Here is a 125,685-nt window from a genome sequence, read left to right as displayed (position 1 = left end):
CAGTTGCCTAGGGTAAGTCCTTCTGAGTTCATTCTCTGGGAGCATGAATGTGCTTATTAAAGTCGATCTACCTGAACTTTTAGCCTGATAGTGATGCTCTGGAAGAGCCCAGAAGAATTGTCCCCTTGTGATCATTAAAGGCAGTCTTGCTTTTGTACAATGTCTTGAATGGACCTACTAAACACCAGCAGACAAAAAAAAAATCCTTGATGACATCCTTGACATCAACAGCTAAAATGTGTCCCTTGCTGTCCAGGCATTTTAATTCCCTGACCTGCTAACACCTCCGGACTTGTACCCTTTCCAAGATAATTTTCATGACATTTGTGCTTTATTGGACTGTTCATGGTGCATAGAGGTGTGAAGGAAAGTGAGAAATAGAGCAACAAAGGTCTGGAGCTGAAGAATCTATAGCCATGCGTGTGCTCTAATTCTTGTGATGACAAACTGCAGGTAAAAATAAAAGTTGACATGGATCTGATGGGATGTCTGAACTGCTTAGTATTGTGAGACATCAAAAAGATGAATGATTGTATGTGACAGATGTCAGGGCAGGACATGTGGTATTCCAAAAAACTGATTATGAGTTGCAACGAAGATGAGTGGGGACATAGAGGATGAAAACTGATCTATGTGTGTATTCTGTGGCTTGGATGTGGGAAAGTTGGAGCCCCGACTCCAACATCCCTCACACTTTCCATGCTTGAGTCTCGGTGACAGGTTGTAAAAGGACTAAATGCTGAGAGAGACATTCAATCAGGACAGAGAGAAAAGAAGAAGAAGATAAAAACACATTTGCTTTAAGGGAAATTCTGATGAAATGGCATGGCACCAGGATTAAATGAGATACACAAACAGGTTAGGGTTAATCTCATTTCCTTTTTTTTTTTTTTTTTTAAGGAAACAGCTCATGTTATATAGATTATAATAGCAACCATCAGAGATATCAAAACCCCTGAAACATTCTATGGTATCCCAATTCCAAAACATAAACAGAATGTGATCATTTGCTAATCATGTTTTACATATACAGAAAACAGTACAAAGACAATATATTTAATGTTTGAACTCATCAGCTTCATATATGCTTTTTCCAAATTTGATGGCAGCAACATGTTTCAAAAAAGTTGGAACAGGGGCAGCAAAAGACTAAGAAAGGTATGAAATGCTCCAAAAACACTGGTTTGGAACATTCCAGATTCTACCAATAACAGGTGATTGTATCATGATTGGGTATTTGGGTATTTTTACTTTGTAAAACTCATGATTCTATAAAGGATATTATTACGGGCTAAGGAACACTTTGTAAACAGTTGCAAATGATTGCATTCTTTTTTATATATCTGTGTTTTACAGTTTGTCCCAACATTGGCAAGCCAAATTTGGTTGTATTCTGGCATAAAACAGTAGATAAATAACAACCCTCTTAAAAAACAACAAAATAAAAAACAGATATCCATGAAAGGAGGATTCACCCTGAAGAAGGCTGTATGATCTGATATGCGTGGGTTGCTACTTACTTTGTTTTTAACATGTCAGTTTTTTCAAAAGTTTGAATATAGGCTTTTTAATATTGCCTTGGGTGACTTGAATCATGCTTCTTTTGTAAATACATTCACACCGTGGATCTCTGCCATACAGCTTGAGTCTAACCTGTTGGTTGCTAAGCAGCTCCACTGGAGAAGGTGGAGGTTATGGGGTCTGCTCAAGGGGCTGCTTGGTGGTGGTCATGAGGGAAGGGATAGTTTTTTTCACTTTCCATGTAAAGATTTTTTCTGCAGGTCTGGGGATCGAACAGATGACCTTCCACTCTCAAGCCCACTTCTCAAACTGTACTGTTTAACCCTTTAAATGATAGTGTTCCATATTTCACAACTAAAAGGGAAAGAAAAGAAAATCACAAAATGTCAAGAAAGGAAAGATTTTACACCTATTTTCCCACCACAGAAAGTATACAAATGTACACTTCTGAATTCACTTTTCTCCCCTTTTACTAAACTAAGACAAGTGTAATTGCCTCATTAACACGCTTATTCTAAACTTGACATAAATAAAAATAAACTCACCAACAGTCTTTGTTTATCTTTTGACAATCATCTGGGTTGGTCCAAATAAATGTGGGAATATTCCAGCCCTACAGACCATTTTCACCTGCTGCGGATGTCTGACACTCTCTTTTTTCTTCTCCCCCCTGCACACCTCTCCCCTCTCTGCCTGCTGTGTGTTCTCGTCCCAGGAGTCATAGCCCTGATCAGAGCCTCTGTTAATCACCACCATACTGTATCCCCTGTCTTCAATTGGTCTCTGTCAGCCGCAGAGGCAGTGTTCAGTCCCAGACTGGTGTCCAGACGTGGTCACTGTGAGGCCGTTTGACTGTGCCAAGATCCCCACAGTGACTTCCCCTATCATCCAAGGTTGTGCTGCTGGCAGGCTCCCGTCTGCTAATGGAGCCACTTAGCTCCACGGCTAACCGAGCTAGTCGCTTGGAGCAGTTAGTTTATAAAGCCATGACAGCTATAGGTAAGAGTAGCAAGTCCATTTTACAAGTAAGTGGTTTAGCTGTCCCCCATATTTATGAAGCTACCAAACAACACTGGCCCTCCTCCAAATTACACCTTTAAATACTTCATGTAAGTGTATTTGTGCCAGTGGAAAAATGACAACATGATCATTTTAAAATATGAGTGAAGCTTAGCAAATTGTACAAATGTTATATTTCTTTCTCATCCAGCAGGTTGAGTTATTTGGTGAAATCAACAATAATAAAGGCAGGATTTTGTGTTAAGAATCTATACACACATTTTTTTAACAGACACTTAACAAAAAAAAAGTCACTTCAGTGCTATATTGCTGCGTAAAATATTCTCTCCAGCTGTGGTCAGTGCTGACACTCGTCTTGCAGGACTAATGCTTCCGCTACTACTTCAATTAGGCCTCCTGTATTTGTGGAGACAACACATTTACTCTGCCATATATAGCAGGGAAACAGTCTCTTTACTGTATATATGTGGCACAGCAGGCAGCTTTGTTTGACCAGTGAAAGCCATGTTGGAGGGATGTGACCTGCATACATATATTTTGAAAACATGTCTTCACCACAGAGGGAGGAGCGGTAATCAGCATGCCTGTGCACGACTTGGAATCAAGCTCCCTCCACTGTAGCCTTAAGTCATCAGATAGAGAAAAAAAAGCCGTAATTCTAGAAAGATCACCGAGCCCTGACAAGAAACCAAGGAGGCAATCAACACATTTATAAACACTGTTCCCACTGTATCACATTGTGCATAAAAGTTTTGTTGGACTGTAAGACACTGCAGTGGAGAGACTAATGGGATTATCATGAATATCATGCGGTGATGTGGCAGCTACACTGATGACTAGCCCAAGGGTGTGGAAAAACAATTATTGTGCAAAACCACCGAGGGGAAAAGAGGGAGCATTTTAAAACAGCAATGCATTCCCCCACCACCACCACCATCTTCATAAACCTGCGTGCAGAGAGATGCTGAGGAGCATGTGTTTTAATAGCTGTCACGGGATGTCACTCATTGTGACAGGTCCAACATTATTCCTGAAGCCACGAAAATGTCGTGCACACCAGCGGCTACTGTAAAGTTGATGAGCTGTTAAAGTGACTTATTATGATTTCAGATGCCTTATCTATTATGTCAAGGGAACAGGGTTTCAATTTAACGGCAAATATAACTTTACAACAGCTCCAACCCATAAAGGGGGTTTTTCACACTTCCTTTGTTATATGGCAGCTATTATTAAGCAAGGCTCTTAAAATGAGAAATAAGTGCTTCTCTTCTTCTTTATAATCCTCTGATGTTGTGATATGTCTGGCAATAAAGTGTCTGTGTCTCTTCTTACCCTTGTGTGTGTCCAAGTGGCAGTTTCGATTACACGTGTTGAATCCGACATGTAAGAAGATGTGAGGCCCAATTGTTTAGAGATTTAATTATCTGATAACATTGTATGAAGTATGGCTTTTCCAATTATTGTAAATGCATGTATGGTTCCCTGTCTTGTCAGTCCTTGCTCTGGTCAAGCTTTCTCAGCATTTCTAAGCCTCTCTTGAATCATGACGTGATCGGTATCTTTATCTCATGCTGTGTCTGTTGTCTACCTCCTCATGTTTATCCCCTTAGTCACAAATCATACTGTCACTTTTTTATTGCTTCATTCTCTTGATTCCACATTTTCTGCTCCCCTCAGGTGATTCTTTGAAATAAGGCAAAGCTTTGGATGTCTGATCTCTGTCAAACAGACTAAGGCTGAGGTAAACTCTGTGACCTATACTGAACACTAACATATAAGGATTCTGAAAGCGACAGCCCTGCTGTTTTGTATTTGCATTTATTTAAGCTTTTCAAAGGGATTGTTAAAGGTTAAACCAGGGGCGCTTATTACCTCTTAGCCAAGATCAACAACTGAAAATTCATGAAGCCTCTCCCAAAAAAATGCAATTCACCAATCATAGCTTTAATATCACTATATAATATTTAGCTTCTTTAAAACTGTTGCTAAAGGCATGGGGCAACATCAAATGTAACTGTAATGTTTTATGTATCCACTCTACATATTATTTTCCAGAAATTATGTATCAAAAGCTGATAAGAGTCAGAGGATGAGTTTTCATAAGTCATATATTTTCAAATGTTATAACTATAAACATTAGCAACATTTTGTTAGTTTTGGCTAAAATTAATGTTATGTTGTTATAGTGCATTGCATATGGTCTGGTTAGATTTAGACACAAAACCCACTTGGTTGGAGTTGGGAAAAGATCATGTTTGTTGCCATAAACATGGTTAGAAATTGCTGCAAGGTCTCCTTAAAAACATCCAGCAGTTTCATACCTCCAAATGTTGAAATTATGTCTCAAAGGGCAGTCACTGTCTCAGCAACCTTCACACCTGTAACTCCATTGTAAACACATCAGTGGTTTGCAGGAATGTTAACTGCCAACATTTTCTTCTGGTGCCTTGGCTGCCACACACCACCAATGGCACCTGTTAGCCAAGATCAACAATTGAAAATTGTAACCCCTCGCTGAAAATAGCAAACATCCACTAGTTTGGCACCAGCAACACACAGTTGGCACTGCAGATCTGGCTTTCGACATCTAGACATATCAAAGGAATATCCAATAACTAGAGTGATACTCTCTATCCAAAGAGTTCAGGAGGTTTTCTTTTACGAAGTTTGTAGGAAAGGCCCAGCAGGCCAATTCATCACAATGGCAACCCCAGCGTGGTCAGGCTCTGGAAAGTGCCATACAATGCAACAAACTCTGTCCCTTGTAAGCTGCTGTAAAATACATTTACTCCAGTAAAACTAGCTGTTGTGTGTGCAAATAACCAAAAATGGACAGTTTTGTGGTTGATGTTTAAGGAATATTTAATGTTGTTGCATTTAAATAAGTATCTCATTGCCTGCTAGTTGGTGGTTACCCATGCTAAAATCAGCTATGGCTAGAGAGCCCAGTTAAGTTTGATAATTAAGCTACATGCAAATTCTGAGGCGATAATGCATAGTTTGCATACTTTAGATTAGTGCTAACTGCTGAGAGTCAGTTGCTTTACTCTTTATGTTTATTTCTTTATTACCAACTTGGACCCATATTCTCATTTGACCATGTAAGTAATAAGTGTTAACATCCTGCTTCTATATGACCATGGACAAATCTGCAAGAATTGTGCCTGTGTACCCGATGACTCAACCATCCACTTAGGGACTGTAAATTCAAGGAATTAAAACATTAGCATAACTGGCTAACAACCTTACTAGCAACCCATCACCAGATGGTGTTTGTGTGAGCGTGAGATAAGAGATAAGACCTCAGGATAATATCCAGTGGTGTTTGTGATCACAAAATGACATCTCATGTTGTGTTTGTGGTAACCAAAACAGGTATTTTTAATGCCAAAACATGATATTTTCCTAAACCTAACCAAGTGGTCTTGGGGCCTAAACCTAATCAGACCATACGCTCAGTGCTGTCACAACACTGAATAGAAAATGAGGCTGTAGGCTGTAGAGATGTTCAGTGCTGACATTCATTCTGTTGATCGTGTTGTTTTCTTCTCTGTCATATTATTAGAAAGTTTATGGTGTGGTAACAAGGTTATGAACTTTTAAATTAAGCAGTTGCATATCCATGCTAGATTGAATGAAGTGACATGATTCATAAAGCATCTCTCTCATTTTGAAATAAAAGTCTCAACAGAATATTTTTCCTTGTTGCACTGGTTCCTGAAACTGTCTTTTCCCTCTGACATCTCATAACAGCGTTTAAATAACCCATTACTGGCTCCATTTTGAAAATGCTTATTGGCATAGTGGAAGGATTTATGCACAAAACATGGAAGGTTATGGGCTTCACACTATTTCACACTGGATATGTTTGGTGACAGCGAGCTGTAATGGATTGAAAGGTGTGAATCCATATGGATTTACTATAGGGAAGTAATAAAACATGTTGGCTGGCTCTTTCAGTGGGAGTGTGTGACCCAGTCCTAGACCCTGGATGATGAACAGGCTTTCTTGGCTGATGGGGAAACGCAGATAGATTTGACATAATCACAAATGTGTGGTTTCAATCCCCACCTTCTATCAAACACATTAAAATAGGGTTGCAAAGGTTTTACTGCTCTACTTTTTTTTAATTTTACTATTATTTAAAAAGTTTTTCCTGTTTCCTTTTTCTTCTTTTATGAAGTTAATTTTAAGATTTCAGAACTAATGATTAACAAATCGTACGTGTTAATTGGTCCGTCTTTACTTCCATATTATTTTATTGACTGTATAAAAAGCCCAATCTCTCTTCCTCTCTCATATATTGCTTTTCCAATTACCTGTATCTCTGTTTAATCTCTCTTTAATCCTTTGTGCATGATTTCTTATCAAACTCTCCTCCCTTTTGGATCTTTTTCTTGGCTCAGTCTTCTTCCTAGTTGAAATGTGTTTTTCAAAAGACCATGGAGGTTTTCTGTCTCTCACCCACACAGTGCTCACTCTGCAATCTGTTGCTATCAGTTGTATGCAAATAAAGTAAACATGTAAAGCTGCTAATTCCAGTGAGCCTCAAGCATATGTGACCACAGTACATAGTCATAAAAAGAAATGAATGAAAGAAGTTGAAAAATTATCTGGGTTCAGTTTAAAAGCCATTTACCATTAGTTGTTGAAGAAAAGATGCAAAGAAAAAAGAAGACATGACCTGCAGTTCTCCAAATAATAGCTATAAAAATCTAAATGCTACAGTCTGTTAAGATGTTAGGTTAAGTCAGCCAAGGACAATATGCTACTCCATCATCTTTATTAATGGATATTGTTGTTTTTATTTTCTGACTTTCTGACTGATATACATATAAATACACACACACTCACACACACACATACACACACTATTACATTTGAACATGGAAAATGGTTTTGAAACCATGCAGACAAACTTCATCCCTTTACTGTATCTTTCAGATACCCCCCCCCCTTATCTACATCACAGAACAACAAACAAAGTCTTGCTTCTGTGGTTCTGACAGCACCGCCAAGCCCAAAGTCACACAAGTTAACAAGTGGCATATTTCCACATGCTAATTCAGTCGCTCTGGGAAGTGGGCATGCAACAGTGACCTCTCTCTGAGTCAAAGTATGCCACCGGCATATTAATGGAAATGTAAACATAGTCAAGGGCTAAATTACAATGCTACAACCGCACCTTCTACATTTTAATAAAAATGATATACTGTTAGTGCTTGATATTTGTTTTCAGTGGAGCATGTGCTAAATCTCAAAGGTCAGTGGTCAATCCAAGCTATAATTGTGAGAAAAGCTTGAGGGTGCATCTCACACATCTGTCAAAAAACATCAACCGTCACTGTACCAAAAAGTCATCAGTTCTCTGAAAAGTAACACTATAATTATTAAAATCAGGAAACAGAAGTGCAGTAGTTTCCATTCTCAAGGGAGACATGAAGAAAAGAACAGAAGACACTGATTAACTATAAAATACAATCATCCTGTTCACCAGCTGTTCATACAGTGTGTTAGATTAAATAAAAAGGCTAAAGATCTGTGAAAATATTATGAGGTAGACAAAGTGTATGGAGAGGTGTTACTATACAGATGTCATAAATCACAGCATAGGGGAAAACACCACAGACACCACAGAACAAGTAACAGATTTGATAGAAAAAAAAAAATAAAAAAAAATTGATGATCGACTATCCAGAATCCCTCGCCCCACCTTTAATAGGAAAAGTTAACATTAACATGCTAGATCACGGGTACTCTAATACAAATCTTAAAGGGCCACAAAGATTTTTTTCAATGACTCAAATGTCCACATGTTGAGGTCGGTCAGGCCACATGCAATAATACTGTAATATTCAAAACAAAATGTCCTTTTCATTCAAAACAGAACAAAAATACAAACTAAAATAAATTTTCCTTCAAACATTGTGTCCATCACTTCAGTCATGCATTATTTTGTTATTTCTGCATCTGAGAATGGCTTCTTGTGCACACCACTCTGTTGCTGTTTGTTGTTGTGTCATAGATGTGACAAGAATCCTGCTTGCAGCTTGATATGACGATTTCAGTGCAATTATTTTTGTTGTTCTTGCCTCTGAATTTTGAGGAAATGTCTCTACAAAATGTCTATGCTTCGTCTCATAATGCCTTTTCAAATTGGAAATCTTCATCACAGCTATAGTCTCCTGGTATATTAAGCACATGGTTCCTGTGCTGGTCGGAGGGAGAATGAATGCAAATTTTTCAGTCCATTCTTCTTTGAATTTGATTTTCACTGTCCCCCTTTTTTTAGCAGTGGACTTGGAACACACCATTTTCGTGCAATCTTGGTTCCTACAGCCGGCAAAATGTCAATATGCGAACTCATCCAAAAACAAAAGTGAAAGTTAAAAATTGCACTCGCAGCGGTGAGTGGCCCAGCTGTGTATCATTGGCATGGTGAAGGAATAACAGTTTGGGGCCACAAATAGAAGGCTGGCGGGCCAGATGCAGCCCGGGCCGCCTATTGAGGACCACTGTGCATGTTATATGCAAGACACCAGCTATATGTAGACTATAATGTTAAAGACGTAAAATGATTTGCAGTGATTTGCTTCATTTCTGAAAGAAAAAAAACATGGATGTGACATTCATGTCTGTGTGTCGAGTGGGCCTACAGAACTGACGGCAGGACAAAGAGAGCCGAGCTTCACATAAAAAACTGAAAATGAGAGCAAACAGCTTGTCTCTGTCCAATGTGGAGACACACAATATATAACTCTGCTATGCTAAGAACATGCTGGCTCCAGCTCCATATTTAACACAGACATGAGAGTGATATCAGTCGTCTCATCTCACTCTCAGACAGAAAGCACAATATGCATTTCCTAAAACTGATTATTTCTCTTCGTATGATTTGAACTACTATTGGTTGATAGTTAAATAGTCTAAACACACTCAACATGAATGCAAAAGACATAGCGTGTAAGCAGGAGAACTGGTCAACAGACGTAGAACAGGTAGTGACAGATAGCCTCCTGTCTCCACTCAGGCAGAATTGTGCCGTCCGTCCTACTTCAAAGCCACAATTCACTCAGCATTCTGTTCTCCCTCCTCTGACCAATAATTATCCCAATCAGGAGATAAAATGTAGTGGAGGGGCCGGGGCTAGATGTGGACCGATCCCTATAAATCTTACATAATCCCCTTTGTTTGCCTAAAGGGCAAAAAGTACTGAATCTGGAGTCAAAAGTGCACATGGGCCGTTTTAATGACAGAGACGAGCCTGAAAGTTTGGAGCTAGCCAGTGGCGTCTCATTAATATATACACACAGGCTGAAGCCAGTGTTAAAGGATGACTACCTGCTCCCATATTCCAGCTCAGTCAGTGCTGATGTACTGCAGCTGAAACAAGTGGTGATGAGGAAGGCGTTTAAGAGAGGCGAGTGGCGATTGATGTTATAATGATAGCGGGTTTCTCCCAAAGCTTCTGCTTCGCTGCTGAGGAGCTGAGGGCTCGACTGAAACCTGCTGAGGATTCTACACATTTCCTGACTCTTCTGACTCGCCTGATACTTCAGACAATGAGGACACCAAACCCTAGGCGTCGAACGGGAAAAGATTGCAGGAGTGCAAGTGCTTCAGTCTGGGCACGAGCACAAAACGGATGACAGACCTCGTGGCTATTTTTTCATCATGTGTCGGTGACTTGGGTAACAGAAAGGAACAGAAACTATTTTACATTCAAATTTACAAGACTAAGAGTTAGCTTCATGTTTGATGGTTGATGGCTTCACATAATGATGTCTCACCTCTTGCTGAACTGGACAAACGTGTTGTAAATCACAATGAATCTTTACCACCTGTTACTGAGATTTAATATTTACATCCCATCGCCTAACGCTGTGAGCAGTTAGTATACCTTACCTGAGAGCTGTACAATCTCAGTTTGGCATGTTCATACCTGGAGTAGGTTGTCCCACTTCTTCTTGGGACAGTGGGGGCAGTTTTAAGGCTACATAGCCCTCTGAACAAAGTTTTTTCAGGGGCAGACTTCAAATCATTTATAGACCATTTTTTCAATAAACAAATTTGCTGATGCTGATAATTAGCTCGCTTGCTAACATAACATCGTAGTTGCTGATTTGTACATGACAGTCCCTTATTTTGATGGTTTTAAATCTTGCCTCTCATCAATCTTGAGCCTCATCAAGTCACAAACTAAGTGAAAGAGTAAGGGTACATTTAAAGAAACAAAACATTATATTTTGATAACATTAATATTGTTATTAATATCATAATATATATTATTTTTTCCTTAATGTAACATCCACAAAAGCAAATTCTTTAATAAAATGACTAATTTTGCAGATTTTCACTGAAGGCAGTGATGTATTGCATAGTCATTACTTCACCATCGCTCGACAGAATGGAGTGAAAACATTCAATATTTGTTCAGCGTACTCAGGTACATCTGTTCTGTCATAGCCCATCTGTGAAAGGTGAAACAGAGACACAATACAACATTAAAGAGGAAACTTGAACCTGAAGAAATGTGAATTTGCAACATAAATACATATGAAGTTTCATCATATCGAATTATTCCAGCAGCTGGGTTGTAACTGTAATGGAGAGGCAAAATCTGTCCTCTCATTGCCAGATCCATCCATCCGAACATCCATCAACCAGTCAACCTGCACCCTTACTTTCCACCAGGATTTGCACAGGGAACACTACTGTCAACACTGAACTGTGGCATTGGAGATTTATCCAATGTAAACAGAATTCCTGGATTATGGGCACAATAATAAATGGTTAACACTTGTTTTCAAGTGACCAAAATGACTCACTTGGGTCAGGTTTTGAAACCCTTCGCTGGGCAAAAAAGAAATCCATGTAAGGTTAAAAGTTTCAAAAGCTAGAAAGCAGATCTTTGAACTGAGCAGTTGGTTATTTTGTTACATACACTGCAACCAAAAGTGACAAAGGAACCTCCACACATGTTTAAATATAACGGATGGTCCTGAACCTTCAGCAAATGATAACAGAATCGAAATATTGAATACTATAAACTTATTTCCACCTTTGTTTTTGTTTATGCGAAGACTCAAATTAACAGTTCTTATTTACTGAACTTTGTTAATCTTAGACTTCAGTTGATTTAGGCACCAGCCAGTCTCCACACAGCCAGATGTTAGCCAAAGAAACATCTACTATGGTATTCTCGGCACCATGTGTTGGTCATGTCCAAATGATGCAAAGAGCAAACAGTTGAGAATGAGTTCAAGGTTATATTCTGACTTTTGTTTGCCTCTCAGCAATGTGTTTAAATGTCATGTTGTGAATGACTTTACTGCATGTTTTTGGTGTTTCCAGGGACATTAATACATTTGCATTCCATTAAGTATGCTAATTTAGTGTGCCTCACTAGAATGAAGTCATTTCAAAATTATCTTTGCCTGTTGGATGTTGTTACAAAACAGAGAAAAGCACTAAATTTAACTTTTTCTCCAGTGGCAAAATGTAGCAAAAATCAGACACTGGCTCGCGGAGCTGGACCCAGAATTTAATTTCCCCATACCTGCAACAGCTACAGCTGCATGCTAAATCGGTCAGCCCATTGTGTGGCCGGCTGATTAAAGAGCAATTGTGGAAAGAAAAGCGGATGTGTATTTCTCAGGGGTCTTGAGTGCCAGACAGTCAGCGGGGCAGAAGGCAGTGTCTGGGCGGGGGACAGCCGCTGGACAGACTGCTCGTGGGGAGACACAGGCCAAACATCGACACTGGATGCTGTCAGCGTTGCAGCACAGGCAGCTGAAGAAACACTGAAATAAAACACCTTTCTGCTGAGCATCCTTCAGATTCAAGGGGGGGGGGGGGGCACCTTCTTCTCTTTCAACTCAATGAAACTCAAACTGACTCGTTCACCCTGCACCCTGAATGCTGAACTCTCACCAAGGAGGTTCATTTATGGGAGACAGTTAGGTAACTGGACACTGTGGCTACATTTGGTTCCGGGTGATATACAGTATACCTAACAGTCTGATGCGTTCAGGACCTCAGCAGGCCAATACGTGCCCCGAGAGCCTTGTTAATCCTATTTCCCCTCAGAAGGAGAGATTTATAGCCGGATGAGCAGCTGTACAATATTATCACTAAACTGTGTTTTTAGTTGTGCCTTGACATTTTCAGAGTGATGGAACCTCACTATACTGATCAATAATTGAGACATTATGAGTAACTATAGGAATAATTAGCAAAAACTATTGTAATTATTCAGGAGGAGTTTTAATTTCATAGTGGTATTTTTCCAAAGTGAATGTGTCTCATTCTACGACACACAAAAAATGCCATGACATCAGGCATAGATTTGTAAGCCTGATTAGAAAATGTTTCAACTTCAACCCTAGGCTTCAGAAACAGATATACTTTATTGATCCCAAGGGAAACGTGGTCCCGTTGAAGTTGCTGCTTTGAGAACAGAAATGTCACAGGATAGTGAAAGTATACAACAAATCAAAAACTGAGAATACATAATAAGAAATAAAAGTAAGTAAAAACTGTGCATTTAACTCTGAAATGACAAATGTACATACAATATATGTGGTAGAAATAGAAAAAGTACTTTTAGTAGAAATGTGTAAAGATATGTGCCTAATACTTCACTGTGACTACAGTGCTGATAATGGTTGAGATAGGTAATGATTGGCAGTAATTTGTATATAAAATGCTAGCTACAGTGTACCGGAGTAATCACACTGTTGAATTCCATGACACAACTGCAGAACATTGCACATCATGCTGCACAGAAAAAAAATAAATAAATAAATAAAAAAATTGAAATATTGTCATGAATAGGTGAATTGCTAAATACTCTTGTGAAATAGAGTTTAAGATAAAAATGTCTTCATTTAAATCAAATGAACTAAATACAATTTTCTTTAAAATATTGACATATCAAGATAATTACTAACATCATTTTATTTTATCATCACTGCTGTTTTTGTTTCGCAGCTTTTCGTGATCCATACCAGCATCAGCAAACTGTCACGCTATCATGTAATTTCATGCAACAAGTTATTAATATGCATGACAACCTGATGCCATCGGGTGCATACGCTGTTTTTATAAATAATGACAGAAGCTGATGTATTGTCACTGACACATTTTCACTCAGACGTAAAGCTGTCTTCCTCCAGTCCTCACGTTTCATTCCAATTTTGTTTTCAAAAAGCTCGACTGTGAGATGCTGGGCAAACTAAAGGGAAGTCATTTTAATCACTTCGAAATAAACAAACAGCACAGCGACGGTGGAGGAGCCGGCCACGTCCCAGCATATAGATGATGCTGAGTAAAAGTGACCACATGTTTCCCATAAGTGCAGATGTCTGGCTATCTTCATTTGTCAACAATGATTTTAACAGTCCACAACTGCACTAACAAGGGCAGTGGCATGGGAAATGAGCCTTCATCAGAGCAGCACACTGCAGCATTGTGATGTCTCACTAACTGAAAGTGAGTTTTGTGTAAAACCATGATATTAGTTTAAAGTGAATGAAGACCCATGATCTTATACTAATTTGAAACTGGACTATAAAAGCAGTGCCTTATGTGAGGAAAGAGCACTTTAATTCATTTTCTCTTGTGTGGAAATATCAAACATACAGTTATCTTTAATGTAGATACATAAATTACCACATGTTTTATGAACAGGGAGACTGTTGAGTCATTTGAAGTTCTGCTAGTCCTGTGTGTGTCTCATGTCCCAGTCTGGCTGCTCTTTTTCCTGTAATTACAGCAAAAAATTATTTATTTCTGTACTGCAGCAGAAATTTAGTTAGTTGTAATGTTTTGTTCACTCTGAAGTTGCAATATCACACATCCTGTGACCCATTAACTAAGGAGCAACACACCAATCTGCTGCTTTACCTACATAACTAAAAACTGGAGCAACATCCCAGACAGAAATGTGCTTAATAAATACAACAGCATACTTCTCTTTTTGAATCTCCTAATTGGATCACAAAGAAATGTGGATTTCTCGTGCACTTTCTTGTCTCCTGATGAACCAATTTTCATAATTGTGACCCAAGGCACATGTGAGTTTAAACACAGGGGAAATTTTGTGTGGAATGATTACTCTTTCTCTGGCGCTTTGCATTTTAAAACTTCACTGCAGTCGCAGACAGACTCCAGCAGGAATGTGATTATATCAACAAAACGGTGTCAGGTGCAAATGGCTTTGAGCTGCCCCACAACAATACCAGTTGAGTTTTCAACACTTGAGATTTCCTCTGGGATGGCCATTCCATATTACCAATCTATAAAAAGAAGCAAATTGCCTGCTTGCACAACCAAACCGCCATTTGACAGGGCCTCTGGGCTGCTTCTCATGGTCGCTATTAAAGCTCCGGGTGGTGTTTCTCTCTAGGGCCTGACAGGCAGACGGCCCCCACCCTGCCTGCTGGATGCCAGGATCAGCCTGCACACAGCCCCACCGGCTGTGGACGACTTGCTCGCTACTTACTGACACAGCCTGAGAGGTGCATGGGAACAAGATACAAGTGTGTACATAAGTATTTCCAACTTCTTTACACATCTCAGCAGTCTGTGGGACTGTCTTAGATGTGTAATTCAAGCCTGCAGGGACAAAACACAGTGAGAGGAGTTAAGTGCTGCCTGCTGATGAGAACACTGGATGAATGTTCAACAGAATTCCCTGGAAAGGAAAACAAAAGCTTAATGTTTGGTTTGGGTGTGTGTGTATATATATATATATATATATATATATATATATATATATATATATATATATATATATATATATATATATATATATATATATATATATATATATATATATATATATTTCTTTCAATTTAAGGCTGGCCATCTATCTTGAGCAAAATCGTCAGTACTTACCAAAATAACCCCAAAATTCACATAAAAAAGCCACCATCTCAAATAAATTTAAGGACCATAGAGTACAAAGTCATGCATGAAAGTGACATGCCAAAATACACACATTGCATAAGAAGAAGATGAGTACAAACGAGGACTTATCTATAACTAACTGCATTTGATTTGGACCTGTTTAATGCTTGACTAACCGCTTGAGCTACACAGCTGACACTATAATTTAGCCTTCGTTTCCTCAAGCCTTGATGAGAAACGAAGACATGAGAAGCATTTCCTCTGGAAAAGGGGATGGACCTTAGTGTTAAGATTTTTTTGGTCTAACTACTAACCAAATACATGATGGTCTAAATGATGTTCCAAGGTAACAATTCAATTTTCACTGACAATTATGAAATCTTTTGCATCATCATTCATTTTTCATTTCACTGTTAACTGTTTTGTTGGTGTTGGTATTGTGTTGTAAATATATTGAATTCATCTTTAAAAAAACACAGTATGAAATCGGCATGCAAGGACATAATGTAATCTCCTCCTCAGGTCAAAACCAGATTTTCATAGAAAATATCATGACATGATCTCATAGTCCTCAAAGGCAGCTACAGTCATGTTCAAGATATTACTTAATATAATAAGTGACAAAGAATGTAATGTATGCAACACGTTTTATTCAGTATCACTGACTTTGGAAGCAGTTAGAATATACACTCTTGGTTACTTGTTTTATTTTTACCTGAGTGTCAATATATTTAATTTTGACTCCTTTACAAAATAAGATCATTCAAACAAGACATTTTTCATCTACAAGAAGTATATTCATGGTAGTGACGTGAGGGTTTTTCAACGCATTTAGAAGAATATATTTGATATATAATGTAATTTTAAAAAAGTTGTTTGAATAATTATTGAAGAATTCAGTAATTAAGTAATCAAAAACTGAAGATTTTTTTTTATTTGGTGTCTTGGACTTTGTGTTTGGGGAATTTAAACTCATGTCTGAAATCCTGATGGCCCGTTTGCCTTTGTTATGTTGCAAGGCATACAATAATACTGCAGGTGTTTCAATGTGTTTGTCTTGTTTCAGCAGCAGCTGCTGGTTGTGATCATTCAAGCTGCCGAGATTTAATCACATCTGATGTGAACTAATCTCAATTTATGCTGGCACACCTGGCTGAGCAACCCTTAGCATTGTTTAATAAGTGTTCTTTTTTTCTCCTTGTGTCCTGTGTTCATTGTTTTCAGTGTTCATGTGTACTTTACATATCTCAGGAGTCTGTCAAATTATCTTTTTTAATCATATATATTTTTTGTTCACATTTTATCCACTTTTTTATGACAAATGTTTTCTTCTCTCTTTTTCAGCAACTTGATCAGAACACATATTTTGCTGTTAGTATATAAAATAAAGTTGGGTTGAATTTAATTTTCTTTTGTTAAACCGACTCCAAAGCACAGTGGATTCTGATTGAATTCTCATCCTGCTGCATGGATGCTGGAAGCTGGAGGAGGATTTCAGTTTGAGAACTGCAGCTGTCATTAAACAGTCTCAATATTAACTGACCAGATTATTGGGTGCTGTTGGTTAACATGCAAACACTCTTGCAGCTGGCAACTCTGTGGGGCATGGACCTTGTTGCTCTGCATCTCAGTCCTTACAGAAATTGTGCAACAAGTAAAACAAATTCAATCCCTGCTAATTCTGTGCAACCTTAACATTCTGGATTTTGGATTCCTGTAAGTTTTACCAGTCGTAGCAGTCCCCCATGCAAAACGTTGAGCCATACATCACCAAACTCGCTGCCTTGTTTCTGAAGATGCAGATATGCACCACAAACCACATTCTGTTGGCTTTTTGCACAAACTGTTTTGTATTTGCACAACACTGCACTGGAACATAAACAAAAGTGACAAAGAGTGACAAACACTTTTCTACCTCAACACACACCCAAAGACAACACCCACCCTAGCCATAGTCTGTTTACCCTGCCACCATCTGACAAAAGATACAGAAGTATCCATGTGGAGGTGAGCGTGGTCGAGCTGCAGCTGCAGGAGAGAGAGAGGTCCAGACTGCTCAGGAGAGCAACTCCAGGTGAGTGATTGACAGAGCTGGCACCCAGTTACTAATCACTGTCTCCCTTTAAATGAGTAGTGTGCTGAACCTCAGATAGGAGATGCAGGGGAGATGCACAGGAGAGCAGATGGAGGAGGTGCAGGACAAGACACCCGAGCCACGTTCGGTCCCCTTAAGTGCATTATTGTGTTTGAAGTGACATGCTTAAATCTAGAACGGTGTGCGTGGTGCTTGCTGAGAGGACTCAAGGTATCACGGAAAAGGCTACATTGGCGTTGGGCACGGATCGGCCTGGGTTTAATAGGTTAGCAAGGCAATGTGTGGGGGTTCATTCATGACCAGTAGGGACATGTGATATGTGTGCAGTGCTCAGTAGTGAAACAAGGTTATCCAGTGCTGCAGACGGGGAGGCGGAACCCGAGGGGCTTTTGCCAGAGGCTCGACGCCGGATTATTGTTTTGTGTTAGTTCTAGTGGACTACGCACGCGATATCCCGAAGCAGTACCCCTGCACACTATCTCTGCAAGGAGTGTGGCACAGGCGCTGTTTCAGGTCATCTCCCGAGTTGGGATCCCTAACGGACCAGGGCACCTCGTTTATGTCTAGTACACTACAGGAACTTTATGGGTTATTGGGTATCTAGTCAGTTTGGGACAAGCGGGTATCACCTGCAGACTGACTTGTCTTGTCAAGCATCTGAATAAAACTTTGAAGTCCATGATCCATGAGGCCTCCACAGGACTTTCTCCCTTTGAACTACTGTTTGGCAGGACCAGGGTGCAGATGTTGTGAGGTTGCAGCAGTGTTAAGCTGATGTGTTCTCCCCCTGCCAGGACACATCAACCTTATACAGCACTATATTGAGATGCGCCCTGGCGTGGCGGTGCATTCACGGCCCTATCTGTTCTGCTCCTGGATCGCTTTACAACACTGGATTTAACCAAGGGCTACTGGCAGATTCCCTTGTCTTCAGGGTCTAAGGACAAGACGGCCTTATTGACCCCATATGGTTTGTACCAATTTGTTACACTTCCGTTTAAGTTGTTCAGGGCCCTGGCCACCTTCCAGCACCTCATGGACTGAGTACTGCACCAGCATGCTGCCTATGCAGCCGCCTACTTGGATGATGTGATCATACACAGTGGCAGCTGGGCAGAGTATGTGCAGCAGGTGGCCGCGGTGCTCGAGTCACTGCGGTGGGCGGGGCTCATGGCCAACCCAAAGAAGTGTGTGGTTGGACGGAGGGGAATTGTGGTATCTGGAGTACCACTTGGGTGGCGGGCAGGTGCGTTTGCTGCCTGCCCAAGACCCAAGACCCAAGGTGAGGCAGTTCTTGGGGCTAGCTGGCTACTATCGGCGGTTCATTCCCTGTTTTGCGGACCTGACCAGCCCCATGACTGACCTCACCCGAAAGGATGCCTCAAATCTGGTTTAATGGAAAAAGCTGTGCCAGCTGGCAAATGAGACCTTTGTGAGGAGCCTCTCCACACACCTAACTTCTCTCTCCCTTTTTCCTTTTCTTTCTCCTTCAGACCGAAGCTTCGAACAGGGGGCTGGGGGCTGCACTGCGGTACTACCTGATGGGGCAGCTGTTCGTCCTCTGTTTGGACCATGCTCCCCTCCAGTGGCCTCACCACATGAAAGTTGCCAATGGCTGCATAATGCAGTGGTATTTGGTTTTGCAGCCATTTAAATTTAGGGTGGTCCATAGACCGCGGGCACAGATGGTTGTGGTCGACTTTCTCTCTTGCTCTAATGGGGAGGGGGGAGGAAGGTTCGGCAGGATGGCTCCCTTTGAGTGCATCATTGTGTTTGAAGTGGTTTGAGCGATAAAGGACAAGCTTAAATCTAGAACTGTGTGCACGGTGCTTGCTAAGATGACTCACGGTAGCACGGAAAAGGCTACAATCCACCGTTGTGCCACCAGACTACAGTTCTATGGCTGTGGAACTCCTAAACAAATCCAAAATGTAAGTTGTGTCCATTGTCAGTGATACTGGGTCCTGTTGCATGTCGGTACACAGTTTGCAGTAACATGTAACACTTCTTGCAATAGCTGCACCTTCTTCCAGCCTCATCATTGTTGCCTGTTCTGACAGAGCTCCTATTGAAGCTAATTTAGCTGGAATAGGCTCCATTGGCAGAGAGCCAAGCTAGGTTTCACAGCTCTATGCACCTGCAAGTGACCGTTGAACATGTCACACACCTACACTTTTCCCTGTTGGCCAATTTGGCAACAACAAAGCAAGAAAATACCTGCTTCATTACTGTCAGTGCTGAACTGGAGCCAAAATGCTTTGTGTCACTTTCATATGAGGTAAAAGAAAGGCTTTAATTAGAGGATGCCATGGCAAGCATGTTTAGGTTAGGTACAATGAGATGAGACAGACAGCCTCCAGTTAAATGAGATAGCTCTCATTAGTCAAGCAGTTAGAGCTGATGTTAAGATAGTCAGGGTGAGAACAACACATTGACAAACAGAACAGACAAAAAATGTATGTAGCTCTTCACCTTACCTTCAACTTAAAACACATTTTTACAAGGGGGAAGTAGAGCCTGTGAAGATGTCTGATTGTCTTGTTTGATTACCTGTCACTTTTCGTGGTAGCAATAATGTACTGTTCCCTAAATTTAAGCAATTAACTCCCAACTAATGTGCAATGAAGGGCTGTTGCCAGGATTTTAAAAATACTGAGGCAATAAATCCAAATTATATCAATGCTGAAAATAGATACAAGTCCAATTTGTAAAAATTCCCAACTTGTCATATACTTACGCTTTGGAATTGTAGGTCTGGCTGGCTACCATCCCAAAGTGTCAGTATTTGACAAGTTGGGAATGAGACTTAGATATCAACTTTCACTACAAATTAGACCTTTAAAGAATACCCCCAAAATAACACTAGCCTTAACTTGAATACCTTTACTTCCAACTCCAATGTGCAAATAGAACAGAGCCAGCTATAATAAAACATTTGCAATTAATTAACTCAATTAAGTTGTCCATAACAAAATCAAATGTACCTCTTGGACATTTCAGTACACAGCCTTTTGGGCCCCCAAGTCCATGATCCATGAAGCCCAAACAATCTAGGCCCATAAAAAAGAGAGATCTCAGAAAGAAGGCAAACAAAAAAAATTGAATCCAAATTCCAGGTCCAGGTCCCTACCACCCCTTAGAAAGGCATGCATCGGCATCCAGGTGAGACCAAAACACCCACAAGCAGAGAAATTCTTGACTGCACGCGAGGGTGCAAAGCAGTTACTCTTCAGTTCGATAGTCTCTTTTCACTTAATCTTGGAAATGAAATGATGACTTACAATAACTACATAACGCATTTCTGAGGTTAACTGTCTTCAGTGTTTTTCTTACAACTCTAACCCTTCTGGATATCAAAATAACACACATTCACACTTTACAGTGCATAACCCTAACATTGCAAATACACACATAACCTCATGAGCTTAACCTGAGCTACATCAGCGGCTATGAATGTAGCACTTAGCTTCTAGGCCGCAATTAAGCCGACAACGTGGGCGGTTAAACAGCTCATCGATATCAACTGCAGCATACTTAATACCTCGTTTACAGACAATATTCTGATTGGTTTTGCTCTATGACTCTCATCATAAAAGTAACACAATACAGAACAGTTTTACAATCACATTTTGATGCCAGTCAGCTAACTTGTGAAGGTAACTCACCAGGATATCGATTTTAATTGGATACTATGTCCGTCTGAGTTTCTCTCACAGACTACTCTCAACAGCAATTCGGCAACTTGGTAGTTTCCCTCTCAGCAACACTACCAGCTCCTCTCACTTTCACCTCAACTTGCTGAACTTAATCATGAAGCTGTTTTGCGTCCTCAAGGTCTAACTACAACACATTCACCTGCCTCAGCTGCAGTAGCCATGGGGGGGTTGTGTTTTTATTTTTTTTTTTTGCAAAGAAACTCCCCTGTGCACAAAGGCTTAATGACATAACCTCCAAGTGATGCACTCTGTAAACTACAGAGAATAACCTGGGCTTCACAAGCTTGCTGTATACCCCAACAAAGGAGCATAACATTTGTTTCTAATCATGTGCAAAACAACATATGAATGCATCCAGTTATAGCACACTCATAACAATAAAGTCAAAGTTGGTTAAAAGTGAATTAGCAATTTGTGTAGGGTATATTATAGGGGTACTCAAACACAAATCTTAAAAGGCCACAATTTTTATTTTCAATGACTCAAAGGTCCATGTGTTGAGCTCGGTCAGGCCACATGCAATAATACTGTAATATTTAAAATAAAATGTCCTTTTCATTCAAAACACAAATACAAACTAAAAAAAATGTTTTTTCCATTTTGACATGAATTAAAATACCTGGTTGAATATTTCCTCTTTTTGTTTGCCTTCAAACATTGTGTCCATCACTTCAGTCATGCACTATTTTATTATTTCTGCAACTGAGAATGGGTTCCTGTGCTTACCCAAAATCCACACCACTCCAAGTGAGCACTCTGTTGCTTTTTGTTGTTGTGTCATAGATGTGACAAGAATCCTGCTTGCAGCTTGATATGATGATTTCAGCGCATTTATTTTTGTTGTTCTTACCTCTGAATTTTGCAGAAATTTCTCTTCAAAATTCCTATGCTTCGACTCATAATGCCGTTTGGATTGAAATTGGAAATCTTCATCACAGCTATAGTCTCCTGGCATATTAAGCACATGGGTCTTGTGCTGGTTGGAGGGAGAATGATTGAATTGTTCAGTCCATTCTTCTTCGAAATGCTGATTTCCACTGACCACTTTTCTATTAGCAGTGAACTTGGAACACACCACTTTCGTGCAATCTTCGCTTCTACAGCCGGCAAAATGTCAATATGCGAACTGATTCCAAAACGAAAGTGAAAGTTAAAAATTGTGCTGTAGCAGTGAGTGACCCAGCTGTCTGTGTATGGCTGGCATGGAGACAAGTCCTGGTATACACATGCTGACCCAACCAAAACACATGTTGAAGTAATAACAGTTCGGGGGCCACAAATAGAAGGCCCGGGGGCCGCCTACTGAGGACCCCTGGTATATTATATATTATTATATTTGACTGTTATTACAAATATTAGTGTAAGGCTTTATTTTCCACATACTTTTGTCAACCATTTAGTAGTCACACACATGAAATCAAAAACTGACATATGAATACTGATGACCAAAAGATAATTAGCTGAACTGCTGGCCACTAACATTGCACATCACAGTGACACACAACAAACCATGTCACATGACTGCTCAAATTAGACAATGAGTTTTTCGGGGGGGGGGGGGGGCTTGCTTCCCCTAAAAAACAAAGAGACACTAATGAATATTCAAATGTTGTTGACACAAAACCTAAAATCACTGGGGAACGTGTGTGTACACAGTTTAACCAAACCCTGCAAAACCCTCTCTGACAGACTGTCACAGTAGAGGTGTCATACAGACAGTTTATGATAAAGGTAACATTAATCCAGATTAATTCAACAATCATTAGTTATACACTTCGATTCAGGACTCGCCTGTGTATCAAGGGCAAAAAGGATTAGCTGCAATTTGCATAATAAACAGGCCAAACAAACCAACAAAAACAGGAAAAGCAGAGGTAAACAAACCTTGAAGTCAGTCCTTGTCTGCTTCTGTCCATTTTTATGTACACAGTTTATTAATCAATATTTGTTGGCCATAATTACAGCTGTTTTGCTTGTTGGGAGGTAATGGAGATTAATTAGTGACCTGCAACAAATGCTTTATGTAGAAAGGGATAATGAGCTCCGCTTTATGCTTTAATTTTTAAGTGATATGCCAAGTCATCCAAGAGAGTGGAAAATTTAACTGAAGACTTTTAAACAGTGTTTTTGTGTTTACCTTTGTTATTTCAGACCCCCGGTGGTTCCATCTATACACCCAGAGTCTCTGAAGCAGCAGAGCCGTGATGAGCTGGGTCCTGTCGTGTCAGTGGCCCATCTCAGTGGGACTGCCCCTGACTTAAAGTCACCTTCCACACATTAAAAACACCATTTAATGTATTGCCATCAAATAGTGGCTCAAACAGCAAAGACACTGTCAGTTAGATTCGAGGAAGTAAACGGAAAGGCCTTTACTCTGCGTCTGGGACTCTTTTAATTGGTTATTGATCATATCTGTATCTGTGTATCATACTGTACTTAAACCTCCTCTATTTTTGTCTACTCAGTACACATGGTATCTATTGTATGATTTTCCATTTGGAAAGTTAACTGCAAACTATGCTGTGTTTTGCAAAAATCCTGTCAAGCATCAGTGCTCTGTAGCACTTTCAGGACTGAACTTTGAGGACCCTAGTTTGATACATTTTGTTATAGTATTGAGGGTTGATTCCACGCAAATCACACGTTGATTCATTATTCTTAGATTTTAAAGGTAACATTAAGGAACAATACAAAAGAAAACAATGTGAACAAAAGTTAGAAGTCAGCTGAATCAACTTGTCTACGGTCATCTTACCTTCTGTCTCCAGCGATGTCCAATTCAGTAGGTGGCACTGTGGTGAAAAACTAGGTCCTGACAGTGCAGCCTCCTCCACTGCAGCTGTACCCTCATGCAGCTATAGTCACTTTTCAGATTTAGATTTTAAATATAAAAATGTGGAAGTTTATCAAATGAAAGTATGGCACTTTATTTGAGAGTACGCTAATAAAACATAATTATAAGACGTCGTTTGTATCAAATTTGACAGCAACTAGAAATAATGTGTTCTTGACTATACAGTAACAAGCCAGTTCAGCTTCGTCTGTCTTATAATACGTATATTTATAGGTTTATTTACTGTCAGAGTTCTTGTCTAATTTGATACAATTTACAGGTTATTACCTGTCTGAAGGAGACTTTGAAATAAAGTTCCACCAAATTCTTCTACTTTTTGGCTTGTGACCAGGGCTGTAGCTATCATTGAGGACACTGAGGTCATGTATTTTAATAGGTAAATATAAGGGGAAAAAAAGGCAAATTTATAAATAATATTTTAGTTAATAATTATGTCACTCTTAACAAAGCAATGCAATGCTTGAAAGTTGCGGTATAATAATAATACTTAAATGTAAATGGTTAATACTTATAGTAGTAGTTTATTTCATCTATCTATCTATCTATCTATCTATCTATCTATCTATCTATCTATCTATCTATCTATCTATCTATCTATCTATCTATCTAAAAAACTTAGATTCCAGGTCTTGTGTCATTGTGGAGGCCCTCATCGACAGCTGCCCAATAGCACCCCACCTCCTCCTCCCTCCGGCCACCAACATGGCTGGCCCTCTCCACACAGCTGATCTGCCAGCATGACAGTAAGTCTTAATCTGTATTTAATATAATGCAGAACTCACACTCATGTCCGAGGAAGCAGTGAGCACCAACACTGAGTTTGTCACATGTCCGTGAACAGATGAGAGTACAGAATGCCTCTGCCGGCTCCTGAGAGGTGACACGTGTGTGCGGATGAATACACTGGCGTTAGAACAGACACACATGACAGTGGGTGTCTGATCAAACCCTCAGTGAACAGATCAGCGTCTCAGTAAGTATCAGACTGTGACTTAACAGCACCCTGAAACAAACTTTCGAGACTGTGAAGCTCACTGCTTGTCAGAGTTTCTATTTCAACCACTAAAAATCCTCCAGGCGTGTGTGTGTGTGTGTGTGTGTGTGTGTGTGTGTGTGCGTGCGTGCGTGTCCAGAGCATCCCTCGGCCTCTTCCTGAAGAAAAACCAAAAATATCTGATCCGAGTTGTGACAACATTTCCTCCGTCGTGCATTCCCCCGAACCGCTCCCACCTCCGTGCGCCTATTGGTTCCCCGTGTGCGCTACGTTTCCTTCCCCGCGTTCCGATTGGACGATAGCTCCGCCTCTCCACCTGACTGACATGCCCGGAGCCACAGTCCCCTCCCAGCGGCAGCAGACGCTATTTGAGTGGGGAGCAGCGGATTGTTGTACATACAGCCGGTTTAGTGTCGTCAATGGGAAGCACGCGGGACGGTGGCGAAGCGAGTTACGGTCTAGATTGAAATCCGCGGCTGCACCATGCTCTTCAGGTCCATCCCGTGTTTGTGGATTACGTTTTGCCTTCGTTTATGCTGCTATGTAGACAGCGGGGAAGCACAGAATGCGAAGGAAGGTAAGTTCTTAAAGTTTGGACTCTTCATCCCGCCGCATTTGGAAGACATCCTCCAGAATGAACGGAGAGGAGTCCAAACGAGCCGACAGATCGTAGCTCTTCTATTCTTGCATTTTAGGTGCTATTCATTTTCCATTTTAATGAAGTCTAAAGGTGGATGTTTCCTGTGGCCAGATGAGGCCGGTGTGCGGGGATGACAGCGCTGCTCCCGGGCTGCCTGTGATCGACCTCTCGGCGTTTTTACGCACGGCAGTTGAACGCTGTAGAGCGCGGATTAGACGCAGGAGCTCTTCTTTTTATTTCTCCCCAGCTGCAGTACGCTGTCGGCATAAGTAGCCTGCCTCGTTAAAGATTAACAATCTATCACGACAAACTGGGTGATATCAGCGGATCGATCGTCCCGGCAGACTCGCCTGGCCGTGCGAGAGTGAGCCAGACAGTCAGCCGTGTGTGTGGACGCAGTTTCAGAGGGTTGTTTCCTCCAAAGTGGCCTCGGCTCCAACAGTCCGGTCTGCGCTCGTTTCTTCACAGGAAGGTACGGTAGACTGACGCGGAGCTGTTATCTGCCTCAGACGCTCAAGTTCATCTGAATCAAGGCTACAAGACACCAAAATAAAAAGGCTGATTAAACAATAAATAAATAAATACAAAATAGAAAAGAATAAAAAAAGAAAAACTCACATGGATGAAAATTGGCACTTTTAGTTGATTGAATTCTGTTTTAATTAATATTATTGTTGTATGCGTTAAACAGAGAATCCCGGCAGGGCAGGTAGGGATGTTCTCAGCAGCGAAACTACAGTGGAATAAGCGAGCGCGGGCAGGATGGAACAGCAGATAGGAATCGCAAACCCTCCGTGTTTATACGCGGGGGTTCGCCGATATTATCACGCAGAATCCTGTAAAATATAACATGGCATATATATAAATATGTATATATATATATTCATCACGGCGGTGCGCCCTGCCTGCCCCCCTTCTCTAGCTGTCTTCTGATATTAAATATTATTAGAACAACTTATTTTTTTTTTGTTTATGAAAGCCGCCGTGGTGCCGCGCTGCTCTCGCGGACGCTTCCAGATTATAAAACAGGCAGGTTCGACACATGAGAAAAGCTGCAAACACACTGCCTGTCACGTGGAATGCTTTCATCGCAGTTTCGGGGTCGTTTTGAGCAGGAAAAAAAAATGTTCCCGAGCTGGAGCGCATGTTCCCGTGTGTGCGCCGGGATGGAAGCAGCAGCAGCAGCAGCCGCCGCCGGGACCTGAACGCAACAACTCCGCAATTGAGTTGTAATAAAGTGATGCGTGAAGTAAACCCACATGTAACAGATGAGCGCTGTCGCGCACAGTGATCCCCGGCCCACTCCGGTGTGTGTTTTCCGTCTTTGTGCACGCCGTCACTGTCTACATTTGTCTCCCAGAAAGTTCCCCGCAGTCAGGAGGACCTGTCTGCTGCAGTCTGTATATATTCACTGTTCCTTTGCTTTAGCTGCTGCTGCTGCTCGAAATTAGGTCACGGTTATATTCGCTATAGATATCGATGTGTGGCCTATCAGTAAAACCCAGCCCGGTGAGATTTAACCACCTGCTTCTCCTGTCACTAGTGATTCTGCTGGACTCCAAGGCACAGCAGACAGAACTGGAGTGGATCTCCTATCCTCCCAATGGGGTAAGTCTGCAGAATCTCTGCATCGCTGGCACACACACACTCACCCCATGTCTCTCTATTTTTTTTTTTTTTTTTTACCAGCTTTCTCTGATGTCCCACATATGTAAGAGGAATGATATTTCCCAAACAAGACGTAAAGGATCCGTAGCCTAAAATTCTCAGCTAACAGAAGTCCAGAACAAAAGTAAAATAATGCAAGAGGTTGTTTCTGTGACTAAACTCTCCCGGCTTTTGACATTCAGAGCACAAAGGCCTTAGGCAAACCACCAAAAACTTGCTGGTCTGATTAAAAGCAGACTGTGGGTAGTTTTTAAATAAATAATGTGAGCAAAATGCAACCACAATCCCTTCATTCACTGCAGTTTATTGTGTCTGATCAGCTATGTTTCATGTACCGCTTCCATCCAGTGTGATTATTAGATGTCTCCCTCCACGCCTTTTGAATTGCACACCTCATGGATGTATTCATTTACAAATGTGTTCCTTCTTTCAGTGGGAAGAGATCAGCGGCTTGGATGAGAACTACACACCCATTCGCACGTACCAGGTTTGTCAAGTCATGGAGCCGAATCAGAATAACTGGCTTCGGACTAACTGGATAGAAAAGGGCAATGCCCAGAGAATTTTTGTTGAATTGAAGTTCACCTTGAGGGATTGTAACAGCCTACCTGGTGTGGTGGGAACTTGCAAGGAGACGTTCAACTTGTATTACCAGGAAACAGATTCGGAGGTGGGCAGGAGCCTACGGGAGAACCAGTACGTGAAAATTGACACGATTGCAGCAGATGAAAGCTTCACCCAGGGCGACCTGGGCGAGAGGAAGATGAAGCTGAATACAGAAGTGCGAATCATTGGCCCCCTGTCCAGACGTGGCTTCTACCTGGCCTTCCAGGATGTAGGAGCGTGTATCGCCCTGGTCTCTGTCAAAGTTTATTACAAGAAGTGTTGGTCTATCATCGAGAACCTGGCCACGTTCCCAGACACCGTTACGGGATCTGAGTTCTCCTCGCTGGTGGAGGTCGAGGGCATGTGCGTGAGCGATGCCGAGGAGGAGGCCGAAAACTCCCCAAAAATGCACTGCAGCGCTGAAGGGGAATGGCTGGTGCCCATTGGGAAATGTATATGCAAGGCTGGATTTCATCAGAAAGGAGACGCATGTGAACGTGAGTGCCAGTTCCTTTACTGTCATGTTCTTTATTGTCATTTCATTTCATCAGCGTTATTGTTAAATTTGCTCTTAGAAACCAGTCAGGGTCATCCTAATCCTGGATCTCACACAATAAAAGGTGTGCCAAGAAAAAAACAAAACAAAACAAAAAAAAACATCTAAAAAACTGTCGAGTATTTGCGATTTGAATATGCAGAGCAGGTAAATGACTGAAATTAAGAAATGAAAATTTGTGTTGGCAAATGGGATTAAAGCAGCTGATCTGGCGGCAGCAGAGACGGATAAAGTACTGAGGCCAAACATCCCCAGTGTAATAATTGGAATTCATGTTAACTGATTACAAGCCCCTTAATTTATAGCCATGATTCTATTGACACTGGGATTAAATAATAACTTGAGTTTAGCTCCTCAGTTCCAGCTCCTACGGGCAAGGAGCCAGGACAATCCCCATCAGAATATACAGGTCTAGAGGAAGTCCAGCCAGTCTGTCAGTATCTTTCTGCCGCGGCCAAAGGACCCTGACGGAGAGGGAAACAAATAGTTGTCGCTCTGTGGCATTTAGGCCTCAGGATATTTATGAAGGAGCCTAACAGGAAGGCAAGTAACAGCCTCGCCGCGGCTCGTTTGTGCATTGTTGTGCTGCTGGATCGTGCCGCCACAATTAACAATAACATGCTTTCTGTCACTTCAACTGCTCAGAGGATTATTTTCAGTGGCCACCTGACTTGAAAGATAAAAATCACTATGGATTAGAAGGGGTCACTTAGGTCACAGAACTTAAGTGGCCTGCCTTGTCGGCCAAGGCTGCCTTTTTTTTTTTTTTTTTGGCAAAGCGGGCAACCTCAATCTAAGCAGCTTACGAGGAGCAGCAGCCAGTAATAATTGAATGGAATGCATCTAAGAACAAATTAGTGTCCCTGGCAGACAAGCTTTTATGCCACGCTGTCATCCATTAGGGACCCCACCGAGGGAGGTGTGTTAATGAAATATATTAGGCCATGTAATTTAGAGCAACGCAGCCCGCCTCAAGTTGTGCTATGTCTCTAATGTTGGTAGGCTATCGCTGATTCAACCCCGTGGACCTCCTCCTTATTGTTCTTGTTATTTTAATATGCATAGATGCGAGATCCAGTTGTGCCCTTTGGTTGCTGAGAAGCCCACATTTATTTCCTCAGAGAGAGAGAGAGAGAGAGAGAGAGAGAGCTACGCAGCATAACAACCAAAAGCTCCAACACAACAAAGTAATTTGAGCTACCTTTTTCTTGTTATTACGCTCTCAGAACAGATTGCTGTTGCATCTCTCTATTAATTAATCTGTTCACATGTCAACTAGAACAACTGCCAAAATCGAGGCTCCGTAATGTGCACGTGGATCACATTCCAGTCTTGACACTGCACCTTTATGAGCTTTATCTCCACTGAGGCGTGAGAAGCCTTTGTATTAAGAGGTAGTTAATCTAAATAAAATGAGCATCATGGTGCACCATCAGCACTTCTTCCAGCAGCTCCACTGACATTAAATTGTCCATTCAGTAGTTTCCCCCCACGAAATCTGAAAGCTATTCAAAGTATTTCTATCAGCCGAACGGTAGAGCAGTAAGTCCAAGTGGCTATGACTGGCATTTGGACCTTGGACTGGCTTGTCTCACTGGTGTAAAAGTACTGCTCATTGTTATAATGGTGATTCCTGGCAATGCAGCACCTTAAGTATTAAGGGTTCAAACAAACTCACTTGTGTAAAGTGGGATCTGAACTCACTCTGAAGGACAAAGTGTCTGTACCAGTTCTTCATGGACGGGCTGAAAGATGGGCTGGAAAGCGTGCCGTCATAGAGCAGAGGATGATGCAAAGAACTGTTAAAACATAGAGATAGTAGCACATACTCATTTGTGCACACAATACGCAACCCGATCACCAGAATAGATGTTGACAGTGTATGTTTTTGCAAACCAAGGATATGTTGAATCTTTACTTTTCTTTAGGTTTAACTATTGATTTTATCTTGTGACAACTGTACTTATGGTCTGTTTAGGTTTAGGCACAAAAAAACACTTGTTTGTGTTAGGACAAGATCACATTTTGATTACCACAAGATGTTCCAAATATATATATATATATTTTTTTGTTGTAAGAAAAACGACTGGGAATTGTCCCGAGTTCCCCTTAAAAATATCTGGCACTGTCACACACCTGTGACTCCACCGCAACCAACCAAAACAGCACATTTTCACAGTTCAGATATTTTCTGTAGATTTAAGCTCCCTACATGCTCAAATGGAATGAAAAAGCTTTTAAAGAAATGTCTGACAGCTGGAAAAGTTCTCTTGATGCATCTATGCTCTCTGTGTCCATGGATGCGGGCAAACACAAATGCAAAAGTACAATCTGTGGTTGATATAACAGCCCTAAAATCTGCTAAATAGCGAGTTTAGCTTCATTTGTAGGCAAATGTTTACTGTTGTTCATTTGCATATAGTACCAACGTTGAAGTGATACAAAGTGGTCGACTGACATGTCTTTTATATGGGCTGACACCAATACCAATTATTAGAAATCAAGGAGACAGATAACACATATCTGATATTCATTTGCAGTAAAAATGAAAAAACAACCAGTGACAGAATGAAAACCAAGTACAATTTGCTCAACTACTGTTCTTAAGTACAATTTTCAGGTACTTTACTTAAGGATTTCCTCTCTCTGCTACTTTATACTTCCTCTTCCTCTCTTCCTCGTTTATTTGATACATTCAATTGCTATTCAGTTACTCTGCAGAGTCATGTTATTTTGTCGTGTATAGGCTATTAATTGTAACGTGATCAGAGTGTTGTGGGCGGGACATGGTATGAGAGGATGTTGCATACATTTTAAATTAATTTATTTTATTAGCATCTGACAGACAAATCACTGAGATGACAATCAGAAAATTACTTCATATTAGCCCTGATCATTGGCCAGGCCAATAGTCTGTCTATCACTTATGCAAGACTGGTTGAAAGTCGACAAGGTTTCCCTTTCAAGCATCGGACTCATCCTAACCCTAATCCTCCGCCTACCAAATTGTGACGTGAGAAAGGTGTGTGGGCAGAGTTTCAGGCACTGAAGGCGTTGAATGATTTGACAGGCACTTCTTTTGAGGCATGCTGTTGCCATAAGACAGTCTCTGTCCTATTTTAGTATCTGTGCTGTGCTATGATTATAACATGGCCGCAGAGTGAAATATTCAGCTGGAGAGTGGGTGCAGGTGGAGTAAGCGAGTTGAGCTGTCAGTCATGTCATTTGAGGAGCCCCCTCTGTGGATGCAAAGGCCTCCGCTGAACGTGTTGTGATCCACTCATTCATCACCGTCAGCAAAGAGGGACCCCTTGTCTGTCGGCCTACACCCCCCCTTCCTTCTGTCGCTCTTTAACTCTTTGTGTGGCAATCTGCAGCAGTAAATGTCACTCTTCTTCTCCACCCGCTGCGTTCAGTGGTCTCAGTGTAATGGGTGTTGAAAAAGGCCAGTTGAAGTGTCCCCGCAGCCTGCGCAGCCTTCATTTTGCGAAGAAGTGCGTGTTGTGAAAATAGCGTCCATTCATCCGCTGGTCTTGTTCAGCGCTGGCCGCTGGTTGCAGTGGAGCCACAGAGTCGTTAAGACAGAGAGAGGGCCCTTGTGGGAGTACATTGGCGTCTTTGTTTCACTCAATCCAGGGAATGTATGTTGTCTGATTTTGACGCATCCCATCATTGTGGCACTAAGTAACCAGTGCCTGAGAAATGATTAACTGTTGACCCTCTACCAAATGAGGGAGATGCCTCTATGTGGTGAAAAACAGATAAAACAGGCTGTATCTCACTGCTGTTGGTGCATGCTAACAAGAGAATTAATGAGAGGATACAGCAACTTGTAGACGCTGGCATCATCCATCTTGACTGTCAGAGTGTTGGACAGAAGTTAGTTGGAGACTGATTGATGATGGAGCCCCTGAGGGAAAGGGCTGAGCGGTTGGGGTCTGACCACGACAGCTAACGTGTATGGAGGCCACCAGGCAGCTCCAGCCCTGCAGATAAAGCTGCACTTAGCATTTCAAATGAAGCCAGGAAGCTAGGAGTCAGGAGGTCCTCATACATCTGGATGCTCCCTTGATTGATAAGGTGTGAATTTAATACACCAAATGGCTGTCTTTTACAACCGCACCAGAAGTTAATTATGCAAATGACAGGTGTGCACTGAATCCACATGAGACCCAAATGGACCTAAATCACTCAAGATTGAAATAAATTGGTGATGGATGGGAGCTCGTCCTGTCACTGCCAGTGTCTGCTTCCTGTGAATAGCAGCATTCTTGCACAGCCCAAGGCTTTTCCTACTTGTTGTCTGAGCCTGGCAGGTAGCAGTCAGACAGACAGATGTGCTATTCTCTGCTCAGAATGTTATTACCAATACAAGTAACAGTGTCCTAGTATTGATCACTACAGGGACGAAACGTTAGATCTGGAGAAACTAAAATGTTCAATCAGTCATACATCAAATCATTTGCCATACATTTCTGGTTACAGCTTCACAAATATTAGGCTTTGCTACTTTCTCTGTGTTAAACTATTATAAATGCAGTGTGTTTGGTTTTGGATTGATGGTTAGACAAAAGAAAACAATCTGAAGTCATCGTCTTAGGTTCTGGTGATGGTACTTGTAGTATTGTCTGCTAAAACTATTTTAAAATGATTAATGATGATTAAATGTAGTTAATGTAATTTTAAAAATGTAATTTAACATATACATTTTTTCTTTCATTTTTCAGTAAATTGCTTGATCTATGTAATGTCAACAAATTTTTGTAAAATGCCTACCACTACTACTAATAACCCATGGCTATATCTACACACACGTGTGTATATATATATATATATATATATATATATATATATATATATATATATATATATATATATATATATATATATATATATATATATATATATATATATATATACAAATTAACTGCCTCTCAAAATGGTTGAAGATACATTTTCCGTTGGGCTTTTCATTGATTATTTAAACAACTGTTTGCAGCTCTTTCAGTTCTCTACTGAGAACAGATGTAGACTTGAAGATTTCAGTGCAGTTCTTGTGCTTTATCTAGTTCCTACTCATTAGTAGAGACCAAACCACAGTTACATTTATAAATAATAGGCAGAATGTTTGAAACTGTGCTTTGGCAAGGTGCAATAGAGAGTGTTTACTTTTCTTCCAGATCCAAGACACTTCTAAATGAGAAGTTAAAACAAGACAAAGTTGTTTCCTGGGATACACTTGCTTAAGCAAGGCCCGGCCTGCAGCTCTTTCTGTTTGATCGGACTGCCCTGTCAGCACATCAGATGAAATACAAATGCCTCTTTTTACAATGGTCCACCGAGGTCCACTGCCCTAATGCTGAAACAGTCAAGAAAACAGGAATATTTGCTCTCACTGGTTTTGAATTTGCAGATATGACAATGAAGTAAAGATGGATCTAAAACACACAATCTCAGCATAGAGAGGTGATCTTAGAGAAGAACCCAAGGCTGCAGTGTCTGGTCACTGGTGATGGGTTTGTCTCTCACCCCTACTGATAAACTACAGCTACTGACTCATGCATACATGAATATCAAGTGGGCTGATGGAGAAGCTTCGTTCAGTGCTGTAGGCGTACAAACCAGAAAACTGTATTAAAAGATTCTTTCCAAGTGCATGAAACCCCATGGTTCTTTTGGCTCTTGACCCTGTTTTTCTCAGTATCCAACATATGTGTTTTCTCTAGACATGGGGCGGGGGGGGAGGGGGGCTACTAGACACGTTGTAATGTATTGATATTGGATTATTTTTTTTTAATCTTTTTTTTTGTATTTTATTTTTTTACAAACATTAAGTATTGATATCCAACTTTGAGACCTTGTCATGTTCGCTTATGGCCCTGCCCCGTAGCGAGTTTGTGCATGCTGCTGCCCTTTGTTTGCTAGCCAATGGGGATTGACTTTGGTGCAGCCCTTTGATAGACTTGACACAGCAGATTTTATGAAATGCATGCCCCCTTCCTTTAAAAAAATCTGAAGAAACAGGATCTCTAGGATGTATTTCTTTGTCTTTTCCATTTCTCTGTGCGTGTCTCACTCACTCAGGGTGGACATTAGAGTAGACTACAGGCTGTAGGGTGCCAGAAACAGGTTGTGAAAACTCAAAGGTAAAAAAAAGTTTGTCACTGGGAGAAATATGGGAGAATTGTGACCTCGGGAGGAAATCAATAGAGGGCAAAGCAAACCCGGAGTCTCCCAGAAATATCGTGAGGTTGGTTTAGATAAATGTACGTACAGCAATTAACTGGATTACTTACTTTTGCCTGTGAATGGTGATGTAAGGGGAGTATGTCCTACATGACATCTAAGCAGATTTGTTGTTGTTCTTTACCCTTGATGCAAAGGATGTAGTTTGGTGCGTGTGCATTCTACTTTGATTGATTGATGAAGGAAAAATTTGAAATTAAATTTGTTTCAACCAGAATCTGAACACTCTTTCAAGTTGGAAAGAAAGAAACAGGCGAATAATGACTTCTCAGTATCCAGGTTTTGGAATTTGACCTGCCAGTCCACATTTGAGACCCTACATTGCTTCACATGAATAGACAGAATCCAAGTAAATAACCCTCATTCAAAAAAAAAGGCATATGGTCAGCCATACTGGTAGGTGACTTTGTTAGTCCCTCTAAAGGGAGACCCCCACCACTTTGTGTCAGATAGCGTTATTTCCAAGTTGACACCAGGGTCTACATTTGGCCATGCATGAGGTCAGTGAATATTAACTTCATTCACACATGGCTGCAGACAAGCATAGAGCCACAATGGAGGCCTGCCTGTTGTGTTCAGTAACATGAGCGCCCTGGCTGACAGGACACTGTCAAGAAGGAAGATGGATGATCGCAGCAGTTGACCCCTGATCGCCACAAGAGTCACCTCTCCGGCCCCCTCTCCCTGCATGACAAAAGAGCCCTCCCCGCAGTGCAGCGGCCCTCATCTCCACTTGCACTAACAGGTTCAGACATCTCCATCGATCCCTGCTTCCATACCTCTTGCAGTTCTAGGCTTTTGCCTGTTTTAGCAATCCAAACTGTGGCGCAGATGTCTTTTTTGTAATTGCTTGCTTGCTGACTGCTTGAGTGGGATGCGATCAGACAGGCGAACTCTATGTCAGAAGACAATGTCTTTGGTGTTCTGTCTTGTGTCCCTGTGGCAGGAGGGTGAAAGTGATATGTGACTCTGCTCGGGGTCTCGCCACCTTCAGAGGCAGCAGGGAGGTCCCTGTTGTCAGCGGAGCTGCTCCTCCGGGATGCTTTAGACCACTGGATCTCTACTTCAATCTTCCTTTAAAAGGAGAATCAATAACTTATTACATAACTTCACACTTTTTCCCACTTACATCCAGAGCAGAGGAAGCAGAAGTTAAAATGTGCTATGGATGGGTCTGTAGCAGGAAATCCTGCTGTTTTTTTTCCAGAGAGTTGTGTTAAAATTACGACAGCTTGGCAAAACAGGAGGTGTCCAATGTTTACATAACCAGAGTAGGAGAACAAACACCATAAGAGCTAATCTAATGACTAATCATCTGCAGTTATTTCATAGACACCATTCATCATTTGCTCTATGAAATTTCAAAAGTCAGGAATATTCATCATTAGATCTCATTGTATAATACATTGACCTGTCTTTGTACCAATTTGGCATACCTGAATAGCTTGAAATGAGTGGAAAATGAAAAAAAAAAAAAAAGTTTTTTGTATTTCTTTATTTCATAGTATAGTATAGTTACCTAAAAATGGAATAGAGTTATCATCCAGTCACTTCCATGCTGATGGAAAGTCGTGTGAAGGTTCGTACTCATCAAAACATTTCTGGAACTTCAGAGCAAAACAGTGTTGCAGTATTTTCCTAAGCAACTAAAGTAAATGGAGTTATTTGATTAAAAAAATGATAATAATAATAAAATAAAACCATATGTTTTGTGTACAATGAAACTTCACACCATTTTCCATTGGAATGGGTGTGAGTAGATAATGACAGAATTTTCATTTTTGGTGAACTGAGTAATCATGATCTGCACAAGCCCTCGTGGGCATCTGAGGCCAAGCCAACGTCTTTGTGTCAGTGGAGGCCACAGTAGTGATGAGCAGCTAGTTTGACATTGTTTCATTCCTTTCTGTCACAGCTCTGGGACCAGAGCCGGGGCTGTGCGTGGTGGATTTGGGTGGGCGGGGCCTGGGTCAGGAGGGTTGGTAGGCCCTGGCACAATTCAGCGATAATGCTCAGTTGCTGACTGTGGACATTTTCAGCACTGATTTCGCTTGGGCTGCAGGGGGCTATGGATCGGTGAGACCTTTGGACCCTGTGCTTTCATCCCCACGATGCAGAGTCCTCCCCTCATCTGTGATGTCTTTTAGCATGGCTCCCTTTTTAGAGCTGACCACCTCATCCATTAAAGGTAGCCGCCTGGCTAGCCTTAAGGGCCCTTTCTCCTGCTTCTGTCCGAGTTAAATGAACTAAACAAAAGACGATTAGATAGGGACATTTTCCATGTCACTGAGAATCCATTTCAAAAAGTTCACTCCACCCGATAGCTTAAGAGGGAGTGTGTGTAGATATGCTGCTGCTCAGGCTGATTGAGAGGCTGTAAATGTACTGATGTGGGTTAAATCTTCAAATACCCTTATTTTCCACCTCCAAAGCCATGTAGTAAATCAGCAGGAGGGTTCAAAGAGAAAACAGGTGTTCATTAGTTTGCTGTTTAGTTCCTAATTGTCCCACTTTCCTGTCAAACTGCGTGGCCTGGCGATAGCACCGTAGCAGGAGCATTAGCTTCAATTTTAGTATAACTTAATCAGTGTCTGGCTTTGATCTTTGCTGTGAACAAGTGAGCAGGCACTTCCTTTGGGGTTTCTCTGCTCAGAGGGCAAAGCTGCATGCCCTCCAACACAGTGTAAGGGAATGCTAATCTTCTCTTTGTTTCTCATGGAAAGCTACTTATCTCCCGCTAAGCACAGGTACCTCGGATGAATGGCTCGGTTGTCTGTATGTGTGCAGTAGCAGTAGCAGCCATTCCAAGCATGCATGGGGTGGAGGGAGGATCTGGCACCATATGACATCAGATTTGTTTTTAACCCTTTTAACTTGTGCTTCAACAGCACCTATTAATCCTTATTGTAGCTATGTCCGAGACTCCCTCGTTCTTCTGACACACACGGGAGGTGTTCCCCGTCAGCTCGTTCAAAACTCTCTGTCTGTCCTGTGAGGAGATTTTCAGAATGGCCTCAGTTCTTTTCCTTTTCTTTGTGTGATCTTCCACTGATTCCTGGAGCTGGATAGGCGCCTTGTCTCTCATAGGTCGGAGATTAACATGTCTGCTAGAAAAAAACCCAAGCTGCTGAGCATCGCTCTCTTTATTGAAAAAGAAAGAATGACTTTGAGCAGTCCAGTGGCCTCAGAGGAAAAAGAAAAAAATGACAAACACCTGCTGCTTCTTTTGTTTGTATCGGTGGTAAGGCTAAAAATCTGAACATATTTTAGGAGGGAAAAAAGTCAGCTGCAATGGCTACACGGTACGGTCCTTTCGTCTATGTAGAGAACCCACCTGTCGTACGAAAGTGGTAGACGCAAGCTGATCAGAGCACAGTAGGGTGGGTCTTGCAAGAGATGCAGTGATTTACTCTTTCCTTTGTGACGATGCTGTGTGCCTATGCTCTGGTTAGGTTAGGGCACAAACCCAGCTTGGTTTTGGATTAAAGAAGCTGCCTTGGCCCAAGGTCTTCCTTAAGATATTCAGGGAGGTTCGCTCTCTGAAATGTTGAATTTTATCCTGGCGACAGAGGTGAAAAACGTATATGTGTACATATTAACTAATACAATACTTGTTTTAATGCCATTCAGATGATGCCAAGCTAGAAAGAAAATGTTAGTCAGCACTGCAGTGAGCTTGATAAATAACTCATATCTTCCTTCAAGGTGCACTTGATTTCTCTAAAACCTTTGCAGCTACAACAGTCCACACATCACCTGCAAGATGAGATCAATTGAGCTGTCCTAAGCTTTTCAAGTCGAAGAAGTATACTCAGCTCAGATTTTCCCCAGGTCTGCCTGCCTGTGTGAAATTACTCACAAGACGTACTGCTTCTTACATTGCAGAGGAAAACACCACAGGCTGTAGTCCATTACAGAGATGCAGCCATAGTTCAGTATGCAGAAAATGCCAGTAAACACAGCCTGATGAATGTCCACACTAAGGCCTGCTATTTATTGAGGCAGAGAACATAAGTCACATCTAATCAGAGCAACACACATAGGCCCCAGGCTACATTAATGCATGAGAAATAAGCTCTGTGTGAGCTATTGACATCCTTCTCTACAGTCGGAACGCACGGTCATGGTCCTAATCGTATGCCCTGAAAGTAAAACTGAAAAACATAAAGCAGGAGTTGGGTTTTTAAATAGCATTTCATGGTTGTCTGAACATCCAGCTAGACACAGGGTATTTTGAAATAGCTGACAGAGAATGTTTATGGCAGTATTAACTACGGATTGCAGTGCAATAGAAGCGATGAGATGAGTAAGAGGGAGAGGGGTCCTTTGTTTTTCACAGGTAGACTGGGGCATCAAGAATATTTCTGCTGCACCAGCCTTGACTTGTAAGGAAAAGAGATGAGTGGTGGCTAATGCAATGTAGATGGAAGTGGTGTTGTATTTCAGATAAACACGCAGGCAATGCAGGCACTCCAAATATAAGAATATGTGTCATACAATGAAAGACATGTAAAAAAGGTTTTTCTTTTTTTTTTTTTAAGTCAATAAGATAAAAAGTTAAAAAAAAAAAAACATGTATGGAACACAAGGTCAGGCATGCACAAATTGGGCTTTTTAATATTTCCTTCCACATTTGACACATTTTCTCATATTTCTGGGGTGCCTGGATTTCTCTCCTCCTGCTGAAATGTGTCTGTAGCACATTGTCAAGTACCAAAAACTGGCATCAGATTTCTGGTCAAATACAAAGTATGTCTTTATAATTCAACAAAAAATTTAAAAAGAAAATAAGAAAAACAATCTTTGATAAAGTAATCGCAAATCAGGATCACCAATTAGCGTTTGTATGCAGCTTTCGATCACGTCCCATGGGACCTCATCCGCAGGGAATTGTCAAGATAAAATAATATGTTTGTGTCACAAACTAAGGTGAATTTTGAAAAAAAGTTTTGCATTTTGCGATCATTTTAATCCCTCTGTAACTCTATAATGTACTGTTCTGTTGAGAAATTAGAGTAAGAGATCATAGGATACCCAGGCCTGCTTGCATAGAGGCTGGCTAAGCTTTCGATGTCTGAATCACTCAGGCAAAGGAAAAGACACATGGAGGAAACATACAAAACAACAGGCAACAGGCTCCCCATCATACCAGGCCTGTGTTTAGAGAGGATATTTATAAAGACATTTCCCTATCAGAGCAGCAGTGGCCATGGCAAGCGTTTCACAGAAACAAATGGTGTTTTTTTTTAAAATAAGAAAATAAACTGTTTCCTTTATCGTGCTTGACCCATTCCACCTGGCATTCATCAGTGGCAGGGCCTGCATGTTGGTCCTGTCGGCTGCTCTCCTCCCTCTGCCTCTTTTATCACTCTAATGGGGTGCTATCTCCAGGCTGCTCTCTCCGGGTCTCCGTGGCCCCGCTCGGCTCCTTTCAGCGCGCATTCTTTCCACATCCATCCCGACACACAGGCGGATTTAACACATAATCAGGCCGGACGGGAGGGCAGCAGGAGAGGGGGGTAGGCCCGGCCCTGACAGGACTCATCATGCTAGGACTGGGGGGACAGAAAGGCCCACACTAGTCATTCTCGCTCTGGCCTCTGCAAAAAAAACGGGAAGGGAATCTTCCACATTCGCATACTGGAGCTCACTCTGAGCCCCGTCTGCTGCAATATTTGACAAATGGGGAGAAACTCAATATCCCAGCTGACATCTAGACTCCTCCATGCTTAGTAGTAATAAGGATTGTAACCTTGATTGGATTTGTGGGTTGTAAAAACAAGTAAGTGGGGTCAACTTTCAGTTTCTCCAAGACAGGGTGTCATTAAAGTGTTTTTGGTCCTGGCACCGGTTTACCAGTGTACCAACTCAACTCAGATTTATTTATAAAGCACTTTTCAACAGCCACAGCTGAGACGGTGCCAAAAAAATACAGCTTGATAATTTACCAACTGAAACCTAACATCCATGTTATACTTTCCACATCTGTGGTTGGTCCAGGGGTGTAAATATACCAACTGCATGTTGGGAAAGACAGCTGTCTATGCAGATACCCAATGTAGTATAAACTGGATCAGAACTATCAGAATCTGATCTGATGTGACAGACGGAGCGATGTTGCTCTGGTCTCGGTCAGGTTCCACACACTGTCTTCCGGTCATGATAACAACACTGACCTTGATTGGATTTGTGGGTTAAAAGCAAGCAAGAAGTTCTCCAGGTTCTGTGAACACTAGGGACTTGCATTATTTGAAATGTTTCAATACCGGTTCTGCTATGGTACTACTTTGACTCAACGAGTGTAGACAGTTGGTAGACAGTTCATCCTTGCATTGTCTCTATGTTACTCTTACTTTTTAAAATCCCAGTTGCTACATAAAAGAACAACTTCCAAGCTAGCAATGTACATGCTGGTTACTCTTACTCTTAGCTGGTTGCTAATTCTCCGAGTGTGAACTAGGTATCAGCTGCTTCCTTTTAATTTTCAGGCCATTTTAATGCCAGGGCTCACCTCCCCATGTGAAAAACAAGTTCCCCTGACACTATTTTTTTGACAGGGCATCATTGCTGCACCCTGGGTTTAGCTTTCTCTACCACTGGCAGAATGCTGTGGAGATGGGCAGGCTATGTGAGACTACTATTATACCTCAGTTTCAGTGTCAGAACTGAAATAAAAATGTATTTTAACGCTTTGTATCCAAAATCGTTGAAATGCACCTTTTCCTTATCTGCAAAGCCTGGAGGATCCACTATATTGTAATCCCCACTTCCACAAGGGTCTCACAGATTCTGACCAAGCATTCTTGGTCATATTTGATACTTGACAGATTTTCTATGCAATGGACATATTTTGGTATGCACTTAACTAACCCTCCCCAGAAAATAGGAGACTGCAGAGAAAACCAACAAGGCACATTTAGACTTGGATCTGTTTGCAAGGGCACAAGATTAACTGAGGGAAAAAAACAACAAAAAAACACCAAGTGCCATGGCGTCACCCCCAGACAAGGGAAATGATTATTTTCTATTTTGGCCAGTAAGGGATATGTCAGGCTGTCGCATAAGAAGTCGTTGGCGCTCTCTCACCTCCCTCGCTGTCCCTCACCCGGAGTGTCATGACACTGCCAAAGCGTGAGCGAAATTGGATGTAATTCAAGAATGTTAAGAAGCTCAGCTCGGAGGGAAGAGAAATAAACCAAGATCTTACAAAAATAGAGGAATTGGTTTTCCCCCTTTTTTGTGTATGCATGTCTGCATAAGATAAGGAGACTTTGTTTTATTCTTTGGGCCAGTGTTTGCTGAGATGGAGACTTTACAGTCACAGGAGCATTTGATTATCTCTATCCTACTTCTCTGAGGACCTCTCCTTTCTCAGGCTCCCTTTTTCTTGGTGTAAAATTGCTGACTGCAGCTCGTCCCCGCACACATCACTGAATGAAAGTGCTTGACCACTGGAAGGGAAATTACAGATGCTGGCTCTGTAGCCTGCCGAGGAGCTGGCTGGAATGTAAGACTTTTTTTTCTCTCTGCTTAACCTCAGCCCGCTTTTCTGAGGACTGACTAATTTCTTAGTGTCGTAAATAAGCTGGCTGTTGTGTCTAATGCTGAGCTTTTTAACAGGCTTGTGTCTACAAGCACAAGGCATTGATTGGCCTTTATCTGTTTAGAAGCAGACCAGACTTACATAAATTGCTTTTTTTCAAAGAGTCACTATTAGGCACTTTATCCTTACTAATGTAATTACATGTTGGGTGCTACATCTTCTTGTGCAGGTACTTAAGCGTCTGGGTTTTAGTGTAATGTTTAAACATGTTTATGCGTCAGTGTTGGACAGTAAGCTGTTAGTCACGCTGTCAGTTAAGAAGGTTACTGGGTGAACTGAGTTGGTGTAATTGCTTCGTAGATATTTCCACTCAGAAGCAAAGTGTTGCTGCAGGGTCAGTTGACAGCGTACCTCTCACTTGTTATCACCCCATCCTAGTGTCTCAGAAGAAGAGTTTCTCTTCAGCATCTGGTGCCAGGAACGAAAACCGGCCAGCAGCGAGTCAGTGTGTGCTGTAATACTGCTGCTGCCGCTGGGACAGGAATGCTGGGTCGGGATGGCTGTGTTTGTACTTGTCACTCACTGCACTGCCAGTGGTGGGGAGTGCTGCAGAAACACTTACTTGCCTGTGTCATGGCAGGCATTCGATTTTTGAGGCCTCATTTGCCGCCTTGTTGCTTCTGTAAACATTTCCGGGTGCCAAAGCCAGTCGGACACACTGATAAACACATGGACTTTGCTGACAGCAGCATAGAAAAAAGTGTGTTTTGCTTGCATGGAAGGGCATGTTCGGTTTATAGAAACAATAGTTATAGTTCATTTGTATCAGTTTTGAGAACACTGGTCATACCAGTCAGTTTCTGAGATTGGGAAACATGGCAATTTGGCAACAGTTAGTTGAATTGGGGCAAGAAAATTGATCAGACAATCAGTTTCCCCCCCGGGGATTCATAAAGTATTCTGTTTCTGTTTTTTTTAGGAACCCTTGTAAATCACAGAGCTGAGACAGAGCAGCAGCAGGACATCCGATCACCAGAAAACATGTTCTCCTTAAAATATGATTCTGTTTCACCAAAATCACTGATGTTTGTTCGATGTAGTGACATGAATTCTGCACACTAGACCACTCCCCACTCAACAAAGTTCACTAGGAGACAGGCGGTGGTCTAGTTTCCAGCCTTCACTATGTTACGCATTAATAATCTGAATTGTTTTTACACAACTTTAAGAGAAATGTAGGTAGATCAGTAGTGTGTGGTACTGGCTGGTACCCTGAGTTTGGTTATTCAAATTGTAATTAAGGGAGAAAATGCAAAGACAATGCAAATGCTTTCAAAGCTTTGAAAAAAAAAAATGTTGAAATACATTTGAGTTTTCTAGTATAACTGTGTTTACTTTCCAGAGCACCCCCAGTAGATCCTCTGGTCTGCTGGAGTGGTGGTGGCGATGGGAGATAGACTTGGTCCCTGCAGGGCTTTCCCACTCTGCACACTGGCCACCCAGCAGATGAGCTCTCAGAAAACCCAAAGGCAAACAGACACGCTGGCTTATCAGAATGTTTAAACAGCTCGGCGTAGTGGGAGAAATCACGGTCTCAGACGGGATCTCGCCAGTCTTTAACCTGTTGGAGAAAGCCCTTCAGTGTCATTATCAGCATCCACAGGGAGTGTTTACACTGCGTATCAGATTCTGCACCTAGACATGGCTTCCTTTGCTGTTTGTTAAATGTTCATCTCAGCTGTACATAGAGGAAAAAAAGAACCTAAATATGATGAGTAAGCACTTGTATACTCTGTATGTTCCGCCTGGTCAGCATTCAGACCCACCGCTTGCAGCCTCCTGATGGCTCTGTTTTCAATTACCGGCTAGAAAAGGTAAAGAAAGATTAGAGATAAAATCATGCACTTTTTCCTCTTGGAAAAAAAAAAAAAAAAAAAAGGTCTGGTTCCAGGAGGCTGTGGCAGTGCAATAAATGCAGAATGACAGGGCTTTCATGAAGCTGGAATGGGGATACCCCCAGCCTCCTCTTCATGACACCCTGGAAGTGGTTGAACAACAAAACTCGCATGCCTCAATCCTTCTTATTCCAGACCTGTCACAGGGGCTGGTGTCCAATATATCCGCCTGGAAAAAGGAAATAAAAAAAAGTAGCAGAGGCGAGATCTGTAACGGGGGGTGCCCAGTAAGAAAATCATTGCTCATTTCCCCCGGTGACTCATGAATAATGCATTTTTGGTGTAATTTGATAGTTTGTATGCAGAGCTATTCACCAAACTATAGATTTCTTGCAGGTTGTTTAAGAAATCAGGTGGCCCGAGATTGCAGTTTTTCACCAGGCTTCGCTCTGTTTTGCACACACAGCCAGTCACAACAGATTAGTTGACTTTAAGGCTAAAACGACCAGACCTGGAATATATAGTTTACTGCTTAGTGGTATTTAAACATTAACCTGACAAATGAATATGATTGAGGGTGGGGTTGGCAAGAATCATTGTATTTCGTTTGCTGTTTATGCTCTGCATTTGTCATTACTTGCTTTCATAGCACTTTTTGGGAAAAGAGGATCAGTCGTGATGTGAGGAAAATCTGTGAATTATTTTGGATTTAAGATTAATTCTTAAATTACTGTCTCACCACAGAGGCAGTGATGTGTCACTCCTGATTAGTTGTATCAGACTGAGGGTGATTTACTGACGTGGTCAAATGTGCAGTGTTGAAATGATCCATGTGCGTGTGTTGGATGTGTACTCATATCTCTCTGCTCTACTGAAGAATGTTTGCTCTCAGAGATAGGACTTGTTATAAACAAGTCAGACCTCTTTACTGACCTGAGGATTCATCAGAATAAAAATAGCCTTGTTATTTTCCTCTCAAAGTGAGAGGTTGCAGTTTATCCCTGGGCTAATGCTTCAACATGAGGCTTGTGATGCCATTTCATGGCTCAGCCTGCTTGATGAGGCCCTGGGGGGGGGGGGGGGGGCGGGGGGGGCATGTTCATCTGTAAGATGTGAACACAACGGGTTGTTCTGTCATGCCCTCTTCATGATGGGAATTCGGGTGTGAAGCAAAGAAGCGTTAGACTTTGTTTGCACAGGACTAATATCACCTCGAGACATTCAGTGATTTGTAATGACTGCTGAGATCATCAGTGAACATAACCCTGTGTGAACCAGGCTTAGCTCAGGTTTACTAAATACAAAATGCTGTGAGAATTTCATGGATCTATTGAATTTCTGGTGATGGGTGGGTACAATTTGATTTGTTTTTTTGTATACCACCATGGCCGTATTAATCTGTTACAGAGCCCGGGGTTAAAGATGAGCTGTGCCCCCACCGGTGTGAAAAACACAAAAATTATCAATTTTCAAATAGTAATTTAGAGAATGTAAACTTGTTTTTTTTCTTTTAACATGTAAGATAAACTTTGTGATGCATCAGCGTTTAATGTCAAGAAACGCTCAGGCAAAAATCTTGTTCAAACTAAATGCCTCCAAAAATACAAATAAACAAACAGAATAACTAATTGGATGATTAATCAATAACCCTGTGGTAAGACTTTTCATGGTTAAGGATGAGTTCAGGAGACTCACAGCCTGAGGAAAGAAGCTGCTCTGTGATCTGGTATCTGCAGACAGAAGCAGGGTTTGTATCACTCTATTATAACCGGCAGGAATAAAATGTAACCTTGTAGTTTTTTAAACAATAGTTCATATTTACCTCAGTGTAACAACAATGAAATGCTTTTTCAACCAGTACTATGTAGTTCTTCTAATATTTGGATGGCCATTATGGAGTTAAAAATAATATTTAAACCTTTGCAATTGCTCAATAAATGGTTTATAAAGCATTGTATTACAACAGCAATGTAACTATAAATTCAGCCTTCATTAATAATGGTTACTGGCAAAAGATACAGAAGTATCCGCCGCAGACTACAGAACAGCTTCTCTCCTCAGGCTGCGACACTCCTGATCTCATCCTCAGCACTGCATCATGAATAGTTTAAGCAGCTAGTTTGTATAGTTTTTGTTTTGTGCGTGTATGTAGCAAAGGGAACAGGGACTTTATTTTGAAATCTGGCCTAGATAGATTCAGGTTCCACTACACAAATTCAGCTGTTTTGCAGGGACTTACCTCTAAACTGAACTTTTTGTTAAAAAAAAAAGCTTTTGGCACTGACTCATTTTAATAATTTATTCTGTACTGCCCTTTGTCAGTTTTTCACAAAAATGTATATGGCAAAGTGTAAGATTAAGCACCACACTCATAAATCATATCAAATCCATACATGTCTGTGCAGGGGTATACATTGAATTTTTTGGCTCTCTTTTCCTCGACCTCATACTCTTTTTTTTCTTCCTTCTGCAGCATGCGGCCGTGGTTTCTACAAGTCTTCCTCCCAGGACCTTCAGTGCTCTCGTTGTCCTGCACACAGCTTCAACGACCGCGAGGGCTCCTGGCGCTGTGACTGTGAGGATGGCTACTACCGGGCCCTCTCTGACCCTCCATCTGTGGCCTGCACAAGTAAGTCTGCCATGCCGTGGCTAGGTGACCACGGTGCAGATCACTCGGTGGGATCTGAATTTAAACAGCTACACATGCAATGAAAAAAAACAAAACAAAAAACACACTCCTGAACGCACGCCAGACCTGTTCAGTGTGTATGCAGTGGCCTTATGAAAGCCCCAGATGTGTTCCAAAGCAGTTCCTCTGCCTCCCAGTATGTCATTATAATTATGTTTGCAGGCTTGCATGTCTGTTTTCTGTCTTAGCTGGTTGCTAATGATGAGAGGAGCAATTTGCCATTTCCCGTCTGAAAGATTGCAATTACAGTCAGCAGCGGCAGCCCAGGCAGCACCCTGCATCTTCATTTGTCCTAGCCAGTGTAGCAGTTATGTGACAGCCATTGATGGCTTATTTACACAGGCCGGGGGATTCAGACTGAAGGGTGGAGCTGATTTGCTTCTAAATCCGTTCTAAAACACGGTCATTCCAGGTGCTGCTGGGTGTTTTTTTTCCCCTCCCACTGCGTACAGCTACTGTTCAGGGGTAGTGGCACACCACAGCGGGGCAATGTTAGTGCTTCTTTATCTCTGGAGGTGAACAGCAACCGTAAACATAATCTCTGCACCTAATCTGTGTGTCTTCGTTCTACCGATAATGTAGGTTATACAAGACTGGAAAGGCCCACAGGCTTGTGGTTGCTACTTACATACCTCTGTCATTCTTTTGCTGATATATAAATTAAGAAAGGGAGTGGATACATTAACATTTCATTTTGTGGTTTGTACCGTTTTCTGTTGATTAAAAACAACAAAAACCGACATGGTTATGGGGGAAATTCAGCACGCCTCGTTCACATCCTGCTGCTTTTTCCCTGAACACCTAAAGTAGGCCAAGTCAGAATCCCTAATGTATGTACGTGTGTGTGTGCGCGCGTGTGTGTGTGTGCGTGTGTGTGTGTGCGTGCGTGTGCATGCATGTGTGTGTGTGACCGAGAGAGACTGCTGGTGAGATATTATGCAAGCATTGGAATGTTACAGTGCTGCATTGGCTTGTCGCTGCATTAAATCAAAGAATCAAAGAGAAGATTGTACGGACCGGAGTTAATGTTGTAGATATCACATTAAGAAATGGTTCTATGTCATTTATGGATGTGTGTGAAGCAGCTCGTCAAGCAACATCTCTGTCTCTGTCTGCCCCAAAGTCTTGTTGCACCTTATACTATACTATCAGGAGAAAATGTCTTGCCAGCTGTTTTTATTAAGATAGAGGGTTGCAAGAAGACATTTGAATATCATAACTTGTGTAAGAAAGTTGTTCCTCTCCTATTATTAATGAGCGACAATTTCCCACAAACATTATCTATCATTGAGACATCAGCTTTCTATTTGCATTTTGGCTGGGTGCTATTGTTTCACTGCTTGGAAAGTCAGAAAGAAATGTTTTCAGCGTTTGCATCTGCTCCCCCAGTGTAGCAGCAAGTAAACTGACTCTCTGGACAGTTTTTTGTTGCCCCCAGTGCTAAAATAGTGGGCTGGATTAATGCTCTCGCCTGTGGATGTCTTTGTGAAGGGTCAGATTTTCCAAAGGATGTTTCTTTATGCATATTCTCAAGTACCTGTCCCAGTGCCTCTCTCTGCTGTTGTAGCTAACGTATGTTCACACTGAACCAAGCAGCGCAGAGGTAAAGCTGCTCCAGTGTGTCATTTCGTACAGCGCGCCTAAGTGGTGGAACCAAGAGAGGAGTGATGGTACACATCATGACATTGACACCCGTGTGGTTTTTCGTTCACGCGTTTCTTCCATCTCACCTCTACTGCAGCTCTGATACAGCCTCCAGAGGCGGATCAGAGGCAGGATGACACTGTGCCCCCTCTCTGCCTCTGTAACTTTCACACAGATGGCGAGGCGGATGTTTGCCGCATGATTCCCGCCTTGAAAGTGCAGTGTGAATGGGGCTATAAACTAACAACCATCTTCCAGTTCCACAGAGTCCCTTTAAACAAGTGTTTGTTTTAAAGCCATGTCTACTGATTATTTTACAACCTTGTCTGAACCTGAGTGTTGGTGACACCTTGAGAAATGATGTTTGATCAGTCAGTCGTTGTGCCCCTTCATTCTTCCCCTTTCCAACTGAATCAATGACCCAAAATAGTGGCCAGACATTGCTAATCCTCACATCAATACGTATTAAGTCAGCCTGTTACACAACAGCTTTATGGCATTTTTCTTGATTTCTTGGCAGAAACATATCTTCAGCTGATCTAAAACAGAGAGATTCTATTTTTCATCCCAGAGGGGAAGTGGCCTCGCCACTTGATGTTGTGTGATGTGATTCCACTCTGGTTTATTCCCACAAGTGCCTGACACAGATAAGGACAGAAGTCAAGCTAAGTAAATTTGAGGCCAACCAGTGGCCACAAACCACCAATCTGTGTATATATCACAGACGCATCCATACAGATCCTGTTCTAAAAGACAGGTCCATTACTCACTCCTCCAACCATCCTAATCGGATGTTAACGCTTCACTCTAACATCTCCCACTGATCAAGGGCAAGACTCACATGCAGCGGCAGAACAGGAGAAAGTTCCCACTTCTTTGCAGTGTCCTCTGGCTGTTCCCTTCTGGGTAATCACCTTGGCCAAGTAGCGCCGTAATTACTGAAGTTGCCTAATGCACACTTTCCATTATTCATTTTCATTAACTCCGGGTCTACACTTGATGACCCCATACCATTATATGTAAATATGTATTTTTAACTTGTATGAATAGCTTCACCCTTTTCCTCATTCACCCGACGCAATTTTTGCACAGCTTTTGTACGTGCATTTCCTCATTCATCACTGGATTAAGTCAGTGTGACCAATCGTCACTGTGATTTCAGGCCTTATCCAGACCAGGAGTGAATAGTAATTGAAAATGAATTTGCAGTGCCAGCTTGATTGACAGATTTTTTTTAATAGGGGTTTGTAAAGCCACCATAACGTAGGCCTTAGAAAAACAGTGAGATGGATCTCTGGCACACAGAGATTAAGAATGTGTCTATGAGGATTTGAGAGGAAATGAGATGAAGATGTAATGTGGAGACATGAAAGCCAAATCCACCCTGAATAAAGATGAGGGAAGAAGTTGCAAAAACATAGCTGCAATACAATGTACCCTATGTGGTAAGTGTTGAGAGCGTGAGGGAGGAAAATTATTTTGTTTGTTGAATGTTTATCCTTGCCATTCACGTGCAAAATTGTGAGAAAATGCGATTATGCTGATGGCCATGGGAGGCATTTTCTCCAGGGGCAGGGCACAGACTGGAGTTGCTGACAGGTCGGGGAGTGGGCATCAATCACGCAACAGGTGTGAGCAGTGCTGGTGCAAGCTCGGGGCAGGAAAGGGCAGTCGTGAGCGGTCGTCTTCTCCTCCCAGTCCCCGCCGCCCCCCTTAAAAATGTGCCACCTCAACAAGTTGACGTCCATCAGAGGGCCCATCCTGCCTCGAGTTGCTAGGTGACTGTGAAAGGGCTGCAGACTGTAGGCACAGACTGAAGCACAGAGCCAGGAAATCCCAGCTTTGTTATATTTTGATTGAAAGCAGCATCATTTAAGATTATGCGTGATTAATTCATTTTATCAATTTTGTTTGTTAAGATCCTGTTTCCTGTAAAATAAAGAACATCAAGTGCATGTAGATTAAATGCGAGGAGCATGATGTAGGTTATAGTGATAAGGATGGTTTACATAAAAATGCAGAACATGTGCTCATATACAGGACTAAAACTGCTAAAATAAACAAAATATGAATTCATTCATTAATGCTATTTAATGCACTAAAAACTAAAACTTACGTTTAAAAAAAAAAGCATAGGCATTATTTCATTTATGTGCCATCCTATTTGATCTTACATTTGATATATTTATTCATTAACATGTGAACTCATTTGTTTTTTCAACGTAAATAAATAGGGTAGCTAATTAACACAAAGGCAAAAAAAGAGGTAAATTAAATGATGATATTGATGTATGCCACATTTATGACTTTGCATATAAATTTACTTTTTGAGTCATTTATTTATTGCTTTAGTTAGTTTAGGTAGTCATCATAAAGTACTTGTTGTTAAAGTAGGAGCCTTTTGGGACTTAAAGGGGCACTATGTAGTGTAGCGATTTAGAGATTCAAACTCAGAATTTACAATATTGATGAGATGATAATATAAATACACTTTTTTTTCCCCCTAAATGAATTAACAAGCTGTTTATAACAAAATAAAACTGTTTGAAATTGTGTTGTCCTTTAAGGTTGGTTTGTGTCTTCAGTTTGTTTACACATTAAGAAAAAAAAAAAAAAAAAGTCAATGAGTCAAAATATGTTCCTCAAAGCTACATAGTGCACCTTAAACTTAGGGGCAGTCACTTGTTTTGCCAACTGTTGATTCATCCGTCCCTGATGATCATTTGTTTAAGTGAGTGAAATGCTGACATATTAATGGAGTTCTGAAATAAAATGACCACTTTGTAATAATCCAAAACAATCCTTTAAGCACACAAAATGACCAGATCGTAATGCTGTGCTGTCATTTTTGTGTATGCAAAAATTGGAAATAATACTGTTCCCAGCACGAAGCCTCTGTCCGTGTCCTGGTCATGCACATGTAAATTCTATGTAAATTGCTGCATTCTGTTTTCTTCACATTGTAATTAGAAGAAGCCATGCAAATCTGTATTGCAGCACAACAATAAACCCAAAACAACAGATGTGTGGACCTCTAATAGTTTGTATAAAGACATCGTACTCATGATTTATCCGCTCACAATGGATAAGGCCATTGTTCTAAGACTTATTGTGTCAAGACATGCCGAGTTATGACAGATATTGAGTTCAGTGCAGCACCACGGCAGCATTGGGAAGCCCTCTAGCTGAAAAACCTCCTCTTGGAGCACTTCTCTTCTGCATGGCTTCCCTCATACAGGTCTGCTCCAGCCACATCATTAGAGGCTAGGTCACGGGGTCACAACACACATTTGTAGAGTGAGGATTACCTCATGGGTGATTTGAATACCACTCACCCCTGCTGCCCCTCTCCCCACAGCTCCCCAATTAGAGCACAGCCAGCTAATAGGCTATGGAGGGTTAAGGCAGCCCAGAGCACCTCTCAGGGCCGATAAGCACCGGATTCTTCTCTCCTAAGCTTGGATTTGCTCAGGTCTCACAACTCTGCACAAAGTGGAGATGGGCTTTGAAACATGATCTAGAAGTGATCAGTTACTATGTATTCTATATGGTAGAATATTCGGTGTAGTGGGTACTTATATGCAGCTGAAGGCTGTTCTCACTCACTGTTGCACATGGGAGTTCTTTAATTATTCCAACACATTGACAGGTTCTTCTTTAAAATCTGTTTCATGTTAGCATTGCAAATGATGTAGCAGGAAACATAAGCTGTGCATACACTTATTCCATATTTATGCACAACAACAAGGATACTCTCTCTGTCTGTCTCTCACATGCACTCATGCTTGCCCATGCTTGGTCACAGTGGCAGTGTTGGAGGGAAGCTAGCAAGTGATTGAGACATTTCAGGCTGTGGGGGCTCTGGCAGGCTAATCCGTGAAATGAAACTTGACTGGGAGGAGGGGTGAGAGGAGAGAACACGAAAAGATAAGACAGAGTGGGGGTGTGAGGGACAGGAAAAAAAAGGAGTAAAGAGAAGAGGGAGAACGACAAGCCCTTGAGCTGTAAGGATGAGCAGACAGACAGCAGAGGCTCAGGATGTGGCGTTAATCTGTGCTGTAGGTGAAGTGGGGGCAGAAGAGTTTCATATTCCAGAGTCCAGACAGAGCATATTCAGTAAAACAAAGTGACGCCAGAGCAGAAGAAGAAGAAAGAGAAGACAGGTTCAGTATGCCTTAAACAAACTGGGTCATATGATGCGTCACCACATCTCACGGTAGAAATGTGTATACCTTTTATAAGTGGCCACGCTTAACCTTCCCCTCTGCCTCCATATCTTTCCGCTAACTCTCAAATAATGATTTGTCTTTTGCACGTCTTTGAAGTCTTCATGTGACAAATCACAGTCTTTCCGCAAAAGCATGCATGGAAGTGTACACGCGCAACAAGACCAAAAGGAAAGGATGCTTGCGAGAAGCACAAAATCTAATTTTGCAGATATACACATTGGCTTGACTATAAGAAGAAGGTTTGTGAACCAAGGTCCAGTTCTGTTTCAGCAGCCCAGTCAGTAGAGTAAAATGTTGGCAGTTAACATGTCTGCAGACATGCAAATTTGTACGTGACAAACACATCACATTCACTCTCTTACAATATGTGTCATATCAGATCCACGTTACTTGTGCTGTATATGAGCTTACTTTCCTGTCCAAATGTGGAGGGAATGGTGGTAGAGTTACAGCTAGGCAAGAAGCCACTGACCACAGTTTGAGACTATGTTTCAACATTTGTAAGTGTGAAGCTGCTAGATATTTTTAGTGAGAACATTGTGACATGCTTCAGCCTTTGTGGCAACCAAAGCAGGTATTTTTGGCCCAAACGTGATTTTTTTCTTACCATAACCAAGTGGTCTTTGTGCCTAAACCTAACCAGAGCACAAGGACAGCATTGTCACAATATTCAATTCTAAATTAAACCTAAGGTAACGTAAAGTTTCACCATATCCGTGGTTTGCAGACTGTCACTGTCAGAAGAGCCAGTACACACTTTGTCTGAAGCAGACTGAGGTCTTTTTCTGGGGGAGTAAAAAAAAAAAAAAAGCTTGCAGGGTAATGAAAAAACACAAAGGTCACACAGATCTAGGGCCAGTCTAATTGTTGAGAAATCCTTGCTTTGATCTGTGGCACCTGAGAGTCAATGAGAGTGGCACGAGCAAAATGAGATGTTATCATCACTAACCGTCGCCAAGGAAATGCTAGAATAAAAGATCTCAGAGGTTCAGGTGAGAGCTGGGGGTTGTGTGTACACATGCGCGTGGGTGTTGTTGTGCATATGTGCCGAGGCACACCTTCCCTTTGTCTGCGGTGAAGATTGAGCGTGTGGGTCGAGTGTCAGTGCCAAGGCTGGAGTCGAGTGGCACTATCAGCAGTCACTCGCCTCCACTTCACCTGCCACAGGTGGCTCTTTCATCTTGCCAGTCCACAGTCTGTCTCTTATCTTCCCCGATAATCATGAATATGGATGTCTCCATTGAGCCCTCGGTTCTAATGGGTGGAACAGGGAAAAACAACTAAGTGCTGTATTAATGAGCCTGAATATTGTGATTGCAGTTTTGGCTCTATGCATATGCATGACCTATTTTGTTTTGTGACAAATTTAATGAGTTTAGAGGTCTCTCCCCAAGATTCCCTCAAAGAATATTTCCTGGGAAAAAAAAGAACCGTTTAATTTAGCAGAAAGGAAAAAAATGTTTTTGAAACATCCATAAACAAAGAATCGAGTCATATAATCTTTACTGCATTAGGGGGAGTTTATTTATGTCAACATCTGGGCCATAAAAGCCAACAGCCTGGAATTTGAAAGATGAAAGCAGTAATTTGTTATTCATTGTTTTACGAGATGAGCTAATCTCTTTGCCATTACATGAACGTTTACTGGCAAACGGTCTGTGGTCCTGTGCACTGTTGATGACATGGAGCGAGTTGTTGTTGTATGTCAAGGGAAATTGTATATGGCAGTTACAGGACGGTGATAATCCAGGTTTAAATCTTGTTCATAAATTTTGTGGGTGAGTCATTTTTTTTTTTTTTTTTTGGAGGGCATTAACTTTAAGTGTCCTGCTGTCTAAATGATATACCTTTCCAGGGAAACCCAGTAAAGCTGCTGTCTCCAGCTGGTTGTTGTATATCTTCTGAGAACAGGAAACCTTAGAGTGTGGCTGTCTGTGGGTTCTGATTCTCTGCTAAGCTAACTATGTAACCAGGTTTGAATCATTTCCAAAAGCAGCTGCAGATTTTATGCTGTTAACAATTGCCCTGTAAACACAGCCCTTAGTCCATCTGGATGAATCACCAGCCATGTTTGCATGCATGAGTATACTGTTAAAAGACATCAGGTTGGTTTAAAATTAAAATATCAAGAACCAGGCTGCCTTAATGCTGCACTGATGCACATATATCTATTAGGGATTACATGACCATGTTTGATTTCAGAAGGGTTTCTCCCAGCAAGAAACCAAAAGTTTCATTTTTTTGGCGTCTACCCCCCCCCCCCCCCCCCCCCCCCCTTTTTTTTTTACAGCAAGCTACTTCCCTGTTTCGGTTCACTCCCTCCCTCTCATCAGTCTCATTTTCAGCAACATCATGCAGCTTTTTAACTGCATCAGATAAATGAAAATAGTAACTAGCTGCTACAAAACGCAAATCATATTCAAATCTGGTGTCTGTGCTGTGTCATCTTAATCTTAATCTGTCCACAGGCAATAATTTACAAGCAAATTTGTAATGGCCATCATTTACTAATTATTTTTAGGTATTTTAAGATTTTTTTTTTCCTCAAGTGGCCATAAAGCTTACAAAACTTAAGAAACTGCTACTGCTACTGTCAAGTTACATTGAAATAGCCAATAAGACTTAATTTCTAGTTATTTTTAGGTAAAGCAGATTCAAATCTGATCATTAGTTTGCCACCCTACCATGTCATCCCACCTCTTAATGCTAATGGCTAAATTAAGTCAGGATAAGTTTGCATGTATAATCATTAAATCTGCAGTTGAAGTGCTTTGATACATACAAAAAAAAAAAAAAAAACAAGGAACAAAGACTTTCTAAAGAATTTTACGTCAAGTGTAGTGCACACTGGGAGGCTAATAAGCTTGCTTTTTCTTGATAAATTCACTCAAACTTCAATTCAACATAGTTAACTCATCGTTTATAATGGTAAGTTCTATTTGAATCTTTTTGAATGTGATAACTAGACAATTTAAGTGTATCTACATGTAAACTGAAAAGCCCCCAACACTGTATGATTTTGTAATCAAATGTATTTGATAGTATTAAGGAAGGTGATGGAGCACTGGGAGGTAATGGATGGGTTAGAGGAGTGCACTGTCTGGTAATTCATAAAAACAGCGACATAAAAACAGTGCTGCATGAAATCATTCTCCCTTTGAAACTCTGGGCTACACTCCTTGATTTCATAGCCTTCTAAGACTGACCTTGGTGCCTGCCAGAGCTCACTTCCTTTCAGGTACCTGTACTTTTTTTCTGGGATCTGAGTTTTATTATAATTGAGTGTGAGTGCTTGGCTCTGGGGCTGGAGCTGGCATGTCCTATAGTGTTTTTTTTTTCTCTGAGAGAACAGTGAAAGCACAGATCCAGTCAATGCACACCCTTGGCTGTCACTTTCCTTGGCACCCAGTTATTTAATTCTGGCTTCCTACTTGTCCACCTTTGACAGGACCTCCCTCAGCGCCGCAGAACCTGGTCTACAACATCAACCAGACCACTGTCAGCCTGGAATGGAACCCGCCAGCCGACACGGGTGGCCGCAACGATGTCACCTACAGGGTTATATGCAGGCGTTGCAGCTGGGAACCTGAAGAGTGTGTTCCGTGTGGGCCCAATGTGGGATACTCCCCCGCACAGTCAGGATTAGTGGACACTTATGTGACGATCCTGGACCTGCTCGCCCATGCCAACTACACTTTCGAGGTGGAGGCTGTCAATGGGGTGTCAGACCTGAGCCGCACACAGAGGCTGTTTGCCGCAGTTAGCATCGCTACTGGTCAAGCAGGTAAGGACTCCTACACTCAACACTTATAAGAGATGAATCATTTTGATTTACACTTGGAAAGTTACTCTGCAGTGGTCTTGTGTGAGGTAGAAGTGCTTTTTGAATTACAATTAGTGTAACATTGTGGGAAATGAATGCAAAAAGATTGGAGGCAGGAGGACACGACTTTCCTTACTGTTGTTTATGTTCAGGAAAACACCTGGCAGCACCTCTAACATTCACCTGGAAACACTTTGTATTTTGTTTGTTTAGTCCTTTGAATACCACTTACAGAAACATGCTAACGCAAACAGGCACTGCTCTAGCCAGATGCTAAACTGTTAGCAGTATTTAGCAGAGTAAAATATTTGGGTGTTTTTTTCCATTTCTTTTTGATAATTGAACATACAAGTTACAATGAATTTATTAGCAATCCTAAGAAGTGTTATCATGTTCAAAGGTAGTCTAACCACGTGACTAGTTTTGTACTTATGTAACACTTAATGCCCACAGGTCATAGGGTTGAATCTTTGACAGAGAGTGAATTTGTTCTATTTCTATTTCCATAAATGAACCAGTTTATTAAAAGCTGAAATTGGAAACAGTGTCGCTCACACCAGTCTACGCACAGCCCCAGTCTATCCCCCTTTGCTCCAGTTGAGAGAGCATTAGACATTAGGAACATGGCGATTGGCAGTTTAATTTTGAAACCCTCTCATATGCAAACTACGGTAATGATTTTCCATTAGCATTAATGACCATAGTCGGATATGATCCATAATATATCCAGTATGCATATTACCTAGATTAATTTAATGTGTATATCAGCACCATAGTGGCAAACATTATTAGCTTAGCAATGATGCAGACTCCCAGTGGTACCTAAAGAGCTAGTACTGTATTTGCAGCTTAGTCTCAAGGGAATCAACCATAATTAAAATGCTGTATTTTGCAGTGACAAACTCTGAAGCCTTTTTTAGTCATTATTTCTATGGATCCACCCAACAAGATTTCTCTTTCATGCTTGAGCATCCATGAAATACAGTTGCCCAAAAGAGTTCTCTGACTATGGTGACTCAAAGAAGGCTGCTGGATATAACTGGATGTGTAACCTTTCTACACCTGCCGTCTGCCTTGTGATGGCCAGTCCCACTACTTTTACATCATCTTCATAGTGGTTTAGTCAGTCACATAGCAACATACCTCTCTATTGGGTTTAAGAGAGAGAGAGAGAGAGAGAGAGAGGCATTGACTTGAATGGATGTGTGCTGGATGTAGTGTTGGGGATGATGTATTTCGCAATGGTGGGTTTGTGACAGAGACACACGCTGGAATGTGCCGAGGGGTTGTCAGGCCAAGGACACGAGGATGGTGGGAGGAGGACGACCTGCAGGAAAAACCCGGGAAAAACAATTAACACATGCTCTTTTAGAGTCGCTCATAATTATACGTGGCATGTTGACAACAGACAATTACTCAGTTAACCCGGTGGAATATTTTGCCATAAGCTATTGTGAAAGAGAGTGGCGTGCTTGGCCAAGATGGTGTCATGTTTATTATTTCGAGAAAGTGCTGCCATTTAACGTGTGATAACACTATAATGTTGAACTGGCCCAGATGGACCAGGTCACAGATTATGTTTCGGATGAATTCCATTTAGTGTGGAAACCTAATAATTTGTATCAATCATCAATATCACTACATTTGCTACATTTTATTTCAATAATGATGATAAAGATGCCTCAATTTCACGGTTGCAGAGTATCAGGCTGGACTAGTCTTTGAAAGACTACATATCATGATGTAATGCTGAAATAGCTCTTTGAAATCCAGACGTATCAAATTCCTTTAACAGCTCTTTAAGGCAGGTTGTGTAATGGCAGGGTTGCTCTGGGACAGAATACTGACTTTATTTGAAGGCTGAATCACTGAAGCAATGAAATTACTACATCACATGTGCAGAGGAATAGTCACACATTTAATACATTTTGGCCAAAGTCGGTTTCTGTCTCTGAAGCAGGATACATCCTACAAAACATAGTTTGTAATTGCCTTTACCTATTTGACTTTTTTGTAGTCAGTTTGGTTTCACTTTTTTTTTCTTTTTTCTTTTTTTTTTTACAAAAACTACTTTGTAACAATTTACAAAAAATCTTAAAGCAACTTGAAGTCCATTCATAGGCTTTTAAGTTGTATCTAACAGACTTCATGGTGAAACTACAGTCAAAACTCACCAGTAGAGATGAGCCAGTACTTGACACAAATGAGTATCAGATAATGTTCTTTTCACAAGGAAGAGTATCCTCTTAGTAGAATATGTCAATATGTGTACTCGTGATGAAGGAAAATCCTAGCTTTATCAATTCAAGTTTCTGAAAACTTTTTTTGGTTTATGCACAACCCAATTACTGGTTAAGCCCCTCCCACTTCAAGCACAAATACAGATACAGATAATAGTGTACTCTTTTCGGCTGACGTGCCACTCAATAGTCAGAATAAGGTTTATATTGACGGTCAGTGATGGGTCTCTCTTGTTTCCCATTTGCTGCGGGACTCATCGTCCTGCTCACCAGACCTCACTGCGTCCAGCGCTCTCTGGGCAGTTAAGGAATGCTTGAGCGCCTTGTAATTGGAACATCGGAGCTTCCTAAAACAATCGGTCCTGCCTGAGCAAGCATGCAGGACCACTCATTAGACAATGACTGCATTATTTAAGCTTTTATGGCTCATCATTCAGAATTGATTAACCTTTGTGTGGTGAAGTGCTGCAGCACTGTAGAACCTTAAAAAAGGGAAGCCCTCTCCTCCATCCCTTCTCATTTTGACCTCCTGCATGATAATCAGGATGAACATAGGCTCCGAGCTGGGGACTCAGGGAATGAACACGCAGTATGTGAATGCAGATGGTGATCCATCTGATGAGGAATTCACACCTCCCCTAATTACACCAAAGGAAATGTCTGAAGCGAGGCTGGAACTACACAAGGTGCTGAGTGCTTATTGTTCCCAGAAACCTAATTACCTCTCAGCTCTGTCTTAAATGAGTTTAAGTAGAGACTGCGAGTTCCTAAGCTTGATTTCTTTAGCTCCATCCTTGCAGCCGTTGAATAGAAATTTCGTCATGTTGAGGATTTTCGCCATCTTTGCCATAGCTGTATGCTGGAAGTTAAGAGTGTGTTTCAATCAGCACTCCATTGTAAGTCAACAGCATCACAGAACCGCCATTGGGGGCCCTAGGAGGCCCTCTGTGCCTTAGCTTTCCTGAAGCGCACTTGTAAACAAGGCCTTTTGTTCTTCCAGCACACATGTGAGTGGGCACTGCTCATAGAATAACCATTAATATGTATTCAAGCGGATGTTCACATCCCTGGGCCAGAAAAATCACTGTGGAGAAGGGCAGAAATAGGATTTGAAATTAGTTATGGGAAACACTACAGGACCCCTGTGTGTGTGTGTGTGTGTGTGTGTGTGTGTGTGTGTGTGTGTGTGTGTGTGTGTGTGTGTGTGTGTGTGTGTGTCTTTGTGTGCACATTCAGCTTGACACCATCGAAATGGCGTTTTGGTGCGATCAGTAAGAGGTATAAACAATAAGATGAGTAGAAAGGTAGAGCTAGTGGAAAGTGATTTGAATGTTGACTGTGAGCACAATGCTGTTACTCTCAGACAGCAACTTTTGTTATTGTTGAGCTGTGCTCAAGTATTCACGGGCTCCATGGGTGAGTCAGAGCAGAAAACAGGGGGGTGTGACTTAGGCAGATGCATTATTTAGACTGTGGTAAGTTTGACTAAAAAAGCCTCAGAATGCCCCTGCCGTCATTCGAAAACTTCTGAATAGATGAAGACATTGTTTCAAATCGTACATCTGTGTTTGTGTGAAGCCATTTTAACACATGGGTGGAACCAGTGTGGCAATATGTAAACCATTTCTTTTAATTTAGATTATAATGAAGAAAGGAAATGCTTGGGATTATTTATAGTTATTTCTTTCACACTGGAGTTTATATTATTACAACCATATTTATGTTAATTGTTGGGATTCATCCTCTGGTGGCTGTAGTTATTATTACACTAGCAAAGGAGGAGGCTGGGCAAAGTGGTATAAAAGAAATGAATCAGCACAGGAAGGAGTTCGGTGGATGAATGGCTCCAGAAACACACCACTTTCACCCAAAGAACTGTCTTTTGTATCCACTGTGAAACCTTAATTCATTTTGCATGATGCAACACAATGCAACGTGACATAATTTTGAGTTACATAATATAGTTGTTTTAACTGAAACCATGATGTTTTCATGAACCTTATTAAGTAGCTTTGTGATAAACTGAACTGTGTTGGTTGGACGAGTGGTACGCTGGTCACTGGTACACTGCAACACTTGTGCAGTTTTAGGAGTGGTGATACACGTTGTCATTTGCAATCAGCCTGTTAGGCCATTTATTTATGAGGATGTGTCGAACGATACACTGATGACCAGTCATGATGATGCTACACTGCATTTCTGCCAGTAGTTCTCCCTAAATTCTACACAATGGTCTCTCTTAAGGTTGCCATCATGTCCTGTCTGTAAAACAGTTACTTGTGTGCTTATTTAGACATGAAACTAACATGGAAAAACACCATCTTGTATACACAATGAGTTGAGTGTTTACATAGTTTACACTCAGTTCGACTAGATTGTCTCTGAATGCCAAGAATCCTATGCATGTCATTACAAAACGTGCAGGACTAAACGCACATGATAAGATAGGTCATTACATTGCATTTGAAGGCTTTGTGTAAGATGCCATTCTCACATACTAAACATCTGAGGAATTTCATAATCAGCCAACTTATCTTTGGTATTTATTTTTAGCCATTCTTCGCTTCATTTGTTGTGCAACACTGCGTGAATGTAAGATGATGTTTCAGTCCCCCTCAAGTACAAACCTACTTAAACATTCAAAGATAACAACAGGCTATTCCCTTCAGTATAGTATCTCAATGCAAAAGGAAAAAGACGAGGTGCATAAGAATGTAAGCTAAGCATCTCACTTTGATCTGAAAAGCCTCGGTGCCCTTGCATTGTGTGAGAATCAAATATTCCCATTTTGTTTGGTTGCTTCATTGTCCTCCAGTGTCTGGAGTTCAGAAGGGAAGGTAGCTCTGAGTTTGATCATATTTTACCTCTACGAAAAAGATCACATGATCATGCAAATATTAAATGTTCAGGGGTGCAAATTGATACCCCAGCTCCTCAGTGGTAATCAATATGGCCACTTTATTGACACTTTATAACCCTAAATGGAAATTGTTCAGTGCATTTGTGAAAGTAACACTTGGGGAACAATAAGGGCATTGATTTATCCCTTTTTGTGTTCTCATCTGCCATGGTGGCCTTAAACAGAAGGATTGATTGATTCTGAGCAGTCCCCACTGACCAGTGCCAGCCAGTGTAATTTTCTAGTTAAGCGGATCCTCCTTTGTAGCATTTGTCCCTGGTTTTACGTTACCTGGGAGCCCATTCTTTTCACCGCCCCCCCGCTCCACATGCTCGCAGTAATTTGATGAGAGCTGGGCAAAGCAGTAAGATTCAACAGCTGCAATAAAACTGTGGTGGTCTCAGAGCAGCAGCTCGGAGCACTTAACCTGTAGCTTTTCTGTAAATGCCTCCTGATTTGTCTGTCACCCAATCCGTCAGCAATGAATAATTTTCATGGAAGGTGCACTTTAATTACTTTCCCATTTAAATGGCATTATCGTGGCCTATCTAGGTAATTAATCTCACCAAGTATCCTGTTTCAGCCTTTTATTGCTGGCAGACGAGCTCCCTAAATCCCCCCGAATCTGCCCTGCTTGAATGAGCCCTCCCTCATAGAAGCTGGCGTTGCCTCTCTCCCCTTCACTTGGTCCCTATCGCAGCCGTTGGACAGTCTTTTCTTTTGGTGCAGGAAGCCTGTCAGAGGAACGGGCTGTTTCACCGCCTTGGAAAGGACACAGGCATACTGCATGCACGGCTGTAGTTGGGAATAGGCCTTCTCTAGTAGGCTACAGGTTTAGGGGGCTGCAAATGGCCGATATACTGTGTCGATATTCAGCATCTGTAATACCTTCTTATCGAGGGATTCTGTGAAAACACTGAAATCAACAATTAATGTATCCTAGCACATTCTGCAGTCATAAATACTCAGAAGAACACCAAATGTGTATCATTCTTTCACAGCATTAGAAAATTCACCCACACGTTACAATAAGACACATGTAAAGTAATTCCATGCCTTTCAGTTATACTTGACCATATTTATGTTGTAGTCCTTGAAATATTGTTCACTGTGTTGAGGTGATCAGTGAGGAAAGGCTCTATCAGCATTTGGAAGGTTCATGACATAGATTATTTAGACCTTGCAACATCCTACAGTTGTTCTCCAAATACTTTCTTAGTTATGAATTTGGGCCTCAGAGTTAAATTTTCATCATTGTTTCGTTATTTTCTGCATATTTTTCATCTGATTGGGTTATTTGGTTGTAAATGCTGGAGACATTACTCATTCAGGCTCTTAGTAAGAAACTCTATTCAAACTTGGAAATATTTAACAATATGTCTACATTCAATACATTATTCATTTTTCATATCCCATTACATCTTTCAAAAATATTCAACTTTGTAAGTCAATTAGAAGTGACTTGAAACCCACTCATTTTCAAACTCTTCCCACTCCTTCATACATTCACATAGAAACACCATTCAAACTCACATTGGTTTCAGACTTTCTCACATCAATTCATCAATTTTCATAACATTCATCCTCTCTACTCTGTAGACATTTTGACGATAAACACATAAAATGTGCTCATAGTTTCCACCTTATCACCATTTGAATGACAGCAGTTTGTCTTTTTGGGGGAGAAGCATGATGATGTGAGCTGAGCTAAAGTCTTTATAAAATGCTCTCTGCTGTTGTATGGAATGACCCTATGATGAAATATCTGTCCTAATTCCCAAGCTTGACACACAAACGCACACACACACACACACACACACACACACACACACACACACACACACACACACACACACACACACACACACACACACACACACACACACACATAACTTACCTAACTCCTTTAAAATGGCATATACTGAAAACAAGTTTGTACTTGTTGAACAGTTAAAATAAAGACAAAAATGACTTTGTGATTTAATAATTCAAGCTTTAAAGGGATATAAAGCATATATAATGGGCATAGAGTGTTAATGTGGATTGCAGGGATGTAGCTGTCTGCCTAAGCTCTGTACTGGAGCCTGCATCAGGTAACTGTATATTCCAGAGAATCTGAAAAAGGGGAGTCAGCATCCAATTGTGGACCAAATGAAAAGCAAGACATCAGCAAAAAACAGTTTCAAGATGGAAGACGTGCAGTTGAAACGGTCACATGCAAAGAAATATCTGTAGCTCTTTGTTCCTTTGTTCCAGCGGCTAGACGAAGGTGGTTGTACTGGTATTCTTCTGATACTGAAATACTCATGTATATGTCGTGTTTAAAGGAGACAGAGAGTTCAAACTGAAATTAAAATCACATCCAAAACATTGATGAATCTATGTTATAAAGTTCTGTAGTCCAACTCTGATTTCACTGTACCTCAACAGATTTATTTACAGTAGCAATAGTACTTAAACACATTTTACTGGTATTATTATAACAGCAACCCCAGCATCTCTTCACTGATTTTCAGTTTTTTCTGTGACTCTTTGTATTTTCTGTGTATGATTTTCGTTTGTTTCGCAGAAGCTCTGTCTCTCACCCTTCTTGTGTGTGTTTGGATGCGGTGTTATTAATTTGGAACATTTGCAGAGAGCGATTATTTTTTCATTCTGAAAACTGTCTGAAAAGTTGCAACATTCTGATGTTTGGGGCTCAGCGGGGAATATGTGGAAGTTGAAAAGGGAACGCTGATTCACATTCAACTTTATCCTATAGGCTGTGTTCCCCTGCAGCAGACTCACACACGTCTTTAATTATTCAGACCTCAGCGAGGCGGCAGAAAGAGATTGAGGCAAAATATATATATATATATTTTTTTTTTTTCTGGCAGTCAGTCTGGGTTTTACCTTCCACATAGAAACTTAGCTTCTTGCTCTTCTTTACCTTCCTGCAATCACTTCTGTTTCCTTCATGGACGTCAGCTGCTCTCATTTATCAGCCGAGACATTCGACAACTCATTTTCTGCAGAAGGTGGCCACCGAACAAGTTTCCCTGAGCATTGTTGCACTTATCAACATTTGGGGGATATTACGTGTGTGTGTGTGTGTCTGTGTGTATTTCGTGATATCATAAACCGTTGTGTAAGAAAATAAGGATGTCTCTGCAGGAAATTTAGACACTGAAGTGTTTGACTAGACTCTGCTGCATGTTTACATGTTGGCGACAGGCTGGCTAAATGGTTAGACTGACAGTCCGATGAGGCGAAGGTTGCAAGTTCACCTCACAGAGTTTACTGCTGATTTGACTTAAAGTAAAACATCCATTCTGTCACTAGCAGTCACTCTGGATTAAGTGATAAACCAGAGTTTTATGTGCAACATTATCAGTGTCGGCAAAACTCAGATTATAATCTATCAGCAAATCTGTCTTTACACAGTGGTGAAACGTGTGTGAATGCTACTCAGAACCATGGAAACACATTTCTGCTCAATTTTCTAACTCTGTATCTATGATCTAACTATGACTTTTAACCCCATAATATTGAGTTGTTTCGCATAATATAGACTTTCTATCATTTTTATTTCAGTTCCATAATTTCGAGGGATGATTATTCCATCAAGCATAGTTTTCATCTTTTTTTTCCTTTAACTGGCGGCAAGACACAGAACACAGAAGACAGAGCTGTGAAAGATTCAATTAGTTGTCATACCCTTGTAACACTGTGTGTGGTATTACATTTTAGTGGTAGGACAGTTCCCCTTCAAATTACTATTATCTATTAGACAATATTAATGGCATTTAAATGTCAGAATTGAGCCTTAAACTATGAAAGGTTTTGCAGTTTCCTGTCACAAAGTGGGGCAACTTTTGGTCAGAATTACCAGGAAGAGACAAGAAAAAAAATTTCATAGCTGAGATGACCACAAACCAAATTCCATTCACCTGTATTGTATCAGGGTGAAAATAGAAACGGATCTGAGATGTCTTTAACATTTAACAAACCTAAAAAAACAAGGGAATGGCAATGCATGTTATTTATTTCTAAGGCTTCATGGTGAAACTACCAAGTTATCTCTGCGTCTAAATACAATAATCCCAATGGCACAGAGCATGTACCTCCTGTTCACACTGAACTTGGCAAAAGTGTGTTCAGATGCTGGTCAGCATACACATGGAACGAGCTCCAACAATATATCATGTTGCGTCCCCTATTTTCATTGGAGCATTATAAAAGGCTATACTTTGATCTTTGTAGTCACATCTGTAATGTTTTTGGCAGTCACAGTTCTAACGCTTTTTCCTTCCGTGAGTTGTCAGCATGTATTTCTAAGCTTTAACAGCATATATTTTCCTCTTTGTATGTAGGTTTCACTTTCTTGAAAAATACATATAAGAAGACGTTCTTATACCTTGACACCGAGTAGAACATGGATTAAACTCACACCGGAATATCCCTTTAAGACCTGCAAAAACCCTATAAAAATATTTGAACAAACTGCTCTTTCATGTAATTTGTATGAACCAACCAGTGTTTTTTTTGAATGGGCTTACTTTTGCAAAGAAGCATCAATTGACCTTGATAAAAGAGCACCTGATGGATACATGGTCCATGTATATGTAATAGTCCATGAACAGATTACGGTATGAGCCCTCCGTGCCTCCGTGCCACCACCACAGGCTAACACATCATGAGGAGAGAGTAGTCGCTCAGTGAAATTACAGACCTGAGGGGTAGTTGATGAGAAATGTCACTGTCGACAAAAATGGAACTCTAATATATTCCATCTCAGGTTTGTTGGACACTTATTAATGTCTCTCAGTGAGTGCCACTAATTAAGGTAGTCAGTCTGCTGCGGCAGATGAAGCGTGGGACAAATAACAGCGTGACCTGAGAACAAAAGAGACGCAATGAGAATATACATATTTAACAGTGCTGTGAAGCACCCAGCACAGTCACAGACACACACACACACACACACACACACACACACACACTGTTCTCAAGCTGAGCAACACTGTCCTCATTGTGGCAGAGCAACACACCCGATCATTCGTATCTGTCTTTAAATGCAGATGATTTTTTAAACTGTTTGTGACAAAGTTTCATTTCTTGAAAATATCATTTCTACAAACAAAATAATAGCAATATAGGAGGTTGGAATCCAGAAGCTCTTTTGCTGCCAGGCATAATAAATCAGAAAAATGCATCAGGTGCAAAACCAAACAAAAATAACAACAGGAGTGGGCTATGATAATAATCGCTTATCGAAGCAACGTAAGGAACAATGTATTATTTTCTTTCAACAGTTACAAAAGAAAACTTAAATTCAGAGGCAGTATACTCTGAGTTGTTTCTGCTCCAGCCTTAAAGGAACATTTATCTTCATTATCTTCATTATCTTCTCACCCCATGCCAACAGAAAACCCATTCATTGTCACTACGTGCAATACATGTAATTAAATAATCAACAGGTTGTTTTTTTGCATGATAATATTGGTTGCAGTGCTACAGCCAGTGAAAAGTCATCAGGCAACAGCCTCATTTTCCTCCCTGAAAAGTTTTAACTGAAAAGTGAACTTCAGCTTCCATATTTAAAGTTGCCCTGTGTGTTTTCAAGCGTTGACCGGTCAGTGAAGGCAGCTGGCTTTGGCTCTGGAATGCAGCAGCTCTCTGTTTACTGCCCACGGGTGACTGTAAGGCCTCAGTAAACACCAAAATACTTTCTTTCCTTCGCTCTCTTTATCTACTCACTCACTTCCACTCCCTCTCCACCCTCATATACATTCAATCAAAAACACACACACACGCACACACACACACACACACACACACACACACACACACACACACACACACACACACACACACACACACACACACACACACACACACACACACATACCATACACACCCTGTCAGCATGCACCTGTGACTCCCAGAGCCTCTCTTTATAGGGAACACATGCTCGGGAATGTCACGGCCCTGGCTGCAAATGGCTCGGGCACTTTGCAGTAGAGCCATTCGAGTGTTTCATTTCCTGCCGAAGGAGTTAAAAGGACTTCCAAGGGTAATAAAAGCCAAGTGGAGTTGCATGCTGTAGGTGCCCAATAGCAGTGAATTCCCCCTACTGGACAAAATACACACACACACACACACACACACACACACACACACACACACACACACACACACACACCTGTAGACGGTGGTATGTTGTCTGGTGGTGCAGAATGATGACCACAGTTAGTGTGTTAGCATGTTAGCCAGAGAACATTTCATCTGTCTCACACTGGTAAACAGCCACATCTGCCTGAGTCCACATTTACTAGTACAATTTTAGAATAAAGTGAAAGACGGAATAAAAGTCCTTCATCCTGTTCATCATTCTTTGTTGTGGTATAGAACAGTATTACATTGACACAAATTCTGCTGATACCTCCCCGGTGGCATTCTCAGGAGTTGGCAGAGGCCATTGATAACACAACCTTGCTTCTGAGACACATTTTGGAACGACTGTACAAAAAAGTATTGGCAAATATAATCAATCCTAATACCTAAATGGATAATATCACTTAAAATGAATATTCTGTCTATATCTGCTAATCTCCACGCTGATGGAAAGTCGGGTGAAGCTTCTTAGTCCCCAAAACATTTCTGGAGCTTCACAGCAAAACAGTGTTGCAGCATTCTCCTAAATAACTGTAGTATATGAAGACATGTTTTGATAAAAAACACTATTAAAATACCACTATAATACTATTTCTCTGTACAGCTTGTCTGGTCTCAAAGGTCTAGAAGGCCCAAGATCCCAATTTAACTTGAAAAGATGTTGATTATACCCTTTATATGGGATTCTGCTTTCAGCTTAGCAGCTACAATAAAGATCTCAGAATGGGTGTAAATAATGTCTTTTCTGGGCTTCCGGAGACATTTTGGGGGTGTTGTTATGTCCCCATCAACTTCAGTTATTTAGAAGAATGCTGCAGCACTGTTTTGCTGTGAAGCTCCAGAAACATTTGGCAGACTAACACTTAACTCGACTTCCCATCGGTGTGGGGATGAGTAGAGAATGACTTAATTTGTATTATTGGGTGAACTTAGGTGAAAACCTATTGGCTTTTTCAGTGATGTGAGGCCATAAGTGTGGACAATGGGGCAGAAGGAGTTTACATGCTTGTGTGTGTGAGCGGAGTGCGAGTTATATTCATTCACATGTGATTCATGATCACTCAAATGCTGCTCTTAAAAGCTACTCCTGTACGTACAAGGGAGTCGCTTGCTTAATTTGTCTCATTCTTCACATTTCTTGAAGAACTTTTCATTCTACTGAAAATAACTCTTGAAGGTCAGAGTGATAAAACAAAAAGATGGAACATGATGTCAAGTACATTTAAGAGCTGTTTGCAGTGTTGAATATTTATATTGATTTCTAGCACTTTTCAGAGCATGACCTGGAATATGTTTGCGAGAATCCATTCTCCTTCTTGATGTCTATGAAATGGTTAATGGTTGTTGAATTGGCAGAGGTTTGCATTGCATAACATGGTTGTGCACAGTGGTTGCAGGTTGTGTTGTGGATTTTTTGGGGGTCTGCGAGCATTGCTCACTGGTGCTTTGTGAGATGAAAGAATCAGGCTAGATTGACAGCTCGGCTTTTTTCTGCCTTTCATTGTCTCATCAGCACACTGTCTCCTGCAGTGAGGAAAACTAATTATGTCTTCAACCCCCTGCTCTAACCCCCCCTCCCCTTTTATTCAGATCATCACACTTGGAAATCATAATGAGTTTGTGGCAGACCAGTTTGGCTTTGGAAAAAGGAAAGGGGAAGAAAAAAAATCCAGAGTCCATTTGCCTCCACTCAAACAGGCCGCTGGCAATTATGGGCAACCTTTTGACCCTCCAAAGCTGTCGCCTTGAATTCTTTCAGGGCCCGACCATGACTTGGTTTAGTCCTGCACACCTGCTAGCTTCCTCAGCTGTACTTCTAATGCTTTAAACCAGTGCAAAACCTTTTTGTTATCAAAGCAGAGGGAGTGTGTGACAACCATCTGGTAGGCTGCTTTTAATTATTTGATATAAAACAACAGTAAAAAGATTATGGCAGCCGAGGATCCAAAAGGACATTGGTACTGGGTGTGGAGCAGATGGGCTTCACATCTGGACTAGAGGAAGTTAGTGAGGGCGTAAGGGATGCTGTGACAAGGTAACACAGCCAAGAGCTTTTACAAAGTCTCTCAGTCCCTTTGTATCAGATGATCTCCTTCACCCATCCGTCCTCTCTGCTCATTCTGCTGCATCCTTGGACAGCTGTGACAAAGAGTTAGCGGGTCTGACTGAAGCGCAGTCTTGCTGTGAAAAAAATGATTGCCCATTTAACCTTGTGAGTTCAGAGATTGTTGGCAAAAAGAACAACACATTCAAGCTGGAAATAGATCAGTTACCTTCAGAGAAACAGCTTGCAGGCAAGTGGGTGTGGAGCATGTTTTTAGGAAACAGATTCTAACAGTTAGAGGAAGAAAAAAGTGCAGTTTGCAAAGTTATTCTGGTATGTTTTGAGTTGTTTTATCTTGTTTTACCTCAGTGAAAGACTTCCTATATTTCCCATAATGCTACATTACCACCTCACACAATCCTATCCTATTGCATTCTGTGTGTGATTGATTACATTGAAATTATTTTTAAATATTTTTTTTTCTTTTGCATTGTATAGACCAACTGGAAGTCAATAATCAGCAAAATAACACTAAGACATATTGTCAGTTGTTCAGCTTTGGCAATTAAACTATATGTTATGTTGCTAATCCATCAAGAGTCAATTTATTCAGTTGTTATGCAAGACAAGATTGTATAATGGAGCTTTTGTTGTAATTCCTTTAGATTCTGTGCAAACTCACATAAAACTATAATTAATATATAATAATCAAGTCAGAAAAATGAACTGTTCATGGTGGAGTGTTGAGGAGGAATTCTTCAGTCTCGCTACTGGAAAGAAGTTCTTCTGTAGTTTGGTGGTAGGGCAGTGGGTACTTATGTATCTTTTGCTGGATGGCAGCAGACAACAACATTTTTTTTTTTTTTTTTTCATTTAATCATCATCAATTTGAAGCACCGTGGTGTCCCAGTAAATTAGTAAATTGCAACTGGAAGCAAAAAACTGTGGATGTATCTGGAAACTCCACTGTCGAACATGCCTAAACCATCTTTCACTGTATTATCCAAATTAGATATTCAGCCTCTCTAATATACTCTTTCACATGTGCTTCATAAACAGGCTGTAGGTGTCAGGTAGCTATGCTCTCCAACAGTGGATGGAGGGTAATGTCTTCTGCTGCACAAAAAAAAAAAAAAACCCTGGCCCAAACATGTGAATTTTGTCTGCCTTCACACCTCATTCATCCACATTTTTGCTGTGTTTCCATGGTGGGTGGCTGTTATCACTGTTTTTCTTGCCATCGCACTCTCTGGAACTAAGCAGCCAGTGTCTGTCATCAAGTAATGGGGCTGAGAACAGCTATTCTTCTGTGAGAACCGTGTATTCTCTGAAGAAAGATTAAATCTAAATGAAAGTTGGAAGAGCTTGTTTCCTTAGAGACCAAGCTAATTAAATTTGTAAATTCCCCCCAAATCATCTCCCTATCAGGCTGGTGACTCGCCGTCGAGTGCTGCCAAAAAGTATGTCACAATGTGTTAAGACCAGTGTACATTGGCAGTAGATGTCTAGATGAGAGATGAAATGAGAGGCCTGCAGAGACCCCTGTGTTTTCAACAGGTTTGGCTTTTTTGTATAAACACTGCTCAGGAAGAGCGATAATCACTTATTAATGTCATGACGTGATTTGATTGTGTCTACCATGCAGAATTAAATTACATCTAGCTTGCAAGATTCGGTGACTTAATGCACTGACTGGATGTATTTCAGCATTATGGGCTTGTTAATCTGACACATTACTGATAACAACCTCGGCTTTCTGGCTGAAATTAAATTGCACTTGATAACAAGATGAATTCAGTCTGGAAGTCCAAGTGAAGCATCTGACAGCAGCTGGAGATGAGTGCATAAAGTCAGCGCCCCCACACACACTCAGGTTGTATGCATGGTGTGCTGCGGGAGACTTTTCCCCCAGACTGTCAACACACTTTTTGTTATTTTGTCACCTGAAGGTAGCTTGCTTTAAATTGTGTGAACATGTCTTCCATTTGCATTAGAATAAGTCACCCCTCTCCAATTAACTGGTGACAAAGTGGATTGGAGATACGCTAAGTAAACATACCGGACGTCTTACACAAAGAGGCAAAAGCTGCTGTTTGTCATTGTTCCCGGGGTAATTGGGATGAGGTTTGGGAGAGGCTCAGCACCCTGAAAAGCAAACTCTGGCCCGCGCTCTCCCACTAAGTTTTAAGCCTTGTCGCCCTCGCTGCCTATCAGACAGAAATCACCAATTACAGTAATGGCAAATCCTGCGGCCAATACACAAATGCTGACAATGATGTGACACCTTGCATGCCTTAATCAGGATGTCGGGCTTCATCTCTCAATTTATGAGCCCTCTGTCACTGGCTTTGGTACACGACTTTAAGCTGCTTTGGCCCAAAACACACGGGGCTGTTATCCTATTTGGACTTTGTTAGGAGAGAAACCGTCTGTAAGACACTTTGTGTTAACTCAGATTTGTAAGAATTATATAAAACTTTTCATAAATTTCTACTTTTGTCAGACAGTAGAAGAACTGCCATGCAGGCCTGATGTTAGCTGAAATTATTTTGGGAGAAGTTAAGCTAGGTTTGGTTAGCCTGGCTGGTGATGGTTTCATTTTAATTAAAAACCATAATCACCCTGGTTTATCCAGCATTCTGTATGAGCATACTGTATACACAAGTCTGTGTGAGTGTGTGCTTGAAGACTGGACAAACATGGGCTTTGATAGACTCGTACAAATACACAACATTTTTGGTTAAAGCTGCTGATGGCCCATATTTTTAGCTTGAAATCATTATTTTACAGTATTTCTTTATCCAGGTCAATTCAAAAATCCAAGTAGCAATTTTTGAAATTTCTGCTTGTAATTCTCCAGGCTGCATACTTACGAAACAATACACAAACTATATATACATTTAAAAAGGTGCTGCTTTGGCTCTGATGCAACAATCTTCACAGTAACTAGTAACTCAAATTATCAAATAAATGCATTGAGATAAAAAGTACCTCCAATGTGTCGTGGTGTGGAAGTATAAGAGTGCTGGAATGAAGTAGAAAGTACCTCAAAATGGTTCTTATGTACAGCACTTGAATAAATGTACTGTGTTCCACTCCATCACTCTAGGGAACACAGTATATTTATTTGACCTGATTAAAGAATAAGATTATAAATCTGACCAGACATTCTTTGTGAAGCTTCAGTGCTTAACAGCAATGCTCGGAACTATGGACATTTTATGGTCTGTTCTGAAGAAGCATTGAGTTTCGATACCCAGCCCCAATTAACACCAAAATAAAAACCTTCTTTCATCAGCTTGTTCCTGCCGGCTGAGGCAGATTGACACCTCAGCAGACGGCTGAGTAAAACCCTAAACCTCCTTCCATCACATCCACGGGGGACAACACTGACTTGTATTACAAGGCCCGTCGCAGCCTGATAAACTGACAAACCGACATACTGTATGAGTGTGTGTGTGTGTGTGTTTGTGCTCCACTCGGCTGGTGGTCCTCTACTCGTAGAGAATCTGCATCACAAACAGCCAGTCCCCACCCCCTGCTGCTGCTTTCTGAGGCTGAATCTACACAGCTCTGCTCGACTGCAGCACAGTGGAGTCGCCTATATAGATATGAATGGTTTTACCAACTATTGTTGAGTTTAATAGTGAAGGATTAAGGCAATTCAGACAGGTTTACAAAGGGCAGACGGGGGCAGCTTTTTTTAATTGTCTCTGTGTGACTAATGGCAGTTACGTTAGGCTGAGCATTTTCGGAGACAACACAATGTGTTCAAGGCACTGACTGCTGATTATTTCCATGCGGAGGCTGAGAATTTATTTGACCAGAGCGTGGTATTTGCAGCAGGGAATGATTAAGAAATTGCTTTATATTCTTTTTTTTTTTTTTTATTTCTTCTCCGTGAAGAACCACTTTGACAGCTTCTCTCTGGGACGTACCTGCTTCCATTCCATCTTAAAGAAAATAAAAATTCCCAGCAAAAGAAAAACATAGTTAAGTACAGATTGAGTTTCTTTTTTCCTACATCTGGCCAATTTCCAAACCCTAATCAGTCTGCTGACTTCAAGGAGGTACAGTACTTTCCACCGGCTCCTTTCTTACCCAGCAGGGAGAGCAATTCATCTGCTCAGCTCGCAGTTTTATGGGACCGTTCTCTGCTTCTGTCGTTTTAAGCGGTCCTCCATAAGCTTGCTACAAAGCCATGAAACAGCCAAAATGAGAAAACATTATACAGCTAATAGAGCTGTTACAAAAACTACCTTTCGGAATTGCTTAATGTCACGAAGTGCCACCTTGAGTGTGCCGGGCGTATTATGCCCTCAGTTCGTAGTATTGTTTTGAAGTCCTTCTCAATATCACTGTTATTTCCTCCCCAGCTCCACTGATGATCTCTGACATCTCATTAGAGTGTCTGTTATTTGTATTACCCGCACTAAGGCAAAGTGATCACGGTGGGTATTGTGAAGTAAATTTCTGTAAGCAGCCAAAGAAGAAAAGAGTCATTATCAAGTCCAATATATAGTTGGCAGAAACAGAGGTGCTTTACTCGATGGAGGAAGTACAAGCTATGAGATTGTTTCCCAAGATACATTTTCAAGGCTAATTATCTCACAATAATGACATCATTATAATGATAGGGAGCCGGGGCTCAGGCTGCTGAGAGATGATGTTTTTTCACACACCCACTGCCATGAACACACAGCTTTTTCACAGAAAATAACTCCAACGTATTAAGAAGCTGCAGGTGTTTAAGCATTCAGCTAAAATCTATGAATGCATACATCATCCCTGAATACAGCATGTATTATGATGAAATATTGTAATTTTTTGGATATCCACAGTTTTTCATCAGCCTGCCATGAGTAAGTGTAAGTTTGTTACATTTCCCAGACTGTTGGCAGCCCATTGAAAGGTGGAGTGAACCTGTTGCTGTCAGCTGTGGGTTTTATGCACAGGTGGAGAGAGCAGCAGTGGGGGAAGTAGTGAAAGTCATGACCCTGACTGTAATAGTCCTGTGTGCTGAGAGGTGTTCTAGTCTGCGTCCCTGATGGAGAAACTGGTGATTCTGCCTCTTCTTCTGATTGAGTATGTCCTTGTGTTACTGTGGAACTCTGGAGTTTTAAATCCCTGAAACATCTTTGACTGTTATTGTAAACGTACATGTGACCAGTTTTCTGATAGCACAAGAAAAAGACAAACAAATATCCAAATAGTTTTAGTAATGTGGATAAAATGAAAAAAAAAAAAAAAAATCCACAAAAATAAAGTCAAGCTGTTGACAGCTGTCAGGGGTTCATAGTTTGAAGATATCTCCTTTGGTTCATGGACAATGGGGCAGCATTTTTGATATTCTGTTCAATAAAGAATTAATTCATGCTGGGAAAAAAAATGTTATAAATTAAAGGAGCAACAAAAACAAGGAACTTCTCTGAAAGCTGCAGAGGCTTCAGGGTAAACTGCACCTTGAACTTAAACAGCAGCGCTCCCAACCCTCTCTGTCTTCGGTCAAAGGTTATAATTTGTCATCCCTGGAATCATTACGAACTCGCCTATAAATTGGAGAGAGGAGGATCCGGATGTTGCTTTGTGTGCAAAACACCTCTTGTTTATCCAGCAGGTGTTACAGCATTACCGGCTTCTCTCCACGCAGTGAACCTGACTCTGTGACTGCCGATTATGGCCAGTCACTCACTCTGGAAGCCAGTGTTGACTGGAGGTGAGGGGAGGCATAGGTGGGACAAAGGACAGTGGACGTACCTTTGCAGGGCTGAGGGAGCTGGGGGCCGATCTGTGCTGAGTTCAGCCGGGCAACCTGAGTGCTAGCTTTGTCTCTACAAGCAGCTGATCACTCAGCGCAGTTTCAGTTGAAAACTGTTGGGAGGATTAGAGGGCAGGCTGTGTCGTCCTGAGTCTGGGAATAACCAGCTCTTGTTAGACTCTTTTTAGCTCTGCGAACAGCTTTCACATGATGCTTGATAATAAATCATAGTTATGACGTGATCCAAACAGATTGTTGCGAGCACTGAGTTGTGGCAAACCAACTCTGAAATCATTTCAAAAGATACTTTTTTAATCCCATCATATCCATAAACCATACAGAGATGGTGCCACTGCTTGTTTCTGGCTGTGCTTAGCAATCATTAATCATATTCATTTAGCTGCTTCCAGAAGTGAAGAGAACGTGAAGAAGAAAAGATGTGGCTCAGGAGGTCAGCCATTCCACTTTCTCTGCAGTGATTCACGTCACTGTAAGGTTTTCCGCCGGGACAAATATGCTTTGCATGTGTTTGTGTAAAGCGACACGCCCATTCGTGAGCGCTGCCGTCTGCTTCCCGTCACGTCCTGTCATTTGCTTTTTGTCTGCACATAAAGAAGACATCAAGTCAGCTCATGGCAGACAGATGAGTGATAGAAGAGCTCACCGCTGATGACAGACACAGGAAAAGAAAGCCAGTCCTCAAACTACAGTCAGCCGCTAAGTAGGCTTTTGTGCAGACTTTTTTTCTCCCTCATGCCGTCTGGCTGGAGGCCTGTCTGGAGTGTCTGGGCCGGGGGTTACTCATCACGAGCACAGCTGCTGGCATCAGGTCGTCCCCTTGATTACAGGGCTGCTGTTGAGTCGGCTGGGCGTTCCGGTCTTATCCCTTATCACCAGGTGCATTAACTTCGGCGGTGAGTCGCTCCATTTCCTGCAGATGCACTCGGTTGACTCAAACTGAGTGTGCCGTCAAATGAGATCTATACTTCCAGTGTTAGGTCATTATCACCATCCCATTTGAGTTTTCTCAGGCTGGATGAGGTGTCACTAGGAAGAGCTTTGAAGCAGGCATTTACTGGATCTGTGTGAGATTTATACAAAAAAAAACGTCAGGGCGTATACCTGCCCATGAATGTGACCTGAGCATTACTACCTTTCAGCATGAGGTATTTTTGAAACAGACGTCTGAATCAGAAGGCTTTCAGAAATAACTGTGTCATTACAGAAGTTCTTTCTCCTTAATTTTCCATCATTAAAAGAATATTTTAAATTCTCCTTAAGTATCTCTAAGGTTGTTGAAAATATTTTATTTTATTTCACACACTCTGGTAGTGTTATATATGTAGTGTTTTATATAGATTTTATTAGCTTGTGCATGGGAGGACCTGGGGTGCCACAGGTTTAGGTGCAAGCAGAAACCACACAGTATGTACAGATGCAACTAAAGCTTTTATTTTAAAATCCATAATCTGATGATTGTTTTCATGATAACTTCATTAATGCTGTGGTCTATACAATTTCAGAAAATAGCAATAAATTGTCCATGACAGCAACAAGTTGACATTTTTAAGGTACTTGTTTCAGTGGCTTGTTTGATCTAACCAAGTATACAAGAGCCACCCAATTATGTTTAATTTATCATCATACAATGTTAACAATGCACCAAACAATATTAAAAATAAAGGAAGGCACTAAACAATTTACATAATGTGACATACATTTCTGTTTGATTGCTTTTATGAATTATTTGTCCATGTATTTATTGATAACCAGACCTGGAGGACTGAGAACCTTCATCAACATGTACTGCATTTAATTTTGCCCTTAAGCCCTATTTAGTTCTTATTTATGATTTGTTTCTTTTCTTTTTTTTTGTATTTCTTGATACATTTCTGCTTTATTATGCAAATTAGGGGGCTGTCATTCAAAGTGTCTTAAATATATACATTAATCATTGATAAATTGATAATTATAATGGAAAATTAAGGGATAGTAAATAATTAAATGAATGTGTGAATTCAGACGAAGATAGATTAATACAGAACCGAGTTGAATTGTAGATATCCACTTATGCCATATTTTACAAATTTTATATAGTTTTTGGTGTGTTTAATTGGCATATTCATTCATTCATTGAGTCATTCAGCATTTTTAGTTTGGCAGGTTCAGTACTCCATACACGTAATCACGTTTGACTGATGGATTCTCTGTTGATCAGGTATTCACTTAAATGACTAACTGCTTCAGCTTTTTAGTCATATCATTGTAAAATTTGTCACCACTTCAAAATAATAGATTGTTGGTTTCACCTACCTAACCACACAGTACCAAAGGGTACCATAGGGTCAGTGGGGTTGAAGAGGTTTAAACAAGTTTTTTTTTTGTTTTTTTTCCTTTATTATTTTTCAGTTGTTTTTGACTCTGACTGCTTTATTTTCACTTTGGAGATGAAGGTGATCCCTCTAGAACAAGGTGTGTTTGCACTCTCTCCCAATTTGTCCCACTCGCTGTGCGGCAGATTGTTTTCTGTCTTCTTGCAAAATGAAATATCAAAACACCGGGCCAGTGCTGAAGTAACCAAACTTGGAATGTGTGGCTGCCACTTCATCTGGAAGAGCAGTGAACTTGCTGACAGATTCAAGGTGCTCAGCAACCCGACTACAGCGCCAGGGGACCTTGTACACCTTGCACAACTGTCCACAGCAGTGCGAGCAGGGTCATTTTCGGTGCTTGTCTGCCTGGTGTTGGGCTCTGATCTGATTTAACTGCATGGTGTCTGGGAGAGCTGCAGGCCTGGCCTGGATCTGTTGGCAATCAGCAGTGTGTTGGACTAGATTGTGCTGTACAAAATTAGAGAGCGGCGGCTGGAGGGGCCGTGGATATGATTTCCCTGAGATGGAGTCTGTCCAAGACTGTGATTAAAGAGCATATGAGCTCTGATTAATATGATCATCTTCCTGATGACAGAGGTATTTTTATAATAAATGGATGTTTATGATGCCAGCCCTCAGCCATCATATGTCCCCCACATCCAGCAAACACCAGTGTTGGGTATAATTTGAAATTTTAATATTTCTCATGCCAGATGCCAAATATTAGATTTCTCATTGATAAGTGACTGAGAGCAGCTGCCTCTGTGTGAAACCACAGATAAGTGTGACTATAGGGGTTGAAACCTCAGAATAATAGCAGTGCCTCAGGATTGTGACCAGTGTGCGCCATCAGTCCACAGCACATTTCATTTTGTGAATTATCTTACTTATCAATCCCCGCAGAGCTCAGACGTCCAATCAGGGTTTCCGATTGGAGTGTGGGGCCCTCAGGCTGTGCTTTGACATTTAAAGGAGGCAAAGAGGTGGAAGACCGTTTGGCTGCTTAGCAGCTCCTGTAAATATCCAGAGTCACCACGCCGTGCTCCCGCCCTAATCGCCTCTGTGCCTTTTCACTCCACGCTCTTTGTTTTATTAAGATAAATGATAAAGCCACTGTGTATGCAAACGCATATCTCTGCTTACCCTGGTCATGTATCTGAAAAGACATGCCTTGCAGCTGCTAGCAGCAAAAAGGTCAGCAAGGCAGTGGATAAGCAAAGCCAAGCGTGTACATTATAACAAGTAGCAGTGCTTTCATTTGTCATCTGGCCTGTGCCTGTTCATTTCACAGTGTATTCTTTGTGACAATCCGTGTGCTGAGCCGGGGTTGGATAGCATCATTATAACACACCATCAAACGGGAAATGGACAAGCCTGGTGTATTTTTATGACTTCATCAGGCTGTCTGGGCAATGAATTCTGCAGATCCCTGGACATTCAGCAATTAAGTATTAAATCAGGCTGTGCATCATGCAGTCGGGGAGCTCTGGGATTTACTCTGATTAAGTGGGTTCAGATGGAAAACGGTCTGTTAACAAAACGGAGGTTTATTTACAAACTCTCAAAGCTGTTCCTCTGTTTTTGACCCTGTCATTTATTCCCAGCGACCTCCCTGAAACCAGCCTGCATCTCAAAGAGTTTAGCTCCATCTCCCCACACCACTCCACCCCACATCACATTACATCCTGCGCACACATGCTGGCCTGCTGCGTATTGTCGCCATAATTATGATTCCCAGATTAAGTCAACAAATGTTCTTATATGGTGTTCGGGACATTTGTATCAAACAACTGGGCCCCTGGTTTCTTATGTGAACGGTTAAGTATTTTAAACCAAGAGGCTCAATTTTATGTCTGTGGTAAATACACAGTTTTGGCACAATCAAGCAGCAGTACACATTCAGTTTATGTTCCATGTCATTGTCCTTTGAGTCATATTGCTGTTCCCCATCTGTCCAGTCATTCATTATGACCTTCTGAAACATGACACTTTCTACAAGACAGAGAAGGAAATGACAGTTCACACCTGGCATTGTTGAAATATGTTTCAGCCGATCGTTTGTAATAAGATTTGCTCCACCGCTCATATTTTATGATATTTGTGAAAAGATGAAACCTACATTTGCAACTGGCAACAAGCTCTGTATGAGAATCACTGTGGTTTGACTATATGTCAGCAAAATTTAGTTTAAGCCTCTAAATCTAAATAGGTCTAGCAAGACAAAATGGAGGGATTCTGTTAGAGCCTGACCAATATTAGATGGTTGGTTTGATACCAGTATTACCTATATATATATATATATATATATATATATATATATATATATATATATATATATATATATATATATATATATATATATATATATATATATATATATATATATATATATATATATATAAATATAAAAACATTGACTGATATACACATATTTCATGCAGTGATCCATTAAATGTGGCTATTAGGGCAGGATATTTTACAGTTTAACAATCATTTATTGTCTAACCTGACAATAAATTCTTTTGGTGCATAATGCAAAGAATATATTTGGTACAGATGTATCTGTAATAGACCAATATCAACCAATAATGTTGGCCCATCAATATATGTGTCACATTTTCCTTCTGATTTGTTTTTATCACTTTCTATCAGTGGACATCTTTGAACTGTCCTCACCACTGGACAACCCCATTTTTGCAAACAAAAGAAAATATTGCCCTCTTGTTGCAATTTGTAAGATATTTACCAGTAGAAATTTGTCAAGAGAATATGCTGTGCTGCCCTGTATCTCCCATTATATTCATGCTTGGAAATATTTCATTTTATTCAGGACTGTTTTACAGCAATAAAGAATGTATTAAGTGTTAATGTGATGGAAAACCTTAATTATCCAAAATATTCCAACATGTTTTATTTATTTTTTTTGTATCTGACAGTCATCAGTTGAATTGCAAGGTAATATAATGGATCAAGGTGATATAATGAGGTACTGTAGAGCTCTGTGGATGTCCTGGCCTAACATCTTGGTTTCCAGATGTTTGTTTGGTACAGACCCTAACAAATCATGATTTTAATTTTTTTATTTGAATTAATTTCATGTTGCAATCATAATATATGTCAAAACAATTGTAATGTATTTTTTTCCATGTCCTGTTGACCTAATATAATAGCATGATCTCTGAATTCTCTGGATCTACAGATATATCAGCATATACTAGCTTGCAGAGCTAGAAACTGCCAGCCATGAATCATGTCAGTGTGGTTTGTATGCTGTCATGTAAATCTGTCCATTTGTGAAAGGAACTCTCTAAGGTGCATTTTAGTGCCTGTTGTTTCACCATTCCTGGTATATGATTATGCAAATTTTGGTTATGCTACAATGGAGTGTAGATGACTCTATTCTTGCTCTACATGGGGCAAAATAAATATGGTGAATCTAGCTGACTTGAAGAAATCAGGGAGTGTGCTAAGAGGCTCTGATGATAGGCTGCCAGCCCGGCTCCCTAATTTGGACACTGACATAAAGCTGAGTGCTTCTTCAATCAGCGGGGTCCCTGCTGCCTCAACAATTATGTAACAAAGCTGACCAATGATTTCTGCATCTGTTACACTACTGAATGGCATTTTGATATTATCCCAGAGCGTGTGGCGCTGAACACCACTGCGGGTTAAAATGAACTCCCTGTCAGAAGGCATTGGAGGGGCAATCATGCACAGTGCGCCTTGTGTGTGCATGTCAGTGTAGCATGAAAGCAATTTCCCCCACTGACCTTCCACTGTGATTCTGATTCCTGGCTTCACAGCAGTGCACAGAGCTATACTTAAGCTGTTAGGTGTGGGTGATGCACTCAGCGAATCACACACCAAAAAACATTTACTTGCTTGAGCGCAGGGAGAATTCGAGGAGGGATTCTATTAGCTGGAGAAATTCTCTTTGACATCTAATGTGCTTCCTTTATGGCCAAACACATCCCAGCATCATTTGATGATCATGTCTCTACCAAACCTTACTGTTGACTGTTACACTTAAGAGAAGAAGCTCTTAGGCTAAGAGAAATGGATTTGATACCTCTCTGTTGTTGCCGAGGATTGATATGAATATATGATAGCGGGGTCCTTGAACTGGGAAATAATGAGGGGAAATTTGATGGCTGTGTTGAGCTGTCAGTGGTGAAAGCATCAGATATGTATTAATAATCATCCCATCACCTCTGGAACTGTCAGGCCTATAGAACATGAAAGACTGAACCTAGGTCTCCTTCAAATCAGGCCTAACTAATTGCTTTCAAACAGAGCCGCCTTTGACCTCCCCGCATGGTCACTAAAGGTGTCCCTGCCTCGACCGGCATTGTTATGCAGCGAACACTGTGTCCTCTGTCAAGCTCTTTAAAACTCTGTTTTCAAACACACTTGGTTCAAGGGTAACCCTGACCCAGCTGAAGGGTTGGCGGTGAATAGGAATCATCAGGCTATCAAAATGTTCACCGAAATGAAACCCTTTGATGGGAGGACACGCTTTAGCTGTAACTATGTCTGGACAAAGTCTCAATGATCTTTCCATTAGAGAGCTTAGAAAGGAATTACATTCATCATATTGGATAATGTAGATAAGAGTAGAGTAAAAGAGTAGAGTTTTGGTTTCAAAGGTGATGGGACACAAACAAGTTCAGGGCCTATCTGACCTTTTCTCTACAAGCAACTGCCTGCTGCTAACATTAACAGCTTGATGGCTTGATAGCAGAGTATGTGTTTAGAAAAACCAAGTTCGTGAGCTAAAAGAGGCTGATCATACTTGCATGATAATTTCCCACGATGATGAATGCCTTAAGCATTGCACAGATTAATTTACCCATTTTTCGAGTGCCCCCATCCCCTCAGAATAGAGTTACAAGGGGTAGTGGTTAAACTCTCCCCCTATGAAACAGGACAACTTTCGAGACCCTCATACGTCATCAGTAGTTTGTCGATGGCCACCAGACATTTCCAATATGCCTTCATCAGCTGTGGGAATTTCTCCTGCATTACCAGAAGCATAGACTTGCTATTTGTTCTCAACTTCATGCTATAACTCAGGTCACCAAATAGAAAAATCCACTGCTTTATTACCTGGCAACGAGTGGTGCTTTACAGGCTAGCATTATTACCTCACTGCTGGACTTTTACTTAGGTTTAGTGAGTTTAATCTCAGGTCTCATATGCCATCAAAGGGGAGGAATTCATCAAAATAAAAGCTATCAAATATAAATTGACAACTATGTAGTGTGAGCAAGCTAGTTAGCTACCAAGACATAGCAAAGTTGGTTTATGCTTGTTATAACGAAAAGGACCATGATACATTAAAAGCAACAGAGACTTGTCATAGCCATTGGTTTGAGTGCGCTTCTCACCTTCGCCAGTTTGGAAGGCCATGTAGCGCAGGCACTTCATCTTACACCTCAACAAGAATCAGGACACTGTAATCCTAAGAGTGATCGCACAAAGAGAAAGATAGGTTTGTGTAGTAGGTGCGACTTAGTCCATGTCTTGACATGTAAATTCTGTGAGTCAGCTACTGTTGGGTCTTGTCCATGGGCAAGTGAAAGCCATGTTCCCAAACAAAACGAGAAGTGCTCTCTTTTCCTCCCTGTTCGGGTCTAAACAGAGTTGATGTGGCACCGCGTGGCAGCGGCTGTTGAAACGCAATGCTGTGTTGTCTAAATGCCACTGGCATGACACTGGATCTGTATCCCGAGAGCAAGAACATTTTGACAGTTCCCCTCACAATCATCACAGTCCGGGTATGTTATTGTCCTCCATCCTCTACTCTGGGACTCACTGTGTATGCTCAGACTGCACTCAGTCACTAAAGGGAATTTTGCCTTTAATTCAAGAATGCTCAAGGTACACTGCCCACTGAGTGGATGAATGGCCTTTGGAGCTATGCTGCAAGCTAGTTTCAGTCTGGCCAGCTCCACAGACAGGTGGAGAGTAGCTGGGGGCAGATAAACATCCACCCACACACAAATAAACACACGGTTTTTACCGAGTTCACACAAGCAAGTAAAATCCCACACACAGGCACAGACATACAGGCAGTCCTGCTGTAAAAAAACAGCCAGGTTTGCATTAAAGTTTTTGAAATGATCGTGCTGTCTTAAAATGCAAATTGCATTCTCTGTGCAGGGAGCGACAGAGCTTTATGAGCAGGCAGCAGTTTGACACTGAAGCAAAGTGGTGGAGAGTGAGGGTGTGGAGGTCAGAGGGGGGCTGACTGCTCCGATACAGCTGTCTTGGAATCCAGCGACCCACGTCCAATTCTCAACTCATGCAAGCAATTTTTCCTGAGCCTGAGTGAAGTCTTTATTTACACCTAAAGTGTTTGTTTTTTTTCATTTAACCATGAGCCAAAGTTAACCAAACTTAAAGGGGAATTCCACCACCTGTACACAAAAAAAATTCAATCAGTTCCAGTCACCGTTTGTGACAGGTCCCTCCCTGACTGCCTGGTTTTACAACATGTAGCTATGCTGAAGCAGATAGCGCTTCACTGGGAGCTTTACCAGCATTCACTCTCCGCTCTGTTATGGGAGGCCCATCAACATGTAGAAGTAATCTTGATTATGTCATAGCTCTTCACTTGACCAAACTGTCGCCAGGCTCACAGGCTGCTGGAGAGGATGTGTTAAAAAGGCTTCTCTCTAACAACCACACACCTCTGAACCGTAAGCACTGGGATGAAAGGAGATGCTGATTAGACCTATACAGTATGATAACTGCATCAATCGCTGTCAATGTCTGACGCATTTGATATGATGGAGAGCAGAGCCAGGCGGATTTCAACCATGTTATCATAGTTTAAAAAAAAACATAAAAAAAACAAAACCTCTACAGCCTGAAGATGATAAAAGGGCTTTTATTAATGTGTCAAATTTGTCTTTATCCCGGACACAGTGTCTGTAGTTGCTCAGAAGAATCCAATTCCAAACGAAAAAAAGTCTCCTGCACTTTAATGTCTGCACAGAAAAAAAAAAAAAAAATCTACTTTATGTTTGTTTATATGACCATATGAGACACAAAGGATTTTATTTTATTATTTTCTCAGGGAGACATTATAATCTCCTGTTCAAATTAAAACCCTCTAAGATCTCGCACTCTTCAACAGAGATGGTGCCATAGGCGCTAAGATACATGTCCTAAAAACAGCAGTAATTAATATGTGAGTTTATAGCATTGCTTCGGTCCATGAGGCAAGCATGGAGGCAGAGAAAGACGCTTATGTAATGAACTACCTCCGCTCTGCTCTTCGCCTCTGAGTTGAAATCTGCCGGCTGAGTGAAAGAAGAGGATATTAAAAAGCACTGTCTAATGTATTCATAACGGATTCAGATGCAGAGCACGGTGGCGACTGGCTTCTGGATCAGTTAGCTTTACAGAAGGAGGTTTTCGGGGTCACTAACACTTTTTCTAATATAGTAAAATGAATGCACAAATACATAACCAAACAGTCTCTGGCATAACAATTATACAATATCCTACCATGCAAAGCCCCACAGGTATGTTAAAAGGCTGAGAGTGGCTGACTGCTCCTGGTCTTCATGATATCAAGTCAGTCATTAATGGCTGCCACACAGTGCTGCCTGAGTGAACCGCAGGGGAGACAGAGGAGCAGGATTTTCATAGAATTAATGCTCGACTCCGGTCTTCCTTCCAGCACTGAGAAACCGAGAGTGGCTGCTTTTCACCTTCGATGAATGATCACCTTTTAACCCGTGGAACACAGCGTCTGCTAATACTGTTAACTGATCTCATGATCTCTGTGGAAACACAGGACCGCAGCTCTCTGTCACCTGTAAGGGAGTTTAGGATGTGGCGATGCCGCGGCTGAGTCATTGCTACTTCAGCGACCGGCCGAAGGGGGTAAATGAGGCAGATCTGGTGCCTGAGCCCACGTCACACTCTGGAGGGAGAAGAAGCTGTGTGGGAAAGTAGCTCATTATGCTGCACGCTGGCTCAGATACTACTTCAAAACCATGTATCTTTGACAAATATGTGAGTTTTACAAGTTAATGCTTCATCCTTTTTGAAGTAAGCACAGCTCATATACACATGCGTGACATTTCAGACTTTTACTGGGAGAAGTAAAAGGCCAAAATTTCAGGCAGAAAAGACTAAGTGTACTATTTGGCAATAGAACCAGTGTACATCGTGTTGTCTCTATGATAAGAAAAAAAAACAAAACAGATTAAAGCAAAGAGTTGAATTCAGATTATATCACAAGCAGCTTTGGGGTAAATCGATGTGTTTGTTTTGGTGCTTCTTTCTTAAGAACAGCCTGTGGGTCCTTTTCTTTCTTATTAAATGATTTTTTAAAAGAGAAACAGAAAACAAGAACAATTCCAAAGTGTGCAACACCACTGTTGTAAATACAAATCCCAGTGCAATTTCTCCCTTAATGTAGGTGCTATCTACAAACAAAGCGTATTACATCATAGCAATATTATGTCTTAGAAGCTTGTATCTTACAAGCAAGTATACATGTATGTAAGGCTGGGATCTCCCTGAAGTTACATAGTGCAGCAACAGATTAAGTTGATCAGAGTGACTGTGACAGAGACACCATTCACGCTATTATAAGACACTCTACCATTAACTTGCTTTTGAAGCTGTTGTTTTAGGGTAAACAAGTTACACAATGTTGCTTTAAGCTCTGCAATCAAATCCTTAGTTGTTTTTTTTTTTGTTTGTTTTTTACTATTTACCTGGAGATAACTCGCATGACAACCGGTCAATAAACTCACCCATTCATCCATGACACTCTGCTTCATCATCAGTGATCAAACCAAATATCACTGTCATCAGCAAATCCAATATTAAATAAAATATCAGATAAAGTAGTCTCAATGTGTTACTATATTTACCCCCAAAATGTGTAATTATTGAAAATAAAAACACTCTTCCAGTTAAGCTTGAAACAGGCCACTGGGCCATTGTGAAACCAAGAGTTCCTAACATTGTAAATAGTGTATATCCTAAAGTAGTTCCTCTTTGTACACGCAGGGTAGACAAAGACATCTGCAGGGGATGAAAGCAAATGTCTGATTAAAGCAGTAAACACAGACAAGAAGCATCATTTAGTGCCCATAAAGCCGAAGCAGATTCGGGATCGGGAAGAGAAAGGTCTATATTTCAAGAGCGCCGTCTGCACGGGGGCAGAGAAAGCAGCCAAATTGGATGAAGTTAAGCTGTACTAACTGCTTGTTGTGACTCGGGAGAGAAAACTCAATCGTCCTTTTGACCGGCTGACTGCGCTGAGAAAAGATACATTGTTCCTGTGTTTTGGCTGGATTGTGAGGGGACATGTCACAACAGCAGGTTTTTGACAAGGTCTTGGGTGTCTGCTGTCGTGAGCATTACTGTCAAGAATGCCGATGAGGCCTAATGAGGTTTTAATCCAGCCGGAGTCATTAGTGGCAGGTCATCTTAAAACAATCTCGGGTCAGGCTGCATTAAGGCTACAGAGGCCCGCTCCCACTGGGTCACTGAGCATAGCACCCACACTTCAGCACTTCAGCAGCTCCTGCTAGGGCAGGGAAGAGGCTTTTAGTATCTAGTTAGGATTTTAGAAAATATAACATATCCCTGCCACATGACTCATGGTTAAGACTGTACAATATGCAGATTTTTGATAATATTACACTGCCAAATGGTACAGTGTTGTTTTCATAGTTTGTAAATTCCTCAAACAAACTTGATATCGCCACACTGTCATTTAGGATTTCACATTGTCTTTCTCGTAAATTGTCTGATCTGTGAAGGACCCAGAAATCGATGTACACGTGTGTTTTACCTTGGAGCTCATGCTGTTCCCAGGACAGTTTCTCAAACTTGCTAGGACATGTTAATGAATATGTTTTGCCCCAAGAGCAGCATGACTCATCAAGATTTCACTGTGTGTTTACAGAGAGGATGCCTGGGCTGTTAAAAGTGCAGATTAACAGTGAGCATATTTTCTGTAAAGCATCATCTCCTAGGGGCGAGGTCTAGTAGGCCTTTAAGAAAAGTGCTGTAAACATGATTATGATTATAATCAGGATGATGATGATGTAAATGTAAGATAAGTTGTACCTGAAGTGGAAGGTCACAGCTGCAGAACTAGTAACAAAAAAATCTCCAACTTCTAAAATCATTCTGTGAATAACTAAGTCCTAAAAATAAAGTCTACAAGTATGTCACCAGAACAATAATGTCATCAAACATGTAAGGCACTCATTACCACACAAAAATCAGGACATTTGTGGAAAAAAAAATGATTTCATTAGAAACCTGTTTAACTACTTTTAAACAGTTCACTTGTTTCAAGAAAATATGACATTAAACCTTCACTAAATGACTTTTTAACATATTTTCATACCAAAACAACATCACCATTGCTAGCTTGTCACTTGTCACTATTTCACTTCACTTTCTCCTTTGCTGCTGCAATTATTACTTCATCCATTAGAGGCTGCTACCTAACAACAAACATCAGTACACAATTAGTCCACCTAAGTTATTGTCAGTAGCTGCTGATGTTATGCCCCCTGTTTAGGCTTTACTTGGGCTTATTGTAGTATGCATTGAACTGTGTGCGGATTCATACAAGTCCACAGCTGTCCACAGACGCGGAAATGTATTTATTGTGTAATGCTGGGTGTACTCCATAGTGAAAAGACCTGCTCACGCAGCCTGCTGCGTGCCAGAGATGAACTCTGGAGAAGGAGAAGTGAGTCACTGTAAATATAAATAAATATATCATAAATATATGACACGCTTGCGGCCCACACCACCACAACAAGTACATTTCCAACGTGTGGAAAACACTGCACACAGTTTGGCTGTTTGACAGTCCTTTTTATTTCTTCCTACCACTTTCATATCGCCTACTGGCCAAACACAAAGCCAGTCCAATGGACTTATTTTCCCAACACAAACACAAAATAATTTATATCAGGGGGAACAGACAGCCGTAAAATACCATCATTTACCTATGGCTAATGATAATTTAAAATATAAGACATTGTGAGTGTTTTTGTGTGTGGATATGTGTGTGTGTTCACTGTGAGCAAATCTAAATGTGGTAGCACTTAACCCATGCAGCCAGACACTCCAAATGAGTCATGCAAAGAGCCAGAGATAATTTGTGTGCATAAGATTGGTGTCAGGGGGTTACAGGTACAGCCCTCTGCCTCTAAGAGGCTTTCTGAATAGTTGTGTCATCAGGGAGAGTAAGTGCCTGCTTGTTGCGCTGGAAATGTTGGAATTAATTGAACTGAATTGTCATTCATAATCTACATGTTGCAGTTATCCACCGGCTGGGGGAATGCTATCTAGCACTGTTTGCACTGTAATTGAAATTTTGATCATGAGGTGTAAACATTTCGAAGCGTCCGTGTGAATATTCGTCAGCTCCTGAGGGCTGCCGAGCGTTGGCAGAGGAGTGGGTGTAGCTGATTAGTGGCTGGTTGTATGCATGTGCGTGCAGTGAGGGTTTGCCATCCCTGTATTGACATGTTCTTGTCTAAACAGCCCCGTCCCAGGTCAGCGAGGTCATCAAGGAGAAGGTGCAGCAGCGCAGCATCCAGCTGTCCTGGCAGGAGCCGCACCAGCCCAATGGTGTCATCACAGAATACGAGATCAAGTACTACGAAAAAGTGAGTTTTTACTAGATTTGTTTGTGTCCTTGTCTCTTTCTGAATGCCTTTCCCTCCATCATCATCACATTCACTTCTGCCGACTCTACATTTCGTATTCTATCTGCACGCTGCTTTGAGTGGAATTCACAAGATTCTGCAAGTACCTTCTTTGTCTCATAATTGCAATAATGAATGAGATGCTCATAAGATTTTAATCAGGCTGTAGTCCTTCACAGCCACCCCCATGCACATGTTAGCACACACACAATCCGTGCTTGCCGCACTGGCAGAATTAGCAATCTGTTACTGTTATCTCCTTTCCTCTTGCACATAGATTATGCTGCTGCTTCCCTGTGTTTCAAGTCTGAACGCATCAGCTTTTAACAGCAAGATTTAATGGAGCAAATTTAACCCAGCAAATCAAAGGCTGGTAGCAGAGCTCTGATGCCAGTCCTGGCGGCCACAGCCACTGCGAATCAGTCTCCTATGTCACGTACTGTGGCTGTGGTCCGCCCAGCTGTAAAAGCGGAAAATTGGAAACAACAACTACACCCCTAACAGACCCTGGCATTCCATTTGGGCTTTTGCCGAGCAAAACATTTACAGATCAACAACAAAGTACACAATACGTGCAGCCTGTGCATCCAAATGGATTCCTTGATGGAGATGATTTCATATGTGTTTATGTTTTCTATGATTAAGGCTGCCTAATGATAAGATAATCACTTCAATTAAAATTAGAGATGCCATGTCATGTACAATCAGCATTAAGCATAACTGATTAAATTAATTGAATTCTTTAATACCCTAAATTCTTGAATAAAAGCTAGTACTTTAAATGCCAGCTGAGTAAAATCAAAATGATGAGGGTGGAATTTATTGTGCTATATATGTTAATGTATTCATAATGCATATGTTCACAGCACTTATTCCACAGTTTAACAGCAGAGTCGAACAAAAATACTGACATCCCTAACACATCAGTTCCACTTGCATTGAAGGTTCTGAAGTTTACCCAAAAGTGAAAAAAAAATCAGTGATAATCTATTCACCATCAGGCTGATGAAAAGAGGCTCACAGCAAAACAGTGTTTCAGCATTCTCCTACAAAACTGTTGCTAGAGACACAAACTGGAACCGAAAACTGACAAACAAAAAATGGCTCCATAAAGTTTGTCCAGTGTAATCCACATCTCATGAAGCCCTGAGATCCCAAATTAGAGGTTTATTTACACCCTTTTTAAGCCAAAATCTTCACTATAGCGAATGAGCTAAAGAAAATAAAATAGAAAAAGCTAAAAGCAGTGTTTTTTTTTAAAGTAGTGTCTATTAAAATCAGTTTGGAATCTCTGGCCTTCCAGAGACTTGGATTATGCTGTGCAAGCTGAATGGAGTCAACTGCTTCAGTTATTCTAGAGAGTACTACAACACTGCTTCAATGTGAAGCTCTAGAAATGGTTTTGGTAGATTGTGAGCTTTACTGATGGAATTAGTACTGTGAAAATGCACTTTTAGTATCCAGGTTGCAAACTGAAATAGGAAGACAATCTCACTGAAGCATGGACCATTATAAATAAAGGTGTTTTAAAAAGATATGCACTCTTTTAGAACTCATAACGGACACTTTTAAAAGGCTTCATCTTAAATGGCCACACTTTGTATCTAGGTGGATGAAACATAGTTAAATGAATTCTTTCATTCATTCAATTTTTACAAACTGAAGGTAATTACATCTTCTGAAGTATATCTGCAGCACACTTTAGGCAGGGACATTAGATTAGAACACTTTAATGGGACTCTGTTCTAACTTTCACACAGTAGTTGAATGTTTGGGGGTTTTCTTTTAATTAGGATATGATTTATCACTTGTACAGGATCAGAAGGACCGGATCTACTCCACAGTGAGGTCCAAGTCCACATCAGCCACAGTGAACAACCTGAAGCCCAGTACGGCTTATGTGTTCCAGATCAGGGCCTTCACAGAGGCAGGATATGGCACCTACGGCCCCAGATTAGAGATAACCACCAAAGAAGAGGCCACAGGTAGGATGTATATAAAGAATGCAAGAGTACACATTTGTTTCATGTTTCATTTAGTATTGTGTAGTTGTGTATTTGTAGGGTTGGGACATATACATTATTACGGTATGAACAACAAATTGGTTCTTTGTTGATCCAAACATCAGAACATGTGCAGTTATATCTGTAGATACTTTTAGGTTCAGTGTGGTGTCTTCAACCAGTGTTCCACATGTTTGATTTTTTCCCCTGTGCTCAGGTATTGAAGCCTGTCATCTTACAGTCTTTCAATAACACTCAAATGATGAGTTCATGCTAAGACCATCGTAAAAGAACGAGAGCTGGTCGTGAGAGCTTTTCAGATTGTTTTTGTGTGTGTGTGTGTGTGTGTGTGTGTGTGTGTATTTTTCAATAAAAAAAAAAAAAAAAAAAAAAAAAAAAATATATATATATATATATATATAGTTTCTGTTACTTCACATGGAGCCATCTCCCATTTCATACATAACAGATAATTGTAGGCACATTATTTTTTAAACAGTGTTACAATAGTCATTTTAAATGTTTTGTGGGCAGCTAAACTCACACATACATATGAGGCAGAACAGAACATGAAGTACAAATTTCAATAGAAAATACTGAACACAGATTTCCTGTGTTAGTTTTTGCATCATAGCTCTAATGTACTAATATTGTGTTATTATTGCATTTAACACACATGATCCTAATCTGTTCCTAATTCAAACATTATTTTGGAACAGACTTTCAATTCCAAATGCACAGCCTGATAGTGTTTCCAGCATGTGTAGTGCTATCTCCTTTGTTAGCAAGATGACCAATGCCTCCTCTTTTTTACCTGCCATCACCCCTCTCCGCGTGGAGGGACATTGGGGATGTTAAGTGGAATGTGTTTTATGTCTGTGCCTATGCAGAAGTACTTAGCCTATGTTAGACTTGAGGCAGGTGGCCAAGTTTAGCCATATGGCATCTAAACAATTAAAACCCTATACAACCCTTTAATCCTTACAGATCAAGACTCCATAGTCTATGGCATAAAAGTGTTTAAATCAAAAATGTAAAATTTAAATGACCTCAAAACCAGATTGCACATAATCAAACATGTAAAAGGGGACTGATTCTGCCTTACTATTTTTGAGAAACAGCATTTCACATAGCAAGGTCCACTTGATTTGGCTGGTTAGCGCAGGTCTTTGTGCTGGTCTCTGTGCAGGCACAGTGGTACCAAATGCATCAGTTTTATTGTGACACCAAGGCTGTGGCTGAGAGAACTCCACATTTCTTATAGTGCACTATATTTACTGTCTGACATTTTATTTGACTCTCAGAATATTAATAATACTGGGTCAAAATTATTAGGATTTTTGTGTGTCTAAAATCTCAATTTACTGATCATCATATTTATTTTAATATATAGGATATAGGAGGCAGTGAATAAGCAAGCAAGGGAGTGATTTTGGCTACAGCCCACAGCCACAGCAACACGATGTTCACCAGAAAATAGCTTCAGCTTGTAATGTCCCATAAAACCATAAATTGTGGTTTCTAGATTTCATCTAAGAACAAACAAATTACACAAAAAAAACGTGTTGTTAAGCAGTGTGTATGAATGTTGTACCTTGTGCTTTTTTATTTCTTATGTTTTATTCTCTGCATTTGTTGAAGTTTAAAGCCCCCTTTTGAATTGTGAAGAACCCTGACATCTAACCTCCCCAACCACTTCACATCCAACGTTTGTGCATAACAGGACACATTAATTACTCATACCACATGCAGAGAGCGTCCTGTAACAAGGTTACAAGTTTGCAGTGCTGTCAAAGTGTCCTTGACCGGCACAGTCAACCACTAGCCTCAACTGTGACAGCCTCAAGAGGGAATATGACAGTTGAATTCTCTTAATTCCTCCTAAAATAGACAATTGGTAAGATAATGAAGCTTGATTGAGTAACAGCTGATCAAATGTTGCTACATTTTCCATCCCCCCTCCTCCAGAGACAGGCCACAAGAAAATCATTCTCTTTCATTTATACAGCACAGATCCGCCTGATTTAAAATGCATGAATTCTCCTCCCCAATACACCACTCGCGTTGACTTTATGCGATGCTACGGCGGCCCGTTCTTTGGAGCAATCGGCAGTTTGTCAACGCAAACAGTTTGAGAACCGTGAGAGCTCTGAATGGGAAACAATCCAACCTGAATGTGTCTTTGTTTGAGATGAAGGGCATTGCCGTCGCCGTCTGGGACTATTAAGCCCACTTTCTGAAACAGTAGAGCCGTGTGTATAATAATAGAAGCGTCCCTCCTCCACTCTCTCAGAGGAAAGGGGGGGGGGTTATCAATCTCCACGCCTCTCATTGGGCTCAATTATGTCCTGCAGATTGTAGTCTTTGATGTGCTGAAGTTCACACTGAGCGTTTCTGTCTTTCTGAATGTCTGTCTGTGTGTGTGTTTGTGTCTGTGTCCATCTCATCAGCTGCGATCGTCTCCAGCGAGCAGAACCCCGTTATCATCATCGCGGTGGTAGCCGTGGCGGGGACCATCATCCTGGTGTTCATGGTGTTCGGCTTCATCATCGGGAGAAGGTACGCTCTCGCGGGCCCCATTGACTCTCCGCTCCTGTGAGTCTGCGCTTGTCAATTAGCCTTTCTGTCACTCACAGGCCTCCACATCTGTGGAGTCGTCACACGCACACACACGTGCACCCATCATCTCGTGGCATGCTGTGCTAATGGGTTGTGATGCATCTTTCTTTTTTTTCTTTTTTTTTTTTTTTCCCCCCCCAGCCTCTGCAAAATTTTTAAGCTATTTCTGCAGCGCCATTATGAGACAAGTACCCCATAGCGAGAGAGCTTTGGCTCTGCATCCTGTGTGTGAGTGTGTGAGATCCTGAGGGCAGGATGAAGTATGGCACACATTTTTTCCTCCACCATCACAAAGCACCATGCCCGTTGTCATTATCACCATTCCCTTCGCATACTTCATTTGTGTTTTTATCTGCACATTGGCATTTAATCAGAGCTTGCTTTTAATGGTGCGTTCATCAGAAGGAGTCTTCAATAGCACGGTGTTAATACTTAGTACGTTTTCTCTGAGTCATAACTGGTGTTGTCACTATACTGAAATTTCTAAGTTTAAGATAGTACCATGAAAAAACAATATTTTATACTATGATCAAAACTACGAGGAAATGATCACAACATTTAGGGCATATAATTTTAGATTTCGGCAGTGCAGTGGCGTGTATGTCAACACGCTGTCGTAGAGGAGTGCAAAAAATGCCACTAGCACTGGTGTATCGATACTGTGGAAAAAAGTATTGAAACCATTTCAAATATTACATTTGATCAATATTATTCGATCAATCGATTGTTTTGACGACACTAGTCATAACTTCAGAATGTGTACAGATCTTACACACATCCCACAGGTACTGGTGTGACCATCACTTTCCAGTCACAGAAGTATCAATCGATCGAAGATAAACATCTGTGTACAAATCATGCACAAATTATGGGCTTTACAACTTCAGAACTTGCCTTGCAATCAAGTTCAGCTTATTGCTCAGTACCAATAGGAGCGATGCAAACACAATGCCAAAAATTAGCTCTTAATTTAGAGTTTTTCATGAAGCAGTTTAATCAGAATTTATTATAGCACGTTGCTAACTCACTTTTTCCCCTCTCAGTGTCTTTTATACTCTCTGAAACACCGGCATCTCCCTCTAAATCAATATTAATGATTCCATGTTTGGAGTTAATGCGCATCCAAGCTATCCAAGTGCTATCCAGCTGTCAATCATTTAACATTGTCAGTGCAGAAAATGAGAGGGACTATTATCTTGGAAACCTTTGGACTACTCCCACTCTGCTTTTCAATAAGAAAAGAAAACCATATGACTACAAAATCTCTTAAAGTTGGCACATTTTGTTTAATACTATACGTCCCAAGGAAACCATGATTAGGAATGTCACCTGGTCTAAAGGAAGTTCGGGAGCCGTGAGATCACAAACTGATTGGAAAATTATTTAACCCTTTGACATGCAGTCAAGCTCATGCACCAACTTTAAATAGTGTGTGTGCTATGCTTTTAGCTTAGCTGCTACTAGAGAGTATACTAGAAAGATCATTTGGGTTTTTGAAACATACTTTTTCCTAAGCCCAAAATAGTTAACTGGCAAAAATATAGCAGGCAGCGCTTGAACCCTAAAGGACAAAGGAAGCTATGTATAGTCTGCACCTTTTCACTATAGCCATTCAGTTTTATGTAAATCCCTTAATTACCATCTGTGAAGTAATTTCCATTGTTAGTAGCAGGGTCATCCATTCTGTCATTGGAGTGTTGTCAACTGCAGCATGCAGCCCAGTGTTACTGTTTAGAGTCTTATCTCAATCACACATGTGTCAGTGTTTACACTCTATCAGTCTGTGAGTTACAGCAAAACCAACATCTCCTGCTGCTTCTGATTCACATTAAAATCATTTGACTGGTGAAACATGGGTGGATAATTACAAGAAATAGTGTTTTTGTCGCGAGGTTAGTGCTGACAGAGATCATCAACCCGTTCATAGAAAACCAGTAAAGAAACAAAAAAAACTAAACAGAAATGTTCTATATGAAATATTTTATCTGTGCCCTGTCCTGCTTTATAACCACAAATATTTAAGTAAAAATGAATGTTCTGCATGAAATTAAAATGATAGAAGTTTTTGATTCATTCATACAATTGTACCAATCATTTAGCACAATTCATTTTGTTTTTGGTATCCCTGGGATGTGACATTGGCATTATGAGAGTCTATGAGTTTGAGATATGCTTAAATATAGATATATATTTATATATATAGCTATATAGCTTAGATATAGTTAAATAAAGGCAGTGTTTTAAGTAAGAAGTATGAACAGTGAAGACGTGCTGCACATGTTTCATCTCCAGTAAGTGCATGTCCATCATTTGTGGCTTATCACCTTCCCACGCCATCCCCTTTTTTCTGTCAATGCTCAAAGACCAACTTTGTGCAGCAAATCACCTGCTCGAGGCAACCTTCAACACGTTAATATTACAAATGAATATTACAAGACATGTTGGACAGCCCTTTACAGTGCATGCATTTTTTGATATGTTACATGACTAGATCTCAAGCTCCCTCCCCAGTCCATAGGCTGTTGGGTTCCCAGCTCCTGGTGCTCAGCTGGGTCTCATAAGAGATTTGTCATGCACAGCATTAGCCGGCACATTAAAAATCATGTAATTTAGGGGGTTTATTTCCTGCGCACAATCAGTTTATTCTGCCACTCTCTTCCTCTCCCCCCATGCAGGCACTGCGGGTACAGCAAAGCCGATCAGGAGGGAGACGAGGAGCTCTACTTCCAGTGTGAGTGCCTGCATTCATCAGCCCAAACGCAAACACATATAGCATATATACACACGCAGATAGAGACATCTCAATCACTGCATACTGAACAGGAAGGGTGCCTTAAAACCCATTAGCACCCACAGGCAGGACTATTTGATCGCAGTTCGTTTGCTTTGAGTCAAAGCCGGTAACAATCAGGCTAACATCTGCTGCTGATTGGCCAGTCTCAGTATGTGGAGATATAGAAGTTAGCAGGCTACAAACGAGTGAATGTGACAGCTGTCAGGAAGGGAGAAGAGGATGACCCATGAGGAAGGATTGTTCATAAAAAAAAGTCATAACTCCAGTGGTTTTAGAGAGTGGCAGAGTTTCTGGTTTACAGTCAGTTAGCTTCATTGTAGGAGCTGCTTCTAGGTACCCTCTATCAGTAAGAGGTTTTTTTTTTTTTTTTTTTTTTTTTTTAACATTGATACACCACCCCTAATGATGCCCCTGGAGATACAGCTGTAGACAGCCTCCCCAAGTGGAGCCGTAATGATCTGCGCTGTAGGCAAACTGCTGATTTGGAAACAAAGGGTCACAGGTGACACAAAGTATAAGACTAAAGCTGAGACAGAGCTGCTGAGCCCAGGGTGGCTACTGCTAAGTACCTGACAGATCCACCTCAGCAGCACAGGTCCCACCAGCTGCAGAAAAAAAAGGAAACTGGAGGAAAACACAAACAAGGCTAGTGTCAGGCTTAATGGAAGGCTCCACCATGCTAGATCAAATGACGACAGGCTGCCCGGGCGACAGAAGCGAGATACTGCGCAAATTCAACATGTAGACCCAATTTGTCTGCCATGTAGTAGCGAGGAAGTCATGATAAGACATCTCCTATCAGATCCACTGACATCTCAGATGGACGAAGCAATTATAGGAGCAAGTGGAGGGAAATCTCAGCTGCCGGCGTCCCCTCGCCAGAGCACAATGCGTTTGTTGTATTTACACTGTTGGATTGACCGCCATGCCTGTCCTCCATGCAGAGAATAAGTGTCTCTCCAGCTGGATGAGCTCATTGTTCTATTCTGTTGTTTTGGTGCAGCATTTACCCAGTGTATTATGCCTGTACTATCTCATTAAATTTTAAAGTTGACAGTTTATATTGTTATCAGTGGAATTTAAAATGCATAGTGTTATTGCCCCCATGAGTGGACTGCTCTCTTAACAGTCCATAATATTGTAATTTGCTGTTAATTTTGGAACACTTTGCAAAGTGGTAACCCTGCACCCTGTCACTGGCCCTTCTCTAACCTTGTTTGTGTTTCTTATTTTCTACAAACCGCCTCCTCTTTTACTTCATGTATATTCATGAACTCTTCCCTCAGCAGTGTTATTTTTAATTGAATGTTTTCAGCCTTTTTTTTTTTTTTTTTTATCTAACAAAAAATATAATATCCCACTTTTCCTCACACAGTCACAGCCTTTTCTTTGATTGATGTTGCATTTAACCCAAATATTCTCAACAAAATATTGTGCTTTGAATTTGTGAATAATTTGTATTTTTCATAACATTTTATAAAACATATTGTTAATAAAGGGTAAAATTCATAGTTCATCAAGCTTCATGGTTTCACTGTTAACAAATAATAAGCAATTGTTTAAAATATGTAATAGGTAGTTCATCTATAAACACTATTTGGATGCAGATTCTAAAGTTATAACTTAGGGCATTAGAAAGTAGTCTGGAAGAATACGAACCTTGTGAGCACAATAACTGCAGAATTCCACGCCATCAGCACTGAAATATTTCACTTTGAAAACCATGAGCGAATTTAATTCAGCTGTTTTAAATGTCCAGGTCATTTCAAGTGGTGCGATATCTAAAACTTGATTTCAAGCACTTACTGCATATGTTTAATACTCACAAATTCAGATAGAAAATTCTAATGTATTGAACTTGCTCACATTTATCTGGAATGTAGAAATGTCAATATGAATAAGACCACCAGGCCTGATAAGTTTGTGACACAACATGAGACATTCAGTGAGGCAGTCTCAGCTGGAGGGAGGTGAAAGGTAACTGTCAGCCTCAAAAAAGTACCACGCTCGGGTTACTAAAATCTTTGCTTCCCATTGTCCTTTGTGAAAACACTTTTAACACCGGCCGCTGACTGTTCAGAAGTTCCCTCTGATTCACTGGTCTTTGTAATCGTTTGCCTGTCAAGCATCCACTGGTGCGCAGTGTGCATATTTAATCATAACAGTAATCCTCTTACCTTTCTACAGTCAAATTTCCAGGCACCAAAACCTACATTGACCCTGAAACCTACGAGGACCCAAACAGGGCTGTCCATCAATTTGCCAAGGAGCTGGATGCCTCTTGCATTAAAATTGAGCGGGTTATTGGAGCAGGTGAGCCCATCCTCTGTCTCTTACCTCATGCTGTTTAGTTACACAGTGCTCTCATATATCACGCTGACAGCCAAATATTTACACCTTGAATGGAGACACAGCTTTATGCATTGTATATTGATAGTGCAATTGCAAAGAGGGGAAAAAGTTCATTGCAATTAATGTGTGGGCTGCGTCTGGTAGAGGCAGCCACAGAGGTTTCCACAGCTGAGAAATTGCTGCCACATGGGTTTTTACAGAGGCGGTCAATGACAGTATGCATCTCTAGCATGTCTTATTATAGGTCTCGGTTACACTCCCTTGAGTATAACAAGATGTCGCACTCCAATTTGTATTCCACCATTGCACAGCTGCTTTGTCTCAAAATACACTAATAAATTTGTCACTGTGAAGTGCTTGATTTTTTTTTTTTTCTCTACCTAATCGCCCCTCACTCATGAATGGCTTCATCCCACACAGGAGAGTTCGGAGAGGTGTGCAGTGGCCGGCTCAAGCTGCCTGGAAAACGGGATGTGTCGGTTGCCATCAAGACATTAAAAGTGGGCTACACGGAGAAGCAGAGGCGGGACTTCCTGTGCGAGGCTAGCATTATGGGCCAGTTCGACCATCCTAATGTAGTTCATCTGGAGGGAGTCGTGACAAGAGGTAATCACATTTGAATGTGACGTCAAGGGTCAAGATTAATGTATATTTGTCATTCTACAGCACAAGGTTGTGTGTCATTGAGGATGAGTTCAGGAGCCTCACAGCTTGCAGAAAAAGCTGCTCCTTAGCAGCTGATTCTTCTGTATCTTTTGGGTGAACAGTCTGTAGCTGGGGTGGGTTTTGGCTTTTAGTATCATTTGGGGTCTATGCAGACACCTCACTAATGTCAGTGTTGCTCTATGGTCGGGCACCAGTGATGTTCTAGGTAGTTATAATCCAAAGAAAATGGACCTCCAACAGGTAGCCCTTAACTGGTTGCAGGAGATTGTTGAAATAATCCTATTTAACTCAGTCTAAGATAAGCCAGTGAGTGCTGGGAGGGAGTAAAGAAGCAGGCCAATGTCAGAGAAAGACTGAGATAAACAGCAGGTCTGAGCATAGTGTATTTTGTAGTTTTGATTATCATATATTTTATAGTTGTGAGCATATTGAGCGTTTGAAGATAAGCCAAGAAATAACAAATAACATTAAACAACAATAAGAATTAACACCAAGCAAAAATACCAATTAGGCACTGGAGAAGTATTTCCATTGCAGATGAAACTATCCAAACAAAAATAAGTTATGGAGTGTTGCTCATGTTTCTACATTTAGTAGTCCTCTGGATCAATATGTTCTGTGTTTTTATGCTGGATGACAAAGTCAGATTTTTATATTTTTTTTACACTTCAATATTTTATTGTTGTTCATTGACCTACATAACTTTGTATTGGGGGTTATACAAATTGCAGGGATATGAAGCATTTGAAGAAACTTGAAGGAATTGAATCACAATAAGCAAAAATACCAATATAGGCACTGGTGGATGAAATCTATTGAGGAGTTATAAGGGTTTTAGTCAGCTGCTGCAGAGCCGTACTATCCTGGGCCATGCATGAACTATGCAAGTTTGTGATGTTAGCAGTCAGAATGCTTTCTATTGCTTCTCTGTAAAAGTTGACAAAAACCACAATATAAACTTTGAATGCCATGAGACAGTTTAAAAATCATGTACGATCACTTTTATCTGAGTATATTTAGCTTTGGGAGGTAAAAGCGCTGTAGTTAGAGTGACATTATATCTGATTCAATTAGCCACACTCCCTGTTTAACATTTTCTCATTTAGACACTGTAATAAAATGAACAGATGGTAACTTTTAATTAAAAGCCAATGAAACACGCAGCTAATAATAACTTGGAGGCAGTTCGGCGCAGTTGTTTATTGTGAAGCATTATGTAAGCAAACAAAATCCAGGTATCAATTAATCATTTTCTTTTTTGTTCATCTTTTTTTTTTTCTCTCTAGGAAAACCGGTGATGATTGTCATCGAGTACATGGAGAACGGCTCATTAGACGGCTTCCTGAGGGTGAGTATCACCTTCATAGAGCATGAGGCTCAAAGCAGCAGCATCTTTTATAACTTTTCTTTGCATTGGCTGGAAAGTGTCCCAGACAGCAGGCAGTCTGCAGCAGGATCTGTGCATCACATAAATATCATAAATCTTGTGCTAGAGCTGCTGCAGTGCTGTGACCTACATTTCCCTCATGGTCAGTGAAGATGGCTGACCTGCCTGTGTTTCTCTATGCTGTGCAGAAACATGATGGTCAGTTCACAGTCATCCAGTTGGTGGGGATGCTGCGGGGCATCGCAGCAGGAATGAGATATCTCTCTGATATGGGATACGTCCATCGAGATCTGGCTGCACGAAACATCCTTGTCAACAGCAATCTTGTATGTAAAGTGTCAGACTTCGGCCTGTCAAGGGTGATAGACGACGATCCCGAAGCTGTCTACACAACAACTGTGAGTCAATTAAAGCGCTCCGTCTCTCTACCCAGCCCTCTGTCTGCATTCTCTGATCAAGTCACTGTCGGTGCATGAAAATAGAGCAGAAGTTCAGGTGCACGACCAAGTAGTCTGCACCATGTTTGATATTCAAAACAAGTTATAATTCAATACAACTTTTTGACAAGGCACCAATTTAAAGGCTTTATAAGTTGCAACTAATGCCTTATTTATGGTTTGTTAATCATTTATTAATGCTGTGTAATAGTTACGGATAATGAAAGAAGTATTAATGAATAATACTTCACAGATAAGTTATAAGCAGTACTGTGGATATAGTGACTAAGTGGCAAGCAAGTTACAGCAAGTAGAACAGGAGGGTAAGTTCACAAAATGATATCACTGTAATGCAGTTAATGCCTTTAAAAACAGTAAAAGTCAACACTTATGTCATAACATCATATAATGACATCCAAAGCCCTAGATAATGTGTAGTCTATGGTAACAATTTGAACATATAGCAATATATTTCCCTGCTATTTAATAGCTAAGTTTAGTGCATATTACACATACTTGTTTTTATTGATTAGATAGAATTAATCAATGAATCATTTATTAATGATTTAGTAACAATTAATGAAGTCATGTTACATAATAACCAACCACAAATGGTGCCTTGTGAGAAAGTAAGGGTAGTATACTTACTTCAATTTGTGAGGAAGTTGTTTTTTTGTTTGTTTTGTTTTTTGTCTAATTAATGTTTCAGGGGAAGATGCAGGGTGTGATGAATTTCATATTCACTCCAGCCACTGACCTGAATTTTACTTAACAGGGTGGCAAAATACCTGTCCGATGGACCGCACCAGAAGCCATACAGTATCGTAAATTCACCTCTGCAAGTGACGTATGGAGTTATGGCATTGTCATGTGGGAGGTCATGTCCTATGGGGAGCGACCCTACTGGGATATGTCCAATCAAGATGTGAGTTACTACCTGATATGAAGTCAGTAACTTGCTAACGCTATAAGTTTTTCATTCTGCTTATGGAAGACATCGCAAAGGATCACAATCTGCGTATAAAGACATTATTAATTTATATGTTATGTATCATTCCAGACCTTTGTCATTGGGAAATGCTGCTGTGCATGTTTGATAAAGACAGAGTTGGAGAAAGAGTTAGGTTTAAAGGAACAGTCCCCCCAAAATGAAAATCATTAGTCATGATCTAATCCCCCCACACATTAAATGATTCCATTAAACTGGTAGTCCATGTCTAATCATTCAAGTCTTCCAACTAAAACATAGAAAATGACAGACAAAATCTGTTCAGCTCAGTTTTGTGGTCTTGGGGGCTTCCATGCAGGACCCCCATGAGAACAGCTTGGAAGGGACAGTAACCTTTGGCTTAATTAGTTCATATAATCATGCCATTTGAATCAATTCGAAGGAGAAACAATTGTGAAATGGGACAGGTGTAAAAATGAAGTCTCGGGAACATGGATTTGATGCTGATATTAATATGAATAACAGAAGTGGAAAATATTTGTCATGCAGAAAACTTCTTTAAATGTTTATAATGACTTATGGTAATGTGAATCATTGTGAGCAGCAGTGTTGAACCAATTACACAGCAAGCAACTCATACATATTCTACAGCTAGCTATTGTGTCTTCTTTTGACAGAGCAGTCAGCATAAAGATACATATATATGCACTGATTTTAAAGGGTCAGTTCACCAATTTAACACATCAATATTAGTTTACTGATAAACTACTCCACTTATGAAAAAAGGTCCATGTGGCTGATGGTGTCATAATGATGTCAACAGGATCAACTCAGCATTAACTGAGACTAAACATTTTTAGCAGAAATCTTATGTTGGAGGTGTGTAGTCTGAACGATATTGACATGTACCAGTGAACAAGCATCTAATGAAAAGCTGGGTAGTGTACGATGTCCATAAGTCAGGATATTTTAATGTCTTCTGCTTCTGTCTCTTGCAAATCCCCCAAATTTATTGAATAGTTTAATTGATTATCGATAGATTCTGAACATAGCATGTTTTTGTCATCTCACTTGGAACAATAGCCTTCCTGATGAAGATTAGATGACTAAGACATCATATTCAGTTAAGCTGAAAGTAAATGAGGAAGGATGGTGCTCTAGCAGATGGTAGCAGACATGGTAGAGTGTCTTCCCCATGTTATGAGGTTGCGGCTGGAGGCTGATTCCCACCAGTGACATCATAAGGAGGTTGTCCTGTGGACATTGTGAATTAAAGTTGATGTCCTAAATGAGGTCGTAAAAATGTTAATTTCAAGCCCAGTAAGAATGTTAATAGTGAAAGTTTAAAGACTTCTAAAATAGACACAAAAACATGCTGGCTCCTGAGAGTTGGATATCTTGTACTCAGGGGGCAGTCATTCAATTCAGTTAAAACAAGATATTTTAGTTCCTGCAACTTGTACCAATGTAGCGCTGAGCAACTGAATAAGAAAACAAGGAAACAAATACACACATATATTCAGCATATACCGTCCCATACCTCCAGAGTCCTGCTCCCACTTCACTGTCGATGTGAGGAAACTCTGTGCACTGAGTGGAATGGAATTTTAGAGACTGGGGATTTATTAGGTTTTGTAATTACATCATATTGCAGGAGGATAAAGCTCACTTTATTTCAGAAATGCAGAAACACGATTTATGATTAAGATCAAGACTATCAAGTGAATTCTATGAGCTGATGCCTGACATTGCCCATAGTTTTCTTCCTCAAAAAACACATTTTTCCTCACTTCTTTTCACAGATGTCACATATTGCAATCATGATTGGCTCACCTGCCGCTTTCTGAGTGCTCTAGCCTGCTTTAATGCCAGCTCCCACTGAGGGAGTCCAACCTCACCCAACCACTTGAAGGTGTTCCTTATTGCTGGACACTTGACACGGTTTTGATTGATGGCAGGAGGCAAATGAGTTCTGGCTTTATTGCGCCTGATGTTTAGCACCCACAGCATCAAGGCTAAACATGATTAAGATTCTCCAGCGCTCCAAGGCAGAGGCCTGCTGATTGAACAATCAGATGTTAGAAATGCTAAACAAGATGGCCAGGTATTAAAGTGGCAAATGTGATGTTTTGAGGCTTGCTTCTTGACAGACATCAATGTCAGAAATTGTTTCACTTTGTCAAGATGTCAACAAACATCCTCTGGAGCTGGAGGGAGAACATTATTTGAATTTTTCCCAGCAGTTTCAGTCTTTTGACACCTTTTCCCTCCATGACTCATTCTTGTCTGAGCAGTCCTGACAGGAATACCTGATGAACACATGCATAAACGTATACAGCTCCTTATCCGCACGGTAAAGAAAGGTGAGCTAGGGGCTTAAAATCAAAGTGCATGCTGCACTTACTGTTCTGACGGCATTGACTTTTAATGAACTCTCTGCTAAACTGCATGCATGATGTGGAGTGACACTGGCTTAGGTTTTAAAGGGTCTGCAGAAAGATCTTGTCTATAATTCATCAGAGCCAAACACAGCTTTTTGTTGAGTCAAATGTGGGGAATTAATCCCAGGGAAACAACTTAGTCTACACTGTGGCATAGGTCAACAGTAAAATCTTGAATTCAATTATAAGACTTGCTGTCAGCCAGTAAAGAAGACAAGGATGGATATCAAGGACATGAGCCCATTTCAAATAGTGGGTTAAAATCTTAGCTGCAGCATTCAGCATTTATTGAAAGCAGTAGAGAACAACAGAAATCAAGCTGGGGGAAAAAAAAAAAAAAAAAAAAAAGCAAGCATAACCTTTTCAGGATCAGTAGATTAGAAAAAAAAGAATATCTAATTTGGTAATGAATAAATTACACAACCTTTTTCACATCACCATCAAATGGAAGCTCATTTATGTTTTTGCTATTATCACTTATGAATTATTTCAACATTTTGCGTAGCAACTTCCCTGCTGATATGAAGTGACATGGTGACTAAACTAAACAAACATTTGCAACAAATCCCTTAGCTCAAGAGCCAAATCTAACAGTAAGCTTTTGAATCAGTCTTATTATTTAAGCCATTTATTTGAAAGCTAAAATGACTCCAAAAGGTGTAATGTTCAGCCTCTATACTCTGCCATCGACTAGATATTGCAGTCCTATGCAAATAATGTTTGTGGTGAAGTCCACGTACATTCACATTATCTTCCAAATGAGTGTTCTAAATGATTAGTTTACTGGTGTCATTGTGTCACCAGATGTCATAAGAGGTAAATGTTGTTATTAGAAATGATTGAGTGCATGATTAATACAAGGCATCATTTATTTAAGAGGTCCTCCAACAATTTAATGTTACACTTAAATTTAGGGGTACTTGTGAGAAACAGATTTAATTGAAAATGGTCAAAATTTATGCTAAAGAGTTAAAAAATTAAGACTAAGATTTTTAGTCCAAAATGGCTGATCCTTACACCGGGGTGATATCATTCGAGTATTAATTTTCCGACTTGACAAAGGTCTCCAGGTCTGGAGCCAGGAAGGTATTATGCAACAGTTTTTTACAGGCTGAGTAGGTAATGGGGTGTGAGAAACCTGTCACTCCATAAACTTATTGCTTAAAGCTCATCAGTGTAGCTACCTTCAGTGTTTCTGCTTTGTTCCCATTCACTGTGACAAAACTGGCACACAGTCATCAAATCTGGTTAGGCCATTTATTCCTCAATGCACAACATCTGCTGTAGGTAACCAACAAATGATCAGGTTCTGACACGTCTGTTCACAAAATGATGACTGAAGAATGTAGATGGCAAGGAGTGAACGATTCACTTTGTAAGAATAGCTTAGAGTTGTCAGGGTGATACAAAAGGGATGTGGTAAGGATTATACTTAACACTGACACTAATGACTCGATATTTTTTGCATTGTCCAGGTCATAAAGGCAATAGAGGAGGGCTACCGTCTTCCAGCCCCAATGGACTGCCCACCAGGCCTGCATCAGCTAATGCTGGACTGCTGGCAGAAAGACAGAGCCGAGCGTCCCAAGTTTGATCAGATTGTTGGCATCCTTGATAAGATGATCCGCAACCCTAACACCTTGAAAACCCCAGTGGGAACATGTACAAGGTGAGGAAATAAAACCCTAAGGTGAATCATGTGAAATGTGGCTTCATACAATAAAGAATTTTAACTTTTATTTTAGCACATTAGTGGATGATCCAAAGTGTTAGGTGGATGATTTAGTCTCTATAGTTCAGGGATGAAAGATAAATCCCAGGGGATCGATACCCCCAAGCACCTTCCATCACTTTATGGTCAATAGCAGGGCTTTTAAATCAATCGCTGTAATGAGTTCCTTGTACTTTAAAGTGCAGCGGGAACTCCAGACCTCAGTCTGATGTTTGTCAGATGAATTCTATTTGCAGTCAGAACATACTTACCTGAGGTGAGATTCAGACTCAGAGGTTACAGCTGGTTAAGAAAGCACTATTGTATGGAGACTTTATGTGGGGAATGCAATCAGATATTACAAAAATACTTTTCAGAGACAAAAAGCTGACATTCTCAATCTATTTGTGAATTTTTTGATAATTGAAGACACCAATCAACTACTTTATTTTTCCCTTTCTCGCAATTTGCTGCACTGTTGGATGCCTTTGGTCGACGCTTTGTCTCGTCTCTTGCTTGATTGTGCTTTCAGCGGAATGTTTCCTTTTTATATAACACATAAACATCTCTCTGTGCTCGTCCCGCAGACCAATTAGTCCACTGTTAGATCAGAGCACACCAGACTTCACCGCTTTCTGCACAGTGGGAGAGTGGCTGGAAGCCATCAAGATGGAGCGATACAGAGACAACTTCACAGCAGCTGGCTACAGTTCCCTGGAATCTGTGGCCAGGATGTCAATCGAGTAAGTAGACATGATGTTTTTCGAGTGGTTAAGAGTCAGTGGAGAAGATTAATAGCAGCTGCATTTCGACTGTGGTATCACCTAGACTGATGCTTGTGTTAGTCAAGTATTTAACTACCTGAGAATGAGACTCAATAATCACCTGTAGAATTGTCTAATTCAGCTTTATACAAAACTACACAGAGGATCAGGCCCATCATTTGAAACATTTCAAGAGACAGGCCTGTATTTCTCCCCTTATTTATAACTTTACTGTCTCATTATTGTTAAGTTGAGCATTAAGGTACCCTCCATAAAATCCAACTCTCTTCCCCACAGAGGCTGGTTTTAAATGTAAATGTCTAAACAAAGTATGTTTTGCTGATTGTAGCCGAACACTTCCAAAACAGCAGGGCCCAAATGATTGGAACTGATTGAACAGTATTTTATTTTAAAAAACTTACAATAACTAGCATATTATTTTGCTTGGCAGAAAGTGAAAGCCATTCTCTGCCCATTTTTTCAGCCTTGCCTTCATCTATCTCTTCTAGCAGATCATCATTAACATGAACAGAAACACCAACATGTACTGTTATTTGAGAGCTGCATGTTGGTTTAGCTTTATGACTGATCTGCAATCTCACAGGATAAAGGCATGGCACATTTTTTTGTTGTCACAATTCAGACACAAGATAACTTGAAGAGCATTATGGGGCATAACATTTACATTAAGAAATAAAAAAATGTACATTTCCAATCCATTATAAAACAAGTATTAAGACATCAAGAAGCAAAACATTAAAACAAGTTAATAAATAGGAAAATTAGCTAAAATGGAATAGGTTTAAAAGAGACTAGACTAAAAATTAAAGTAACAGTCCCATTCAAAGCCTTGGAATTGCATCAGTGAATGGCTGTGGCACACCTTGATTTAAACGAGGTGAGTCAGTTTGTTTCAGATATTTGGTGCATAATAACTGAACTGATTCTCCATGTTTAGTTCTGACTCTAGGGACCAAAATCAGACCTGTACCTGACGACCTCCGAGGTCTGGAAGGTTCAGACTGTGGCAGCAGATCAGAAATGTATTTTGGCCCGAATCCAGTTAGTGCTTTATAAACCATCAGCAGGATATTGAAGTCTATTCTTTGACAGACAGGAAGCCAGTGTAAAGATCTTAGAACCAGAGTGATGTCATGTAATGTGTTGGTTCTTGTTAGGATTCGAGCAGCAGCCTTCTGAATCAGCTGCAGCTGTCTGAAGCAACCTTGATGTTTTGTGGTCAACAATCATTTCAGTGTGTCCCCTCATGCCATATCAAACATTTGTGTCCTCACATTCAGTGTCTTGAACTCGTGTGAACCCTTTGCTGTTTATTGCATTCTTACCCAATGAGAGCAGCTGAATGTGAGCGCGAGCCCAGACTGTGGCTTGCCCTTGAGTTGCTACTCAGACCTTCCATCGACCGTCAGATGTCGACATCCGTCTCCACATCTCCATAAACTGCTCAAGGGTTCAAATAAACTTTCAAACATGCTTGCCAAGGAACAGAGCAAAACTTCAGATCATACTTTTTTTTGCTTCATCATCCTTGAAATTGATGTTGAAATGTTTTATAGAGATTCATAAACAGGATTGCTGTGTTGCCTTTTGTAGACCCTTTACTCTCAATAATGAAAAAGCTGAGGCCATAAATCTCACTTGTTTTGCCCCTTACTGTGGTCCAGTGCATTGATTGATGCATTGTCCTGTCTTCCAGGGACGTGATGAGCTTGGGGATCACGCTGGTGGGCCATCAGAAAAAGATCATGAGCAGCATACAGACTATGAGAGCCCAGATGCTGCATCTCCATGGCACAGGTGTCCAGGTGTGATGGACGGGCCGCATCGAACAGAAACAGAACTTCTCTGGAGCAGTGCCTCGGACGTAGCTGGGATAATTGTCAAAGTAAATGGACATCTGTTATGTCCGACTCCTCTGGCTGTGTCCAGAGTGAAATCATTCCTTTGTCCCTCAGTGAAGGATTGTGGTCCCCCTCTTTAATGGGCACTAAAGAGAGGAAAAGGGCAAAAAAAACAGCAACAAAAAAAGAAACTACCTGGACAAGACAACTTCCTTTTTTGTTTCTTTTTGTTTTTTTTAGAAGCGCTTACAAACTCAACCACATATCAAATGGCGCGTAGGACAGGATTTTGACTCTTGCGTTTCTTTAACTTAGTGAATGATTTCTGTGCACACCATGGCTAAAGATTTCCTTTAAAAAGAACAAAAACAACTTTGTCTACTTGCTGTGGTTTCACTTGTTCCTTTTTTTGTTAATTTTCTTTCCGTCTGCCACAGTGGCTTGTTGTGGCCCCAGCAGAGGTTTTAGTTTTTTCTCTTCTATTTGGACTTGACAACAGGGTAAACTCTTATCCAAACACAGAGGGAACCTTTTAGCCGCAGATTCAAAAGTACTTTTTGTGCTGACACATGCTGGACTGTTTGAACTGTTTGCAGTGACTCATGTTTTCCTTCATGTGCTGTTGAAGTGAAAATGGTATCCTCACGTGCTTGTTTGCAGCCTACAGTAGTGGGCATTTGAAGTGGTTTTAGATATTTTTTTTTTTTATTAAGGATTTTTCTGAAGAGTGCAACTCTGAGGTGAGTTGTTCTTGAATCACCAGACTTTTATATCTGAGTAGCAATATCCTTTGTCTTGTGTTCACTACAGGAAACAAAACTGTTACTTGGTAATTGAGTAGAGTGTTGACTGTTGAAAGATTGTACTGAAATTGAACCCACCGCAAATTGTTTTGCCATCATTTGCCTAAAATGTTGCACACACTGTCCATTTTCAGCTGCAAATACAATTTTTAAGGGTGGATCCAGGGAAGGTGTAGATGTAAAACTGCCTTAAAATGTGTTAGATTAAGTATTGCCGCTATTTTAGGCACTTCAATGGCAATCCTTTATGCGGTTCATTTGAAGTGTGGACAAGCTCCCTCCCTGTGTTTTTTTTTTTTTGTTTGTTTTTCTCCTTGTGTGATGTCTTTTTGTCTGGAACTTAAACTGGTAAAGTGCATGGATACAGTTTTAATGCCACGAGTGACACAGTCAGCAAAGAAGAAGAAGAAGAAGTGGACTAAATAGAGCAATAATTACCAGGTAGAAATGGTCCTCACCTGAGATTTCTAAGGTGCTAGGTTTAATTGCATGTGTGCTGTGCTGAGACAAATACTTTGGAACGATTCAGTCACCACCAGAAAAGGAAAGCAATGTACTTCTTCTCCTCATAAAAAAAAATGGTATGAAAAGTGCTCAGAAAACTGCTGTGCCAAGTCATCAGATGAAATGCTCATGTCGTGTTTTGCCACTATAATATTCTACACATTGGATGGAAATCTAAGGTGGCGTGGAGATGTTGAATCAAGTGGCTGAAGGGGTTAAAGAGGCCCCGATTGAAATGCTACAAAGGTGCCAATTAGTCATGCTGACATCATCTTCAGACACCAAGAAGTCAAAAAGCCTCTTCAGGGTTTGGGTCTGAGAGTGTAGGACCAAATATCAGAGCCTGAGTCAGATCGTGCTATTGAATCCCACCATCACCAGCTCTGTAGACAGCCATGCAGTTCCCTCGTTTATCCATACATCTCCGCCACTCATCCCTCACAGGCATAGATGTGACGGAACATGTATTAAAGTGTCTCTTAAGATTGCTCCTCTTTTCCTCCATACAGCTTTGTATGGAATACAGCGGGTGGAGGCTTTGCAGAACATGTGCTAAAAGCCAACCAACCTTTTCAGTGCCATCTGTCTCCATCCCAACTGCAAAAAAGAGAGAAAGTTTTATTGTAGTATTCTTAGGTGAGAAAATGCAGTTTTTCAGCTGTCATGTAAAGAGGAGTGGTGTTAGCCGAAGAAAACCATCACAAAGTCTTCTTTTACTGCTGCTGCTGTAACCTGGGAGATAAATCTATATTTTCAAAGCTGCAGTCATCTCTTTCAACTTTTTTCATCTCAAATACATAGAAAAACCATAACGGTGTCAGGAATCGACCTTGAGCTCGCTGACGAGCAGGAAAACCATTAGTGGCTTTCTTCATTCATTGTGTCTGCATCCACATTAAGCCAGAACATGTCTTTTTCTCTCCATGTTGGTTCTCTGTCCACACTAAGGCATACTCCTGTCTTTGGTCACAAAACTTTAAATTCATAAAAACAGAATAATGATGTGTGGTGCAACAAACACATACTTTCAAAATGTTCAAAATGATTCCATTCACTTTCATAGAAGACTGCAGAAAACTAAATATTGACGAGCTGCAATCAGTTAATTGTTTTGTTTTAACGATTTATAAATGATCACAAAATCCAGGAGAGGTTTAACTGGTTGAGACTCAGCACTCTAACGAAGCTCTATCTGTGCCACAGTTTAATCAGGCACTGGCTGTGGCCTAGTTACCAGAATAAATGTCGACACATACAAAATATGAACATATCAGTGGTTTGCAGAAACAGCAAGCATTTTATTCATAATGACTGGGATGGATATGCACTTTTGCCATTTGCTAACTGACTAAAGTTAGCTTGTATTCCACTTAGCGGGGACAGGAGACAGAAGATTTTGACAAAATGACCTGAAAAGCTAATGTGAATGCATGTTCATTTTAGACATCAACTGGAATGACCCAGCATAGTCTGGATGTGAACTTCTAATTTCAGTATGGGACACGCCTTTTTTGAGGAGACACCAGGAATTAGCCCCAACCAGCTCTGAACCCATGTCACACACACCCTCCCTTTATCCATACAGCCAAGCTCAGCAGTTGGGCCTTTGCCAGACCTTTGAATTGAGTACCGGCATGAAGTCATTTCGTCAGCACAAAACTCCCCAGTTCACAAGCAGCACTCTCTCTGAACCCCACTCCCTGCTCTGATTTTAAAACCAGGCCCCTGGAGGCCCCTCACACCCCAGGGTTGAATACCTCTGTCCCCTTTTTCCTGTGCTAGGGAAACAGCGGTTTGAGCCAAATTGAGATTATGGCCAGGATACAATCGATTCCGTGTCCAAATCACCTGTAACCTTCCCCATTAACAGTCATTTTACTGTCTGGTTCAACTTGTTTCATCCACATTTTAAACTTCAGGTGGCTCGACTGACAAAAAACAAGTTTATTTCAACAAAAACACAAAAAGAATAAAAAATGTTTGAAAAAGTGAATAAAAAAGAAAGGGTGTAGAGTATTTGGTTGGAATCAGAACAGCAGATAGAGAATGAAGTTATTTTTCATATCCTGTGGTTCAGCAGTTGGAAATTAGTTTCACCACTGTGGCAGGTGGTGGATAATTCCAAAGAGCACAGCATTGTTGATTGTGTCAGAAAGAGCTGAGATCTGAGGGAATCTTTGTATATGTTATAATTGTAAAATTGTACATTTTATTTATATTGTTTTTTACACATATTACTCAGTAGAGAGCTCTGAATACATTGAAAATGCACTATATTTTTCTATCTCACAGATGAATTATTGTCACCCACAAGATTTCAGTTGTACATAATTTTTCATTTAGGACCAAAGACAGCTGATAGGATTTCCATCTTTACTTTGATGTTGCTTTGATTTGCCTTTTAGTTTGTTGTACAGTGATAAAAATTGTCAGTTTATTATTTATTTTTCTGTGACGAAAGTATTGAGAATATTCACTGGTCAAAAGTATTTTCCCCAGCAGCAGAACTGTAAGATCATTTAATTAGACAATTTCTTGTTACATAGACAATTCTTTTTGCTTTGTAACCTTTGTAATAGACTGTACATATATTTTTGGAAATATAATACTATCTCTATAGAAGTTTTGGCTGTGCTTTTGTCTTGTTTTATCCACTGGGTGTTCATTTTATAAGCTATTTTTCAGAGTTGCAGAGATCAGAAGACAATGTCATGTTTGGTTATATTTAGTCAACTACTGTATACCTTTCATATTTGTCACCAATCTTTAGGCCATGAGAGCTCCATTTTTTTTATTTATTTTTTTTGTCAAAATCAAACACAAACATTTTAACTGAGCTTTAGTTGATGCAAACGCTCATTATATTAGTCTTTCTGTAGTCAGTGATAAATGCTAAGAAAACCTTTATAAATATTTTAGCCTGGTCTTAGTTTGAACATACAGTATTGTACAGTACAGTATTTTTGTCAGGTCTAGGTTATATTCCACAACTGATTGCATTGGCAACATAGGCATTGGCCTTGAAACACATGCTATGTGTTTTAAGAATTCTTTTTTGTGACAGGTTTGATGTCAAATAATTGAAGACTATATTCTGTTCTCGGTATTTAACATCCTACATGGATAACTGTGTGTGACAGATGTCATAAATCTGGGCCCTGTGGTTATCCTCATGTATCAGAATTGAATTGCCCTTATCTTAAAGGTAAGTGGTCATACCTGACAACCCAACGTTTATTCAAGTAATGGTTTAAAATGTATCTATAAAACTATTATTAAAGTCAATAGTTATAATACCAAACATTTTAAATAGCACTTTATCAGAAAGTGGTACCAATTTAAAGAATAAATCAAGACCTTATCAGGATTTCCAGGATTTAGGATTTGCTCTACACATGTTTTATGAGTAAGGACATGCAGTCAAAAACCTTGTTAGAATACTGAATACTGAATATAAACAGAATTTAAATGACCTTTTAAATACAGTTGACAAAATAGTGGCTACAGTTTATGAAAAGACAGATGTTATGTAGGTCTATGATGGGGCCAGAATTCAGAGCCAGATCTTACATATGACAACCCCTTCCCACCATGCTGACTTCCACACTGGTCTTACTAAATAAAGGTTACATTGCTTTATACATTGGCACTGAATAAATCATGAGATGCAGAGTCATCCAGTATGGGCATAGTTATTAGGAATACTGGGTTGGCTGCTGGGAAGCAGAACCAGTCATAGAGGGAGAGCAGTTGTCAATCAACATCAATTCTATCTGCTATTTATCTGCCAACCAGAACATAAAGAGTCAGTGTTTTTGTTTTCACTCAGTGTTTCTTCTAAAAGAAAAAAAAGACTGTTCATAGATATCCTCTCCCTGATACAGTTGATTTTCTATTATTCATTTTGTCCTGGATTACACAGCCACTGTTGAGGTTTGTACTTGTATTTGCTTGTGAGACCGCATGGAAATGCTTGTTTGTACATGCATACATGATAAGACAGCCAGAACTGTCCAAACACTCCTCAAAACATCTCAGTTTTGTACTTTAATCTTCCAGAACTTCAATTTCCTTGAAGGAGCTTGAATGGATTTCTCCTGATCACATCTTTCTGCAGTTTTGGTATTTATTTTGGTAAGTCCAGTAGTGGCTCACCATGCTGTCTCCAAGCCTGCTGCACGACTGTCTCTGCGAAACAATAGTTTGGTTTTCACATGAATTTGGCTTCCTTCTATGTGTTTCTCAGTGGCTACTCATCACTTCTAAATCACTGGAGCTGCACAGTCTGATCAAGCTGATATGGTGAGATCATCTGCAGAAGTATTGCAGTAAGAGTCTTACAGCGCAGAAGGAAATAGCTCTCTGGGGCTCTGTCTTAAGGCCTGGGTTTAAAATCTAAAGATGAATACTCTGCTTACTAGTCGGTATTTAAAGAAGTATTTCACTTCTGGGAAGATGGCCCTTGATTATAACTATGCAGTAAAAAGACACAAATGTTTTTTTTTGTTTTTTTTTAAAACTTGCAACAATACAGTACAGATTTTTTTCAGCCTCTGCTTTACACAATGCAGACAAAATATGGTGGCAACTTCCGCTTTAAGATCTTCCTCTATTGCAGCTAAACAATATTTCTGAAACATTTTCGGCATGATTAAGCATTGAACTAACACAATCCTGGTTTGTAGTTTATCAGCACTGCATATTTTAGATAGTTTGATAAGAATTTTAAATGTGTGGGAGATGAGCATATTACATTACATATCACATACTGGATATGTATGTAACAGAGTACAAAATGTCTTCATCTCTCAAACACATGATGTAGGCAGAAAGAGAAAGGGACCTGGCAGACTGCCAGAGGAAGATAACAGAGAGAAATCATTTGTATTTGGTGAGTCTGCAATAATCCTGAACCCTGTGTCACCATTATTACGGTATCTGACATTTTGCATCTAATATAGAAGTCAAACAGGGATATGGAGATGAATGGTTGTAAACTGTGTAAATTGATTAGAGGGAACGTGCAGGCTTGACTAATGGTTTACCTGTTGTACTCTGCGGGGAAAACAGATCATGACCCATTTAGAAAACAAAGGCTTTGCTTTTCACAGTTTAGGTGAATTCTCTGAGGAAATCTAATGTTGTTTTTTACAGATGCAACAAAGGAGAGTTTTCAAGCCTAATCTGTTGCTCTTGTCTTGATGAAAAATAGAGGTCATTTCCAGGGAAGAGGGCCCTGTATCCCAAAAGAAGGAGCATATCACAACACAAGCAGGAGCAATTCATGTGAATTCAGTTTGAGCTACTATGAAAAAAAAAAAAAAAATTTGATGATAAAACATAGCAGCATTATGCTCATCTATAACAGCTCTATTCACACATGGTGGAATGTACTGAAAAAATACATCTACTACTGTACTACACTTGTGTACAGCACAACATTTCAGAGGTCGGTATTTACACATCACAGATTCATCTTTTGTATACAAAACATCAGTTGTTGCACTGTAACAGACAGCAACAACAGTAAAATCCAACATAATTCAGTAATATAACATACTGTTTAACAACAATCTATAAAAAAACAATTGGTAACACTTAAGGTCATTTATGGTTACTTGATAGGTACCTTAGTAAGGCCCTTATGAGTCCTCATGGCATGCTTAGGAACATGGATAGGACAATTTATACCTAGCAACTTTACATAACTGCTTTACCTTAAGCTTCAACTTCAAAATCATATTAATGTTACAGTGACATGTAATAGGGTGAATGATGTCTCTCTCCTCCACTTGTCCCCCTACCAGTGGATCAGACCAGGTTGCATAACCAGGATCAGCAGCGTCCACCATGCTGGAAGTCAGTCACAGTCGGGGCTGCTAAGTAGTCAGTAATAATGACATCATAGTAAATGCTGTGCAAAATTAATGTTTTTTTGTTTAATTTGAATGGCCAAGATAGCTTAAAGTCAGTAGTCATCAACATTTGTTCAACAGGTTTTGCACTACAGCACACAGCAACATATTAAAGCTCAGAGCAATTACAGCAAGGAGATGGCAAGAAGAGAAAGTCCCCAGACTCCCTCAAATACCACTGAACTTTGGGCATCGTTGAGACAGGAGACACTGATTGTGACAAATTCACATATTCACATATGGACAGGAAAGTGGTATCACACATCACAATTGTTTTTAAGCAATTGATGTTTTTTATAGTGGCTTCTTTTAGCAAGGTGCTGCAGCCCCCTCAGAACCCCCCCTACCTTCTGTGTCCATGGCTATTACTGACATCATGACATGCAACTTTAACTTTACGTGCTAACTACAAACAAATCTAAGCACCCCATAACAATGTTACACTTTGAAAAGGTATGTCTTGAAGTAATGTCAAGCTACAGTAACATAACTAGAGCCAGAGACAATAACACCTGGCTTCAAAATGCTACCAGCTAAACCGCTGTTGAAATGGGCTGACTTGGCATATTATCAAAAACTAGTGAGTTGACAACTTTACTAACAGTCAAACATCAAGTGAGTATAACAACACAAGACATAGAACTTGGGAAGCCATCTAAAGTGGCTGTGTTGTTCCATGACTTGCTTCTCCCTCTGTCACCACCTCTTTTTCTGGTTTTATTCTCTGTTGTCTTCTCGCCCAACTCTGGTTCTGGTGTTCATTCCTGCACTGGAGTGGAAAACTTCCTCCTTCCAGCAGTCTAAAGCTGCTGTAATAGCTATATTAACAAAGACGCTCCCCAGCAGTGTTCTGAGCAGAGTCGTTAACTGGCAGCTACATTAGATAGACAGGTTATTTTTTAGGAAACTCCATAAATCCCAGGGATGAGGCAGAGTAGCCACAAGACATCAGAGAAAACCAGAGAACATTTTTCAATAAAATATGCTTCACCACAATTATCGATACTCAGTGCTGCGTCTGACGTTCATCCAATCAATACTGTGATCCTACTATGTTACATATCGCAAAGGCAAGAGATAGGGGAGGGGTGGCTGAGATTATATGGTTTTGAAGCTATTCTTTTTAATTTAATACAGTTACATAATGTTGCTTTTTACATACTTTTTGCAGCCACCATAACTTAAATGAGAAAATGTCTTTTTAAGGTTAAAAAAATATATATTTATAACATATTGATGTTGAAAGGCATCTTCTGTGGAGTTATAAGGGCTTATTAGATATTATCTACACTTATAACAAGGACCATAATGTCAAGCGTTGCAAATAATTAATTGTTGCAGCAGTTTAATTCTAGTTAGCAGAATCCAGAATGCTGCCGACACAAATGAGAAATAAAGTTAACAGATTGGAGGTTGGAGACAGCGTTTTAGCCTTATTGGTAGTTCATTTAAAAAACAAAGCCAAAACAACAGCTTTCTAACTGCACCCATATCCCAAATCTCAGTGCCTCACATTCCCACAGCCCGGCTATCAAAAATCAAAACTGCCCAGGTTCACTGTGAGCAGTATTGAAGAGAAGGGGTTGATTTCTGATTTGAAAAACAACAGAACTTTGCCCTGACTTTCCCTTTAATGTTGTGTGTAAGCCTGAGTAAAAAGCTACTCCGACTCTATGTGTCAGATGTCAACAAAATAATCTGAAAATCAAACACTGTCTCTCGGTTTAATCTTCTCTCAGGTTTCATCATTATAAGGGCAAACATCATATTTTCAGCACAGCTTATTCGCATCCCCCTGAAGCCGATTTGATTGTCAATTCAGGATAAACGATTATGGCAAAGGTAATTAAGAATTCTGAGTGACAGTTACAAGGGTAAATAAACAACAAATCCCGTTTGAAGGCAAATTAGTAAACAGCAGTGGTGTTACAGCATTCGATACAATCCTTTGTGTTGAAGTTCACCCACTGATCCAGCTCAAATAAGGTACAATTTCTGTCTGAGGAAAACACATCCATGTTGTCATCAAAGATGACATCATTTTATTATTTTGCTCTACAAATTCTTGAATTTCTTGAATTTCCTCCGGGATCAATAAAGTATCTATCTATCTATCTATCTATCTATCTATCTATCTATCTATCTATCTATCTATCTATCTATCTATCTATCTATCTATCTATCTATCTATCTATCTATCTATCTATCTATCTATCTAAATGAAACACTGTTGGCTGAAGCAAAGCAACCATTAGCTGTACCAAAGGTACTGAGAAATCCACTGCGTGCTAACTCTGTAGACAGATCATTTAAAGTGATACAGGTCAGTTGTTGATTCTAGCGGTCTCTTTTCACAAAAGCGTTACTACACCAGCACCTACAGTTGTGAAGAGCTTTGTTAGCTCATTCTGTGGTGCATGCATTTGTTTTGGAAGCGAGTGACAGAGACACAGCAGGATGGGTCGTGATGAGGTTTTATATGTGTTTTTATAGGTGATCATAATCATCAGAGGTATCACCAGACTGTTTCATAAACACTGAAAAGTTCACTTAAGTCACCTTAACAACCAGCTTGTATTGTGGAGTATTTAGCAGCTAAGGAGCCAAGCATATTTTTTTTTTTCTGTCACATGACCAGCACTGCTCCAAATTAATAGTTCTCCATGTGCTGGATGTGTAAGTTGACATTTCTGGTGCGAGACAACCACTTTCAGGTTCAGGTTGGGTACCCCCCAAAATTACATATGATTTTATTTGTCTGGACAGATGTGTGTCTGAGATTTATAATTATACACATGTAAATCAGAACTTGATAGAATGTTGGTTGCACTTGTCACAATACTGAAAAAGCATTTTTAAAAATCCACCAGCAACATCTCTACCCAGTTCAGTCTTAATGTATTGGAGATGAATGGATAAGACCCAGGCCACACTAGAGTGATGGTGAAACTTCAACGGGATGTAAACTACAGTCTCATGCATGATGATCTGACACCACAACACTGATTTCCACCGCACCACATTCAGGACACTAAAATCACAGGATGCAGAATTGTTCAACATGATGTGGTGCAGCATCCTCCAACATGCTCATAATTCACATGGATACCAAGCCAAAAGTTTGGCCGCAGCTTTATTTCAATGCCATTTTGGTTAAATTTCATCTTGATTAAGTGTTGCAGCTACAGTCTGATTCATCAAATGTCTGTATTCAGAGTGTCTCAAGATACTTTGGGCTGATTGAGAGTGGCCTGGCCGCCTTGGATTCATGGGGTCCTTTTTATGTCCAGGCCTGTGGCACCTTCCTGCATTAAGTATTTAAGGAGGCAGTAAAATATGGCTCCCTGTGCTATGGTCTACAATCCCAAAGGTAGATGATCAGTTTCACTGGCTGGGAAATGCCTCTGTGGGAAAGGCTGATGGATTTGGCAGATACAATGGTTTCTTCAAAGACACAGTGGAACAGAATGAGTGATGGAACTGCTGCCATTTGCTTGCTGCTTGCTGAAAGTAGTTCAGTCCTGTGTGCAACTCTGAAGGGACTCAGAGAGACTAAAGAACTTCTACAATATAAACTAATGTACCAAATGGAAATGGTATTACAGTAGGTAGATTCATTATAATTATAAGCAGAGAGACAATGGAAAGAGGTGTTTTTATCCTATCTTAATTCATAGAGTCTTGTTTGTATTTATGGTTATTATGCATTTTTTTTTTTTAGCAAATTGTCTAATTTTATTTTATTTTTTATTAATTTATTCTTTGCAAACATATGCGCCATAGTCAGTGCTCTATATTGTGAATGACTTTTCCCAAGAATCGTATGTGTTATCACTACTATTAAATGAAAAATGTAAGTATAGTATTTCATACACCAGTAGAGCTTCTTCTTTGTTTTTTTTACGTTTTTCATGTTATTTTTATTTGATGTTTAAAAAAATCTGGCTCAATTGTCATAAGCGTGAAATGTAAGATTTAATATGAGATGAGATGATCCAACTTAGAGTAAATAAAATGTCATGACAGCAAAGGAAGTATTGTATTATACTTCTTATAGTGCAAATTATTCATCTGTTTGTTTATTTGACAGGGACAGTACACAGCCTCTTGCCTTATCAAGCTAAGACATCAAATACATCCCACCCTTGTGTTTATGTGTGGTGGGTGCTTAATTGGACTGGTTTTAGCCATGATTTCATTTTTAAATAAAAAAAAAAGAAAATCAGCATCAGTGCATATGTGACAGCTTGTTAACACTGAAGCTGAATAAAATAAGTTTCTTTTCCAACTCTGTTAATAAGTTCAAAAGTGACTTAGACTGCAGTTAACATCATTATCAGATATTGATTAGATATGAGGTATGAACAACAGGTAGCATAGAGTAAGAAGTGGTTTATACAGAAATAATGAAAGAAGGTGATTCTTACATCTGAATTTTGAGGAAATGTCTCATCAAAGTTCCTAGGCTTCATCTCATAATGTCATTTCAAATTGGAAATCTTCATCACAGCTATAGTCTCCTGGCATATTAAGCACATGGGTCTTGTGCTGGTTGGAGGGAGAATGAATGCTCATTTTTCAGTTCATTCTTCTTCGAATTGCCGATTTTCACTGTCCACTTTTCTTTTAGCAGTGAACTTGGAACACTGCATTTTCGTGCAATATTGCTTCCTACAGCCGGTAAAATGTCAATATGGAACCTGCTCCAAAAATCACTCACACTTGCAGTGAGTTGCCCAGTAACACGTTGTCTGTGTCTCGTTGGCATGGAGACCAGTCCTGGTATACATGTGCCGACCCAACCAAAACACATGGTGAAGGAATAACAGTTCGGGGGCCACAAATAGGAGGCCGGCAGGCCGGATGTGGCCCGGAGGCCACCTATTGAAGACCACTGATATAGAGCGTGAGTAATGGGGGCTCATAGGAGTAGGTACATTCTGCGCTTAAGCCACTGCAGATAGCAGTGTGAGCAGCATGAAATGTAGTTATAGCAGCAGAAACAAAAGCAGATGAAAGACTTGATTTGTGTGATTCCTGTTTGTAATGGTTATAGTCTTGTTGTTATGTCGGAGAGGATAAGTGCTGTATACAGTATAAAAGTCTACAGCATCTGCCGCCATTGTTCTAACTTGCAACAGTTTGCAGAGCAGCCTCTGCTGGTAATCAGACTGAATGAATTTTGTTACACCACAAAGTGATCTTTGGAAAAGTTCATCAGATTCACTTGGGTGGCAATAATGCAGTGACATTTGGAAAAACAGTTTATGTGTTGATATTCACTCTAATTACAAGTACCGTTTGTTTGGGTTGCTTCAAACTTCAAACTTTCATAAAAACCCTCTTCATCTGCAACAGCACTCTCAGACCTTTGTGGTATAGACAAGGCTGCCCGAAACAGACAGAAAGTCACATTTTCATCACACAGCAGTGATTCAGTGTGGATACTGAATAACAACATATTCGAGTAACTCATACCTAATCAATGAATCACAAGGTTATTGATATTAACAATCCTAATCCTCTGCAGATCATTATCTTTATCAGTATGATAAAGTAAATAATGTTGCCCCTTTAGGTGAGAGGTAAATTCATCCTACCTGATAGATGTGCATTGTTTTTTTTTTATTTTTTATTTTTATTTTTTATTTTCTATTTTTTATTTACCAGTTTGCAAACAAATTCTGGAACAAATCCAAATCATTACATTAAACAAAATATACTGTTTTACTCCTTTTTTTCTTGAGGTGGTGCTAGCAGCATGTACATGTGATACAGGGTGGGATTCAAAAAAACACCTTAAAGGTGAAGCATGTGTCTCAGGGTTTGGTGGTAATCATTGCTGGTACCATTCAGGACTTTCAGTCCTTACAAAAGATGGGCTAGCAGCCTGTGAGACTGTATTTTGAGCTTTGAGCCTCAGCATGCTAATGTTGTTACAACAGCAATGCTAAAATGCTAATGTTTAGCAAGTTTTTCAATGTTACTATTGTAATTTGGCATGTTAGCCTAATGTCTTAATTATTGCAAAACACAAAGTACAGCCGCTCAGTCACTAGAATAAATGTTGGCAGTGTATATTTTTGCAAACAACAGGTATTTTGAAATTGTTCATTTATTGATGTTGCGATTTTATGTTAGTTTAGGTTCAACTATATATCTTATGATGTTATATCTTCAAAAGATAATGTTTTGGCTTAAAAATCATGATGTCCAGAGGTCTCCTTGAAAATTTTCACCTGTGTCATGGTTACAAATGTTAACTACCCAGAGGAAAATTTTACTGCTCAAAGCTTGCTCCTTTATGGCTAAGGATAAAGGAGCTCAATAAGAGTTCTCATTTCAGTCTTGTTGTAGTCTTTTTTGGTCTCAAACATTTCTCATTTGTTTCTCCTAAAATTCCTTAGGAGGAATAGGTGAGACTTCAGACTTTAATGCTTAAACCTTGCTCCTTTTCAGCACTGGGGAGACAGTCTGAAACTGAAATCTCATCGTTGTCTAGGAGAAATGAATGAGACACTACTGGGATCTCTTCTCCAATTTTTGTTTCCTCTGGGAATGCAGTTGTCCCTCATCAAAAATATCCAGTTCTCTCACTCTAAATATAGTATGAAAGACAGCGGAAGCTAAATGCCAAGTCGAGAATGATTCTTACAGCATTAATTTCATTCTAGGCCTAAAGCTAACCCATTGCATAGAAATTTGAACAACTGATTCATCAAGAGCAGTTCATTGAAATTGTAGTCTACTAAACAGAATCAGAATGAGAAACATTACCAAAGATTTAACACCAACAAAGAATTTGTCTTGATGAGGAAGGTGCATAGGTTGAAGACAAGAAACAAACAGTGACAGAGCGAGAGATGATTGATAAATAAAGACGGAAGAGCTGTACAGGGAATGTGCAAAAAAGATAAAACATAAAAGATTGTTAGAAGTTACTGTAATGCAAAGATTCAAGAGTGGTGGTGGGTTTAAGTGCAAGAGTGTAAACAGCCAACCAATTGTTTAAAAGCATGAACATTTCCACATTAAAATGTCTATAAAGGACCAGGCCCTGTCTTGTATAGCCTGATCTTTTGAATTGGACAGAAAACAAACTCTCGTGATCCCATGCCATTTTCATGACATCTTCAAACTTGGTCTTTGTATTGATTAAAAGATGTCTAGTGGCTGAAGTCACATACTGTGTGTGTAAGGCAAAACTGTATTGGTCATCTTGTCAGCAGAGCTGAGGGAAGTGAATGAACCAGTTTAATCAGGACTGATCAGTAGCATCCTAGCAGTCAGAGGTCAACAAGAACAATTTGAGTGGGTGTATGCCTTTGTAAGGTCAGGATGTGCCTCTCTGCAAATCACCATCTCACTGGGCAGCAATGTGAGGCATGAAGTGGCTGGGAAATCACAGAATGGTCTATTGTAAATTGTGCTGAGCAGGAGATGTGGGGCCAGCATTGTGACACTATTATCTTTCTATCTGACATGAGATGTGGCACATTATTCATGGCGAATGAATAGATGGAGGATCCCAAAGGCTTGGGTGAGTGGAGACGGGCAAACAAAACAATAGATTAGTATTTATGCAGTCTCTGTAGTGGAAGCGCTGCCTGGAGATTACTTACAAAGTGATCTATAAGGTGCGTTATATGCCGTCCCTTTAGGGATGATTAGACTGTGCACGTTTGCAGTTTTTCATAAAATGAACAGCAATTGTTAACATCTGTCGCTTTCCTGCTTTATTTTGCACAAACACATTTGCAGATAACATTCAGATGGCTCTGAAATCAGCCACAAGTCATTGACTGAATGTATAATAGTCCGGTCCTACTGGCAAACAGCTGCTTGGCTGTCCTCTCACAGGAAGCTTGATTTCGATAAATGCAGCTGATATATGCGCCTTGTACAGTATCCAGTAATCACTGTAATAATAATAGCGTTCAGCTAGGTTAGTAATGCATGTAATGCACCTTTAGGTAGTGTAGCTGAATGGAGTGGAATGGATGAGTGCCACAGCAGCTGGTAGGGTCTCTTTGCTGACCAGGGTGGGCAGGTTGATGCTGAGAAGCCAACCCCAATAGGGGTCCCTAATGGGGCCTGTATTGATCCAAGCATGGTGTTCACCTCATGGGTCTAATGGGAATGACTGCAGAAAAAAAGGGATGTGTTCACTTTGTCATGTCCTTCAGATAGACAAAACTGTTCTGGAGGATGTTTATTTGAGAACTTGAGAGCAGTGAGCTGTTGCTCAGAGGTGAGCCAATATAATACAAGAGAGGCTCAGGAGGCTCATGTTGGAAAACCAGGCTGCCCTTGAGTGTTTCACTCCTCTTTTGAATAAGCGCTCACCACCACCTATGATATATAGCCTACATGTCCCATAATGACCTTGATGTGGTATATTGAATGTAAACTAGTTTTTAGAGTATGTTTACACATAAAGTGTGGTATGTGGTGCAGGAGGCTCATTGTCACTCTTAAGGCAAGATAAACAAACTGCCTGGTTTGATCTGGGTCAGCCTTGGGTGCCAAAGATACAGGTTAAGGCCCATTTGCTGGCATGTGAGCATACATATATCAGCATTCTGGGAAACAATGCTGATATATGTATGTATGAATGTATGTATGTATGTATGTATGTATGTATGTATGT

General features: G+C 40.5%; 1 protein-coding gene across 5 annotated transcripts; it reads left to right on the top strand.

Annotated features, from left to right (window-relative positions):
• The first annotated feature begins 25,518 nt into the window (after window positions 1-25,518).
• Window positions 25,519-113,742, top strand: epha7 (eph receptor A7). 5 transcript variants are annotated; one of them, XM_037086999.1, is made up of 17 exons: window positions 25,519-25,689; window positions 27,296-27,360; window positions 27,854-28,523; window positions 46,740-46,895; window positions 56,277-56,612; window positions 89,665-89,789; window positions 91,645-91,813; window positions 94,282-94,390; window positions 97,126-97,181; window positions 99,444-99,557; window positions 100,017-100,202; window positions 101,549-101,610; window positions 101,838-102,047; window positions 102,862-103,011; window positions 106,952-107,145; window positions 107,775-107,930; window positions 109,669-113,742. In XM_037086999.1, the coding sequence occupies exons 1-17, from the start codon at window positions 25,596-25,598 to the stop codon at window positions 109,781-109,783; spliced, it is 2,967 nt and encodes a 988-aa protein (XP_036942894.1). In that variant the 5' UTR covers window positions 25,519-25,595; the 3' UTR covers window positions 109,784-113,742. The 5 variants fall into 5 exon arrangements, with proteins under 5 accessions (XP_036942894.1, XP_036942893.1, XP_036942891.1 ...); XM_037086998.1 differs by having other exon boundaries at window positions 99,432-99,557; XM_037086996.1 differs by having other exon boundaries at window positions 94,282-94,426.
• Window positions 113,743-125,685: the final 11,943 nt, after the last annotated feature.

The sequence above is a fragment of the Acanthopagrus latus genome, chromosome 22, assembly GCF_904848185.1.
Source record: "Acanthopagrus latus isolate v.2019 chromosome 22, fAcaLat1.1, whole genome shotgun sequence".
Lineage (NCBI taxonomy): Eukaryota > Metazoa > Chordata > Actinopteri > Spariformes > Sparidae > Acanthopagrus > Acanthopagrus latus.
This window is presented reverse-complemented; position numbering and strand designations above follow the sequence as displayed.

Coding starts and splice junctions, on each gene's coding strand:
- epha7 (XM_037086995.1), top strand. CDS start 25,596: ATGCTCTTCAGGTCCATCCCGTGTTTGTGGATTACGTTTTGCCTTCGT. Junction 101,611..101,837: donor CATTAGACGGCTTCCTGAGG/GTGAGTATCACC, acceptor TATGCTGTGCAG/AAACATGATGGTCAGTTCAC. Junction 103,012..106,951: donor GGGATATGTCCAATCAAGAT/GTGAGTTACTAC, acceptor TGCATTGTCCAG/GTCATAAAGGCAATAGAGGA.